General features: G+C 31.7%; 3 long non-coding RNA genes across 7 annotated transcripts; all 3 read left to right on the forward strand.

Moving 5' to 3' along the window:
* Nucleotides 1-42,289: 42,289 nt before the first annotated feature.
* Nucleotides 42,290-63,312, forward strand: LOC143053464 (uncharacterized). 4 transcript variants are annotated; one of them, XR_012971356.1, is made up of 4 exons: nucleotides 51,987-52,037; nucleotides 54,884-54,974; nucleotides 57,326-57,574; nucleotides 62,506-63,312. It is a non-coding gene; the product is annotated as an uncharacterized LOC143053464 (long non-coding RNA). The 4 variants fall into 4 exon arrangements; XR_012971358.1 differs by lacking the exons at nucleotides 51,987-52,037; nucleotides 54,884-54,974 and adding an exon at nucleotides 42,290-42,409; XR_012971355.1 differs by lacking the exon at nucleotides 54,884-54,974 and having other exon boundaries at nucleotides 51,984-52,037.
* A 29,646-nt stretch (nucleotides 63,313-92,958) lies between these two features.
* On the forward strand, nucleotides 92,959-99,352 carry LOC143053463 (uncharacterized). 2 transcript variants are annotated; one of them, XR_012971353.1, is made up of 4 exons: nucleotides 92,959-93,657; nucleotides 97,108-97,167; nucleotides 98,151-98,230; nucleotides 98,988-99,352. It is a non-coding gene; the product is annotated as an uncharacterized LOC143053463 (long non-coding RNA). The 2 variants fall into 2 exon arrangements; XR_012971354.1 differs by having other exon boundaries at nucleotides 98,154-98,230; nucleotides 98,988-99,153.
* An 8,687-nt stretch (nucleotides 99,353-108,039) lies between these two features.
* On the forward strand, nucleotides 108,040-120,044 carry LOC143053468 (uncharacterized). Its single transcript, XR_012971362.1, has 3 exons — nucleotides 108,040-108,100; nucleotides 110,237-110,470; nucleotides 119,968-120,044. It is a non-coding gene; the product is annotated as an uncharacterized LOC143053468 (long non-coding RNA).
* The last annotated feature ends 1,852 nt before the right edge of the window (nucleotides 120,045-121,896 follow it).

A 121,896-nucleotide genomic window follows, 5' to 3' on the forward strand; every position in this document is an offset into this window, starting at 1 on the left:
GATTAAAACAAAATAAAATCACTAGAGTTGTTAAACATCTTTAGAATGACTTATTTATGGCCGCATATACATGTTTACTCACAATCGGAGAGCTTATTTTCCAAATTTTCAAAGGTCGTGGTATTTCCTACATCTATAATGTACAAGCTCCTGATAAGATTAAGAGGCCTCACAAAAGAGTTGTTGAAAAGGGTGCCATGGATAATATTTTCCCCTTCGCCATTCATAAGGGATGGACTAGTTAGAAAAGGAACCAATACCAAGCTTGTTACTCATTCACATCCGCCATGGTATATTGCATGTTTTACTTGCTGAAAAAGACTCGACCGAGTCGTGGGAATAGCCTCAATAAGTATTTCCTCTTCCAAAAACACATTTTTTCTTGCTTCGTTAACCCCATCTGATAAGTTTGTTCGATCGTACAACAAAACCACGTATCGTTCTATCAATCATATTGTCAAATCCATATCTGGTGATGTTGGCTGATCAATCACAATTCTAAAAGATAGAGTCACATCTTTAAACACCATCAATGTCACCAACGCAGTTCCTTTTCCAGCAAACGTGTAATATCTCAATGCCTAGTGTATTTAAAAGGTCATGGATAGATATATATCTGAAGCTTTTCCCACTTCCAAATACAAGCCAAAGTTTGTCTGCCCATAGGTCACTGAAAAGCGAAACCGCAATGACAGCAACATCAGTATCGAATGTTCGAGTCATGACTCAGTTAAGTCTGTGTTTCACTGCATCAGACACATGCATCTTGATTCAAGTGTCAGCCTCTTTACATGAACATGATGCTAAGCTTGAAACATCACCATGTGATGGATAGCACAGAACATCCTGAGTAATTGTTGCTACAACTACCTTTCCCTCAAAATCTATTCAGCAAGATGTTGCGAATGAAAACTTAAAAGTTCTTTCCTATTGTCGTAATCTTGTTGTGACTGTTGATTCGTCAGTGTATTCCCTTTCCCCTAAATGTAGCTCTTGCTTCTTATAACAAATGCTCAGGATATTCTATCTTATCTACCTCGAGATGTATTTCAAGTTTATCACCATGTTCACATTAAGAGGCTGACAATATAATCATGGCGCATGTGTTTGATGCAATGAACCACGAACTTGCACAAGTCATGTTTCGAATAGTCGTTATTGTTGCAGTATTCCGTGACAGGGGTAGACGAACTATGGATTGTGTTTGGGAGGGCAAAAAGCTTTGGATAAATATATTTACAAATGCACATGGCAATGAGTGATTACACACACTTATTGTGCTCCATGTCTTTACCAGTTATGATATGGTTCTCTGATTGCTTGAAAAGGAAAATAAGACTGCGTGGGAGACATTGATGGCATTTAAAGATGTCAGAAAGAATGATGATTGATCAGCCTAAATCACCGAGGCGTAACTGTAAGATCACACAAACTTATCAGATGGGGTTAACATGGTTAACAAATCAAGAAAATAATTATTTGCGCAAAAGGGAAGACTAATTGAGGGTAAAACGTGCAATATACTAAGGCAGGTGTTTAGGGGGACGAGCTTGGAATTGACTCTAATGATACCCAGTTCACGCGCTTATGAATGGCGATGGGACAGAGAGGATAATTTTTCAATAACTCTTTCTAAGGCCTCATCATTTTGTCAGAAGCTTGTACATTGTGGATGTACTTGGGAATGCGGTTCAATGCCAAACATGCTACATCATAAGCATCAGAAACAAAAGCCATAAAATCTAGTTTAAATGGACACATACTACAACAAGTCAAGCATAACCCGTACCTATGCCTACAAATTTCGGAAGACCTCAAATGGACCACCCACATATTAAACGTGAAAAAGAAAGTAAATTCAACACTAGGCTTTCAAAGAAGAAACTGCCCATAAGATTGCAAAAAACAGCTTAATCTCGCTCGTTGATCAACAATGGAATCAGTAAATAAGCTAGAAAGGATACAACGTCAAGCGGCAAGATTTATCACCATAGGTTACAAGTCAAGAGAGGACGGATGTGTCTCCAATATGCTTGGCAAACTGGAACTACAAGACCTCCAGACAATTTCATGATGAACAAGCTAGAAGTTGATATTTATGTACAAAGTGGTTTAGGGGCTGATTCCCGCTATTGAACCAGACGAATTTTTTCAAAAAAAAAACACGTCCTAAGAGAAACATAACTGCAAAGAAGTTCAAAGAATACCACGCAACAAATATTGTGGAAAAGCAAGTAAAGAATCACTCTAAGTGTTTTGACATTCCACTAAGCAAAACACCACAATACTCAAACTCATTCTTTTTAAAGACAGTGATCGCGTTGAATCAGCAAGACGACACTGTAGTGCGCACATCAAGCGTATAGAGCGTCAAATCTGCTCTTACTCCTCGTGAATAAATCGGCGGTGCTCTCTCAAATCGTTACATTAAAGCCATAATTGGTATTGACAACGCACTCATACAGATACAGAGGATGTCGCGGTCATTGTTCATGTGGAAAATCAGGTCTCACATGCACCGTTTTGTTTACATGTGGTGGTGACTGTGAATAAACATGTATTTTCAGCCAAATAGAAATAATTTGAAAAAATGTTTTAGTACTTCAGTAATTTTATTTTGTTTTAACCAATCTATCTAAAACTCTAAATCAAAGATATGTATTGAGGACTCATTTTTGAAATTTCCACAACATTGGTTTTATTTTAATACCAGAAGTGTGATTTAAAAATTTGCATTTATTTTTTTTAGAAAAAAATTAGTGGTTTTGAGGATAACTAGAAGCCAATAGTTTAATGACAAGCAAAAAAAAAAAAAAAAAAAAAAAACCAACAAAAAACATTTTCTTTACATTTTGAAAAAAGTTGAATATTATAATAGAAAATTGATATTTCTATGTCCGCCATTCTAAATTTGACCGGAAGTAATTAGTTATCAAAGGTACCAGGATTATAATTTAGTACGTCAGACGCGCGTTTCGTCTTCATAAGACTCATCAGTGACGCTCATATCAAAATATTTATAAAGCCAAACTAGTACAAAGTTGAAGAGCATTAAGGTTTTTGAAGAGATATGTCTTATACATTGTATCCATGAGAGGCACAAAAGAAAGGTTCCTGCCCAGTGTAATGATAGTAGCAATACATTGAAACACATTTCAATTACCCTCCCTAAAAAAAAGCTTATTCTAGAACTATATCCGCCATGTTGGATTTTACCGGAAGTAGGGTTTTTGAAGACATCTTATCTATATCATATATCCAAAAGTAGTACAAAACAAAGGTTGATACCAAATATTATGTCAGTAGCATGATAATAACACCTTTTCACTTAATAGTATTCGATATAGGGCTGATTTAAGTATGATGTCCACCATTTTGGATTTTACCGGAAGTGAGACATTTTTTTCAAATGCCTCCCTATCTGAAATGAAAGAGTAATAGTTGAGGAAGATCTATGCTAAATTTCATGCTTGTAGCAGCATGTGCACAATTCGTCTGAAATATGCTTGTAGCCGCCGGACTTATAATGAAAACTACTGATATTTGTTTACGATTCAACATTTTAAATGAAAATAGGACTATTGGCACTCTTAATTAAGATGTTAGAGTCATTGTGTTCCCATATTGCTTTCATTTGTAATATACAGTTCATCCTGACATCAAACTGTAACTGATTTACAATGCAGCTATATATATTTCATTTCCATGACAAAGTGCAAATATGATCTCTTTTGGTTGATGCGGTAAAATATAATCAGTTTTGGTTGATGCAGTGAGATAAATTTGTTATAGGCGTCAGTCTAAGATATAAAAACACTGACATTTATTTATGATTCCATGTTTTGAATAAAAAAGGACAGGCTGGCACTCATATTATTGCGAACAGAATGTTGTAGTCATTGTGTTCCAAAGTTGACACCATTTGCATATTACAATACATCCGGCCATGAAAAAAATAATAACTGATTTGCTATGTTCATATACGATTTACATAACAAAGAGCACATATGGTCAGTTTAGTTGACGCGGTCAAATAATTTTATAATTCGAGTCATCCTACGGTATCATCAATGATGATTTTTTTAACGATTCAATATTTTTAATAAAAAGAGGACATGATGGCATTCTAAATTGATAGGGTCCAAATTTTGTGAAAACTGCTGGAGTTTGGTAATGATTTAATCATTTGATTAAAAGAAGGACATGCTTGAACTGTTTATTTGGGAAGAAAGGAAAATTTACGATGATTAATATTCAATTAATTAAAAAGGTGTTATAACATTATAAATTAACTGTTTTCGTTAATGTGTCAATCGAAAAAAAATAGTTGGTCATTTTATTTTGATGGATTTTATCATTGGAAATTTAAGGTCAGTCTATCCAGGATACGATGACAATCTGCGCTAACGCGCGTTTACTACAAACTGTTACTTTTTACGAAAAAAAATACAACGCGCTATTTTCCACCTTTACGCGGAAGTACACGTGAAAGTGAACGCCCGTTTACTCTTTACAAAATTAGAAGAAGTACCGTTTTCGCGTTATTAATGAGGTAAACGTGAAAGTAAACATCCGTTTATTTTTAATATCAAAAAGAATATGTGGTATGATTGTCAATTAGACAACTGTCCACAAGAGGCAAAAATGACTAAGACATTAACAACTATAGATCACCGTACGTCCTTTGACAATAGGCAAATGTCTACTGAAATTTCTGAGTTAACGCACAGATAACGCGACGATTATATTAAGTGCACGCGAGTAAAGACTTTTCCGCCTCTTTGTATGTAATGTTTGGTCTGCACACAACTAAATTCGAATTTGACATATTAAAATATGCAGAAAATTCAAATTCACCATATTTTTTAAAGAGTCGAAAAAAATAGTGCAATCTAAAAACAAAAGAACTTACACGACATGAGGCCATTAAGAAGCACGTAGCACTACGTAGATCGTATTTTATGTTTGATTATTTGATATCAAGCCGATATGATTTGACGACGTAAAAAAAGGCCAACATGGTTAAATATAACAAACAAATTCAAACGTATCATCGTCTGTACAAGTTAAAAGGCAATGATGCTATGTTTTATACAAGTTAGTAGCTTAGAACAATATACTATGTAAATGTACAACTGTACTTACATTATAGAATCGACAACAACTGGAGAAATCTGATCACACAACCTATCACTTGAAGGAATACTTCGTAAATAACACGTTGGTTAAGATACAAGATGAAACGCATGGATGGTCCAGGTATGTAACACATGTCTACTATTGTTTTAGGTCTTTCAGTCGAAACATATTTTTATCATTTTTATTGATTGCGTACATGTTAGTGCATTTGTTACACATATAAAGATACGTATGACTAAATAAAATATCTCTATGTAACATCTTGAAAATATTTGTCTAAGAAAGCACGTATTGACTTACACGTTGATATTAAAGAATTTGTAATTCAATTTAATAAATTGTCAATTTCATCAAATAAGACAAATTGTTTCAAACTTCATTGTTCACAGTTTTTCAAGTGAAGTGGTATGTCGAAAATGTTTTTACTATTAAGAATAACAACACAAAATTCGAACCAAACCATAAACATACAGAAAAGGAGGGTGGTGAGTAGGCCATCCAATCCTCAATCAAGAGGGTTGTAGGTTGGTCCTGTATTCCGAAGTCATCTATCTCGGAATCAAGGGGGATGGTAGCCTGGGTGGTATTTTTTCCGAAATCAAGGGGGTGGTAGGTTGGTCGTCTATTTCAAAATTGACGGGATGGTAATGGTCATATATTCCGAAATCGAAGGTGTGGTAATTTGGACATGTATCCCGAAATCAAGGGGGGTGTAAGGTTGGTCGTCTATCTCGAAATCGAGGAGATGGTAACTTGGTCTCTATCACGAAATAAAGGGTGATGTTATGTTAGTAGTCCATCCAGAAATCAAGGGGAATGATAATGGTAGGTTGGTGGTCTATTCCAATATCGACAGGTGGTAAATTGGGGATGTATCTCGAAATCAAGGAGGATGTTAGTTTGTTCGTCTATACTGAAATAAAGGGAGGTAGTAAGTTGGTCATCTATTCGAAATCAAGGGAGTGATAATTTTTTCATCGTATCTCGAGGGACGTATGGCTGGTCCTCTATCCCAATATCAAGATCGACGATAGGTTTGTCATCTATCCGAAATCAAGAAGTGGTAATTGTGCCACCTATCCCGGAATTAAGAGGGATTTTAGGTTGGTCCTTTATCCCGAAATCATTTGGGATAATAGGTTGTTCCTTTTTTTCCCAAAATCGAGGAGTTGGGAATTTGAACATGCATCCCGAAATCAAGGTTGGTGCAAGGTTGGAAGTCTTTCCCTAAATTAAGGGGTGGTAGGTTGGTCATCTTTTTCGAAATCAAGGGGATGGTAACTTGATCATCTATCCTGAAAAAGAAGGGTAATGTTATGATGGGCGTATATCCCGAAATTAAGGTAGGAGGTAAGTTGGTCACCTGTCCCGAAAAAGAGGGGATGACAATATTGTCATTTATCCCAAAATCATGAGCGATGTAAGGTTGGTCGTCAATCTAAAAAAAAGGAGGTGGTAAGTCAGTCATCCTTCCCGAAATGAAAAGGGATTTAGGTTGGTCGTTTATCCCGAAATCAGGTGAGATGATAGGTTGATCGTCTATCCCGAAATCGAGCGGTTGAGAATTTGGACATGTATACAGAAATCAAGGGGGATGCAAGGTTGGTCGCCTATTCATAAATCAAGGTGTGGTAATTTGGTTTTCTATTCCGAAATCAAGGGTGGTGTTAGGTTGCTCGTTTATCCCGAAATCAAAAGAGGTGGAAGTTATTTGAATAATAGCAATGTATAACTTTTATCCAACTATCAAAATTCTAAAATAAACAGTTAACTGGGCACGGAGATGAAAATACGAAGATTCGTTTTGTGTGTATTTAAGCCCAGAAGCCATCTAATTAATAATTGGTCTGACCTCTAAAGTCCCAGATTACCATCATGACCATATAAACGATGTTAACATAAATATAGATATAAATAGTTTATGCAAACTCGTGCTGTTGGAGTATTCTATGTCTAATTAAATTCATACTATAGATGAAAAGTAAATGTTTATCATCGTTTTTACCTGTATAAGAATGATTTTCTGTTTCACTTTCAATGTTGACATTCTTTTCCTTTAGATAACTTTACACATACAGTCCACGTGTTATCCATCTTAAGCTAAGGGGTTTAATTGAAGTTCACATGAATGCGCATATAATGAGGTCGAATTATTCACTTGCAAGAAAATAATTCATAAACTATGTTTTATTAGCTTATTTTGACAAAATTGAACCATACTGGCTGCTAAATGCGAACTATTATTTCACTATTTTCATTAAATTAATGATTGAGCAAACAAAATAATATATTAGATTTTTCATATATCTCGTAGCTAGTGCCCCTTTACACATAAATGAAGAAAAAAAAACCTACGAATTTACCAAAAGATTCATTTAATTAGATGCCATACCCTGATTGAAATACGTTCCTTGCATATTTTTTCTTGTATTTTATTTATTAATTTGCTGCATGATCAGTTTAGTTTATAATGGTAATTGATAGTTTTCCTGCTGTACACATACATTTACAGTGCAGTTACATTTGAAAGCGGTTCTTGTCCCTAAAGTCAACCATCTGGAAATACAGAGTTATCAAATATAACTCTGAATGACGAAATGAGGTATGCAAGCTATATTTAGACGTCAAAGTATTCAATATAATGACATGTTTACAAACATTTGGGAAGGACAGACGAAACACGATATTGCCATCAACAATGAAATTATTTACTTATTACAAGCTATTAAAATCCTCACTATGTCACACCATTTAAAGTATACTATTAGCCATTAAAACTTTTGTTCGACAATCCTTCACGTGACCGTAACTTGTTGATTAGTTACACTATTTTTTTCTTCCTGGTTACGGTATTTGAATTGAAAACATCCATTGTATTATCATGATAATTGGTAATTCAGGTAAACTCAATGTGAAAATTCATCTTAAGGATGTTTGCTCCTCCACTTTTTGACTTTTTGCCAGAATTTCAGAATCCTCTGGTTTTATCTATGTATTTTCATTAAAAAATTTGCCCACTAACCCCTACTTTTCTTTTTATAATTGTATTACATAAAGTTAAAAAAGCCATATTTCAAAATTTTACAAAATTCTTGTTATTTTTTCATAGTGTTTGAAACAAATAAGGTGCCAATGTTAGATATATGAAAAATCTAGAGAGAATAATTTCCCGCCAAATTTTCAATGGCTTATATCTCGAAAACGAGCACACGGACCCTCCATTTTTTTCTACTTTTTTAGTTTCTGTATTTATATACTATCAATTTATAATAGTCTTTTAAAAAGCTTGTTATTTTTTAACAGAGTAGCAAACATCCTTAATCCATCGTACATGTGATAATACACTTGACAAATGCACTAATCATATTGGGACCGTAATATACATGATATATACATGATGTATAGGAAATAAGGAATATCGTCCGAATGGAACTTGTCATCTTTGATGGAGACGTCTTGATTCATTTTCTAAATGTCACTATGTACAAAATAGCAAGTTTGTTTTAGTATTAATAGTAAACACAAATTAACCTAACTAAATTATACAAACCTGGATAACAGAAACACACCAATTCGCCTTTCAGAATGTAAAGGACTAGGGGTTAATATCATCATACGTACACCAACAGAAAAATAACGTTACGTCATTGCTCGAATATCCATTGTTTAGAACGTGTTTGGTCAATCACGCTTTAATTTCATCCATCGTGTTTATCGATTGTTTTCTCGTTTCTCGGAATTTTCCTTTTCAGACTATACGCGAAATTCCCCTTGAACTGGTAAAACTTTTGACAGAATAACAAATATCAGCTGATTGCATTTTATGGCTGTAGACAACAAAGGATTTATGAAGGTGCTGATTGTAATGTTTGACAAATGATATGGTTAGATGCTGTTTGTCACTTGTCTCATACATGATGTATTAACCACTTATCGACGCACATCTTTGAACCAGACATGTGACGTATGATCTAGTTCGTTTCTGGATGGTTTTGAAAGGAAAACTGTTGTCATGACGAAAAATGTTCAAAACCTAAAGTATTCTCCGACTTAAAACTATATCGTTTGATTTTGATATAGATAATTGATTTAGGAGGGTACTTATAAGATTTTATGCCGACGCATGTGTTTCAAGCATAGTGTTACGTCACAACTTTTTTCATATACGATGGTGAAGAAAAGAAAACTGTTGTTATAAAGATTTTTGAAGAAACTTTCTATCTGGTATTGTATGGTCAAAACATTTTAGAAAGAAGGAATTTTTTAAACGAAAAAATATATTTATGTTACGTGGCGAAAAACAAATAAATAAGCGGCGACACATTAATGTTTTGGCGAGAAAGAGTTGGCGAAAAAAAAATGAATGACCCAAAGGAAACCCTGCTATACCATTTACTTTTATATTTTTTTCAATATAAAATTGAGGAGATGGGGTATGATTGTCAATGTAAGCATTTAAAGGCTACACACGACGTTGAAAATAAGAAAATAAACATACCGTATACACGGTATAGCCGGCTAAAGTAGAAACAAGCATGACAAAAAGTGGAACAGTACAGTGAGGCCAATATGTAAAGTTTTTTGAAACCTATCATACTTGGTTCATTTGTATACGTACTCTAAATCTGTCAAATAACAGTTTTTACTATCTGCATTCGTCCAAAATTGGAGAATAAGATTAGGAATAATTCATTTCAATTTGTTCAAGATTGACATTGTCTTTTAAGTATGACAATGTTGTGGAATAAATAGAGTTGAAAAAACATGTTAAGCTTTTTTTCTGCTAAAAAAAGACAAACCAGGATATCACCCAAGAAACATATAACTTACCGTGACTCTTTGAATTTCGGTCAAGATTGACATTGTTTTTTTTAAAATGACAATGTTGTAGAATTAATACAGTTGGGAAACATGATTTTCACTGAAAAAAAAGACAAACCAGGGTATTTCTCAAGGAACATTTAACGTACGATGATACTTTGAATTTTGGTTAAAATTGACACTGTCCTTTTAAAACGATAACGTTGTGGAATAAATACAGTTGAATAACATGTTAAGCTTTTTCTCTGCTAAAAAAGACAAACCAGGATATCACTCAAGGAACATATAACTTACCGTGATACTTTGAAATTCGTCAAGATTGACATTGTCGTTTTAATATGACAATGTTGTTGGATAAATACAGTTTGAAAACATTTAAAACGTTTTCCGTTAAAATAGTAGAAACCAGGTATCACTGACGTAGTTTTTAATTAATGACCGATACATAAATATGTTTCGTAGTAATTAATTACAAGCAACAATTCATCAATGATACCACACTTATGATTGGGTATGCTAGACATGCTAGACGCCTGCTTTGTCTATTTACAATCCCAACAGGACGCTCAAATAGTACTTTGACTTATTTCAATAAGTTGTGTTTGTTTTGTCTTTACTATATCTTATGAAAATCCAATGTAGATACTCGCTCACGTTTCTGTTTAGTTTCCTCTTCTTTACCTTTGATGGTATAATACAGTAATGCATTTACTTTTCATTTTGAATATTCGTAAAATACCAAACCTTCAAATCGAAATGTCTTAAATTACAAGCTGACCGACTCATAAAAACAAATAATGTTCATTTATCTAGGGTTCATATCTCTTGTAAAACACAGAACCTGTGTTATAAGAATGTTATCTAGGGTTCATATCCTTTAAAAACATAGGACCTTGGTTCGAGGAATATTATCTAGGGTTCATTTCTCTTGTAAAACACATGACCTGTGTTATAGGAATGTTATCTAGTAATCATTTCTCTTGTAAAACATAGGACCTGGGTTTTATCAATGTTATCGATGGTTCATTTCTCTTGTAAAACACATAACCTGTGTTATAGACATGTTATCTAGAGTTTTATCCCTTGTAAAACACGAGACCTGTGTTATATTAATGTTATCTTGGGTTCATATCCCTTGTAAAACACAGGAACTGTGTTATAGGAATGTAATCTAGGGTTCATATCCCTTGTAAAACACAGAAACTGTGTTATAGGAATGTTATCTAGGGTTCATTTCCTTGAAAAACAAAGGACCTGTGTTATAGAAATGGTATCTATGGTTCATATCCCTTGTTAAGCACATTACCTGTGTTATAGGAATGGTATCTAGGGTTTATATCCCTTGTCAAACATAGGACATGTGTTATAGGAATGGAATTTAGGGTTCATATCCTTTGTAAAATACTGGACCTATGTTATAGGAATGTTATTTAGGGTTCATACCTCTTGTTAAACATATAACCTGTGTTGTAGGAATGTTATCTAGGGTTCATATCCCTTGTGAAACAAAGAACCTGTGTTATATGAATGTTTTCTAGTGTTCATATCCCTTATGAAACAAAGAACCTGTTGTACAGGAATATTGTCTAGGGTTCATATCCCTTGTAAAACACAGGACTTGTGTTATAGGAATGTTTTCTAGGGTTCATATCCCTTGTGAAACACAGGACTTGTGTTATAGGAACATTATCTAGGGTTCATATCGCTTGTGAAACACGGAACCTGTGTTATAGGAACGTTATCTAGGGTTCATATCGCTTGTGAAACACAGAACTTATGTTATAGGAATGTTATCTAAGGTTCATACCCCTTGTAAAACACAGGACATGCGTTATAAGAATGTTATCGAGGTTTCATATGGATTGTAAAACACAGGACCTGTGTTATAGGAATGTTATCTAGTGTTCGTTTCCCTTGTAAAACACAGGACCTGTGTTATAGGGATGTTATCTAGGGTTCATTTCCCTTGTAAAACATAGGACCTGGGTTTTAGGAATGTTATCTATGGTTCATTGCTCTTGTAAAACACAGAACCTGTGTTATAGGAATGTTATCTAGTGTGCATATCCCTTGTAAAACACAGGACCTGTGTTATAGGAATGTTATCTAGGATTCATTTCTCTGGTAAAACTCATAACCTGTGTTTTAGACATGTTATCTAGGATTTTATCCCTTATAAAACACAGGGACTGTTTTATATGAATGTTATCTAGGGTTCATGTCTCCTGTAAAACACAGGAACTGTGTTATAGGAATGTTATCTAGGGTTTATATCTCTTGAAAAACAAAGGACCTGTGTTATAGGAATTTTATCTAGGGTTCAAATCCCTTGTAAAACACTTTACCTGTGTTATAAGAATGTTATCTAGGGTTCATATCCCTTGTAAAACACAGGACTTGTGTATTAGGAACGTTATCTAGGGTTCATATCGCTTGCGAAACACAGAACCTATGTTATAGGAATGTTATCGAAGGTAAATGTACATATTCCTTGTAAAACACATGACCTGTGTTATAGGAACGTTATCTAGGGTTCATATCGCTTGTGAAACACAAGACCTGTGGTATAGGAACTTTATCTACATGTAGGGTTCATATCGCTTGTGAAACACAGAACTTATGATATAAGAATGTTATCTAAGGTTCATATCCCTTGTAAAACACATGACCTGTGTTATAGGAATGTTATCTAGGTTTCATATTTCTTGTGAAACACATGATATGTGTTATAGGATTATTATCTAGGGTTAATTTCGTTTGTAAAACACAGGACATGTGTTAAAGCAGTGTTATATTGGGTTCATATCGCTTGTAAATCAAGGAACCTGTGTTATAGGAATGTTATCTACGGTTCATATATCATGTAAAACAAAGAACCTGTGTCATAGGAATGTTATATAGGGTTCATATACCTTGTAAAACAAAGAACCTGTGTTATAGGAGTGTTATCTAGGGTTCATATCCCTTATGAAACAAAGAACCTGTGTTATAGGAATGTTATCTAGGGTTCATATCCCTTGTAAAACACAGGACTTGTGTTTAGGAACGTTATCTAGGCTTCATATCGCTTGTGAAACACAGGACCTGTATTGTAGAAACTTTATCTAGGGTACATATCCCTTGTGAAACACAGGACTTGTGTTATAGGAAAGTTATCTAAGATTCATTTTGCTTTTGAAACACAGAACCTATGTTATAGGAATGTTATCTAAGGTTCATATCCCTTGTAAAACACATGACCTGTGTTATAGGGATGATATATAGGGTTCATATCCCTTGCCAAACACAGGACATGCGTGATAACAATGTTATCGAGGGTTCATATCGCTTGTAAAACACAGGACCTGTGTTATAGGAATGTTATCTAGAGTTCACTTCCCTTGTAAAACATAGGACCTGGGTTTTAGGAATGTTATCTATGGTTCATTGCTCTTGTAAAACACAGGACCTGTGTTATAGGAATGTTATCTAGTGTGCATATCCCTTGTAAAACACAGGACCTGTATTATGGGAATATTATCTAGGATTCATTTCTCTTGTTAAACTCATTACCTGTGTTATACACATGTTATCTAGGGTTTTATCCCTTATAAAACACAGGAACTGTTTAATAGGAATGTTATCTAGGGTTCACGTCTCCTATAAAACACAGGAACTGTGTTATAGGAATGTTATCTAGGGTTCATATCTCTTGAAAAACAAAGGACCTGTGTTATAGGAGTTTTATCTAGGGTTCATATCCCTTGTAAAACACATTACCTGTGTTATAGGAATGATATTTAGGGTTCATATCCCTTGTAAAACACAGGACTTGTGTAATAGGAACGTTATCTAGGTTTCATATCGCTTGTGAAACACAGGAATTTTGTTATAGGAACGTTATCTAGAGTTCATATGACCTGTTTTATAGGAATGTTATCTAAAGTTCATATCCCTTGTCTAACACAGGACCTGTGTTATAGGAATGTTATCTACGGTTCATATCCCTTGTTAAACACAGAACTTGTGTTATAGGAACGTTATCTAGGGTTCATATCGCTTGTGAAACACAGAACCTACGTTATAGGAATGTTATCTAAGGTTCATACCCCTTGTAAAACACAGGGCATGTGTTATAGGAATGTTATCTAGGGTTCATATACCTTGTCATACACAGGAAATGTGTTATAGGAATGTTATCTAGGGTTCATATCTCTTGTAAAACACATGGCATGTTTTATAGGAATGTTATCTAGGGTTCATATCCCTTGTCAAGCACAGGATATGTGTTATAGGAATGTTATCTAGGGTTCATATCTCTTGAAAAACACAGGACATGTGTTATGGGAATGTTATCTAGGGTTCATATCCCTTGTCAAACACAGGACATGTGTTATAGGAATGTTATCTAGGGTTCATATCCCTTGTAAAACACAGGGCATGTGTTATAGGAATGTTATTTAGGGTTCATATCCCTTGTCTAACACAGGGCATGTGTTATAGGAATGTTATTTAGGGTTCATATCCCTTGTCTAACACAGGACCTGTGTAATAGGAATGTTATCTAGGGTTCATATCCCTTGTTAAACACAGGACTTGTGTTTTAGGAACGTTATCTAGGGTTCATATCGCTTGTGAAACACAGGATCTGTGGTATAGGAACTTTATCTACATGTAGGGTTCATATCGCTTGTGAAACACAGAACTTATGATATAAGAATGTTATCTCAGGTTCTTATCCCTTGTAAAACACATGACCTGTGCTATAGGAATGTTATCTAGGTTTCATATCTCTTGTGAAACACATATGTAATATAGGATTATTATCTAGGGTTCATTTCGCTTGTAAAACACAGGACCTGTGTTATAAGGATGTTATCTAGGGTTCATATCGCTTATAAAACACAGGACATGCGTTATAGCAGTGTTATAATGGGTTTATATCGCTTGTAAATCAAAGAACCTGTGTTATAGGAATGTTATCTACGGTTCATATATCTTTTCAAACTCAGGACCTGTGTTCTAGGAATGTTATATAGGGTTCATATCTCATGTAAAACACAGGACTTGTGTCATAGGAATGTTATCTAGGGTTTCTATCTCTTGTAAAACACAGGACTTGTGGTATATGAATGTTATCTGGGCTTCTTATTCTTATGAAACAAAGGACCTGTGTTATAGAAATATTATCTAGGCTTCATATCCCTTTTAAAATACAGGACCTGTGTTATAGGTATGTTATCTAGGGTTCAAATCCCTTGTGAAACACAGAACCTGTGTCATAGGAATGTTATCTAGGGTTCATATCTCTTGTCAAACACAGGACATGTGTTATAGGAATGTTATCTAGGGTTCATATCCCTTGTAAAACACAGGGCATGTGTTATCGGAATGTTATCTAAGGTTCATACCCCTTGTAAAACACAGGGCATGTGTTATAGGAATGTTATCTAGGGTTCATTGCTCTTGTAAAACACAGGACCTGTGTTATAGGAATGTTATCTAGTTTGCATATCCCTTGTAAAACACAGGACCTGTATTATGGGAATATTATCTAGGATTCATTTCTCTTGTTAAACTAATTACCTGTGTTATAGACATGTTATCTAGGGTTTTATCCCTTATAAAACACAGGAACTGTTTAATAGGAATGTTATCTAGGGTTCATGTCTCCTATAAAACACAGGAACTGTGTTATAGGAATGTTATCTAGGGTTCATATCTCTTGAAAAACAAAGGACCTGTGTTATATGAGTTTTATCTAGGGTTCATATCCCTTGTAAAACACATTACCTGTGTTATAGGAATGATATCTAGGGTTCATATCCCTTGTAAAACACAGGACTTGTGTAACAGGAACGTTATCTAGGGTTCATATCGCTTGTGAAACACAGGAATTTTGTTATAGGAACGTTATCTAGAGTTCATATGACCTGTGTTATAGGAATGTTATCTAAAGTTCATATCCCTTGTCTAACACAGGACCTGTGTTATAGGAATGTTATCTACGGTTCATATCCCTTGTTAAACACAGAACTTGTGTTATAGGAACGTTATCTAGGGTTCATATCGCTTGTGAAACACAGAACCTACGTTATAGGAATGTTATCTAAGGTTCATACCCCTTGTAAAACACAGGGCATGTGTTATAGGAATGTTATCTAGGGTTCATATACCTTGTCATACACAGGAAATGTGTTATAGGAATGTTATCTAGGGTTCATATCTCTTGAAAAACACATGGCATGTTTTATAGGAATGTTATCTAGGGTTCATATCCCTTGTCAAGCACAGGATATGTGTTATAGGAATGTTATCTAGGGTTCATATCTCTTGAAAAACACAGGACATGTGTTATGGGAATGTTATCTAGGGTTCATATCCCTTGTCAAACACAGGACATGTGTTATAGGAATGTTATCTAGGGTTCATATCCCTTGTAAAACACAGGGCATGTGTTATAGGAATGTTATTTAGGGTTCATATCCCTTGTCTAACACAGGGCATGTGTTATAGGAATGTTATTTAGGGTTCATATCCCTTGTTTAACACAGGACCTGTGTAATAGGAATGTTATCTAGGGTTCATATCCCTTGTTAAACACAGGACTTGTGTTTTAGGAACGTTATCTAGGGTTCATATCGCTTGTGAAACACAGGATCTGTGGTATAGGAACTTTATCTACATGTAGGGTTCATATCGCTTGTGAAACACAGAACTTATGATATAAGAATGTTATCTCAGGTTCTTATCCCTTGTAAAACACATGACCTGTGCTATAGGAATGTTATCTAGGTTTCATATCTCTTGTGAAACACATATGTAATATAGGATTATTATCTAGGGTTCATTTCGCTTGTAAAACACAGGACCTGTGTTATAAGGATGTTATCTAGGGTTCATATCGCTTGTAAAACACAGGACATGCGTTATAGCAGTGTTATAATGGGTTTATATCGCTTGTAAATCAAAGAACCTGTGTTATAGGAATGTTATCTACGGTTCATATATCTTGTAAAACTCAGGACCTGTGTTCTAGGAATGTTATATAGGGTTCATATCTCATGTAAAACACAGGACTTGTGGCATAGGAATGTTATCTAGGGTTTCTATCTCTTGTAAAACACAGGACTTGTGGTATATGAATGTTATCTGGGCTTCTTATTCTTATGAAACAAAGGACCTGTGTTATATGAATATTATCTAGGCTTCATATCCCTTTTAAAATACAGGACCTGTGTTATAGGTATGTTATCTAGGGTTCAAATCCCTTGTGAAACACAGAACCTGTGTTATAGGAATGTTATCTAGGGTTCATATCTCTTGTCAAACACAGGTCATGTGTTATAGGAATGTAATCTAGGGTTCATATCCCTTGTAAAACACAGGGCATGTGTTATCGGAATGTTATCTAAGGTTCATACCCCTTGTAAAACACAGGGCATGTGTTATAGGAATGTTATCTAGGGTTCATATACCTTGTCATACACAGGAAATGTGTTATAGGAATGTTATCTAGGGTTCATATCTCTTGTAAAACACATGGCAATTTTTATAGGAATTTTATCTAGGGTTCATATCCCTTGTCAAGCACAGGATATGTGTTATAGGAATGTTATCTAGGGTTCATATCTCTTGAAAAACACAGGACATGTGTTATGGGAATGTTATCTAGGGTTCATATCCCTTGTCATACACAGGACATGTGTTATAGGAATGTTATCTAGGGTTCATATCCCTTGTAAAACACAGGGCATGTGTTATAGGAATGTTATTTAGGGTTCATATCCCTTGTCTAACACAGGGCATGTGTTATAGGAATGTTATTTAGGGTTCATATCCCTTGTCTAACACAGGACCTGTGTAATAGGAATGTTATCTAGGGTTCATATCCCTTGTTTAACACAGGACTTGTGTTTTAGGAACGTTATCTAGGGTTCATATCGCTTGTGAAACACAGGATCTGTGGTATAGGAACTTTATCTACATGTAGGGTTCATATCGCTTGTGAAACACAGAACTTATGATATAAGAATGTTATCTCAGGTTCATATCCCTTGTAAAACACATGACCTGTGCTATAGGAATGTTATCTAGGTTTCATATCTCTTGTGAAACACATATGTAATATAGGATTATTATCTAGGGTTCATTTCGCTTGTAAAACACAGGACCTGTGTTATAAGGATGTTATCTAGGGTTCATATCGCTTGTAAAACACAGGACATGCGTTATAGCAGTGTTATAATGGGTTTATATCGCTTGTAAATCAAAGAACCTGTGTTATAGGAATGTTATCTACGGTTCATATATCTTGTAAAACTCCGGACCTGTGTTCTAGGAATGTTATATAGGGTTCATATCTCATGTAAAACACATGACTTGTGTCATAGGAATGTTATCTAGGGTTTCTATCTCTTGTAAAACACAGGACTTGTGGTATATGAATGTTATCTGGGCTTCTTATTCTTATGAAACAAAGGACCTGTGTTATAGGAATATTATCTAGGCTTCATATCCCTTTTAAAATACAGGACCTGTGTTATAGGTATGTTATCTAGGGTTCAAATCTCTTGTCAAACACAGGACATGTGTTATAGGAATGTTATCTAGGGTTCATATCTCTTGTCAAACACAGGACATGTGTTATAGGAATGTTATCTAGGGTTCATATCTCTTGTAAAACACAGGGCATGTGTTATCGGAATGTTATCTAGGGTTTCTATCCATTGTTAAACACAGGACCCGTGTAATAGGAATGTTATCTAGGGTTGGTATCCCTTGTTAAACACAGGACCCGTGTAATAGGAATGTTATCTAGGGTTGGTATCCCTTGTTAAACACAGGACCCGTGTAATAGGAATGTTATCTAGGGGTCATATCCCTTATAAAACACAGGGCATGTGTTATAGGAATATTATCTAGGGATCGTATCCCTTGTCAAACACATAACCTGTGTTATAGGAATGTTATATAGGGTTCATATCTCTTGTGAAACACATGCGATGTGTTATATGAATGTTATATAGGGTTCATATCCCTTGTAAAACATAGGACCTGGGTTTTAGGAATGTTATCTGTGGTTCATTTCTCTTGTAAAACACATAACCTGTGTTATCCACATGTTATCTAGGGTTTTATCCCTTGTCAAACACTGGACCTGTGTTATAGGAATGTTATCTAGGGTTCACATCTCTTGCCAAACACTGGACCTGTGTTTTAGGAATGTTATCTAGGGTTCATATTCCTTTTAAACACAGAACCTGTGTTATAGGAATGTTATCTAGGGTTCATATAGCTTGTGAAACACAGGACCTGTGTGATAAAAATGTTATGTAGGGTTCATATCGCTTGTAAAACACTGGACCTGTGTTATAGGAATGTTATCTAGGGTTCATGTTTCCCTTTCTCATGACAATTCGAAAAAGTGCCACATCCACTAAATGCATGGACGAAAGGAAGAGCAGCTATACAAGGACCAAACGCATTTGATATTTCACGTGCAGGAAGCCATCAAAAGCCGTTATGTCTTTCCTAACCTATCCACATTTGTTCTACCTAATTTTGCGATTGCTTCAATTGTTGATACTATTACATCTGTGTCAGTACTATCTAAAATTACATTTTACAACACTTTTCATTATCATGCCGAACATGGACAATCATTCGTGTATCTTCATCATGATTACAAGGGGATAGATAGGAAGTATCTTTATTAAAATTGCAAAAAATATTTTCACAATGAGTAACATCCACATTTTTATTAGTCTCTTAAGAAGCAATTTTGTCAGCAAGAAACTTGAAGAATTTCGTTTTGTTGTCATCTTCACAGAGAAAACTACTCCTTACCCTTGATGTTCTACCAGAACCAATACCTTTCCATCTGACACAAGAACCTTGCCTTTGCCTTGTCACAGCCTTTAAATTATTCATTTAGTAAACATCAAATACAATGTCTGCTTTTGAATACTTATCGATGCAAGATTTTATATAAGGCAGTATGACATCAATAGCATAATCATCAAATATTTTTGCCCAACTTTGTTTTAAGTAAACCCATTTGCAGCGATTAAATACCACTATTTCAAGTGACATCCTGAGATAAAGACGGTGGAGCAGTTTGATTTATATGGATAAAGAAATATTCCAAGTAAAACTGTCTACTGTGACAAGAAATTAAAAGTCTAGAAAAGAAATCGCAAAGACCTTTGAGGTTCTCTAGCTTTGTTTTTGATGAAGACGTTTCCAGTTTCATTTTGCGCCCAAAATAGGAAGTTGTTCTTTTTTATTTGGTTATAAAAAGCAGGTTCTCCTTCGTTTTGCATTTGCTTCAAAAGATCTTCGTATTGTTTGGACCAATATCTTGGAGTTTATTTACGAATCAACAATTTCCTACCTGGGGTATTTTTTTTACAAATCTGACGACTCTTCTAGAAATGAATTTCCAAACTCGTTCATCACTTTGCAAAGCCTTTAAAGCTGTTTACAGAAATCTTTTGGTGTTTTCGTAGAGTCTTTAGTATGTCGTTCGTCTGTTGTAGAATGACCCAAGCCACTAGATCTTTCAAATTAATCTGCTAGTATACTGAATCCTGGTCCAGTCGGTAATCCGTTGGTCTAAAAGGGATCTTCGCTTAATCCTATGGCACCAACATTGCCCTTCACAATTGCATCATTCTCTTTTTGTGCCTGATCGATTGTGTTACAAGAAAGAAATTTTCAAATTCCATTGCCACCTGTGGGTGATGTTCGGGAAGGGAAGTCATATCTCGGAGATGGGTCGGTAACGATCGAGCATACTTTACACGATCAAGACCTAAGACAATACGCTATCAGGCTTTCTTTGTTTTCGTACTGCATGTGTGAATACACAAGACCAATTTGTCATTTAATTTGTCATTATATAACTAACTACTGTGGATTCATTTTTATTCGTGGTATACCAATTTTCGTGGGTTTCGTGGGTCACAGCGAACCACGAATTTAAGAATTCAACGAATAATAATCCCGAGAAATGTGTATGGAGTCGGATGTTTATTTCCGGTTATGTTATGCAGTTCTAGTATAGTGTTGACTAGCGGTAAACATGGTAACATAACACGTGTTTTTTTATTGAAAGAAGATACAAGTATTTTGATTAAATCTATAATAAATATATCGAATATCAGTGATAATTTACTTTTTAAAATTGATTAAAACTGTTCATGGAAAATAACTGCAAGTTGTTAATTACCGTGTCATAGTTTGGTTTAGCAGTGATTAAAAATCAATAGGATCAAATACGGGGATATTGCCCGTAGGTAATATTGTTTATGACAGGAACATTTATTTTCACACCTTATACTTATATCACTGTTTATTATATCGTGATTAGTGAAATGAGCTTTCAATCATAAAGTTTTGAATGCCTTATAGAATTCAGACAAGAATTTATAAATTGTAAAACAAACAAATAATTAGTTGTCTCTGTCCATTATTGTAATCGAAGTTATCAATGAACACATTAACCTAGAATGACCAAGCGAGGATTTTGACAAAATTAAAAACTTTTTCAATGAATTCCTTCTTTTTTGTTTCGTTTTATTATTGATTAAACCAAGGAGGCTATATGATCTCCTAAATCAAAAAGAAATCCACGAATTACGTTTCTAATTTTTTGTTGTTGTAATCAGCGATCCACAAATTTACGTATACCACGAAACGTCTTTTTTCTCTATCCACGAAAATTGATACCCACGAAAATAAATGAATTCACAGTATGCGGTATTAGCTTTGCTATAACATTATAAAAAATGGATGGCAAATTCACAACATGAGTTCCAAGTATTGATGTTAAATTAACGGATATAACTTGGTATCCAGGTCATAGGAATTTGTATGACCACCGATGGAGTAAGCTTTATACAACTCAGTTACTGAACTTACTCTCGAAACTGTCTCATGATAACTGAAAGTCGTACTCGACTTCTCTAATTCAACCAGACATGTTGAAGACTAAAATGTCTTCTGATCTGTTGAACAATCTTTACGCTTATATCCAGGACCGTTCCACATAGATACATAACATTGATAATTAAATTACTGGAAATACGGTTATCGTTTCTCAAATAAAAGCTCAGATCTCATATTAAGTATCAGACTCACCAATCTGTAAAATGCAGAACTATCCTAGTAAGTCCCAAGACTAGTCAAATGCAGAACTGTCCACAAGTCTGGTCTGAAACAGTTTTGTTTATAGATCTGCAGCAAGCATAACAATCAAACTAGCAGGACTAGTCTACCGACGAATTTATCCAACTTGTCTGCTGTACATTTTGTTCGGTAATTCAGCAAGTCTGCTCCTAGTTACATAATCTACAGGTTGGGACTACACTTATCTGTTTATTTCTATATATATATCACATAATGATAAGTCCCGTCACCGTCACTGTAACATGGATGTATAGTCATCTTTTTGGAAATCTTGCAATATACATTATATGTTTTTTTTTAACAAATAAAAAGAAGAAACGAAATTTAAATAAAAAAGAGAGGGGAAAGATAACAAACGGTGTTGTAACTCATTAACTTATTACGAAAACATGTTACCCCTCTATTAAAATTACAATATAATATGTAACCTTCTTTGGTCGATCATGAATATTTCAATGAATCATGTACACTCAAATTAAAAAACGTAAACTTAAATACCGACTATCTCGAAACAATTTAGAAAAACTATGCTTAGTTTTTAATCGACTCATTTTTGAATATGTCACGGAAGTGTGGGATAATTGTGGAAAAGGCTACTCACATAAACTAGAAAATCTGAAATTAGAGGCCGCAAGAATAGTAACAGGTATACCAATATTTACAAAAACTGAAAATTTATATTCTGAGGTTGGCTGGGAATCTCTTTTTGAAGGAAGAAGGAGAAAAAAATTACAGATGTTTTATAACAGTAACCAAAAGCATGCACCATAGTACCTATGTAATCTTGTACCTCCTTGTGTATAAAGCACAACCAACTATCCGTTGCGAAATGATCATGATATAACTGTTCCATTTTGTAGACTTTCTCTTACTACTGAGTCGTTTGTTCCCTCTACAATACGTGAATGGAATCAACTTGATTTAAACATTCGCAGCGTCGACTCTATTTCTAAATTTAAGAAAGAATTACAAAACTATAGTCTATTATGTAAAATTGAAACGTTTTATTTGCACGGCCCAAGGAAATTAAATAATATCTAAACGCAATTGCTATGTTCCGCTTCATTCTTAAACGATGACCTATTTATAGCTAATATTATAAATGATCCTGCTTGCCATTGAAGGTCTGATATTGATGATGTCTACCATTACTTCTACGTTTGTCAAAATAAACACATTATGTAGAAAAACCTTATTCAATAATCTTAACTGGCTCTCCGAAAACTTTGTTTTAGATACAAAACTATTACTTTGCGGACACTTGGAACTTTCGAACGAGCAAAATATTCAATTTTCAAACATGTTCAAAATTTCATAAAAAAGCCAAACAGATCTCGTCTGCCTTATTATTACTTGCACGAAACGTCATCGTCGTCATCGATACACAAGTCATCGTCACAGAATTATACGACTTTTCAAGCTTTCTTTTTTCTCTTTTTACTTCCTCTCCTCTTTTTTTACTTATGAAAGCTAGTATTATATTCTATAAACTGTTTGCTTTATATGCATGTCAATTATATTATACAAGTATTGTAACTTTTTACCGTATTATGGAGAAGAATTCATAAGTATGATTTACTTGAGTATAATCCACTTTGCTTTAATTCAGCAAATAAAATATGTTTCAACTAAACTCAATTTAAATAGAAAAGCTTAAAAAAAAAAACAATTATCCCTATAATCCCTCTTACCTTTTTAATTTGTTATTCCTACCACACAAATTTTAAACGGTCATTAAATAAAAATAATTGACTGCCTTTCTAAATCTGACAAATAGATTTTGTTCTTGCGTATGCATATACACGTACAAATACCGTTTTGTTTGATTTTAATTCAAAGTAAATAAAATCAATTGTTAACCATAATACAATATTCAAAGCCTTATTATAGTATTGATTTGATACTATGTTTCGCATTAAGTTTAATCAAACAATACATTATTCTTATAAATATAATCAGTGAAAATTAAGATACTTATAACGTTCGAAGTTAACACATATGAATCATGATATCTTCGTATAATTAAAGGATTAAAAAAATAAGAGAATATAAAAAGTGCATGATCCGTGTCGATAGTTATTGTATGTATAGGTTAAACTTATTTTTAAATGCATTCATTCTATATTAAAAGAAAACAAAGGTATTCTTCTGTTCAAAAGGTAAGTTAGTTCAATATTTATCTATGGTAGATAATATAAAAGCAATATTTTTTCTATTTCGAGCAAATATAATATGTTTAATTTTACTGTTATTAAAACTAAAAACAGTAGGAGAATAATTTGAAACAAATTCAAAATGTCAAATATTTATATTCCACACTCATTTCCATTTATTTTCTTAACATGCATTCGAGATATCATTTTGTGTTTACTTCATTATTATTGTTTTTGTTGTTTTGTTTGTGTCATTTATGCGTATACATATATCTATATATTTTACTTGCATGTAAATTCACTGTTGGCAAGATTCTAACGATTATTCTTAATGTAGCATTTGAATATTTAACATTTAGTTGTAACAAAGCTGAGGTTCTGAATCCATCCGGTAGAAATGATCTCTGAAAAATAATCATAAACTTTATCGAACCTCCATTGAACTTGATAGAAACAGACTTATTTATACATGATATATCAGATATTTTTTTTTCTTCTTGGGAGCTCACTTAAATATAAGGTTCTTAGTTTATTCGAATAATTATAATAATATTATATAAGTATGCTCTGGCTGTTCCTGAATTTGCATCACTATAGAGTGTCGATCAGTTGTTTTAGAGTTAAACTCCAATATACAACAGGGACATCACAAATTATTTGATGATTTGTGTTTATCGCCAATTTTAGTACTATTTACTGTTTAGAGGAAGCCATATAAGAGACCCGTCTGTTGTATTTTGTTGAAAGCACATACAAAGCAAAATCAAATGTTAAGAGCGAAGCACAGTTTTCGTGACAGCATTTTTTAAAATTTTTATACTATTGTTTCAGAAAAAGGGAGAAGGTTTGGTACCATTAAAACGTTTAATCCCGCTGCAAATGTTTGCACCTGTCATAAGTCAGGAATCTGATGTACAGTAGTTGTCGTTTGTTAATGTAATTTATACTTGTTTCTCGTTTCTCGTTTTTTTTATATATATTGATTAGACTGTTGGTTTTCCCGTTTGAATGGTCTTACAAAAGTTATTTGCGGGTTCTTGATAGCTTGTTGTTCGGTGGGAGCAAATGCTCCGTGTTGAAGGCCGTACATTGACCTATAATGGTTTACTTTTATAAATTTATTTGTATGGAGAGTTTTCTTACTAGCACTCATACCTATTTTTATGACCACCGATGGAGTTAGCTTTAGACATTTCAGTTACTGAAGCTACTCTCGAAACTGTCTTGCGATAACTGAAAGTCGGACTCGACTTCTCTAATTCAACCAGACATGTTCAAGACTAAAATGTCTTCTGGCCTGCTGAACAATCCTTACACTTATACCAGGACCGTTCCACATAGATAGATAACATTGATAATTGAATTACTGGAAATACGGTTATCGTTTCTCAAATAAAAAAATCAGATCTCATAAAAGTTTCAGACTCACCAATCTGTAAAATGCAGAACTATCCTAGTAAGTCCCAAGACTAGTCAAATGCAGAACTGTCCACAAGTCTGGTCAGAAACAGTTTTGTTTATAGATCTGCAGCAGGCATAACAATCAGACTAGCAGGACTAGTCTACTGACGAAATTATCCAACGTGTCTGCTGTACAGTTTGTTCGGTAACTTGAAAGTCAGCAAGTCTGCTCCTAGTTACATAATATACAGGTTGGGACTCAACTTATCTGTTTATTTCTATATATATCACATAATGATAAGTCCCGTCACTATCACTGTAACTTGGATGTATAGTCATCTTTTTGGAAATCTTGCAATATACATTATATGTTTTTTTAACAAATAAAAACAAGAAACTTAATTTAAATAAAAAAGAGAGGCACAAGATAACAAACGGTGTTGTAACTCATTAACTTATTACGAAAACATGTTACCCCTCTATTAAAATTACAATATAATATGTAACCTACTTTGGTCGATCATGAATATTTCAATGAATCATGTACACTCAAATTAAAAAAACGTAAACTTAAATACCGATTATCTCGAAACAATTTAGAAAAACTATGCTTAGTTTTTAATCGACTCATGTTTGAATATGTCACGGAAGTGTGGGATAATTGTGGAAAAGGCTACTCACATAAACTAGAAAATCTGAAATTAGAGGCCGCAAGAATAGTAACAGGCATACCAATATTTACAAAAACTGAAAATTTATATTCTGAGGTTGGCTGGGAATCTCTTTTTGAAGGAAAAAGAAGGAGAAAACGATTACAGATGTTTTATAACAGTAACCAAAAGCATGCACTATAGTACCTATGTAATCTTGTACCTCCTTGTGTAAAAAGTACAACCAACTATCCGTTGCGAAATGATCATGATATAACTGTTCCATTTTGTAGACTTTCTCTTACTACTGAGTCGTTTGTTCCCTCTACAATACGTGAATGGAATAAACTTGATTTTAAAATTCGCAGCGTCGACTCTATTTCTAAATTTAAGAAAGAATTACAAAACTATAGTCTATTATGTAAAATTGAAACGTTTTATTTGCACGGCCCAAGGAAATTAAATAATGTCTTAACGCAATTGCTATGTTCCGCTTCATTCTTAAACGATGACCTATTTATAGCTAATATTATAAATGATCCTGCTTGCCATTGTGGGTCCGATATTGAGGATGTCTACCATTACTTCTACGTTTGTCAAAATAAACACATTATGTAGAAAAACCTTATTCAATAATCTTAACTGGCTCTCCGAAAACTTTGTTTTAGATACAAAACTATTAATGTGCGGACACTTGGAACTTTCGAACGAGCAAAATATTCAATTTTCAAACATGTTCAAAATTTCATAAAAAGACCAAACAGATTTCGTCTGCCTTATTATTACCGGCACGGAACGTCATCGTCGTCATCGATACACAAGTCATCGTCACAGAATTATACGACTTTTCAAACTTTCTTTTTTCTCTTTTCACTTCCTCTCCTCTTTTTTTTACCCATGAAAGCTAGTATTATATTCTATAAACTGTTTGCTTTATATGCATGTCAATTATATTATACTAGTATTGTAACTTTATACTGAATTATGGAGAAGAATTCATAAGTATGATTTACTTGAGTATAATCCACTTTGCTTTAATTCAGCAAATACAATTTGTTTCAACTAAACTCAATTTAAATAGAAAAGCTTTAAAAAAAAACAATTATCCCTATAATCCCTCTTACCTTTTTAATTTGTTATCCCTACCACACAAATTTTAAACGCTCATTAAATAAAAATCATTGACTGCCTTTCTAAATCTGACAAATAGATTTTGTTCTTGCGTATGCATATACACGTACAAATACCGTTTCGTTTGATTTTAATTCAAAGTAAATAAAATCAATTGTTAACCATAATACAATATTCAAAGCCTTATTATAGTATTGATTTGATACTATTTTGCGCATTAAGTTTAATCAAACAATACATTATTCTTATAAATATAATCAGTGAAAATTAAGATACTTATAACGTTCAAAGTTAACACATATGAATCATGATATCTTCGTATAATTGAAGGATTAAAAAAATAAGAGAATATAAAAAGTGCATGATCCGTGTCGATAGTTAGTGTATGTATAGGTTAAACTTAATTTCAAATGCATTCATTCTATATTAAAAGAAAACAAAGGTATTCTTCTGTTCAAAAGGTAAGTTAGTTTAATATTTATCTATGATAGATAATATAAAAGCAATATTTTTTCTATTTCGAGCAAATATGATATGTTTAATTTTACTGTTGTTAAAACTAAAAACAGTAGGAGAATATTTTTCAACAAATTCAAAATGTCAAATATTTATTTTCCACACTCATTTCCATTTATTTTCTTAATATGCATTCGAGATATCATTCTGTGTTTGCTTCATTATTATTGTTTTTGTTGTTTTGTTTGTGTCATTTATGCGTATACATATATCTATATATTTTACTTGCATGTAAATTCACTGTTGGCAAGATTCTAACGATTAGTCTTAATGTAGCATTTGAATATTTAACATATAGTTGTAACAAAGCTGAGGTTCTTAATCCATCCGGTAGACATGATCTCTGCAAAATAATCATAAACTTTATCGAACCTCCATTGCACTTGATAGAAACAGACTTATTTATTTTTTTCTTCTTGGGAGCTCACTTAAATGTAAGGTTCTTAGTTTATTCGAATAATTATAATAATAATATATAAGTATGCTCTGGCTGTTCCTGAATTTGCATCACTATAGAGTGTCGATCAGCTGTTTTAGAGTTAAACTCCAATATACAACAGGGACATCAAAAATTATTTGTTGATTTGTGTTTAGCGCCAATTTCAGTACTATTTATTGTTTAGAGGAAGCCATATAAGAGACCCGTCTGTTGTATTTTGTTGAAAGCACATACAAAGCAAAATCAAATGTTAAGAGCAAAGCACAGTTTTCGTGACAGCATTTTTTTAAATTGTTTTACTATTGTTTCAGAAAAAGGGAGAAGGTTTGGTACCATTAAAACGTTTAATCCCGCTGCAAATGTTTGCACCTGTCATAAGTCAGGAATCTGATGTACAGTAGTTGTCGTTTGTTTATGTAATTTATACTTGTTTCTCGTTTGTCGTTTTTTTATATATATTGATTAGACTGTTGGTTTTCCCGTTTGAATGGTTTTACACACGTTATTTGCGGGTTCTTGATAGCTTGTTGTTCGGTGGGAGCAAATGCTCCGTGTTGAAGGCCGTGAATTGACCTATAATGGTTTACTTTTATAAATTTATTTGTATGGAGAGTTTTCTTACTAGCACTCATACCTATTTCTATGACCACCGATGGAGTTAGCTTTAGACATTTCAGTTACTGAAGCTACTCTCGAAACTGTCTTGCGATAACTGAAAGTCGGACTCGACTTCTCTAATTCAACCAGACATGTTCAAGACTAAAATGTCTCCTGGCCTGCTGAACCATCCTTACACTTATACCCAGGACCGTTCCACATAGATAGATAACATTGATAATTGAATTACTGGAAATACGGTTATCTTTTCTCAATAAAAAAATCAGATCTCATATAAAGTATCAGACTCACCAATCTGTAAAATGCAGAACTATCCTAGTAAGTCCCAAGACTAGTCAAATGCAGAACTGTCCACAAGTCTGGTCAGAAACAGTTTTGTTTATAGATCTGCAGCAGGCATAACAATAAGACTAGCAGGACTAGTCTACTGACGAAATTATCCAACGTGTCTGCTGTACATTTTGTTCGGTAACTTGAAAGTCAGCAAGTCTGCTTTTAGTTACATAATCTACAGGTTGGGACTACACTTATCTGTTTATTTTTATATATATCACATAATGATAAGTCCCGTCACTGTCACTGTAACATGGATGTATAGTCATCTTTTTGGAAATCTTGCAATATACATTATATGTTTTTTTAACAAATAAAAACAAGAAACGAAATTTAAATAAAAAAGAGAGGGGAAAGATAACAAACGGTGTTGTAACTCATTAACTTATTACGAAAACATGTTACCCCTCTATTAAAATTACAATATAATATGTAACCTACTTTGGTCGATCATAAATATTTCAATGAATCATGTACACTCAAATTTAAAAACGTAAACTTAAATACCGATTATCTCGAAACAATTTAGAAAAACTATGCTTAGTTTTTAATCGACCCATTTTTGAATATGTCACAGAAGTGTGGGATCATTGTGAAAAAGGCTACTCACATAAATTAGAACATTTGAAATTAGAGGCCGCAAGAATAGTAACAGGCATACCAATATTTACAAAAACTGAAAATTTATATTCTGAGGTTGGCTGGGAATCTCTTTTTGAAGGAAAAAGGAGAAAAAAATTACAGATGTTTTATAACAGGAACCAAAAGCATGCACCATAGTACCTATGTAATCTTGTACCTCCTTGTGTATAAAGTACAACCAACTATCCGTTGCGAAATGATCATGATATAACTGTTCCATTTTGTAGACTTTCTCTTACTACTGAGTCGTTTGTTCCCTCTACAATACGTGAATGGAATAAACTTGATTTAGAAATTCGCAGCGTCGACTCTATTTCTAAATTTAAGAAAGAATTACAAAACTATAGTCTATTATTTAAAATTGAAACGTTTTATTTGCACGGCCCAAGGAAATTAAATAATATCTAAACGCAATTGCTATGTTCCGCTTCATTCTTAAACGATGACCTATTTATAGCTAATATTATAAATGATCCTGTTTGCCATTGTGGGTCCGATATTGATGATGTCTACCATTACTTCTACGTTTGTCAAAATAAACACATTATGTAGAAAAACCTTATTCAATAATCTTAACTGGCTCTCCGAAAACTTTGTTTTAGATACAAAACTATTAATTTGCGGACACTTGGAACTTTCGAACGAGCAAAATATTCAATTTTCAAACATGTTCAAAATTTCATAAAAAGGCCAAACATATCTCGTCTGCCTTATTATTACTTGCACGGAACGTCATCGTCGTCATCGATAGACAAGTCATCGTCACAGAATTATACGACTTTTCAAGCTTTCTTTTTTCTCTTTTTACTTCCTCTCCTCTTTTTTTACCCATGAAAGCTAGTATTATATTCTATAAACTGTTTGCTTTATATGCATGTCAATTATATTATACTAGTATTGTAACTTTATACCGTATTATGGAGAAGAATTCATAAGTATGATTTACTTGAGTATAATCCACTTTGCTTTAATTCAGCAAATAAAATATGTTTCAACGAAACTCAATTTAAATAGAAAAGCTTAAAAAAACAATTATCCCTATAATCCCTCTTACCTTTTTAATTTGTTATCCCTACCACACAAATTTTAAACGGTCATTAAATAAAAATAATTGACTGCCTTTCTAAATCTGACAAATAGATTTTGTTCTTGCGTATGCATATACACGTACAAATACCGTTTCGTTTGATTTTAATTCAAAGTAAATAAAATCAATTGTTAACCATAATACAATATTCAAAGCCTTATTATAGTATTGATTTGATACTATTTTGCGCATTAAGTTTAATCAAACAATACATTATTCTTATAAATATAATCAGTGAAAATTAAGATACTTATAACGTTCGAAGTTAACACATATGAATCATGATATCTTCGTATAATTGAAGGATTAAAAAAATAAGAGAATATAAAAAGTGCATGATCCGTGTCGATAGTTATTGTATGTATAGGTTAAACTTATTTTTAACTGCATTCATTCTATATTCAAAGAAAACACAGGAATTCTTCTGTTCAAAAGGTAAGTTAGTTCAATATTTATCTATGATAGATAATATAAAAGCAATATTTTTTCTATTTCGGCCAAATATGATATGTTTAATTTCACTGTTATTAAAACTAAAAACAGTAGGAGAGTATTTTTTAAACAAATTCAGAATGTCAAATATTTATATTCCACACTCATTTCCATTTATTTTCTTAACATGCATTCGAGATATCATTTTGTGTTTACCTCATTATTATTGTTTTTGTTGTTTTGTTTGTTTCATTTATACGTATACATATATCTATATATTTTACTTGCATGTAAATTCACTGTTGGCAAGATTTTAACGATTAGTCTTAATGTAGCATTTGAATATTAAACATTTAGTTGTAACAAAGCTGAGGTTCTTAATCCATCCGATAGACATGATCTCTGAAAAATAATCATAAACTTTATCGAACCTCCATTGAACTTGATAGAAACAGACTTATTTATACATGATATATCAGATATTTTTTTTACTTCTTGGGAGCTCACTTAAATGTAAGGTTCTTAGTTTATTCGAATAATTATAACAATATTATATAAGTATGATCTGGCTGTTCCTGAATTTTCATCACTAAAGAGTGTCGATCAGCTGCTTTAGAGTTAAACTCCAATATACAACAGGGACATTACAAATTATTTGTTGATTTGTGTTTAGCGCCAATTTCAGTACTATTTACTGTTGAGAGGAAGCCATATAAGAGACCCGTCTGTTGTATTTTGTTGAAAGCACATACAAAGCAAAATCAAATGTTAAGAGCGAAGCACAGTTTTCGTGACAGCATTTTTTAAAATTGTTATACTATTGTTTCAGAAAAAGGGAGAAGGTTTGGTACCATTAAAACGTTTAATCCCGCTGCAAATGTTTGCACCTGTCATAAGTCAGGAATCTGATGTACAGTAGTTGTCGTTTGTTTATGTAATTTATACTTGTTTCTCGTTTCTTGTTTTTTTATATATATTGATTAGACTGTTGGTTTTCCCGTTTGAATGGTTTTACACAAGTTATTTGCGGGTTCTTGATAGCTTGTTGTTCGGTGGGAGCAAATGCTCCGTGTTGAAGGCCGTAAATTGACCTATAATGGTTTACTTTTATAAATTTATTTGTATGGAGAGTTTTCTTACTAGCACTCATACCTATTTTTATGACCACCGATGGAGTTAGCTTTAGACATTTCAGTTACTGAAGCTACTCTCTAAACTGTCTTGCGATAACTGAAAGTCGGACTCGACTTCTCTAATTCAACTAGACATGTTCAAGACTAAAATGTCTTCTGGCCTGCTGAACAATCCTTACACTTATACCCAGGACCGTTCCACATAGATAGATAACATTGGTAATTGAATTACTGGAAATACGGTTATCGTTTCTCAAATAAAAAATCAGATTTCATATAAAGTATCAGACTCACCAATCTGTAAAATGCAGAACTATCCTAGTAAGTCCTAAGACTAGTCAGATGCAGAACTGTCCACAAGTCTGGTCAGAAATAGTTTTATTTATAGATCTGCAGCAGGCATAACAATCAAACTAGCAGGACTAGTCTACTGACGAAATTATCCAACGTGTCTGCTGTACATTTTGTTCGGTAACTTGAAAGTCAGCAAGTCTGCTCCTAGTTACATAATGTACAGGTTGGGACTCCACCTATCTGTTTATTTCTACATATATCACATAATGATAAGTCCCGTCACTGTCACTGTAACATGAATGTATAGTTATCTTTTTGGAAATCTTGCAATATACATTATATGTTTTTTTAACAAATAAAAACAAGAAACGAAATTTAAATAAAAAAGAGAGGCACAAGATAACAAACGGTGTTGTAACTCATTAACTTATTACGAAAACATGTTACAACTCTATTAAAATTACAATATAATATGTAACCTACTTTGGTCGATCATGAATATTTCAATGAATCATGTACACTCAAATTTAAAAAAGTAAACTTAAATACCGATTATCTCGAAACAATTTAGAAAAACTATGCTTAGTTTTTAATCGACTCATTTTTGAATATGTCACGGAAGTGTGGGATAATTGTGGAAAAGGCTACTCACATAAATTAGAAAATTTGAAATTAGAGGCCGCAAGAATAGTAACAGGTATACCAATATTTACAAAAACTGAAAATTTATATTCTGAGGTTGGCTGGGAATCTCTTTTTGAAGGAAGAAAAAGAAAAAAAATTACAGATGTTTTATAACAGGAACCAAAAGCATGCACCATAGTACCTATGTAATCTTGTTCCTCCTTGTGTATAAAGTACAACCAACTATCCGTTGCGAAATGATCATGATAAAACTGTTCCATTTTGTAGACTTTCTCTTACTACTGAGTCGTTTGTTCCCTCTACAATACGTGAATGGAATAAACTTGATTTAAAAATTCGTAGCGTCGACTCTATTTCTAAATTAAAGAAAGAATTACAAAACTATAATCTATTATGTAAAATTGAAACGTTTTATTTGCACGGCCCAAGGAAATAATATTTTAACGCAATTGCGATGATCCGCTTCATTCTTAAACGATGACCTATTTATAGCTAATATTATAAATGATCCTGCTTGCCATTGTGGGTCCGATATTGAGGATGTCTACCATTACTTCTACGTTTGTCAAAATAAACACATTATGTAGAAAAACCTTATTCAATAATCTTTACTGACTCTCCGAAAACTTTGTTTTAGATACAAAACTATTAATTTGCGGACACTTGGAACTTTCGAACGAGCAAAATATTCAATTTTCAAACATGTTCAAAATTTCAGAAAAAGGCCAAACAGATTTCGTCTGCCTTATTATTACTGGCACGGAACGTCATCGTCGTCATCGATACACAAGTCATCGTCACAGAATTATACGACTTTTCAAACTTTCTTTTTTCTCTTTTTACTTCCTCTCCTCTTTTTTTACCCATGAAAGCTAGTATTATATTCTATAAACTGTTTGCTTTATATGCATGTCAATTATATTATACTAGTATTGTAACTTTATACTGTATTATGGAGAAGAATTCATAAGTATGATTTACTTGAGTATAATCCACTTTGCTTTAATTCAGCAAAAAAATATGTTTCAACTAAACTCAATTTAAATAGAAAAGCTTTAAAAAAAAACAATTATCCCTATAATACCTCTTACCTTTTTAATTTGTTATCCCTACAACACAAATTTTAAACGGTCATTAAATAAAAATAATTGACTGCCTTTCTAAATCTGACAAATAGATTTTGTTCTTGCGTATGCATATACACGTACAAATACCGTTTCGTTTGATTTTAATTCAAAGTAAATAAAATCAATTGTTAACCATAATACAATATTCAAAGCCTTCTTATAGTATTGATTTGATACTATTTTGCGCATTAAGTTTAATCAAACAATACACTATTCTTATAAATATAATCAGTGAAAATTAAGATACTTATAACGTTCGAAATTAACACATATGAATCATGATATCTTCGTATAATTGAAGGATTAAAAAAATAAGAGAATATAAAAAGTGCATGATCCGTGTCGATAGTTATTGTATGTATAGGTTAAACTTAATTTTAAATGCATTCATTCTATATTAAAAGAAAACAAAGGTATTCTTCTGTTCAAAAGGTAAGTTAGTTCAATATTTATCTATGATAGATAATATAAAAGCAATATTTTTTCTATTTCGAGCAAATATGATATGTTTAATTTTACTGTTATTAAAACTAAAGACAGTAGGAGAATATTTTTAAACAAATTCAAAATGTCAAATATTTATTTCCATTTCCATTTATTTTCTTAACATGCATTCGAGATATCATTTTGTGTTTACTTCATTATTATTGTTTTTGTTGTTTTGTTTGTGTCATTTATGCGTATACATATATCTATATATTTTACTTGCATGTAAATTCACTTTTGGCAAGATTCTAACGATTAGTCTTAATGTAGCATTTGAATATTTAACATTTAGTTGTAACAAAGCTGAGGTTCTGAATCCATCCGGTAGACATGATCTCTGAAAAATAATCATAAACTTTATCGAACCTCCATTGAACTTGATAGAAACAAACTTATTTATACATGATATATCAGATATTTTTTTTTCTTCTTGGGAGCTCACTGAAATGTAAGGTTCTTAGTTTATTCGAATAATTATAATAATATTATATAAGTATGCTCTGTTCCTGAATTTGCATCACTATAGAGTGTCGATCAGCTGTTTTAGAGTTAAACTCCAATATACAACAGGGACATCACAAATTATTTGTTGATTTGTGTTTAGCGCCAATTCCAGTACTATTTACTGTTTAGAGGAAGCCATATAAGAGACCCGTCTGTTGTATTTTGTTGAAAGCACATACAAAGCAAAATCAAATGTTAAGAGCGAAGCACAGTTTTCGTGACAGCATTTTTTAAAATTGTTATACTATTGTTTCAGAAAAAGGGAGAAGGTTTGGTACCATTAAAACGTTTAATCCCGCTGCAAATGTTTGCACCTGTCATAAGTCAGGAATCTGATGTACAGTAGTTGTCGTTTGTTAATGTAACTTATACTTGTTTCTCGTTTCTCGTCTTTTTTATATATTGATTAGACTGTTGGTTTTCCCGTTTGAATGGTTTTACAAAAGTTATTTGCGGGTTCTTGATAGCTTGTTGTTCGGTGGGAGCAAATGCTCCGTGTTGAAGGCCGTACATTGACCTATAATGGTTTACTTTTATAAATTTATTTGTATGGAGAGTTTTCTTACTAGCACTCATACCTATTTCTACGACCACCGATGGAGTTAGCTTTAGACATTTCAGTTACTGAAGCTACTCTCGAAACTGTCTTGCGATAACTGAAAGTCGGACTCGACTTCTCTAATTCAACTAGACATGTTCAAGACTAAAATGTCTTCTGGCCTGCTGAACAATCCTTACACTTATACCAGGACCGTTCCACATAGATAGATAACATTGATAATTGAATTACTGGAAATACGGTTATCGTTTCTCAAATAAAAAAATCAGATCTCATAAAAGTATCAGACTCACCAATCTGTAAAATGCAGAACTATCCTAGTAAGTCCCAAGACTAGTCAAATGCAGAACTGTCCACAAGTCTGGTCAGAAACAGTTTTGTTTATAGATCTGCAGCAGGCATAACAATCAGACTAGCAGGACTAGTCTACTGACGAAATTATCCAACGTGTCTGCTGTACAGTTTGTTCGGTAACTTGAAAGTCAGCAAGTCTGCTCCTAGTTACATAATATACAGGTTGGGACTCAACTTATCTGTTTATTCCTATATATATATCAAATAATGATAAGTCCCGTCACTGTCACTGTAACATGAATGTATAGTTATCTTTTTGGAAATCTTGCAATATACCTTATAATTTGTTTTAACAAAAACAAACAAGAAACTTAATTTAAATAAAAAAGAGAGGGGAAAGATAACAAACGGTGTTGTAACTCATTAACTTATTACGAAAACATGTTACCCCTCTATTAAAATTACAATATAATATGTAACCTACTTTGGTCGATCATGAATATTTCAATGAATCATGTACACTCAAATTTAAAAACGTAAACTTAAATACCGATTATCTCGAAACAATTTAGAAAAACTATGCTTAGTTTTTAATCGACCCATTTTTGAATATGTCACGGAAGTGTGGGAAAATTGTGGAAAAGGCTACTCACATAAATTAGAAAATTTGAAATTAGAGGCCGCAAGAATAGTAACAGGTATACCAATATTTACAAAAACTGAAAATTTATATTCTGAGGTTGGCTGGGAATCTCTTTTTGAAGGAAGAAGGAGAACAAAAATACAGATGTTTTATAACAGGAACCAAAAGCATGCACCATAGTACTTATGTAATCTTGTACCTCCTTGTGTATAAAGTACAACCAACTATCCGTTGTGAAATGATCATGATAAAACTGTTCCATTTTGTAGACTTTCTCTTACTACTGAGTCGTTTGTTTCCTCTACAATACGTGAATGGAATAAACTTGATTTAAAAATTCGTAGCGTCGACTCTATTTGTAAATTTAAGAAAGAATTACAAAACTATAATCTATTATGTAAAATTGAAACGTTTTATTTGCACGGCCCAAGGAAATTAAATAATATTTTAACGCAATTGCGATGTTCCGCTTCATTCTTAAACGATGACCTATTTATAGCTAATATTATAAATGATCCTGCTTGCCATTGTGGGTCCGATATTGAGGATGTCTACCATTACTTCTACGTTTGTCAAAATAAACACATTATGTAGAAAAACCTTATTCAATGATCTTAACTGACTCTCCGAAAACTTTGTTTTAGATACAAAACTATTATTTGCGGACACTTGGAACTTTCGAACGAGCAAAATATTCAATTTTCAAACATGTTCAAAATTTCAGAAAAAGGCCAAACAGATTTCGTCTGCCTTATTATTACTGGCACGGACCGTCATCGTCGTCATCGATACACAAGTCATCGTCACAGAATTATACGACTTTTCAAACTTTCTTTTTTCTCTTTTTACATCCTCTCCTCTTTTTTTACCCATGACAGCTGGTATTATATTCTATAAACTGTTTGCTTTATATGCATTTCAATTATATTATACTAGTATTGTAACTTTATACTGTATTACGGAGAAGAATTCATAAGTATGATTTACTTGAGTATAATCCACTTTGCTTTAATTCAGCAAATAAAATATGTTTCAACTAAACTTAATTTAAATAGAAAAGCTTAAAAAAAACAATTATCCCTATAATACCTCTTACCTTTTTAATTTGTTATCCCTACAACACAAATTTTAAACGGTCATTAAATAAAAATAATTGACTGCCTTTCTAAATCTGACAAATAGATTTTGTTCTTGCGTATGCATATACACGTACAAATACCGTTTCGTTTGATTTTAATTCAAAGTAAATAAAATCAATTGTTAACCATAATACAATATTCATAGCCTTATTATAGTATTGATTTGATACTATTTTGCGCATTAAGTTTAATCAAACAATAAACTATTCTTATAAATATAATCAGTGAAAATTAAGATACTGATAACGTTCGAAATTAACACATATGAATCATGCTATCTTCGTATAATTGAAGGATTAAAAAAATAAGAGAATATAAAAAGTGCATGATCCGTGTCGATAGTTATTGTATTTATAGGTTAAACTTAATTTTAAATGCATTCATTCTATATTAAAAGAAAACAAAGGTATTCTTCTGTTCAAAAGGTAAGTTAGTTCAATATTTATCTATGATGGATAATATAAAAGCAATATTTTTTCTATTTCGAGCAAATATGATATGTTTAATTTTACTGTTATTAAAACTAAAAACAGTAGGAGAATATCTTAAAACAAATTCAAAATGTCAAATATTTATATTCCACACTCATTTCCATTTATTTTCTTAACATGCATTCGAGATATCATTTTGTGTTTACTTCATTTTTATTGTTTTTGTTGTTTTGTTTGTGTCATTTATACGTATACATATATCTATATATTTTATTTGCATGTAAATTCACTGTTGGCAAGATTCTAACGATTAGTCTTAATGTAGCATTTGAATATTTAACATTTAGTTGTAACAAAGCTGAGGTTCTTAATCCATCCAGTAGACATGATCTCTGAAAAATAATCATAAACTTTATCGAACCTCCATTGAACTTGATAGAAACAAACTTATTTATACATGATATATCAGATATTTTTTTTTCTTCTTGGGAGCTCATTTAAATGTAAGGTTCTTAGCTTATTCGAATAATTATAATAATATTATATAAGTATGCTCTGTTCCTGAATTTGCATCACTATAGAGTGTCGATCAGCTGTTTTAGAGTTAAACTCCAATATACAACAGGGACATCACAAATTATTTGTTGATTTGTGTTTAGCGCCAATTTCAGTACTATTTACTGTTGAGAGGAAGCCATATAAGAGACCCGTCTGTTGTATTTTGTTGAAAGCACATACAAAGCAAAATCAAATGTTAAGAGCGAAGCACAGTTTTCGTGACAGCATTTTTTAAAATTGTTATACTATTGTTTCAGAAAAAGGGAAAAGGTTTGGTGCCATTAAAACGTTTAATGCCGCTGCAAATGTTTGCACCTGTCATAAGTCAGGAATCTGATGTACAGTAGTTTTCGTTTGTTTATGTAATTTATACTTGTTTCTCGTTTCTCGTTTTTTTTTATATATATATTGATTAGACTGTTGGTTTTCCCGTTTGAATGGTTTTACACAAGTTATTTGCGGGTTCTTGATAGCTTGTTGTTTGGTTGGAGCAAATGCTACGTGTTGAAGGCCGTACATTGACCTATAATGGTTTACTTTTATAAATTTATTTGTATGGAGAGTTTTCTTACTAGCACTCATACCTATTTTGATGACCACCGATGGAGTTAGCTTTAGACATTTCAGTTACTGAAGCTACTCTCGAAACTGTCTTGCGATAACTGAAAGTCGGACTCGACTTCTCTAATTCAACCAGACATGTTCAAGACTAAAATGTCTTCTGGGCTGCTGAACAATCCTTACACTTATATCCAGGACCGTTCCACATAGATAGATAACATTGATAATTGAATTACTGGAAATACGGTTATCGTTTCTCAAATAAAAAATCAGATCTCATAAAAGTATCAGACTCACCAATCTGTAAAATACAGAACTATCCTAGTAAGTCCTAAGACTAGTCAAATGCAGAACTGTCCACAAGTCTGGTCAGAAACAGTTTTGTTTATAGATCTGCAGCAGGCATAACAATCAGACTAACAGGACTAGTCTACTGACGAAATTATCCAACGTGTCTGCTGTACATTTTGTTCGGTAACTTGAAAGTCAGCAAGTCTGCTTTTAGTTACATAATCTACAGGTTGGGACTACACCTATCTGTTTATTTCTATATATATCACATAATGATAAGTCCCGTCCCTGTCACTGTAACCTGAATGTATAGTCATCTTTTTGGAAATCTTGCAATATACCTTATAATTTTGTTTTTAACAAATAAAAACAAGAAACTTAATTTAAATAAAAAAAGAGAGGGGAAAGATAACAAACGGTGTTGTAACTCATTAACTTATTACGAAAACATGTTACCCCTCTATTAAAATTACAATATAATATGTAACCTACTTTGGTCGATCATGAATATTTCAATGAATCATGTACACTCAAATTTAAAAACGTAAACTTAAATACCGATTATCTCGAAACAATTTAGAAAAACTATGCTTAGTTTTTAATCGACTCATGTTTGAATATGTCACGGAAGTGTGGGATAATTGTGGAAAAGGCTACTCAAATAAACTAGAAAATCTGAAATTAGAGGCCGCAAGAATAGTAACAGGTATACCAATATTTACAACAACTGAAAATTTATATTCTGAGGTTGGCTGGGAATCTCTTTTTGAAGGAAGAAGGAGAAAACAATTACAGATGTTTTATAACAGGAACCAAAAGCATGCACCATAGTACCTATGTAATCTTGTACCTCCTTGTGTATAAAGTACAACCAACTATCCGTTGCGAAATGATCATGATATAACTGTTCCATTTTGTAGACTTTCTCTTACTACTGAGTCGTTTGTTCCCTCTACAATACGTGAATGGAATACACTTGATTTAAAAATTTGCAGCGTCGACTCTATTTCTAAATTTAAGAAAGAATTACAAAACTATAGTCTATTATGTAAAATCAAAACGTTTTATTTGCACGGCCCAAGGAAATTAAATAATATCTAAACGCAATTGCTATGTTCCGCTTCATTCTTAAACGATGACCTATTTATAGCTAATATTATAAATGATCCTGCTTGCCATTGTGGGTCCGATATTGAGGATGTCTACCATTACTTCTACGTTTGTCAAAATAAACACATTACGTAGAAAAACCTTATTCAATAATCTTAACTGGCTCTCCGAAAACTTTGTTTTAGATACAAAACTATTAATTTGCGGACACTTGGAACTTTCGAACGAGCAAAATATTCAATTTTCAAACATGTTCAAAATTTCATAAAAAGGCCAAACAGATTTCGTCTGCCTTATTATTACTGGCACGGAACGTCATCGTCGTCATCGATACACAAGTCATCGTCACAGAATTATACGACTTTTCAAACTTTCTTTTTTCTCTTTTTACTTCCTCTCCTCTTTTTTTACCCATGAAAGCTAGTATTATATTCTATAAACTGTTTGCTTTATATGCATATCAATTATATTATACTAGTATTGTAACTTTATACTGTATTATGGAGAAGAATTCATAAGTATGATTTACTTGAGTATAATCCACTTTGCTTTAATTCAGCAAATAAAATATGTTTCAACTAAACTAAATTTAAATAGAAAAGCTTTAAGAAAAACAATTATCCCTATAATCCCTCTTACCTTTTTAATTTGTTATCCCTACCACACAAATTTTAAACGGTCATTAAATACAAATAATTGACTGCCTTTCTAAATCTGGCAAATAGATTTTGTTCTTGCGTATGCATATACACGTACAAATACCGTTTCGTTTGATTTTAATTCAAAGTAAATAAAATCAATTGTTAACAATAATACAATATTCAAAGCCTTAATATAGTATTGATTTGATAATATTTTGCGCATTAAGTTTAATCAAACAATACATTATTCTTATAAATATAATCAGTGTAAATTAAGATACTTATAACGTTCGAAGTTAACACATATGATATCTTCGTATCATTGAAGGATTAAAAACAATAAGAGAATATAAAAAGTGCATGATTGGTGTCGATAGTTATTGTATGTATAGGTTAAACTTAATTTTAAATGCATTCATTCTATATTAAAAGAAAACAAAGGTATTCTTCTGTTCAAAAGGTAAGTTAGTTCAATATTTATTCATGATAAATAATATAAAAGCAATATTTTTTCTAGTTCGAGCAAATATGACATGTTTAATTTTACTGTTATTAAAACTAAAAACAGTAGGGGAATATTTTTAAACAAGTTCAAAATGTCAAATATTTATATACCACACTCATTTCCATTTATTTTCTTAACATGCATTCAACATATCATTTTGTGTTTACTTCATCATTATTGTTTTTGTTGTTTTGTTTGTGTCATTTATACGTATACATATATCTATATCTTTTACTTGCATGTAAATTCACTTTTGGCAAGATTCCAACGATTAGTCTTAATGTAACATTTAGTTGTAACAAAGCTGAGGTTCTTAATCCATCCGGTAGACATGATCTCAGAAAAATAATCATAAACTTTATCGAACCTCCATTGAACTTGATAGAAACAGACTTATTTATACATGATATATCAGATATTTTTTTTCTTCTTGGGAGCTCACTTAAATGTAAGGTTCTTAGTTTCTTCGAATACTTATAATAATATTATATAAGTATGCTCTGGTTGTTCCTGAATTTGCATTACTATAGAGTGTCGATCAGCTGTTTTAGAGTTAAATTCCAATATACAACAGGGACATTACAAATTATTTGTTGATTTGTGTTTAGCGCCTATCATTACCTTATAAGAGACCCGTCCGTTGTATTTGGTTGAAAGCACATACAAAGCAAAATCAACTGTTAAGAGCGAAGCAAAGTTTTCGTGACAGCATTTTTTTAAATTGTTATACTATTGTTTCAGAAAAAGGGAGAAGGTTTGGTACCATTAAAACGTTTAATCCCGCTGCAAATATGTGCACCTGTCATAAGTCAGGAATCTGATGTACAGTAGTTGTCGTTTGTTTATGTAATTTGTTATGATATTGTAATTATTATGTTTATTTATGTTGGCCTAATTTGTGTTGTATGGCCTGATAGTTGTTTACCAAATAATCTTATAATTGTGCAGTTTAGGAATCACTGGAACAATCACAGAATGATTGGAACTTTCTAGAATGATCCTTATAAAAGATGCGTAATTTAAACTTCTACGTTATTCCAGAAACTTCCGTTGTAACTTTCCAGGATTTTCCACAATGTTCCATTATAGAGTGTTCTAGAATTTTCCATTGACAACACTATATATACAGACACTAAAGTTAAACTCTCATAATTAAAACTTGGACATAGACATTGATAGACATTAGTATTCACAGCATTTGGATTGACACTTTTATTCTACAAACAACATCATACTGGATTGTGACATTAGTAGTGAACGTAATATTCAAATTGGATTCCGAAAGATTTCCGGATACAGATAAAGATAACTGATTGGACTCATATTTTGACAGTTAAGTTAACAGTAATATTTGTGTAATACCTTTTGTAAACTTTTGTATATTAAATATTGTTAAATTTTATTATTGATTTGTGTCTTTTGTTGGCTACAATTTAAAGGCGATTTCTGGCCGTAACAGAAATTGGGGGCTCGTCCGGGAGACTGAAACTATATTATTCAAAATTTTTTCAATATTTTTATTATAACTAGCCAACAAAATTCTACAAAATGGCATTTGATGCCGGTAAATTTTTGAAAACGCCAGACCTGGAGAGTTTTGATAATTTAAAGAAAGACGAATTAGTGTTGCTTGCTAAACATCTGCAGTTAAATTTTAAAGTATCTATGAGAAAACAAATTATAAAAAATTTGGTTATAGACAAATTAGTTGACGTGGAAATTTTAGGTGAAGAGGCTCTTGAACTTAAGGTCGAAAATGTAAATGCCTTTAAATTAAAACAGCTTGAATTAGAACATGAATTTAAATTAAAACAAGCAGAACTGGAAATGAAGGAAAGGTTGGAAATAGAGAGAAAAGAAAAAGAAGATGAATTTAAATTAAAAGAACTGGAAATGAAGGAGAGGGAGAAAATAAAAGAAGATGAATTAAAATTAAAAGAACTTGAAATGAGAGAAAGGCTAGAGATGGAAAAACTGAAAATTGAAATGGTCAAAGAAGAAAGCAACACTAAAGTCCAGTCGAAATCAGATTATTTTGATGCAGCAAAAAATATACGTTTGGTTCCAAAATTTTGTGAAAAAACAGTCGATAAATATTTTCCACAGTTTGAGAAAATTGCTAATAATTTGAAATGGCCAAAGCCATATTGGACTACAATGCTACAAAGTGTTTTTGAAGGAAAGGCCGCTGAAATATACTCCGCACTTCCATCAGAAAAAAGTTCCGATTATGACACGGTGAAACAGGAAGTTTTGAAAGCTTATGAGCTAGTACCAGAAGCGTATAGACAGAAATTTAGATCTTATAAAAAGTTTGATTCGCAAACCTATGTGGAATTTGCTCGGGAAAAAGAAGATCTATTTGATAAATGGCTTACGTCAAAGAAAACAGATAACAATTTTGATAACCTAAGACAATTGATGTTATTAGAAGAGTTCAAACAATGTGTTCATTTAGACTTAAAAGCACATTTAGACGACAAAACTGTTGGGACAATACATGATGCAGCTGTAATTTCAGATAATTATACTCTTTCACATAAAAGAAGTTTCAAGAGTCAAAATGTTAATACTTCCAGTGGGAATTGCAAAAATCAAAGCACTGAGCGTACTGATAGTAAGCCTGTTCCACAGAATAAGAGTCAGTCCAGTTTTAATATGTCTAGTCCAAAATTTGATACTTTTGAGAAGAAGTCACTGACTTGTGCTTATTGTAAGAAGATTGGTCACCTGATGGCTGATTGTTTTAGACTCCAGAAGAAGAATGAACGAAATAATAAGCCGAAGACCAGTGCTTGTACGACACCTTATATTACCAGTACATTGGAATGTCCTGCGAGTCAGGCTTTTAAGTCCAGTTTTTGTGATTACATGGAGGAATATAAACCCTTTATGTCTGATGGGTTTGTTTCTATTGTTGATGATACCACTCTTCAGCCTATTAAGATTTTACGGGACACTGGAGCTTCTCAGTCATTATTGTTAGAAGGTGTGTTGCCTTTGTCCGAGAAGACTTCTGTTGGTGCCTCCGTTTTGTTACAAGGTGTAGAGTTAGGTTGTATAGATGTTCCTCTCCATCGTATTTATCTGAAGTCAGATTTGATAACTGGACCAGTTGTTGTAGGTGTTCGTCCTAATCACCCTGTTGAGGGTGTTACCTTATTGCTAGGAAATGATCTAGCTAGGAACAAAGTGGTTGCTGAACCAATTGTTACCAGTGAACCGGTGGTGGATGTTAAATCACCTGAAGATGATGCTGAATTGTATCCAGCTTGTGTTGTTACTAGGGCGATGGCTAGAAAACAACAAAATGAGAATTTGCAAGAAGACAAGTTTGATTACATGGACCTTTCTGACACTTTTATAGCTGATATTGAAGATCCTGGTAACTCAGAAAAGGCTATTATAAAACCACCTAGTGTTAACAAAAATGTTATTATGCCATGGCCAGATGTAAACAGCCATTCATTAGACCGAAATAATTTACTCGAAGAACAACATAAAGACCCTGAGGTTCTTCAGCTCAGCCAGAGGGCTCAACCACAGGAGGAAGCAGACAAAGTGGCCGAATGCTTTTACCATCAGGACGGCATTTTAATGAGGAAGTGGAGGCCTCCTGATGCTACCCCAGAGGAGGAATGGAGAGTGGTGTACCAAGTGGTGGTGCCTAAAGTTTATAGGCAAGAAATTATTGGTCTTGCCCATGACACCCCCTTGGCTGGACACTTAGGTATAAGGAAGACTTGCCTAAAAATATTGCAACATTTCTACTGGCCCAGACTTAGAAACGATGTTGCAGAATACTGCAAATCATGCCATATATGCCAGGTTGTTGGTAAGCCTAACCAGAAAATACCACCAGCACCTCTTCTGCCTATTCCAGCCTTTGACGAACCTTTCAGCAGAGTTCTAATTGACTGCGTTGGACCTTTACCAAAGACCAAGACTGGAAATGCGTATTTATTGACGATCATGTGTACATCTACCCGCTTTCCTGAAGCTATTCCGCTCAGAAATATCAAGACACCTACTATCGTCAAAGCTTTGATCAAATTTTTCACATTAGTAGGACTTCCTTAGTCTATACAGTCCGACCAGGGATCAAATTTCATGTCGGGTTTATTTCAGCAAGTCGTATACCAGTTAGGGATTGCTCAGTACAGATCAAGTGCTTATCATCCAGAATCTCAAGGTGCCTTAGAACGTTTTCATCAAACATTGAAGAACATGATTAGAACTTTTTGTCTTCAATTTGACAGAGACTGGGATGATGGAGTTCACTTTCTACTTTTTGCGGTTCGAGAGGCTGTTCAAGAATCCCTTGGATTTAGTCCCTTTGAGTTGATATTTGGTCATACTGTAAGGGGACCATTAAAATTGATTAAGGAAAAGTGGCTTACTGAACATACTGACTTGAATCTTTTAGACTATGTATCTAGATTTAAAGAAAAATTGTTTACTGCTTGTCAAATTGCTCAGAAAAATTTAAAAAATGTACAGAACAAAATGAAAATATGGTATGATAAAGATGCCAGGGACAGAATTTTTGAGCCTGGTGATAAGGTACTTGTATTTCTGCCAGTCCCTGGACATCCTTTACAGGCTAAATATTGTGGTCCTTATACAATAGAGAGTAAAATTAATGATTTGAATTATATTGTAAAAACTCCAGGTCGGCGCAAACAAAATAGAGTGTGTCATATTAATATGTTAAAACCATATTTTGAGCGTACTAATGTACTATGTGATAGTAAACCAGTTGCCACTTTAGGCATGGTTAAATTTAAGAACAATCATGACAAACCAGATGTAATTGAACCAACTTTTAGTTGTAAAACTATGGAAGAGACAGTTAGATTGAAAAATTCAGAAATTTTGTCAAATTTAGATTCAAAACTTGCACATCTGTCTTTTGATCGTAGAGAAGAAATAAAAACTTTGGTATTTTCTTTTAAAAATCTTTTTCCAGATGTGCCAAACAAAACCACTGCTGTTTGTCATGATGTTGATGTAGGAGATGCTTCTCCAATTAAGCAACATCCTTATCGGCTCAATCCTCTCAAACTTGAAGTTATGAGAAAAGAAATTAAATATATGCTTGACAATGATATTATTGAGCCGAGTAACAGTGAATGGAGCTCTCCTTGTCTCCTTGTGCCAAAACCAGATAAAACTTTTCGTTTCGTGACTGATTTCAGAAAAGTAAATTCAGTCTCAAAATCTGATTCCTATCCGATTCCAAGGATAGACGATTGTATTGACAATATTGGTCAAGCAAAATTTGTGAGCAAATTTGATTTATTGAAAGGTTATTGGCAAGTTCCATTGACACAGAGAGCTCGTGAAATATCAGCTTTTGTTACACCAGATGGCTTATTTCAATATACTGTAATGCCATTTGGCATGAAAAGTGCACCAGCTACATTTCAAAGAATGATCAATAATGTTATAAAAGATTTAGACTGTTGTTATGCTTATATTGATGATCTTATTGTATGTAGTGATAGCTGGGAACAGCATTTAACACATTTGTATGATACTTTTGATAGATTGTCATATTCAAATTTGACTGTTAATCTTTGTAAAAGTGAATTTTGTCAGGCCACTGTTGATTATTTAGGGCATACAGTTGGCCAAGGTCAAGTAAAACCTATAATGGCTAAAGTGGAAGCTATTTCCAAATTTCCACCTCCTACAAATAGAAAACAACTTATGAGATATTTAGGCATGATAGGATTTTACAGGAAATTCTGTTCAAATTTTGCTACTGTTGTTCAACCATTGACTCATCTTTTACGAAAAGATTCTAAATTTATCTGGAGTGAAAATTGTCAAAAAGCTTTTGAAAATAGCAAATCACTTTTAATTAATAGTCCAGTTCTGATTACTCCAGACTTTGAGAAACAATTTAAACTTGCTGTTGATGCAAGCAATGTAGGAATAGGAGCTGTTTTATATCAAGAGACAGATGATAATGTTGAAAAACCTATATCATATTTTTCTAAGAAATTAGATAAACATCAGAAAAATTATTCAACTATTGAAAAAGAGTGTTTTGCAATGTTGTCAGCACTTCAACATTTTGATGTATATTTGAATCCCACTGTATATCCTATTCTTGTTTATACTGATCATAATCCTCTCACCTTCATGCATAAAATGAGAAACAAGAATCAGAGGTTGACTAGGTGGAGTTTATTGTTACAGGAATATGATGTAATTGTAAAACATATTAAGGGTAAAGATAATGTAATAGCTGATGCTTTATCTAGAGATTATTAAATCACTTTGTATATATTATGTATTTTTGTTCATATTATTCATGATAAGTTTTTGTTACACTAAAACTTCTTTTAAGGGGGGAGGTGTTATGATATTGTAATTATTATGTTTATTTATGTTGGCCTAATTTGTGTTGTATGGCCTGATAGTTGTTTACCAAATAATCTTATAATTGTGCAGTTTAGGAATCACTGGAACAATCACAGAATGATTGGAACTTTCTAGAATGATCCTTATAAAAGATGCGTAATTTAAACTTCTACGTTATTCCAGAAACTTCCGTTGTAACTTTCCAGGATTTTCCACAATGTTCCATTATAGAGTGTTCTAGAATTTTCCATTGACAACACTATATATACAGACACTAAAGTTAAACTCTCATAATTAAAACTTGGACATAGACATTGATAGACATTAGTATTCACAGCATTTGGATTGACACTTTTATTCTACAAACAACATCATACTGGATTGTGACATTAGTAGTGAACGTAATATTCAAATTGGATTCCGAAAGATTTCCGGATACAGATAAAGATAACTGATTGGACTCATATTTTGACAGTTAAGTTAACAGTAATATTTGTGTAATACCTTTTGTAAACTTTTGTATATTAAATATTGTTAAATTTTATTATTGATTTGTGTCTTTTGTTGGCTACAATTTAAAGGCGATTTCTGGCCGTAACAAATTAATACTTGTTTCTCGTTTCTCGTTTTTTTTATATATATTGATTAGACTGTTGGTTTTTCCGTTTGAATGGTTTTACACTAGTTATTTGCGGGTCCTTTATAGCTTGTTGTTCGGTGGGAGCCAATGCTCCGTGTTGAAGGCCGTACATTGACCTATAATGATTTACTTTTATAAATGTATTTGTATGGACAGTTGTCTTACTAGCACTCATACCACACATTCCTGTATCCATTTATTTTTCATCTCATATAGACACAACATTGGTATTTACTAGTAAATTTGAACATGGATAGTGGCAAAACTGGTTTTGAGAAGGACTGAATAAAAAGAGAGGAAGGAATATTAGACAAATATTTTGTAAGTGTAAATTCTAAGATGTTTTTTTGTAGTTCAAATGAACTTTTCATTTTAGGATATATGTTTTCTGAATCTTCATCATATTCATTATGCATAGTTTTATCCTTCAAAGATCTGCTATCCTGGGAAATTGCCGAGTCTATACATGTATCAAAATTGTAACTTCTGAAATACCTTGTAAGACAATGTACGAAGATAATTGGTTCTAATATGCATAACCAGAACTATTTGTGCTGAGAATGTTAACCCAACGGTTTTAAAACAAAACATGCTTTTTAAAATAGATATAGGAAGAGGTGGTATGAGTGCCAATGAGACAACTCTCCATCCATGTATAACAATTTATAAAAGTCAGCCATTATAGGTCAAAGTACGGCCTTCAACACATAGCATCGGCTCACAACGAGCAGCAAACTATAAAGGGCCCACCAATAACTAGTGTTAAACTATTCAAACGGGAAAACCAACGGTCTAATCTATATTAAAACCAGAAACGAAATGCACTTATGAACCAAATAAACAGTAGACAACCACTGAACATTTTAAAAGACTGATTGACATTGATAGTTAACTTTCGTTGTCTTGAACTCAAATACTCAGATACCAAAGGGACAGTCAAACTCATAAATAAAATAAAATGTCAACGCCATGGCCAAAGAAAAAGACAAACAAACAAATCACAGCACACAACATAGAAAACTAAAAACTAAGCAACACAAACCCAACCAAAAACCGGGGGTGATGTTGGATGCTCCGGATGGGTAGGCCCGTCGTGTCGCTCAAATCCGAGAAATTCGATAGGACAACGGTTAAGGTTTGTAGTCACTACATAAGGAACATATCCAATATCATCTGTGAAATGGTCATTCAATAACAGTCAACCAACTCGTGATGGCGTCCATAAAATGGATGATTTCAACAAAATTTTGGCTGAGTCGATATTTTCCCAAGGTCTCGAACTTTGTCCGATTTAAATGTATGTATAATAATAAGTTTGATGAATACAAAAATGTTTGACTCGAACCAAATTTACGATCCATAGACTAACAACAGCATTTTATGTGCATTTTTTCTCGAATTATAACACATATGTCAAAACAGGAACTCGTGGATTTAAACTGATTTAAAAGTTCATCTGACAATAGACAAGTAATAATTCTCCGGACAACTGCATTATTTTTTTTTGTGATTTTTTTTTTTCAATTTATGGTACAAAATGTAAATATAATCAACATATATTGTCATGAACTATTTTATAAATATCATATATCTTAATTTAAAACATGTATTACCGTGGGAATTAGCACATGAGATAACAAACAAATATGATTCATTCCCGCCCTGCATATCTATAACTTTTGGAATATTTTGTTTAACAAATAAATGCAAATTATACTTCATTGCTTTTTGGAAATTAGGTCAAACAAAAACTGTATATAATAATGCTATGATTTCCACCAGTGTTTACCTCCAATCATTACTGAAAATAATGAGTGATCCAAGTACATACAATATTTAATTTGTTTATGAAACAATAACTGCATTCATACATTAATTAGTTTGGTTACATAACAGAGCTAAGAAAGTAAAGACAGGTCCATGTTCTTGTCCTACATTATATAATCGATTAAAAGTATTGCAGACAATAATTTATTTACAATTTTCGCGTAATAAATTTAACAGTAAGGAAACAGAAAAAAAGTAAATGAATGTACTCAGACATTCTTTTAATTATATGTTATCAAGCACGTACTACACATTTTCAATGCATATTTTTGTATAACTTTTTAAAAATGTTTATTTGGGGTCACTGTAGGTGTGTAACAGTCATTGATATTTGTATCGCTGTCAACATTCATATATAGTGTAAACACATTTGAAAGCGCTTATAGCTACCAAACCCAATAATCTGCAACGATAGATTGATAAAGCATAACCATGACTGATAAAATGGTGTTTGTTAGCTATATATAGTCTTTAAAAAAATCAATATTGTGTGATGACGTTTTTACAAACATTTGGAATGGACAGACAAAACACGATCGCCATCAAGAATGAATAAAATTTACTTCTTACAAGCTGCTAAAATCCTTTGCATGTCGCAACATTTAAAATGTCATATTTTTCTTTTAAAACGTTTGTTCGACACTCATACAGGTAACCGTGACGTGTTTATTAGTTACGATGTTTTTTCTTCCTGGTTACAATATCTAAACAAATAACGGCCATTTTATTATTGTGATTATTCAGGTAAATATCAGGTAAATTTTCTTTTTTATCAATCTAACATGTATAAATGTTCTTTGACAATGCATTTACCATGTTGCGATGGTAATGTATACTTGATTTAAAGGACGAGCTTAACAATTATGGAATAGACGGTTACAAAACAAATCGACATGAAAAATGTGAAATAATTTAAACGAGGTATCTAATAATTTAGTTCATAACAAAGCAATTACAACAATAACTGCACCTTTATAAGAAAAACGTCTATAGTCACAATAAATTAACACTTATCGGTAAGCCAAAATGTAAAGATTAACTTCTATCTTCTTCACCTTTTTAAACATGTCGTTTATGGTTCATTAAATTAACACTATAAATCTGTCAAGTTGCGGTTTGAACTGTCTTTATGCATCTGTAATTGGAGGATAAGTATTACCACTTAAAAATCTAAAAAGAAATATAAATGGAGCAGAAATGTACATATACTATTACTACGATACTCTGATATTTTTTTTAAAATAAAAATAGTGTAAAATAAATTGAGGGGAAATCGTCCACAAAAAAAACCAACGTAGCAAATCAACAGTACATGTGTTTTGTCTTTTGTCTTTACTATTACAAACTTCAGAATTTAACTCTCCGATCAAGTTTCTGTTTCGTGTAACATGTGTAATATTCTTTTATCTTCGAGATTGACGTCGGGTTTTAACATAGCATATATAAAAGGAAACATTGAACATAACGCCAACATGTAGAAAAGGGTAATGTTATTTTAAATACGATAATTAGTAACTCATCAGGACGACAGAGTGTGATAAATCGAGGAAAACTTCCAATACCTTACTGTTTAAACTCTTGATGACTACCCGAATAACGAGCTAGTTCTAAATGATTTTCTATATCGCACTTACAAAAGAGGGACGAAAAATACCAGAGGGACAGTTAAACTCATAAATCGAAAATAATCTGACAACGTCATGGCTAAAAAAGAAAAGGACTACAAATTGCGCCTCAATGTAAATTATTTGCATATTCATAATATACCTAAGTATCCAATGAATAATGTGTCTTATCTATAACATTGCATTAATGCTAATAAAATGAAAGTTAAATCAAGTTTTGCTCAGTTAGAATCTCTAATCATAAACTGATTAACCAGTGCACTCATATACTAGACAACTTGAACATTTGTTAAAAAAATCAGAATATATTCATTAAATGCTATATTATGATGAATATAACAATCTTTTTTGTTATATGACATGTTCTACATATATCTATCCATACTTATAGAAATGAGTATATTTTTTTTTCAATTTAATTCAGAAATGTTCCAATTTTTATTTAAAATGTAATAGTTCTTTCTTTTTCGAATAATGTGTAAGAAACAGCTGCATTTGCTTCATGTAGTCTTGTATGATTTTAAATTTTTTGTTTCTTTTGTATATTTCGGATGTTATTAATCACTGAACTAGTAGACATTTTTGTTTAGGGTCCAGCTGAAGCACGCCTCCGGATACAGGCGTTTTTCGCTGTATTGAAGACCCATTAGTGGCCTTCGGTTGTGGTCTGCTCTTTGGTCGGGTTATTGTCTATTTGACACATTGACCCTTTTCCATTCTTAATTTCATTTACCCCCCCCCCCCCTAAGATAAGACAATTGTATATACGTGGGCTATTTTTTTATGAAAGAAAATAGGATCAACTCTTTCAATTTGTCTTTAAGTTTAGAACTGTAAATACTAAGGTGAAGTGTAGAAAAGCCAAATGTTTTAATACCTTTGCAAGATGAAAGAGTCCTACATTGTATTTACTGTAAAAGATATTTGGATTTCTTTATACCAACATGTTATACACACCTCCTCTTAAATAGACAGTTTCACACTAACTTTGAAGTCCAGCTTTGACTGCTGATACAATTGGTGTTATTAATTAAGAAATCATGTTTCGTTGAGTACTTGTAATGTAATTAAATTGAGAAAGGAAATAGGGAATGTGTCAAAGCGACAACAACCCGACCATAGAGCAGACAACAGCCGAAGACCACCAATGGGTCTTCAATGTAGCGAGAAACTCGGAGGCGGTCTTCAGCTGGCCCCTTAAAAATATGTATACTAGTACAGTGATAATGGACGTCATACTAAATTCCGAATTATACACAAGAAGCTAAAATTAAAAATCATACAAGACTAACAAAGGCCAGAGGCTCCTGACTTGGGACATGAGCAAAATTGTGGTGGGGCTAAACATGTTTATAAGATCTCAACCCTCCCCCTATACCTCTAGCCAATGTAGAAAAGTAAACGCATAACAATACGCACATTAATGTTCAGTTCAAGAGAAGTCAGAATACCTAGTAAAATACCGTTGATGTGTACGGACACTTATGTACTAGTAATTTAGGTATTCAATAAAGTAATGAAAGAGCCAGGTTTTTATCTTTGGTTGCAATTCAAAAGCACCATATAACAGATGTATGATTACCAAGTGTCGTTAGTACGTGTCGTGAGGGTTTATTTTGAGTTTCCAAGTGAATAAGCAATACTTAAGGAATTCATAAAACAGTTGTGTATTACAATTCACACACAAACACGATGTTGTTTGATTTTGTTTTTTTCTGCGGTGACAACAACTTATGTGTCATTGAGTATAAAATAGTCGCATTAAGCTGTTGAATTCGCAAAACTGAAGGGGAGAGCGGCTTCATTTCTTTATTTTGTATTGTAGTGGGCCACATTCATGACATTGTTTAAGTGTGCATTAATGTCAATATTTTTGCATGTATCAGTAGAGTACATTTTCTGTTGATCTTATTTTGCCAAGTGACACCAAACACAGAATTAATACTTAGTTTTTTTTTTTTATAGAACGCAAAGTCTCAAGATTATGGTGATTGGGAGGGGCGGGGCAGAAAGAGAAAAAGCAACTGGTCATTTTTAACATTCATTTTATTTCATGGTAATTAAATTCTTAATTGCAAAATAAGGTGGGTTATAATGTTTTCACAAACCTTCGTTTTATTTTATTGATTATGACTTAAATGATAGCATGCATATCTTTTTTTATTGATATAATTATATCTTCTAGATTGTAAATAAAAAAAAAGGTATTACGATTGCTAGTTCTCCAATGTAATTCATTAATAGACTCGTTTGCAAGGTGGTATATGTCCACAATGTTCTGTGACCCCATATCAGGAAGTAATTTGAGGCCACCTTCACCATGTTTACTTTAAGAATGAATGTAATTGTTTGTAAACTATTACACATGTATCTATTTAAATTGTTCGAACACAATTAACTAGTATACAGGTAACTGTGACTTGTCGACAAGTTTAACTATTTTTTTCTTCCTTGTTACAGTATATGAACTGAAAACATCGGTTTATTATCTTGGTTATTGACAATTCGATAAATACAATGTCGACATTTATCTTAAACCATCTTGTATGTGAACATTTGCTTTTCAAATTCATTAACCATGTTCTGAATATATATATGCGATATAAGATGATATCTTTCAAAATCAGTGTGTCTTTTTAATGGAAACCCCCTGATTTTGTTTTCTAAATGTCACAAAAATAGTGAACTCCGAAAAAAATTTAAAACAGTTTAATATTTACCCAAACATTTATTTAATTATAAGTAATTTAGGCCGATTTAAATATGTTCATTCCATTTGTTTTCTAGCTTTTTATAAAGTAATTTGTTGGTCAATTTAGTTTATAATAATGATTGATATTTGACCCGTTGTACACATACACCATGTACATATATAGTTTAATAACATTCGACAGTCTGTATCGTTCCTTAACCCAACCATCTGTAAAGACATACCTCTACCTGATGGAACATGGTATGTTAGCTACATTTAGTCAAATAATACAATGTTGTGTAAAAACATATTTCCGAATAAGTTGGATGGCAGATAAAACATAATTACGTCGTCAATAAGGAAACATGTTTACGTATTGTAGACTGTTAAAGTCCCTAGTATGCCGAAATAGTTTGAGTACACTATTATCTATTTTAAACGTTTGTTTGACTATCATACAGGTAACCGTGTCTTGCTCATTAGTTTCACTTTTTTTTTCTTTCTGATTAAAGTATTTGAAATGAAAACATCCTTTTTATAATCATGATAATTGGCAATCCAGGTAAATACACTGTCATCATTCATCTTAATACATCTTAAGGGTGAATATATGCTTTTCAAATACATGAACCATGTTGCGTCGGTAATATTTATGTGATATAAGATAATATCGTCCAAAATCAGTTTCTCACTTTCAAGGAAACGACCTGATTCATTTTCTGCATGTCATCATGTACAAAAGCTATCATGTTGAACATGCACACTTTCGTTTTAGTATTAACAGTAAACACATCTAAACCTATCTTAATTATACGAACCATGATAACAGATACACATGTTAAATACAAAAATTGATGTGACATCAATTACCAAAGTGTTGATAAGAATAACAAGAATATTCATCTTTACAGTCTATAACGAAACATAATATCAAAGGTTAAACTATAAAAGCGAGAAAATGTGGTATAATTGCCCATGCAAACAAGTATAGGCCACCACAGGTCATTAAATTACGAAAATAAACATACCGTATGACCGACCGAAGTAGAACCCGGCTTGAAAAAATATTCTTGTGTTTTGTATGTGTGTATGTATTGTGTGTGTGTGTATTGTATTTTGTCATTAAGTCGATTTGAAAAGATCACTAGAGCTTGTGTTTATATAGTTTATTAAATTAACTCTAAATAAACCAAAAACCTCCAAAGAATCACATGTTTTATTTAAAAAGTGTATGCCTGATAAAAGGAAATGTTAAATCAAGTTTAGCATGTTTAGCCTAATTTGAAATCTTGATTCACAAATTGACCAACCAGGCTGCAAAAAACAACTACGAATTAACAAAAAAAAACGTGTTCATTGAAGACACAATTCCGAGGTAACTTAATATCAATATTCCATTCTCTCTTACATGTTTTAATTATACAGTAAGTTATACATGTGTCGAGATATACACTAACATGTGTTTCCTTTGATTTGGAAATACAAATGATTACTTTTGATGATCTGAGCGTCACTGATGAGTCTTTTGTAGACAAATCGCGCGTCTGGCGTACTGAATTATAATCCTGGTACCTTTGATAACTATTGATGAACAAAATAATGAAACTAAATTATGAATATCGGTTATTCTCATCCGATGTTCCATATATATATGTACCGTACTAATATTATAGTATATTTATGTTTTTTTTTTGTTTTCTTTTTTTATCAAATAGCACATTGCATAACAGATGCTTGAAGTTAGCAAATTGAAAAAATAACTAAAGCAGAAATGTGGAAGTTTCATGGAGTCTGTGGTAAAAATGTTTCTCTGGAGAACGATTGTACCACTGCAAAGCGATTAAATCCCACCGACACAAGTGATCATGGTATTTGTTTTACCAACACACCATTAGTGAATGGAGAATTGTTTGAAATACAAGTAGAAGAACTTGTTACACGATGGGGTGGATCATTTAGCACTGGTAACTTATATTTTCTAATTTTACAAACTTATTATAATGTTCTTTTAATAACCTTAAACAAACGCACCTTATAAGATACAGATTGGTTGATACACAATTCCGATAAGTGAAACTGGTTGCAAGTCATAAATATGCCACTTTAGTATTATTTGTAAGAAAAGACTGTGACAATACTTAGTTTCAATATAATCATTAATTACGCCCCCTTTCATGTTAATCAAACAATACCTATTCCGTATTATTATCTGCATTGGTGTAGCCTATGTGACAATTTCGGTAACAATTATTTACTCGCATTGGAACACTGTATAACGATAGAGTCACATATATCATATTTGTACACTTGGATTTACACAAAAAAGTAGAATAAACTCATCATAAATACCCGGATTGAAATGCTGTTTTTGCGCAAAACGTACGTTTCATCTTAACACGACTTATTGTTCATTTCAGACTTACATTAAAAAGTTATTGGTTTAATCAATTGTTAACTCGTGAATTGTAAAAGGGGTCGAAAATTCAAAATGATCAGTGTCAATATCTTTAATTGTTCGCTTTATCCTTAAAAAGGGGAGTTTTTAACGCCCGAAAATCCCTTAAGATGTTAAATATATATTTCCAGAGGTTATTTTTTTTCTTGCTGCGTTGAAGACCCATTGGCGGCCTTCTGCTGTTATCTACTCGGGTCTATTTGACAATTCCTTATTTCTATTCTCAGTTTTATAAATATAATGTATAATGTTTACTGCATTGAAACTGAACGTTTTAAACCGATATATTATAAGAAATACATGGATTAGCTTTTTTTCAACATGTAAACACATATTTTGAATTTTAAAATATTTACGTCTCGGATTTCCCTGAAGATACACACTTGGTTAAGTGTGTAACTAGCACAGAAAACAAATGAAGTTTTAGGTAATAGAAAATGTCAAAATACAAGAGCATCGGTTATATGTATTGTATGACCGAGATTGTACTACATGAACTACGTTTTTACCCACACTTGATCAATGCAATTTCTGCATCATTACGGTGATTATAATCCGTTTGTGATCTCAGAATCGAAAGTTGAAAATTTTTTTTAAAGAAAAGTATGTGGTAGCATTTCTGCAATATGTTCTGTTCAATTGTCTTTGAAATAATGTGCCTTAAGGAATAAATCTTGTAGATTTGAATAATCAAAGTAATTTTTAAAATTGTAAAGGCCTTTTAGAAAATTTACTTTTTTGTTTAAATTATGTCATGTCATACAGTCAACAAGTTTGCACTTGTATTCAAATAGTTCTTAAGAAGAAGTCATGGTAGGCATTGAACAATTACCGAAATGGCTTCACAAAAAAAATGTTTGAAAAAAATATTATTGAACACTTAGCCTGAAATGGGCACTAGCTACGAGATAAAAAAAATGTAAAACATGATTTGTTTTGTTCAATCATTAACAAAAATAAAATAATGAAATTATATATCGCTTTTAACATCCAGTGTGGTTCAATGTTGTCAAAATGAGCTAAAAATCCTTGATGATGAATTATTCACTTGCAAGTGAACGATTCGACCTCATTGAATTTGTATTCCTGTGAACATCAATTGTACTCCTTAGCTAGAGATTGATACCACATGCATTGTTTGTGTTCAATTATTTAAAGTAAAAGAATGTCAACATTGAAAATGAAACAAAGGTAATTTATTTGTTTGACTGAATCGATCTATAAAATATCATTCTTATACAGGAAAAAAGGTGATCAAATTTCTAATCTATAAGTTGAATTTAAACAGACTTGTTTATGTCTTAATGTATGTTTTGATCGCTTACATGGAATTTGGAGGTCTTCGCAGGTAAACTCGTCAGTTAATCAGATTGTGTCTAGACTAAAAAACACAAGAAACGAAGTTATGTATAATCGAACCCATGGCCGGTATATTGTTAATTTCATACTTTTTACACTTTGATTGTTTTACAATGCTATAAATCAAATCAATCAATATAAATTTGACAGCTAGTGCTCCTTTAAAGAAAAAGAAATTAAAGTCAAATCCAAAATAAAAAAAAAATCTTACATATTTATATAGACCAAGAAACACAATACCCACTGAATAACACAGCTAGATCAATGTTTTGTGAAGGTGTGTAGTCTCTGCCAAAAAAGTAGCACTTGTACATATATGCTCATTTCAAGTACATACATATACTCATTGATTGAACTGTTTTGTCTTCACATAGAGTGTACATTTGTATAGGAAAGCAAGATATGACTATAGCTGTGAATAGGTCTTTAGTAAGATACATATATTACACAACAATCAATCACTTCTATCGAAGTTCATAAGATTACAGTTAATTAAACTGTTGTTCAATGTTTTCTCCACTTTCTATAATGAAATTAGTATTGGAAAAGCAAGTTGATGAAATTAACGTAAACTGTATATGCACGAAGTATTATGAATACCTGCCACTGCATTATTCATGATATAATGAAAACATCAAAAACGGTTGCAAGCGTGCGACGTTATCAACAACGTGAATATTGTTTCTAAATATATGGTATAAATTATGATACCAGAAAGCTACGATTGATTGCTTTCTAATTTTCTTCGTCCATTAATTATTCATATGACGATGTTCTTTTGCAGTTATGCTCACTTTTTATATGACGCTTTCTTTGGCTCAAAACAAAACAGACACAAAATGATGATTTTTTTAATCTTGAACGATGCTTGAGATCACAATGAACACTGATTTGCGAGTTACTCGTCGTTTGAGACATAAATGTACTCAAACTTGCATACATTTACTTTGAAGTTGTAAAACAAAAGGGATCTTGAATAAGTTTTTTTTTTCTAATTCAAATCAATATGGTCCTTTTCCATGTCTGAAAAAAAATATATTAGTCGGTATCTTAAACCAAAATTGTTCTGCCATTATATTTTATAATCAAAATACCGTGTAATTTTAGCATCGAGGCCCATTTGAACAGGGGCTTTAAATTGGAAAAAAAATGTTACACCCCGCATTCGTTTGGTTGAAATATTTAAACCGATTAGATTTTAACAGGTTTAGAGTTAGAACTGCTATCAATCGTGGCATGAGCTAATTGTTCTGAAATTTAAAAACATGATTTGTATTTATATAACCTGCACTGCACTTTCATATATTCGTTGTGGTACCTATTATAAATGAACAAATGATTGGATAATTGAAAGCGAAAGTCATAGTCAACTTTCTATAAATGGCTGTTCAGAAAGAAAATAAAAGAAGCTTTTACCATAAAAACCAGGCTGTTGCATATACATTTGTTGAAACTTCAACCTTCATGTAATGCAATGTTAGTCGCTCTCTTTAATAATCATTTTTGTTCTTTAACACAACCCCCCCCCCGCCCGGCCAAAAAAAAAAAAAAAATAAAAAAAAATGCGTGGGAAACAATGAAACCATTATTAGAAGACATAGTGAACAATATTACGCGTGTATTGATAAAGTATGATTTGAATTTAAGTTTCCATTCATGTTAAGGTCTTCACAAAAATAGGAAATTTCACAAGTTAGTTAAGACTTCAATCGTTTCTACTGTATCCTACAGTTACATCAATACTAGTTTATCTATAGTATTTTAGAATACTGAAACAAACCTCTGACATGTGAATGTTTTTATCCTACTGTATATACTGTATCCTCATTATAATTCGTTGGATACCTATTTTCGTGGATTTGGTGGGTACAGGTCAACCACGAAAGTAAATGATCAACGAATGACAAATTTCCCACATGCTTGTATGCAAAACTCGGCAAAACCTCGAAATTAAATATCATCGAATACCTAAATCCACAGTATTTGACATTAACAGTTTATACCTCATATTTGACGTAAGCGGTCATTTCAATAACGGAATATGACAGACCACATTTTTTTTTAATTTTGAAATTATTACTTCCCTCCATACATGTCCAAGACCAAACAAGATGTCGATATCGACGATATCGAAAATGTCGACACGATATCGAATCGATATCGACAAACGAATACACCGTGACAAAACACCATGTCGATGACGAATGAAGATAGCATGAAAATACCTACTGTCGATATCGTCGATATCGACAATAACAACACGATATAGAATCATTATCGAAAATTTCTGAATTAAAGATGTATGAACAAATTAGACGTCGATACCGTCGATATCGACAACAGCGATACAATATCGATTCGATATCGACATAGAAAATTTTAAACCTCTCCTCGATGATATCTGTTATATTGATATACATTAAAGGAGAAAAAAACATAATCTTAAAAGAAGTCTTGACAACCCAGGACTATCTAAGAAGAAGGTCAAACAGAGGACAAAAGACGAACCCGGTAATGAATAAGACATACAAGGACAAACAACAACATTTGACATTGAAACTGAAAACAAATGAAAATCGCAGACCCCGAAATACTTGGGCGACCATACCACAAATTCATATTGAGTTAACATCTATGTATGGATGAATGTCAAGTTAAGATATTTTACATGATCTCTTAAATGCATTGCCAACATAGGCAAAAATCGTATGAAGACTGGATTTAAAAGAAAATTTACGGATAAACTTCAACCGGAGGAAAATAATATAAACGCACATAGTCCCAATTTCGATTGATACAATCAATATTCAAATTAGCCTCATGCGGTGTCAAATGAAGGTCTTCATAGTGTTAAATATACATAAAAAAAATCATAGACAAAATGTAAATAGTGTCAAATTGTCATGTCCTTTTAAAATATTTCAAATTTACTTTACTCGTTTAGCGTTTTTCACCATTTTATCTTCATTGTATATATATCACATATTGTTAAATGAAAAAGATTTTAACTTCAATACTAGCATGTCATATGTTTTGTTGCATGCTTGAATTTGGAAATAAAACTAAATGTTTTTTTCGCAGGCTTCGGTATTCAAGGAATTGAAAGCGGCAACTTAGTGAGGATTCACATTTTGTTTGCACCATTTATCTACATGGTCTTAAAGTGCATTTTGTCGACCACCATAATCAAAGTTGCAAAGAACTTCCCGAAGATTGTGTTCTGTCTTCTGTTTACAAATCGTTTTAACTGACACGCATCATCGTATGCAAGAAGCATGGGGAACAGTACTATTGTTTGCCACAGTCATGTCAGAAAGACATACACCTGTGAGAGAGATTCACTTCCAAATAGTTCTGTTATTCCAACCACTATTCCACAATTATAAACCGTACATCAAATTCCAAATGATCTATGCTTGTTAGCTGCTTTTTTACACTTGTCAGTTTTACATTCCAGACTTTCTAGATCGTCTTTAGGGTCGGTTTTATTGCTTGAATCCTGAAACATAAAAGAATATTTTAACATCATTTTGAATTTTTGCAAAGTCAAGAGATACGTTTAATCACATCGACTCTTTGATGGTTATGTGCAGAATACATAGCAGTGGGTTTCTATACATATTTTTTAAGGGATTATAAATGAATTAAAATATTCTTCATTATGTATATATGTCATCCCAAGGTAACAGAAAAAAGGGGGATTACTCCATCCACTGGATTAAACTAAGAATACGCTTTTGTATTTAATTTTACATACTGTTTAATATACAATTATCTAACAATATATACCAATATTATACATCATTTCGCCAGTTGAACAGTAATATATATTTTAACATTAAGTCATTTTGTTTATTCTAAGAATAATAAAAAAAGTAATTAAGAACGTACCGTTGAAATCTTTACATGAGAAGCCTGGTATTTCAAATATCGGTTCTTCAAATACAATTTTAGTTGACCAACAAATTATCTTGAACCTGTTGATTGTTCAAATAAGTGACATGTTGCTCTCCAAGGTCTAGTTTCCATTCGATCAAATGTTTTTTAAACCATGCTTCTGACAAACGCCGTCGATCTAGAACTTGGCTATTGCGTTAGTCAATTAGGAGGACATTAAGGGGGAAATGACACACAGAAACAACATGGACCCCGAGAAATGGTATATATCCGGGTGTTCTAGAAGGTTGACCAGTTATGTTCAATGTCAGAGTCATTTTCATGTATGAATTGTTGGAATCAAACTGAGTAGATTGACAAAAAATATCGACAACCAAGACAGGAATCAGGCCGTTCTTCAAGTTACGGGATGTTTGTCGATATTGATTCGATATCGTCGATATCGACAACCAAGAAAGAGGTTTAAGGCCGTTGTTTAAGTTATGGAATTTATGTTGATATCGACAATAAAGACAGAGGTTTCAGGCTGTTGTTGAAGTTATCGGATATTTGTTGATATCGATGCGATATCGTCGATATCGTTGATATCGACAACAAATACATAGGTTTATGGATATGGAATGCTTGTCGATATCGATTCGATATCAACATTCAAGACAGAGGATTCAGTCCATGTGGACATGTCAACATGCATACAAAAAGTCGTATATCGATATCGAATCGATATCATCGATATCGACACAACATCATGTCTTGGACATACCTCATCACTTCAACTCCGCTAAGTAGCAGTATACACTATCTACTTGCATATGGGATATACATTTCGAAGCTCATTCCGTATTCACGAGCTTGCAGCTAATATTCATACCTTATACTTTATAAAGCATGACCGGTGTCTGAGCGTACCGAGTGTCTCCTTCTTTTCCAAAAAAAAAAACAATTACTGGAAGATACCAAGATCAATATTCACAACTAATACATTCCGGTTTCTAAGAATAGATTCTACGCAGTGATGTTAAGGTTGTTCGCCACATGAATAGATACAAAATTGCAGTGTTTTCAAATTCAGTGTCCGGTAAATAAATAGTTGTCTCCAATCATAGTATAGTCGGTGTGTATAAAGACAAATGATTTAGATTTTGAAAAAAACAATACAAATCTATTTTTAGTTCCAGGTAAAAGGTCACGTGACGACCCGAAATAGAAAGTAAAATACTGACAAATAAATCGTAGTAGTACAATGGCATGCGGATGTTTAAATTTATAGTTTAAGACACCTTTGGGTAGTATACGATCTAAAGTTTATTAAAACATCATGGCAAAGTGTTGTTTTTAAAGATAATGTTTTCAATGTCAAATCATTTCACATTTTGTGATTTTTCGGAGTTTCAGACACATTTTTGTCACTACTTATACATGTTATAATATCTGTATTCTTTGCCATATGTTAGCGAAGTGTAATTTTAAATTATCTTTCTTTGAAACCAAAAAATATCGACCTTAGTGGCAAAAATGCCCTTGTTCTACTCGTTTTTATAACCGACTCTTCAGAATTTCACTTAAATCGTCGATTTTAAAACGCTCAATTGACTTTCAATGTTCCAAACGAGTAACTCCCCTTTGTTGTTGTTGTTCTTCTTCCTTTATAGCACAGGCCTCCCAGGGGAGTATTATCGTACTGTTTTTATGTACATGTTCGATGTGAGAACAACAAATGTGCGGTAAGTGGAGATTATCTACAGTGAAAACGGTGATTCTTTAAAATAACGATAAGTTGGACCACTTGCACACCCCTTTTTGAATGATTCAAGGGTTGTGCAGCTTACTATGTGTTGTTAACAGAGAATGATGATTTCCCTTCTAATAATCAACATTAAGCTTCTGTGTTTCTGTCCGTATGATATGTTTTCATATTTTATAAACACTTTCACCTTAATTTGTATTTGTTTGTGTTTTCAGTACAATTGAATAAATAATGTTTGGAAAAAGGGGGAGGGGTCCGGAAAACAACATATGTCATCAGCGAATTCTTAAATCTTCGTTTTCATATCTTGCACTGTAATTATGGCACCGCATAATTTATGAAATGTATTGTATGCAGTTGCAGTCATTCTTTCATTGATATGCAAATATAAAAAGAAGAGGATGTGGTCAGATTTCCATTGGCATGGACCATGCATGTTGACAACTATCCAGATAAGATATTCAAATATTGTGGATATACATAAGCAATTATAATGATAGGTCATTGTACATTACTCATTAATGCAGTGCATTCTATAAAGATAAATTAGAGTCTAGGAATGCTTGAGGGGGCCCTCATTTCATACAAACTGTATTTTTTAATGTTTAGGTAACCTTTTCTCTATTACTGTTTTGCCTGATAATCACAGACAGACAAATAAAAGTGTACTATCTCTATTTTGTTCAAACTGCAAATTCTAGCTTTTTTGAGTTAGATTAATTTAATTCTCAAATTTGACAGCAATACAACAAAAAACAAAATGACCTGGGATTCAGTAAGCTTAATATATATCTAAGACAGCTGCATAGTTTGATGAAAATCCAAGTTGATTTGAAAAAGTTATTAAACAAATTAAAGTGGACTATCACTACTTTGTTCAAACTGCAAATTCTAGCTTTTTTGAGTGAGATGAATTTAATTCTCAAATTTGACAGCAATACAACAAAAAACAAAATGATCTGGCATTCAGTAACCTTAATATATATCTAAGATAGCTGCATAGTTTGATGAAAATCCAAGTTGGTTCGAAAAAATTATTAAAATAATTAAAGTGTACTATCTCTATTTTGTTCGAAATGCAAATTGTAGCTTTTTTGACTTAGATGAATTTAATTCTGAAATTTGACAGAAATACAACAAAAAAAAAACCAATAACCTGGGATTCAGTAAGCTTAATATATATCTAAGATAGCTGCATAGTTTGATGAAAATCCAAGTTGATTTGAAAAAGTTATTAAAACAATTAAAGTGTACTATCTTTATTTTGTTCAAACTGCAAATTCTAGCTTTTTTTTACCTAGATTAATTTAATTCTTAAATTTGACAGAAATACAACAAAAAACACAATTACCTAGAATTCAGTAAGCTTAATATATATCTGAGATAGCTGCATAGTTTGATGAAAATCCAAGTTGATTTGAAAAAGTTATAAAAAAAATTAAAGTGTACTATCTCTATTATTTTCGAACTGAAAATTGTAGCTTTTTTGACTTAGATTAATTTAATTCTTCAATTTGACAGAAATACAACAAAAAACACAATAACCTGGGATTCAGTCAGCTTAATATATATCTAAGATAGCTGCATAGTTTGATGAAAATCCAAGTTGATTTGAAAAAGTTATTAAAACAGTTAAAGTGTACTATCTCTATTTTGTTCAAACTGCAAATTCTAGCTTTTTTTTACCTAGATTAATTTAATTCTGAAATTTGACAGCAATACAACAAAAAACAAAATAACTTGGATTGAGGAAGTAAGCTTAATATATATCTAAGATAGCTGCATAGTTTGATGAAAATCCAAGTTGATTTGAAAAAGTTATTAAAATAATTAAAGTGTACTACTTTATTTTGGTCAAACTGCAAATTCTAGCTTTTTTTACTTAGATTAATTTAATTCTTAAATTTGACAGCAATACAACAAAAAACAAAATGACCTGGGAATCAGTAAGCATAATATATATCTAAGATAGCTGCATAGTTTGATGAAAATCCAAGTTGATTTGAAAAAATTATTAAAAGAATTAAAGTGTACTATCTCTATTTTGTTCAAACTGCATATTCTAGATTTTTTTTATCTAGATTAATTTAATTCTTAAATTTGACAACAATACAACAAAAACAAAATGACCTGGGATTCAGTAAGCTTGATATATATCTAAGACAGCTGCATATTTTGATGAAAATTCAAGTTGATTTGAAAAATTTATTAAACAAATTAAAGTCGACTATCTCTATTTTGTTCGAACTGCAAATTGTAGCTTTTTTGACCTAGATTAATTTAATTCTTGAATTTGACAGAAATATAACAAAAAACAGAATAACCTGGAATTCAGTAAGCTTAATATAAATGTAAGATAGCTGCATAGTTTGATGAAAATCCAAGTTGATTTGAAAAAGTTATGAAAAGAATTAAAGTGTACTATCTCTATTTTGTTCGAACTGCAAATAGTAGCTTTTTTTACTTAGATTAATTTAATTCTTAAATTTGACAGAAATACAACAAAAAACACAATTACCTGGGATTCAGTCAGCTTAATATATATCTGAGATTACTGCATAGTTTGATGAAAATCCAAGTTGATTTGAAAAAGTTATTATAAAAATTAAAGTGTACTATCTCTATTTTGTTTGAACTACAAATTCTAGCTTTTTTTACCTAGATTAATTTAATTCCTAAATTTGACAGCAATACAACAAAAAACAACATAACCTGGGATTCTGTAAGCTTAATATATATTTCAAGATAGCTGCATAGTTTGATGAAAATCCAAGTTGATTTGAAAAAAATATTAAAAATATTAAAGTGTACTATCTCTATTTTGTTCGAACTGTAAATTCTTGCTTTTTTGACCTAGTTAATTTAATTCTTGAATTTGACAGCAATACAACAAAAAACAAAATGATCTGGCATTCAGTAAGCTTAATATATATCTAAGATAGCTGCATAGTTTGATGAAAATCCAAGTTGATTTGAAAAAGTTATAAAAAAAATTAAAGTGTACTATCTCTATTTTGTTCGATCTTCAAATTGTAGCTTTTTGACTTAGATTAATTTAATTCTTCAATTTGACAGAAATACAACAAAAACACAATAACCTGGGATTCAGTCAGCTTAATATATATCTAAGATAGCTGCATCATTTGATGAAAATCCAAGTTGATTTGAAAAAGTTCTTAAAAAAATTAAAGTGTACTATCTCTATTTTGTTCAAACTGCAAATTCTACCTTTTTTTACCTAGATTAATTTAATTCTCAAATTTGACAGCAATACAACAAAAAACAAAATAACTTGGATTCAGGAAGTCAGCTTAATATATATCCAAGATCGCTGCATAGTTTGATGAAAATCGAAGTTGATTTGAAAAAGTTATTAAAATACTTAAAGTGTACGATCTCTATTTTGTTCAAATTGCAAATTCTAGCTCTTTTTACCTAGATTAATTTAATTCTTAAATTTGACAACAATACAACAAAAAACAAAATGACCTGGGATTCAGTAAGCTTAATATATATCTAAGATAGCTGCATAGTTTGATGAAAATGCAAGTTGATTTGAAAAAAATATTAAAAGAATTAAAGTGTACTATCTCTATTTTGTTCAAACTGCAAATTCTAGCTTTTTTATCTAGATTAATTTAATTCTTAAATTTGACAACAATACAACAAAAAACAAAATGACCTGGGATCCAGTAAGCTTTATATATATCTAAGATAGCTGCATAGTTTGATGAAAATCCAAGTTCATTTGAAAAAGTTATAAAAAATTAAAGTGTACTATCTCTATTTTGTTCGAACTGCATATTGTAGCTTTTTTGACTTAGATTAATTTAATTCTTAGATTTGACAGAAATACAACAAAAAACACAATAACCTGGGATTCAGTCAGCTTAATATATATGTAAGATAGCTGCATAGTTTGATGAAAATCCAAGTTGATTTGAAAAAGTTATTAAAACAATTAAAGTGTACTATCTCTATTTTGTTCAAACTGCAAATTCTACCTTTTTTTACCTAGATTAATTTAATTCTCAAATTTGACAGCAATACAACAAAAAACAAAATAACTTGGATTCAAGAAGTAAGCTTAATATATATCTAAGATAGCTGCATAGTTTGATGAAAATCCAAGTTGATTTGAAAAAGTTATTAAAACAATTAAAGTGTACTATCTCTATTTTGTTCAAACTGCAAATTCTAGCTTTTTTTTATTTAGATTAATTTAATTCTTAAATTTGACAACAATACAACAAAAAACAAAATGACCTGGGATTCAGTAAGCTTTATATATATCTAAGATAGCTGCATAAATTGATGAAAATCCAAGTTCATTTGAAAAAGTTATAAAAAATTAAAGTGTACTATCTCTATTTTGTTCGAACTGCATATTGTAGCTTTTTTGACTTAGATTAATTTAATTCTTAAATTTGAAAGAAATACAACAAAAAACACAATAACCTGGGATTCAGTCAGCTTAATAAATATGTAAGATAGCTGCATAGTTTGATGAAAATCCAAGTTGATTTGAAAAAGTTATTAAAACAATTAAAGTGTACTATCTCTATTTTGTTCAAACTGCAAATTCTACCTTTTTTTACCTAGATTAATTTAATTCTCAAATTTGACAGAAATACAACAAAAAACAACATAACCTGGGATTCAGTAAGCTTAATATATATGTAAGATAGCTGCATAGTTTGATGAAAATCCAAGTTGATTTGAAAAAGTTATTAAAACAATTAAAGTGTACTATCTCTATTTTGTTCAAACTGCAAATTCTAGCTTTTTTTTATTTAGATTAATTTAATTCTTAAATTTGACAACAATACAACAAAAAACAAAATGACCTGGGATTCAGTAGGCTTGATATATATCTAAGACAGCTGCATAGTTTGATGAAAATCCAAGTTGATTTAAAAAAGTTATTAAAACAAATTAAAGTGGACTATCTCTATTTTGTTCGAACTGCAAATTGTAGCTTTTTTGACCTAGATTAATTTAATTCTTGAATTTGACAGAAATACAACAAAAAACAAAATAACCTGGAATTCTCTAAGCTTATAATATATATAAGATAGCTGCATAGTTTGATGAAAATCCAAGTTGATTTGAAAAAGTTATGAAAAGAATTAAAGTGTACTATCTCTATTTTGTTCGAACTGTAAATAGCAGCTTTTTTGACATAGATTAATTTAATTCTTAAATTTGACAGAAATACAACAAAAAACACAATTACCTTGGATTCAGTAAGCTTAATGTTTATCTAAGATTACTGCATAGTTTGATGAAAATCCAAGTTGATTTGAAAAAGTTATTATAAAAATTAAAGTGTACTATCTCTATTTTGTTTGAACTTCAAAATCTAGCTTTTTTACCTCGATTAATTTAATTCTTAAATTTGACAGAAATACAACAAAAAACAACATAATCGGGGATTCAGTAAGCTTAATATATATCTAAGATAGCTGCATAGTTTGATTAAAATCCAAGTTGATTTGAAAAAGTTATTAAAAAAATTAAAGTGTACTATCTCTATTTTGTTCAAACTGCAAATATACCTTTTTTTACCTAGATTAATTTCATTCTTAAATTTGACAGCAATAAAAAACAAAATGACCTGCGATTCAGTAAGCCTAATAAATATCTAGAATAGCTGCATAGTTTGATGAAAATCCAAGTTGATTTGAAAAAGTTATTAAAAGAATTAAAGTGTACTATCTCTATTTTGTTCGAACTGCAAATTGTAGTTTTTTTGACTTAGATTAATTTAATTCTTAAATTTGACAGAAATACAACAAAAAACACAATGACCTGAGATTAAGTAAGCTTAATATATATCTGAGATAGATGCATAGTTTGAAGAAAATCCAAGTTGATTTGAAAAAGTTATTATAAAAATTAAAGTGTACTATCTCTATTTTGTTTGAACTGCAAATTCTAGCTTTTTTTACCTAGATTAATTTAATTCTTAAATTTGACAGAAATACAACAAAAAACAACATAACCTGGGATTCAGTAAGCTTAATATATATGTAAGATAGCTGCATAGTTTGATGAAAATCCAAGTTGATTTGAAAAAGTTATTAAAACAATTAAAGTGTACTATCTCTATTTTGTTCAAACTGCAAATTCTAGCTTTTTTTTATTTAGATTAATTTAATTCTTAAATTTGACAACAATACAACAAAAAACAAAATGACCTGGGATTCAGTAAGCTTTATATATATCTAAGATAGCTGCATAGTTTGATGAAAATCCAAGTTCATTTGAAAAAGTTATAAAAAATTAAAGTGTACTATCTCTATTTTGTTCGAACTGCATATTGTAGCTTTTTTGACTTAGATTAATTTAATTCTTAAATTTGAAAGAAATACAACAAAAAACACAATAACCTGGGATTCAGTCAGCTTAATAAATATGTAAGATAGCTGCATAGTTTGATGAAAATCCAAGTTGATTTGAAAAAGTTATTAAAACAATTAAAGTGTACTATCTCTATTTTGTTCAAACTGCAAATTCTACCTTTTTTTACCTAGATTAATTTAATTCTCAAATTTGACAGCAATACAACAAAAAACAAAATAACTTGGATTCAAGAAGTAAGCTTAATATATATCTAAGATAGCTGCATAGTTTGATGAAAATCCAAGTTGATTTGAAAAAGTTATTAAAACAATTAAAGTGTACTATCTCTATTTTGTTCAAACTGCAAATTCTAGCTTTTTTTTATTTAGATTAATTTAATTCTTAAATTTGACAACAATACAACAAAAAACAAAATGACCTGGGATTCAGTAGGCTTGATATATATCTAAGATAGCTGCATAGTTTGATGAAAATCCAAGTTGATTTAAAAAAGTTATTAAAACAAATTAAAGTGGACTATCTCTATTTTGTTCGAACTGCAAATTGTAGCTTTTTTGACCTAGATTAATTTAATTCTTGAATTTCAAAGAAATACAACAAAAAACAAAATAACCTGGAATTCTCTAAGCTTATAATATATATAAGATAGCTGCATAGTTTGATGAAAATCCAAGTTGATTTGAAAAAGTTATGAAAAGAATTAAAGTGTACTATCTCTATTTTGTTCGAACTGTAAATAGCAGCTTTTTTGACATAGATTAATTTAATTCTTAAATTTGACAGAAATACAACAAAAAACACAATTACCTTGGATTCAGTAAGCTTAATGTTTATCTAAGATTACTGCATAGTTTGATGAAAATCCAAGTTGATTTGAAAAAGTTATTATAAAAATTAAAGTGTACTATCTCTATTTTGTTTGAACTTCAAAATCTAGCTTTTTTACCTCGATTAATTTAATTCTTAAATTTGACAGAAATACAACAAAAAACAACATAATCGGGGATTCAGTAAGCTTAATATATATCTAAGATAGCTGCATAGTTTGATTAAAATCCAAGTTGATTTGAAAAAGTTATTAAAAAAATTAAAGTGTACTATCTCTATTTTGTTCAAACTGCAAATATACCTTTTTTTACCTAGATTAATTTCATTCTTAAATTTGACAGCAATAAAAAACAAAATGACCTGCGATTCAGTAAGCCTAATAAATATCTAGAATAGCTGCATAGTTTGATGAAAATCCAAGTTGATTTGAAAAAGTTATTAAAAGAATTAAAGTGTACTATCTCTATTTTGTTCGAACTGCAAATTGTAGCTTTTTTGACTTAGATTAATTTAATTCTTAAATTTGACAGAAATACAACAAAAAACACAATGACCTGAGATTAAGTAAGCTTAATATATATCTGAGATAGATGCATAGTTTGAAGAAAATCCAAGTTGATTTGAAAAAGTTATTATAAAAATTAAAGTGTACTATCTCTATTTTGTTTGAACTGCAAATTCTAGCTTTTTTTACCTAGATTAATTTAATTCTTAAATTTGACAGAAATACAACAAAAAACAACATAACCTGGGATTCAGTAAGCTTAATATATATGTAAGATAGCTGCATAGTTTGATGAAAATCCAAGTTGATTTGAAAAAGTTATTAAAACAATTAAAGTGTACTATCTCTATTTTGTTCAAACTGCAAATTCTAGCTTTTTTTTATTTAGATTAATTTAATTCTTAAATTTGACAACAATACAACAAAAAACAAAATGACCTGGGATTCAGTAAGCTTTATATATATCTAAGATAGCTGCATAGTTTGATGAAAATCCAAGTTCATTTGAAAAAGTTATAAAAAATTAAAGTGTACTATCTCTATTTTGTTCGAACTGCATATTGTAGCTTTTTTGACTTAGATTAATTTAATTCTTAAATTTGACAGAAATACAACAAAAAACACAATGACCTGAGATTAAGTAAGCTTAATATATATCTGAGATAGATGCATAGTTTGAAGAAAATCCAAGTTGATTTGAAAAAGTTATTATAAAAATTAAAGTGTACTATCTCTATTTTGTTTGAACTGCAAATTCTAGCTTTTTTTACCTAGATTAATTTAATTCTTAAATTTGACAGAAATACAACAAAAAACAACATAACCTGGGATTCAGTAAGCTTAATATATATGTAAGATAGCTGCATAGTTTGATGAAAATCCAAGTTGATTTGAAAAAGTTATTAAAACAATTAAAGTGTACTATCTCTATTTTGTTCAAACTGCAAATTCTAGCTTTTTTTTATTTAGATTAATTTAATTCTTAAATTTGACAACAATACAACAAAAAACAAAATGACCTGGGATTCAGTAAGCTTTATATATATCTAAGATAGCTGCATAGTTTGATGAAAATCCAAGTTCATTTGAAAAAGTTATAAAAAATTAAAGTGTACTATCTCTATTTTGTTCGAACTGCATATTGTAGCTTTTTTGACTTAGATTAATTTAATTCTTAAATTTGAAAGAAATACAACAAAAAACACAATAACCTGGGATTCAGTCAGCTTAATAAATATGTAAGATAGCTGCATAGTTTGATGAAAATCCAAGTTGATTTGAAAAAGTTATTAAAACAATTAAAGTGTACTATCTCTATTTTGTTCAAACTGCAAATTCTACCTTTTTTTTACCTAGATTAATTTAATTCTCAAATTTGACAGCAATACAACAAAAAACAAAATAACTTGGATTCAAGAAGTAAGCTTAATATATATCTAAGATAGCTGCATAGTTTGATGAAAATCCAAGTTGATTTGAAAAAGTTATTAAAACAATTAAAGTGTACTATCTCTATTTTGTTCAAACTGCAAATTCTAGCTTTTTTTTATTTAGATTAATTTAATTCTTAAATTTGACAACAATACAACAAAAAACAAAATGACCTGGGATTCAGTAGGCTTGATATATATCTAAGATAGCTGAATAGTTTGATGAAAATCCAAGTTGATTTAAAAAAGTTATTAAAACAAATTAAAGTGGACTATCTCTATTTTGTTCGAACTGCAAATTGTAGCTTTTTTGACCTAGATTAATTTAATTCTTGAATTTCAAAGAAATACAACAAAAAACAAAATATCCTGGAATTCTCTAAGCTTATAATATATGTAAGATAGCTGCATAGTTTGATGAAAATCCAAGTTGATTTGAAAAAGTTATGAAAAGAATTAAAGTGTACTATCTCTATTTTGTTCGAACTGTAAATAGCAGCTTTTTTGACATAGATTAATTTAATTCTTAAATTTGACAGAAATACAACAAAAAACACAATTACCTTGGATTCAGTAAGCTTAATGTTTATCTAAGGTTACTGCATAGTTTGATGAAAATCCAAGTTGATTTGAAAAAGTTATTATAAAAATTAAAGTGTACTATCTCTATTTTGTTTGAACTTCAAAATCTAGCTTTTTTACCTCGATTAATTTATTTCTTAAATTTGACAGAAATACAACAAAAAACAACATAATCGGGGATTCAGTAAGCTTAATATATATCTAAGATAGCTGCATAGTTTGATTAAAATCCAAGTTGATTTGAAAAAGTTATTAAAAAAATTAAAGTGTACTATCTCTATTTTGTTCAAACTGCAAATATAGCTTTTTTTACCTAGATTAATTTCATTCTTAAATTTGACAGCAATAAAAAACAAAATGACCTGGGATTCAGTAAGCCTAACAAATATCTAGAATAGCTGCATAGTTTGATGAAAATCCAAGTTGATTTGAAAAAGTTATTAAAAGAATTAAAGTGTACTATCTCTATTTTGTTCGAACTGCAAATTGTAGCTTTTTTGACTTAGATTAATTTAATTCTTAAATTTGACAGAAATACAACAAAAAACACAATGACCTGAGATTAAGTAAGCTTAATATATATCTAAGATAGATGCATAGTTTGAAGAAAATCCAAGTTGATTTGAAAAAGTTATTATAAAAATTAAAGTGTACTATCTCTATTTTGTTTGAACTGCAAATTCTAGCTTTTTTTACCTAGATTAATTTAATTCTTAAATTTGACAGAAATACAACAAAAAACAACATAACCTGGGATTCAGTAAGCTTAATATATATCTAAGATAGCTGCATAGTTTGATGAAAATCCAAGTTGATTTGAAAAAGTTATTAAAAGAATTAAAGTGTACTATCTCTATTTTGTTCGAATTGCAAATTGTAGCTTTTTTGACTTAGATTAATTTAATTCTTAAATTTGACAGAAATACAACAAAAAACACAATAACCTGGGATTCAGTAAGCTTAATATATATCTAAGATAGCTGCATAGTTTGATGAAAATCCAAGTTGATTTGAAAAAGATATTAAAAATATTAAAGTGTACTATCTCTATTTTGTTCGAACTGCAAATTCTTGCTTTTTTGACCTAGTTAATTTAATTCTTGAATTTGACAGCAATACAACAAAAAACAAAATGATCTGGCATTCAGTAAGCGTAATATGTATCTAAGATAACTGCATGGTTTGATGAAAATCCAAGTTGATTTGAAAAAAGTTATTAAAAAAATCAAAGTGTACTATCTCTATTTTGTCCGAATTGCAAATCCTAGCTTTGTTTTTTACCAAGAATACTTTAATTCTTAAATTTGACAGCAATACAACAAAAAACTGAATGACATGGGATTCAGTAAGCTTTATATATATCTAAGATAGCTGCATAATTTGATAAAATCCAAGTTGATTTGAAAAAGTTAAAAAAAAAATTAAAGATGCCTATCTGAATTTATATAATAATTTTTATTTTTACCTATTGTAAAATTAAATTCTTTCATTTCACAGCAATAAATCAAACTGCCTAATAAGCTTTAATTTTATAAGATCAATATTTAATTAAGTTAGATGGGCTGATTAACACCAGTCAAAACTAAATTTGAAGGTCAAGAATAGTCGAGACAGGTTGAGACTGGGTCGAGACTAGTCGAAACAGATCGAGACTAGTCAAGACAGGTCAAGACTGGTCGAGCCTTGGTCAAGACCATTTCAGACTACACAAAGATCATCACGTACTGAATCAGACTAATTAAGTAAAGTCGAGACCCAGTCGAGTACAGTTAAGTACAGTCGAGACAATTCGAGTAAAATGTGTGCTCGATTTTACTGGTCGATCACAAAAACTGGTCAATTCAGACTCTGAGCGGTTTGTAGTGTATACTACTTCAAAATTTAAAACAAAAAATGAATGGCAAAAGAAAATGTGTCAAAAAGACAACAACCCGACCAAAGAAATATACATATATATCTTCGATACTATAATTTCAGTAAATGAGTTTTTATTTCAAATGGAAAAAGTGCAAAATGAATTTAAGGGAATTTATCCCATACCTTTTCCACTAAACAAGAAAGCAAATCAATAATAAATACGCTTTGTTGTTATTATTACAAACGCCTATTAAATTCAGCTCTCCTCCCACTTTTCTGTTTCGTTTTATATTATGTTATCTTCGAGATTGATTACGGCTTTTAACATAGCATATATACAAGAAAAACATAGAACACGCGTCTTAAAAAGGAGGATATGCTTAACTTTTTAAATCAAAAATAAAAGAATGGCAATGGGGAATGTGTCGAAGAACCAACAAACCGATCAAGGAGCCGAATTATACACATATCTTACTCTAACTTAAATTAAAAAAGTGTGATATAAATTTAGGGGAATTTATCCCATACTTTTTCCACAAAAAAGGAAAAAAATCAATAAGATATATATGTGTTTTTCTTAACTATAAGAAACGTCTATTGAGGAAGCTCGCTTGTCTGTTTTTTTTTAATTTTGGTCAGCTTTTCAGAATCCTCTGGTTTTGTTCAGTTTAATGCCGTAACAAATTTTGCCAGGAGACCCCCAATTTTCTTTTGATAATTCTTTTACCATGTACACATGTGTAATGATAAATTTTAGTTATTTTTAATAATTTTTGAGAACTTAAACTTGTCAACGAGCACGGTTACCTATATATTTGTTTTGCTCTTTTGATTTCTTTATTGATCCCCTATCAGTAATGTTAGTTCTTTAAAAAAAACTAATTATTTTGAAACTGAGAAGCCACCCCCCTTAAATTCTACACTCTGCACACGTTTCTGTTTCGTTTAATATTCATTTATCTTTGATGTTTACGAAATATTTCTTTCATGCCATGCTCTATACTCATTTTAATATGGTTAGGCATTATATTTGTTAATATCTTAATTAAATTAGATGTTTACAAATATAATGCCTACCCATGTTTAAATGAGCGTAGAGCATGGCATGATAAAATTATTTCGATTCCAATAGGAATAATTCGAACTTTTGTACTTCAAAGCGGACCTATAGTAGACGCTCGAAATGTCGCCATTTTGATTTGATGAAATTGTGATAGAAAAATCAACAGTTTATCAATAAAAATAGAACAGAAACATTTAAACTTTCTTTTAGAATGTTTTATTTAATTTCCTAATGAGCAACACCAACAAAAATGTCCATTTTGATCTCTGGCGTTGTTCAAAATTCATCCGACGTTATAATTTCAATTGTGACGTCAATAACGTGAAGCCTATGTTCTATTCAAGTTCGAACATGGCTTTGTACCCAAAGCTAAAGAAGAATGTCATATTAGAATTGATGTTTTGCCATAGCATGTATACAAAGAAACATTAGACATTACTTTAACATGTAGAAAAGGGTAATGGTATTCTAAATACTATAATTAGTATCTCAAAATGACACAAGAGGGTGATCATTTTAGGAAAACATCCTATGCCCTACTGTTAAAACTCGTGATGACAACTGACAAACGAACTAGTACTTAATATTTTTCTATGTCGCACTTACATACTAGTTCTGTACTTCAATATAATTATTTGCATATTCATAATATACCCAAATCTCCAATGAATCATATTTCTTTTCTATAACATTGTATTAATGATAATAAAAAGTCAAAGTCAAATCAAGTTAAGCTCAGTTAGAATCTTCACAAAGCGATCAGCCACGAATACGAGACACCTCATGAAAATCAGAATATGTTCATGTTATGCTAAATTTTTAAGTAACTTCATACGAATATTACAATCTGTTTTAGTTATGATTTGTTTGATATGTATCTATCTATACTTATAGAAATGAATATTGGTTTTCCCCAATCAAATTCAAAAATACAATTATTTGTATTTTTTTTTTAAATTGTATTAGTTGCTTTCTTATTAGAATTACGTGTAAGAAACAGCTGAACTGTTCTCTTGATTCTACATCATCATTACAAATCACTTAGAAATTTTCCGTTTCACTTTGTCTTTTTGTTTTCGCTTTTTAATGCGAATTGCTACGTTTATTTTGACACTTCCAATATTTGAGCTTTCATTAGGAGGGATTAAGAAACTATTTACGAAACTTGTACACTTTGGAAGAATGTAGCGTAACACTGATGTGAGCACGAAATAGATTTGAGAAAAACGAGAAAAACTGTCACTGCTACAAATCAACATTAAATTTAGACAATGCAGACCTTTGATGAAGAGAGCAATGAAACTAAATGACGAATCTCGCGATCGGTAGTCCTGTCCCGTAGTTATATATGTTATATCTTTGTATCTTACGAATGCAAATGTATAATTACTGTCTTCCATTTTTTAACATGGACTACATTGTCTACTACAGATGGTTGAAGTAAGCAAATTGAACAAACAATTTAACAAGAAATGTGGAAGTTTCATCGTATCTGTGGTAAAAACATTTCCCTTGAAAACAATTGTACCAATGCAAAGCGAGTACATCCAACCAAAACAACTTGTGATGGTATTTGTTTTACCAACACACCATAAGTGAATGGCAAAGTTTATGAAATACAAGTAGACGAGCTAGTTACCGAATGGAGTTGTTCACTTATGGGAGGTACTTTTTGTTATCATACATTACAAACTAGTAATAATGTTATTGAAATGACCGAACCAAACTATCAGGTAAAAGGTAGGTAGAATCGCTATTAAAAAGATTATAGCTTTTGTCTCAGAAAACCATGTATCAGATTCAATAGAAAATAATTTTACCTTTTACATATGTTACAGCTTCTGATATTATGTGTTAGTGTAAGAAAATCAAAAATTTGTAAGTTAAGACTGTGGCAATGTTGAGTGGTAAATTTTTGGCACTTTCCACCTCTTTTTAATTTCATTACAATTCTGCATTTCTTCCCCCTTTCACAATGTTTTATATCAATTTAATATCATCAATTCCTTATTATTATCTCCATTTTTGTAGCTTTTGTGAGAATTTCAGTCTTTACTAAAAATGGAACACTGCAGAAATGTTTATATCAGACTAGCATTATAAAGTAATCTGATCAGTTAACAATGTGAAATGATGATTGTTTAACCTGAACATGCTAAATCAGTTGTTAACTTGTTAATTGCAAAATACGTCAAAAATTCATAATGGTCAGTGTCAATAACTTTTCTTGTTCATCTTATATTTAACAAGGTATATTTTTAAAACAGCAGAAAATTAATTAACATTTCTAGTAAAGTGTATGAGGTTTTACTGCATTGACAGTTAATACGGTGTCATAAACCGATATATTATAAAAAAATATCAGCTTTTTTCAACATGTAAACAAGGATTTTGAATTTTAAAATATTCACGTCTCGGGGATTCACTAAAAGTATAAACTTTTTAAAGCTTGTATTTAAGACAGAAAACACGAAAAAAAGTTTCAGAAAACGGAAAATGCTCAAATACAGTTATGTGTTTTGCATGCCAGAGATACTATATGGGCTACTTTTTTTAACCTTACTTTATCAATGCAACCCTCCCATCGTTACGATGATTATCACCCGATTATTAACTCAGAGTAGAAAGTTGAAAACATGGTTTTAAAGAAACCCATATGTGGTAGCATTTCTGTTATGTTTTCTATACAGTTGTCTTTAAAATCGTGTGCTAAAATGGATCAATTATGTACATTTGACTAATATTAGAGCTATTTTTAATAAATCAAAAAGACCGATTAAACACTTTAACATTTGTTCACATTATGACAAAACGCTTTAACAAATTTTGAATGTAATACAGTCGAAATGTTTTTTTTCTTTTACATAAGAAGAGATTCCGATAATAATATAAAAAAATGGTATAAGAAAATTGAATAAAATAAGAAAAAAAATATACAAAATTAAAAATCAATTGTTCAGAGAACAATTGAAAGTCTTTCCACATTAAAGAAATTTTGATAAGCAGATAGTTTGTTCATTGTAATGCAATAAATAATGGTTTAATTTTATTTTTGTGTGATGTAAGGGAGATAATATGCTACTTCCGGTGAAATGAATGTCACTTCAGGTCTCATATGATAGCTTCTTTCACACTGATTCCAAAAATATATAGTTTCTATATACTTTTGTATGTATAATGGGAGATAATTAGCCCCTTCCGGTTTGTTGGATGTCATTTTTAGTCTTCAGTTATCAGTTTATGTATCTATATGACAAAATATATGGATTCTGAGTACTTTTATATGAAAAAAAGTCGCAAAAATAGCTACTTCCGGTTTTCTCAAGGTCACTTCCGGTTGTCATTTTTAAGGTCATTTGTCACCTTAAGTTTTGTACAAAGGCCTTTATAATGAACTTAGTTGAAGTTATAATCAAATAACCTCATATCAAGACATTTCAGGGGCACCAACTCCTATAAGATGCCATTTAATTGTATCAGACATAACGTAGCATATCTTCATTACAATAAAGCAGACATTTTGTACTTCAAAGTGTCAGAGAAAATGCAAAAAACAAGCAAAAGTCACAATTGAGAACTTGACCTTGACCTTTGACCTTGACCTCATTTTCTAAGTTAGGACCCATGGGACTCAAATAAAAACATTCCAGGGTTATATGATTAACGGTTTCTGAGTTAAAAAAAAACATACCGATAAATTTATTCCATAAAGGTAGATAACTCCTATAAAATTTTATCGAATCGCTTTGATCCAAATTAGCCAAAAATTCCTGAGGATGTACATGATGTAACGAACAATTTGTAAAAGGAATTTTGTCGCTATCTTTTTTAGTTACGAAGGAGATGCACACAGACGATAAACAGTGAATAGTGAGATAACTCTTACAAAGAAAATGATTCGCCTTAGCAGGGTGAAATTTAAAAGCGCATAAATTATACGATATGAGAAATATCTAAGCGACATCTTGCGAAACAAACATTTATCGCAAGAACAAAGTTTGGCGGAAAAAAAACAATAATAATAATAATAATAATAATAATAATAATCAGAAGAAAAACAATAAGTCTTTCCACAGAAAAGTGGAAAGACTTAATTATAAAAATCGAAAAACACAAACTCCACCGAAAAACGAAGATAAACCAACATGCTGTAAGCATGGTAAGGGTATGCAGTTTCTAGGATACGTATCATTTGTCTGCATGCTAATGTCAAGTACAACACACATGTACATGTACACAACAGTTACACTATGTTACCGTCATCCGTGTGGTATATGGGACGCTTGCTAGGAATATAACTGTGAAAATGTGATCTGCTTTACGATACCTGTATTACATGATAATCAATCAATGGTGTTTACGTTCGTAAAACTACTGCAACATAACCGTTTCTAATGTTTGCTACAACTAATGTCATACAGTTAGTATTTTAAAAGCAAGTTATTGGTTTGATAAAACTGAAGTTCTGATATATTGTTTTATAATTGAAATAATGAACTATGTCATCAGCAAAGCCCATTTGAAGAGTAGCTTTAATTTCGATGCATCTCGCTAAAGTTCTGTATAAATATTGATCATTAAAACCATTACATTTTATCAAGGTTATAATTATATTTATTATACCTAACATATATAACAAACAATCATTTTTGGTAACACGCAATCACGTGACATGGAATAATTCGGTTAATTTTTTATTCAATTGCATGGAAGGAAGATTATCCCTTAAAATTAACACCAGCGGATAACGTTTTTAGTTTTTGATTTTTAAACAAATTCTTAAATGTTTTTTCTATAATTGATAATACCCTGCCACTGTTAGTTTGCTTTAATTAAACAATTGTGGTCCTATATAAGCGATGAATATCCAAAATTGTCAACCCTTGAAAGTTGCGTCCTTATTGAAATTATTTTGTCGTGTTGATAGTTTTGGATATTCACATTTTCCATGTTTTCTACGGGCCATAATTAAATAATATTATATTATCGTGACATAAGCTAATTGTTCTGAAATGTTTAATAATAAGTGTTTATATAATCTACACTACGCCATCATATCTTCGTTGTGGTAGCTATTATCATTGAACACAGAATAATTCATTTCAAATCGAACATTATGGTCAACTTTGTACTTATGACTGCTCAGAAAAATAAATCATTGCACTATTAAAAGAAGGTTATTGCAGAAACATTTATTGAAACACCAACCTCCATGTAATGTAGTCTCTCTGTTTAATTTTTTTTTAAACACACTCACATTTATTTTTCTTCACAAAACATGTTCTTTAATTTCGGAGGGGGTAACACTTTGACCTAAAAGGTGTCTCATTCACAGGAAATACCAACCATATCATTTGACAAATCAAGAGTTACTAGAAAACTTGAAAAGCTACATAGATGGGAACACGAAACAATTAACAGCAACCATCGTAACTATACTTAGCGTGTATTAATTACTTAAGATTTGAATTTGAGTTCTATTCACGCTCTCGAGAGAACACAATTCCAATAGAAGTATTTTGATAATTTGAAGGTATTCGAAATAGTAGGACATATCACATGTCATGCATGTGGTATAAGTTGGCTAATACTTCAAGCGTTTCTACTGTATCATACAGTTACACTAATATTCCTTTATCGATAGTATTTAACTTTAATCAAGCATTGTTGGACCTGGATTTAGAAGAATACTTAAAAAAAAACTCTGACATGTGAATATTTTTATCATACTGCACGTAGATTCGTTATAAATCGTAGGCTACCATTTTTCGTGGATTTCTTTGGTATAGGTCAACCACGAAATTAGATTCAACGAGTGACACATTTTCTACAAGCGTGTATGCAAACTTAGGCAAAACCACGAAATCCAATATTCACAAACATGTTAGTTTTCCTTAATCCAAGAAAACCAGCACACACAAAAATAACCGAATCCACATTAGTTGACATTAGCAGTCCATACCTGATATTTGACGTAAGCGTCTCAAGACATCTCAATACCGGAATATGACAACCAGAGACGATTTTACTTTCAAATTATTACTTCCCCACAACTTAGTGGCATTATACACGATTCACTTGCATATGGGATGTACATTTTAAAGCTAATTCGATATTCGAGCACTAACAGCTACTATTCATACTTTATAAAACATCACCGGTGTCTGAATAACGAATGTGGAACAGAGTTATGTCAAGGAACGTCTCCTCCTTAAAAAAAAAACAGTTATCGGAAGATACCACTATCTTGATGATAAATAGTCACACCTGATAAATGTTGGTTTTCAAGAATAGAGTCTGAGTACGGACTTTTCATCTCAAAAAGGTGTTACAGTGTTCCATTATGTGTCTTTGTAAATTATTAACCCTTACGTTTCAGACCAGTTATATCCAACTGGCATGGTTTGGTACTTATACTTTGTCGTTGCATTAGTGTGTTATTGTCATTTGTGTATTCCTATGTTATGGTCATTTGTGTATTATTGTGTTATGGTCATTTGTGTATTTTTGTCTTTCATTTTTCATATTTGTTTGTGTTATAGGGATTAGGAATAAAGCAAAGTGGTGACTGCTGTATCCGTTTTTTTTTTAAATTTTGTACCTATTATGTCTGTTTATATTGTTCACACATTATTGTCAATGCAATGGAAATATATAAACTCATCATAAATACCAGGACTAACATTTTACACTGACGCCAGACGCCCGTCTCGTCTACAATAGACTCATCAGTGACCCTCATATCAAACAATGTTTAAAAAGGGCAAATAAAAAACGAAGTTTAAGAGCATTGAAGAACATAATTCCTAAAAGTTTTGCCAAATATTGCTAAGATAATCTATTATTTGTTTTAGGTAGAAAAACCTTAGTACTTAAAAAATTCAAAGTTTTGTTAACAATTCATTTATTATTATGAACATATCAATGAAAACTCAAGTCAACACAGACGGGCTAACTACTTGGCTGTTAATACCCTCGGGAAAATAAATCTCCACCAGTAGTGACATCGACCCAGTGGTTGTAAATAAACTCATCATAGATACCAGGACTTGAATTTTTACACTTACGCAAGACGCGCGTTTCGTCTACAATAGAGTCATTAGTGACGCTCCAATCAAAAATTGTTTAAAAAGACCAAATAAAGTAAGATTCTAGTACATCTGTCATACAAGTGAGCCTGGTTTAGCTAGCTATCAAACCTGGTTTAATTCATATCATGAAATGCATCTATCAAAACAGGAATATAACAGTTGGTTCCCATTCGTCTGATGTGTTTGGTTTTTTTATTTTGCCAATTGATAAGGGACTGATTTTTCCTTTAAATTCAGTACTTTTGTATTTTACTTTTAAATATTGCATAAAGGCGACTGGTCTACACAAGATTTTACATTATCCAAGATAATAGGTGTACTCTTGTGTTATTTTGAATGATGAAGTGTTGCAACGGCTTTCATGCATAACCTGATACCTTATTCTATAATTAAATAGACAGAGTGACTCAATACTAAAATTTATGATAAAAGAGATGATTTTTCTTTTCCTATCGATTATTTAAGAAATAATGTATGGGGGCTAAAATATATCGTGATTTTACCAAGGGTTAGCCCTTAATGACAAATATTTTACCCTGAGCGATAGCGAGGGGTAAAATATCGGCATGATGGGACAACCCGTGGTAAAATCACGATATATTCAAGCCAACACGAATTATTTCGATTCAAATAGGACAAATACGGCATTTCTTTTGGGTCGAAGCGCTCTAGGTGGAGGACAATATTTGCCGTTCCCATAAATGAACGCACTATTAAATTGGGGTTAAAGAACGGAACTGGCCTTTGTTAGTCTTGTATGATTTTTTTATCTTAGTTTCTAGTATATATTTCGGAGTTGAGTATGACGCTTAGTTTGTTGCTTTATATGTGGTGTTTAACCTTGATCAACTGATTTTTAAAGTTCTTTCTTATGTTGTGCTGTTTAACCCCTGTTCCGGATACCGCTAAAATGTTTAACCCCGTCACATATTATATGTATATACCTGCCCAAAGTCAGGAGCCTGTACGTCAGTGGTGCTCGTGTGTGTATGTGTTACATATGTGTTTTTCGTTCATTTTTTTGTACATATATTAAGTCGTAAGTTTTCTCGTTTGAATCGAGGCCTCTTATAGCTGACTATGTGGTATAGGCCTTGCTTATTTTTGAATGCCTTACGTTGACCTATACTTGCTTATTTCTGTGTTTTTTTTTTGCTCTCTTGTGGAGAGTTATCTCAATGGCAATCAAACCAAATCTTCTTTTAATATTGTATATACTGCTGTTTTTTTAGTTAGTGTGTCTTCATTTTGCCATGATATAGTCAGTTGTAGACTTATAAGTACGGCAGCTTTGTAAAAAAATGTGCACATCCTGTTACAAGCATGACATTTGGTATAGACCTTTTCAACTATTACTCTTTTATTTCAGATAGGGAGGCATTTGAAAATATGTCTCACTTCCGGTAAAATCCAAAATGGCGGACATCATACTTAAATCAGCACAATATCAGAGGCTAGCGTATGAAAAGGTGTTTTCATCATGCTGCTATAATACTATTTGGTACAAACCTTTGTTATGTACTACTTTTGGATATATTATATAGATTACATGTCTTTCAAAACCCTACTTCTGGTAAAATCCAACATGCGGACATTATACTAAAACAAACTATTTTTTTAGGGAGGTTGATTTACATGTGTGTTAACGTACTGCTACTATCATTAAATTGTGAAGGAAACTTTCTTTGATGCTTCTAAGGGATACAATGTATACGACATATGTCTTAACAACACTTACTTCCGGTAATATTCAAAATGGTGTTGTTTCTTACATCAATAATGTACAAACTCCTGATAAGGTGACGAGGCCTCAAAAAGAGTTGTCCAAAAGAGTTTCAATGGATCATATTTTTCCCTTCGCCATTCATAAGGGTCTGGAGTAGTAATCATAGGAACCGATTCCAAGCTTGTTACTCATCCACACCCGCTATTGTATATTACACGTTTTACATGCTGAAAAAACTAGACCGAGTCGTTCAAAATGCTTCATAAGCGTCTGGGCTAGTTAGCATAGGAAATATATCCGAGCTTGTTACTCATCCACACCTGCCATGGTATATTGCACATTTTACATGCTGAAAAACACTAGACCAAGTCGTTCAAATAGTATCAATAAGTCTTTCCTTTTCCAAAAACATGTGTTCTTGCTTCGTAAACCCCATCTGATAAGTTTGTTCGATCTTAGTACAAAACCATGTATCGTTTTATAAATGACATTATCAAACCATATTTGGTGATGTTGGCTGATCAATCATCATTCTTAATCATAAAGTTACATCTTCAAACGCCATCCAGGTCAACAACAAAGTTCCCTTTGAAGAAAATATGTATTTGAAAGGTTATATGATTATATTTCGATAAAAAAAATATCTAAAGCTTTTCCTACTTCCAAATGCAAGCTGGGCGTCTGCCCTTATGTCACGGAGTAACGAGACAGCAATGACAGCAACATCAGTATCGACTGTTCGAATCATGACTCAGTTAAGTCTGTGTATCACTACTTCAGACACATGTAACTTTTTTTGTATTCTAATACATGTATAAGCCTTCATGCTAACATGGGGCTAAACTTGAAACACCATCATGTGGTGGATAACACAGAGAGCATCATTTGCATTTGTTGCTACAACTTCCTTTTCCTCAAAATCTATTGAGCACGCTCCTGTGAATGAAAACTAAGTAAGTCTTTTTTTGATTTCGTCATCTCTCAGAAAACTTGGCCAATTTTGAGAATTTTTTTTTTTTACCCTGGATTTGTCTATGTATTCCCTTTTCCCTAAATATAGCTCTTGTTACTTATAGCAGCCGTTAAACTACCAGTTTTGTCTATGTACGCATATGAGACTACATCGACTGTTGTTACAGTTTTAAGGTGTTTCATAACGAGTATGCTGATAGGGTATAATGTCCTACCTTAAAAAAACCGTGAAACTGATCTAAGAGTGGATGAAGGCTTGGATGCATATGGTAGTTGTAGCAACACATGTTCAGGATATTCTATCTTAACCACCACGTTATATATTTCAAGTTAAGCAACAAGTTCTTATTAAGAGGCAGACACTAGAATTATAGTGCATGTGTCTGATGCAGTGAAACACGAACGTTAACGAGTCATGATTCGAACAGTCATTACTGATGATGCTGTCATTACTGTTCCGCTATTCCGTGAGATAAGGGTAGACGAACTATAGATTGTGTTTAGGAGGGGGAAAAGCTTTGGATAAATACAGATCAATGACCTTTCAAATGCACTAGAGATGAGTGATCACACACACACATATTTTGATCCATGTATTTACCAATTGTGATACAGTTCTCTGTTTGGTTAAAAAAGAGGAAAACAAGACCTCGTGGGAGACATTGATGGCATTTGAAGATGTGACTTTAACATAAAGAATGACAATTGATCTGCCTAAATCACCACTGCTGACTGTAAATGATAATTTTTTTTTCAAATGTCTCATCATCTAAAATAAAAGACTAATAGTTGAGGAAGGTCTATGCCAAATTTCATGCTTGTAGCAGGATGTGCACAATGCGTTTGAAATAGATTTGTAGCCGCCAGACTGTATAAGCTTTATTATTCGGTTGGTTTTCATTTAAGTAGTCTACTTTAACTTTCTTAGTCACATTACAGCTCGTTTAGCAGTACCATGAAATACATTGATGATGAGTTTATAGATTCTTTACCATCATTTGAATGAACAGTTTTAGTTAAAATAACAAGTGAATTAAATAAACGAATATTACAAACAACTGACATTAAGTGATGTCAAGAACCGTTATCAGGCAAACTGAAAAAGTGTGTGCAATACAACGTCACAGATTCCTATCAATTGTTGAAACTAGCCATGTAGTTTCTGATTTTGAATTCATATAACGTTTTTAAAAATAATTCAATAAAACACATATTACACCAAAACAAACGCAATTTTAAAATAAGATAATTAAATTAATTTCCTAATGAATTTTCATGGGTACCAATAATTCAAAACAGATCAGTCCACATACCTTAGAACTATGTCAATCTTATAGTAATCTACAAATGCAAACTGCATTGAATATTACAAATGTTAGATCAGTTTTATGATCTATTGGCAGGTGTGACGACAACTATACCATCTGATCTAACGGACATTTACATGGGATTGAAGTCGAAAGAAAGCTGGATGTTATATTGTAAGTTCATGTTTTAAGGAAGGAATGAGTCTTTTCTACACGTTTCTCTGATTTCAAATTACTTTTACCAATATTGCCTTTGAATAGTCTATTGATACAAAACATGTAGATATGTTTCAATCACTTTTTGTTTCAAAAACTTACCGCTTGAAACAAAACCTGAAATATATAAAAGTCAAGGCAAAACACAAGCATACTTTTAAGTAAATATTCACCAGATTTCATAGACTTCAAGAAATGATACTCCATGTAATGACAGCGTTTCAATGTATATGTGGTGCATCAATACAAGGTAATATTTAGTGAAGCGAGGAAAAAAATCAAGTTTTCAAATTACCGTTATTGAGATCTATCAAATCAAACTAAATATGAAACACCTTTTATACAAATATTGGGTATCGCCAGTGCAAAACGTTGTTGATGAAGGTAAAGTTAAGTTGCTTTTAAATTTTCGTTATTTGGGTTTTCAAACAAGCTCAAATGCTCGCCAGCGTTTAAATATTATAAGAACATCGAATGTAGACATTTGAATATGAATAAAATAATTGGTGATTTTGAAATTTAAAGCAACTGATTGTCAGCCTTTTGTTGTTTTTTTTTTTGGACTAAAATGAAACAAATCAGGTTTTTAACCTGTTGCTCACATCTTATACGAAGTGGTGTTCTCTTTGACAAACATGTAGATACCAACTTGTCTCGTCATAGCTTCAATGTAAAAAGTAAATAAACCAACATAAAAAGCTTAAACGACAATTTAAAACTGAAAGTCCTTGAACAAAAGGCAAAATCAAAGTTCAAATATCAAATAAATGGAAAACACTTGTTATAAGCCTTACTTGGCACAGGCGTTTCTTTGTCTGTGTCAGTGTTGCAAATTTAGACTTACAGCTTGCTTTGTTCTCACTTGTATAACAGCCGCATAACATTCCATTATATTGACATCAATATAAAATCAAAACAAACAGAAATAATGGGTAAAAATGTCAAACTATTAGGGACTGGAGTCAACACTGTGTTAAGATTTTAAGTAAATATTCACCAGATTTCATGGACTTCATGAAATGATACTCGATGTGATGACAGCGTTTCAATGTGTATGTGGTGCATCAATATAAGGTAATATTAAGTGAAGCGAGGAAAACAAAAGTCAAGTAATCCAATTACCGTTATCTAGAAAATTGAGAAAGGAAATGGGGAATGTGTCAAAGCGACAACATCCCGACCATAGATATCTATCAAATCAAACTAAATATGAAACACCTTTTATACAAATATTGGTAATCGCCAGTGCAAAACGTTGTTGAAGGTAAAGTTATGTTGCTTTTAAATTTTCACAATTTGGGTTTTCAAACAAGTTCAAACGTTCGCTAGCGTTGAAATATTATAGAAACATCAAATGTAGACATTTGAATAGGAATAAATAATAGGTAAAAATGTCAAACTATTAGGGACTGGAGTCAACACTGTCCTAAAATCTTAAAATAAAAAATAACAAGCTATGTCAACAACAAAAACAAATCTCGGCTGTTGTCTGCTCTATGGTCGGGTTTTTGTCGTTTTGACACATTCCCCATTTCCTTGCTCCATTTTACTCTATATACAAATCACATAAGGTGTTGTTATACTAATCGAAGATTGCTTTATATGTCATTGATAGAGTTGTTATGTATTTAATTACAAGCTTTTTCATTTTAATATGACTAAAATAATTCTATATAACCCGTGAACAATCCTTTTCTTTTTGTATTTAAGAAACATTTAAAAAGAAACACATTCATATCATATATGCCACTGTATATTTTGTCAAGTGATGTCTCAGTTGGGGTCTCAGGATGAGAAACATGTTTTCCTCTTGTATTTTTTTTTGATAAAACTCTTAGCACTTGATCTCTTTTGCTAATCGTGTGACAATTAAACTCTGATAAATAGTTGTTTCATTAATAATATAACTGAAAATGGTCAAGTAAAGAAAGTAGTAAATTCCTACTAACCTGATACCAGTAACTGTTATAACTGTAATAAACGATAATAAGGGAAAACCAGGATACAAAACAATATAGCATTATACGTAAGATTAAATACTTCATGAATCACACTACAATATGTGTACTTTAAACACCTGGATAACATGAATAACACTGTAGTGTGTCGGCGAGTAATTTCGATAGGCCACATGATCGACGATGATATCTGTTGTTGGATGTATAAGGTTGCAAGATTGAAAGAAACTGATATTTGATTATATTCCTAGTTTTTGGTGGGAATCGCGTTGCTTATTCTTTAATTTTCTATGTTATGTAATGTGTTATATTGTTTGTCTGTTTGTCTTCTTTTATTTTTTAGCCAGGCGTTGTCAGTGTATTCTTGATTGATGAGTTTGACTGTCCCTATGTTGTTTTTCGTCCCTCTTTGATAATTAGTAATATATATTTAACTGTGTTGGGTATGACATCATATCTTTCTTTTTATCGAAACCGTATACTTCTAGTATTATAATGTTTGCCTAAGTAGAATAACTGCTGTATTATTCAGCACATATATGTTTTTTTTAAAAGCATAAACATGCCTAACATCTACTAACAAACAACCTTTATACTGTTATAGTTATTAAATGCTGAGTGAGGGTTTTGTTTTCTGTTTTACAAAAATGGCATTCACCATTATTGGATTTGACTATTCTAAATTTTTTTTACACCGAGAAGATAATTTTATAAGTTTCCAGCTAATTTGATTTGCTTTCTTAGAGGAAATTTATCTAAATGTCTCCATATCTTTTTTTCGAGGTAGTTCCGAATTATACTGAATATTCTATTTATTTGGACCTATATCTTGTTGTTACGAATATTGGATAATTGTCAAAGACAGGTAATATATGATCTACTTATTTATATTGTGCAGTAAATTTCTAAAGTACTTTTAATGTAATAACCATTTTTTGTCGTTCCGGATGCAGGTTGAGGTTTTTTATTTTAACTTTGAACGATTGTAGAATAAGTCATTTCAATCTTGTCAATTCTGAAATCCAGTTTGTTTTTATCTTCAATTATATTGTTTATAAAGTGGTTTATTTTCTTATGTCTTTGTTTTACATCCCTATAAATTTAATTGCATGCATTTTACTTTTCCGAAATTAGTGAAGAAAAAAAAATATTCTGTTGTATTGAATTTTATATTTTCGAATAATTGTTGGTTAAGGATATCGTTTCTATTTATTGGACTTAATTAAAAAGATGAAACGTGCGTCTGGCGAAATAAATGATAAGTTTGGTATCCTTTGTAATCATATTGCACGGTTAAATTGAATCAAGATACAATTTTTGGAAATTTTCTATTCGCCATCATCGGAAACCTATATCTTTTTCTATCAACATATCACATAATATTTGATATCAAGTGTATTTAACCACTATTCGGCTATTATGTTGCAGATATTGGTTGATGATCCTAAAAACTTTGTCTTACTTTTGATTGGTTTAGATTTAGAGTCGATGTTTATCAGACTCGACTCTTCCTTTACTGACCCGCATCAGTTGATCCTTTTAATTAAAATATGTTGTTCTCTCCCTACACATTTTTACATGATGTTGTTTATTTCTTTCTTATCTTTCAGGTATTCCTCGCATTTAGATTCCAATTCTTACCGTCGATACAACCAATGATTTTGATATTAAGACCCAGCCCTTGAATGTAATATCACGAGATTTCAAAACCTCACAACACGCATTAATGTTCCTTATTGTTCTTACTATAGAGCTTATATATTAACAATGTATCCATGCATGACTCCCAATGCTGTAATTGGGTTATTTGACTACATTTTGTTGTTAAATATTGGTGTTAGATTTCTTCAACAACCAAAAACATGTACACAAAGTTAAGACTTTTCACATTACCCAGACCAACTTATAGATACATTTCAATTTGTTATAACAGTATTCCTTGTCCTAATCGAAACAATATACGTGTGTATGGGTTGCTTTGATATTATTTTAGACTTTGCAAGTATTGTATTTCTAAGCTCCAGTAGCATATTTATATCATTTAAAAACTGAGAATGTCATACAATTGCAAGCTAGTGTTATTGAGTATTTAAGTAATAGAGTATTACATAACACCGTACTGACTATATGTGACATACTTGCAGCTTTCTATTAAGCAGTAAACAATGAAGAAAAATACAAAAACTTATAAGTTAGCAAAGTTTCTTAATGAGACAATATTTGCCTTTGAAATCGAAATACTATTTAAGGACCTTGCTTATATTAAGTAGCACATTACTTCATTAATCACAGATACATGTAAATGTCGTATAATAAAACAATGAAAACATTATTTGGAAAACGTCAAACAATTCCATTTGTGGAGATAGAGATTATTTTGTGTCACCCAATCTAAGCTACATTGATAATTCCAAAGATTACATGTCTGAAATCACTTTAAGTAAGGATTACCCTAAAGAAGTTACCGGGTAAGAAAATATAAATAAAAAGATACCTTCATTGTTTACACTTTATCTTTTAGTGGTAATTTTTTATACCAAAATGGAGAGTGTATTGGTTCATATTCCTTAAATACAAATGAAGTACAAGTCGATGATAAACTTGGTATAATGAAAGCGTCAGACAGTACCCTACACTTTTACTTGAATGGTATCGACCATGGTAAAGCTTTTTCTTATGTACCTGAAGGTAAGACAACTATATGGATATAATACAGTAGCATTAAAGAGTAACTGTTACTATACTTTATTTCAGTTACCGATTGTTATATGTTTTATTATATTATATGACGAAACCGCACAAGAAACCAAGTGTGATCATGTTTGTTATAACAGTGATAGAGCAGCGTTTAAATATTTCTGTGTTATTTGAGGACTTTTACTTAGCCATTATTTTATGTTATGTCCTTTTCTTAATAGTAATGAGCATAGAATAGTAACGAAACACGCTATATTTTCTGCTACTTTATGGATTTATTCAACAAAACAGTGTATCAGATGATTATGAATAGAACTTAATAGAAAAGCTTAAACACATATGTGTGTTTTACATATATGTATACATACACATTTTGTTAAAATGCATTATAGCAAACTCAAAATGTTTTGCTTTAGCTTGACTTGCCCAACAGACAAGTAAAATGATCGTATTAGTTCGTAAAGCATTGTCTTTCTGTTTTTCGTTGACAGTATATTTGGCCACTCTTGTCTGTCTTATCATGCACCTGGTTTATTACCAAAACAATCGAAAATTTAAAAAAGTACAGGTTATATGCAGGGACTGTCAAATATTTGTATGAGAACCATTAAGATCATAGATTTGTAATTGATTTGTTAGCTTATTATTAGCAGTAGAAGAGCGAGACGAAATATGGCAGAGGGATAGTCAAATTTGTAGATTGAAAAAAAAAAACTGACAACACCTTGGCTAAAAATAAAAAGATAAACAGAAAAATAATAGTACAGAAAACACAATATAGAAAACTAAAGACTAAGCAAAACGAACCCTACCAAAAAAATGGGGTTGATCTCAAGTGCTCTTGAAGGGTCAGCAGATTCTTCCCAAAATGTGGCACCCGTCGTGTTGCTTCAGATATTACAAATCCGGGAAATATTCTAATTCGGTAGGTCACATTCATGAAAATGGAAGTCGCGACATAAGGAAGATATCCGATGTCATCTGTAAAATAGCTATTTTATAACGGTCACCCAAATCGTAATGGCGTCCGTAACATTAACGAAGGGATGATTTCAACTTCACCATTTGAAACTCTTAGTTTAGTTGCTTCCTTGTGAGCAGCAATTTCTATCAAGGAAATCATTAAAGGAAAATATTAGCTTACTTTAGATAAGGGAAAACTTTGATAGATCAACATCATTAGCATTTCACAATCTTTATGCACATATAATGAAGTATAAACGAAAATAAATCAAGTTTTCATAGTTGTCAATATACTTATAAAAGGAATTGTCACTCATATTTGTGCTTTATGAAAAACATTAATTAAAAAACCGAAATTTGCACAACATAGAGCTACATTGTAAAAAACATCGACAAGACAAAATCTAGAAAGAAATCCAACTGGCCGAAATTGTACCTGTATTTACTACAAACGGTACTGCTCTTGGTGTTGACCATTTTAACGTGGTATGAAAAAAAAGTGAAATAAAAAAAAATACTGAACTCCGCGAAAAATTCAAAACGGATGGATAGCAAACTTGATAGTATCAACATGATCAATGTTAAGGAAGATTATAGCCATACATTGCAGTCCAGTCTATAACGATGAAGTCTATTTTTGGAGGTGACTTTGTTCACTGATAGAAACACAGGGTCATGATAACTCTTACTTCTTATTTGTTTGGTTTGATAAAACAATATATAAAGTATGGATTACATTATATATGATGGAATTCGTTAACGCGCTTTATAAAATAGAGCAGTGCTACATAAAATTACAGTGTAGTTTATCGAATTTGTGCAACTGTTGATATTCAATTTCATTGATATTTTTTATCATTACCTTGCCAATAGTATTACCAGCCGAGTAGCTTAGTGTACTCTTTTTGTGGTGCTACATTTTTTTGCCAGCATGGTTAACCACCCCATTCTCGATATGTGCCTTTTCAAAGTCAGCAGTCTGTATTTAAATATTTTTAATTGTTGGCTCTTGTAATATTGTGATTAATTAGTTTTTTAAATATTAATCATGTTGTTGAACATTAGTTGCTCTCGTTTTGCCATACTTCAACCTTGTTTATGCTCTTTTCTGGAAAGCATTATGCATGTTTTGTCTAGTTTTCAAACACGCCATTATTTTTATTTTATTTTATATTTTCTTGTTTATTGATGCAGTATTAATTATTCAAATCAGTGTTGATTTAAACATATTCCTTTTAAACGATTGAACGCTGTTCTGATTCGATATTTCTTTTAAAAATTGAAGGATATGTTACGATCGCCATTTGCCATACTGCCCACTGAAGTTCAAATTAACGGAATGTTCGCTACTATTGGCAACCTTACGACCCTCACCAATGAAAAACAGACTTATGATCGGCTGAAAAAAAAACCCAAAACATGAAATATGAAACCATTCAAATGCGAAAACCAACGTTCTAATATATATTCTTTTAACGAAAAACAAGAATGGCAGACATGAACAAACGACAACTACTGAACACAAAATTACTGACTAAGGACAACTACATACAAAATGTGGCAGAGTGAAACATGTTCGTTACCGCTAAACCCTCCCCTGATTAGGGATAGTAATGGATAAATGCTACGAAAGAACATACTGTAAAAAAATACTTTAAAAGGCTTAACCCATCAGATGGGTTCGAAAAGGTACATGTACATAATGAATTGGACAAAAACAAAGGGAGGGCATGAAGAGATGCTTAAACATCCAGACAAACAAAAATGGTCTTTAGATTGCAAACGGCTTCACTGTTTTACATGAACAATTGTCCCTTAGACGATACAATTACCTCGTAACATCTCACTAGTAGCACTAGTAGCACGATTTCAGTCTGAAATGGTCAAGTTGGTCTGATCATATCTTAATTCACTGGATTTACTGCTAGAGAAAATCGTAAGTCTTGACATTTTTTCTAGCGGTAAATCTAGTCGATTAATATATGATCAGACCACAATGACCGTGTCAGACTGAAATCATGCTACTAGTGTCTAGTAGACTATATGTTGTCGTGTTAGATTTAAAGTACTCCATAGACTGGTGAAATACTCCATGTTGTGCATTTGATATCACATATTTCGACAATTATCAGCGAGTTCAAAGAATTGCAATTTCAAAACCTTATACACCAGCTAATGAGCTGATATGAAAAGTTAACACAACATATATTGTGTAAGCTGTGGAATTGTCACAGAAATAGACATCGACCTGAACATGTAAAAGGATACATGTATATGTTCCTGTATGTCTTAAGTTTCCGATAGTATCATTAGCCAACAAACACATCAAGATATTTGATAACGACATGTTAAAACTTATATTTGTTAAGTTGTTTTTTTTGTTGTTTGCTCCAATTAAAATCAGGAATACAATTGATATAATAATATGTTCTCCTCCTGCATTAAAATGCCAATAAGTTTTATTACTTTACCTTTCAGTTGTTTATGGTGTCGTTGACGTTCATGCAAAGTGTTGTCAAGTTTCTATCGTTAACCAAGGTAAGCTATGCCTTAATTTCGTACAAATCTCTGTCAAAAATTAACCGACAGATATGTCTGTCGAACACTGGTTGACTTATATATGAAAACAAATATAGTGTAACAAAACCTAATTAGAGAAAATACTAGCAACTCAAATGATTCTTGCCAGTGATTTCTCTGACCTATCTCTGAAACACACTGCATTCAACATTTAGAGAATCGTGTGTTTTCTTTGCAGTTCACACACACCACTTGTATAAGATTGAGCAAGTTTTGGAAGCTAAAATATATGTCCTTAAAAACGTGTGCTACTAGTAATGGAAAATTATTTTATATTTGTTATAAACAAACTACCTTTCATGGATTTTATCATATTTAGGCGCTATATCAATGAAACAGTCCTTTATGCCAGTTAAAATTCTGAACATATTTTTTGACATTTATCCTTGTGTTTTTACTACAAAAAATACATATCCATGGCTTACTAAATACATGTAACTTGTTTATTATAATCAGTCAAAGTTGCAATTGGTGTGCTATGTATACACGAAATGGTAAAAAGCAATGCTATAGCAATAACTTAAAAGTTCATCTGTATGATCTAACTGTTACATGTCAGTTTAACTTCGTAATTCAAAGAAATGAAACACAGAACATAGAGGTACATGTCATATCTGATCTTGTATTTTGCAACATCTCGTGTTTACGGGACGTTGAGTGTTTCGATATGCAAAATAATTTACAGAAATCAACGTTTTATTGTATTGTCTAGACATAATTGTGTTCCAGTCCTAATGATTACATATGATGCCATATCAAACAATGTCTTTAACAAAAATCTGGTTGATCATTAGAAGTTTATTTTCATCATAGCAAGACATTTGAAAAAACAAAATAAAACAATAGTCGACATATAAATTAATGCCAATTCTAAAAGTCAATATATTAAATAACTGAAACAGGCAGCAATTAATATCATAATTAGGAATACTTTCTTTCAGCAGACACTACAACAGAAGCTGGAGCACCGGTGGCAATCAAAAAGACACAGAATTTTAGCCTACGACCAGCAGATTGGAATGTATGTATAAATATTACCATTTTTGTAAGATTTTTTCAAAACGTACAAATATAATTATATTGTATTCGGTAAATGTACAATAGTGCATTTTGTCCTTAAACAATCGGGACTTAAAAAAACAACTAGAATTGAAATTATATAGGACACTATTTTCTATCGTGGTGCATTAATCACGATTATAAACCTTTCTCATTAAATTTTAAAGGATGATTTTGTTGCAGCTTGCGATATAAAAAGAATACGATAAGCAATGCTGAATGCACAGGTATATTATAGCTGTGTGATCTCAGCCTTTCGTTAAATAAATAAGATTACCATTAAATATATTTCTTGGAATTACTCACAGTGTGTTGAGGTATATGTTTTTTTTAGGACGATCTTGCTGTGAGGACTTGCAATTTAAAGCTTTAAAATAATTGATATTTATATGGACAAGGATTTTATTGTGAAAAGAATTCAAACGTATTCACACTTGTACATTTGGGATTGGACAGTAAGAGATTCAGAAAATAAAGCAATGTGTAGACGCACAGTCATAGTTTTGCATGCCAAATATCTAAATAGTTGGGATATCCTATGTTGCTGTTACTTCGTATTTTAAAACGTATCAACTAGTATAAATTATATAGGGAGTGTGTACATGTACTTGACTTTTTTTTTTATCTTGACATGTATTGGATACATTTTGTGTATCACCACTAAACCATATTGTGAAGACAAAAACTATATGTGTTTACATTGGTTTTTTTCCCTTCAGGTGAAAACAGTTTGTGATTTTATAGATTCCATACCGGGGTGTGCGCCGTATGTTGAAAAATTCAGATCAGAGCGAATCAATGGGGCTGCTTTATTAGAATTGGACAAAAAGGACCTAAAAGATTTTTTTGAGATGCCTTTAGGATTAGCCGTCAACGTTTGTTCGCATTTAACATGTTTAAAGAAGTATGAAGAAAAAAATAAATGATAAACATGTACATGATGTAGGCAATCTATATGTTCTTAAATATCGTGGTTTGGGTTAAATTATGATTTGTTTTAAAGATAGAGTTACATACACATACAATCATACACAATTAATGTAAAACGTGTGTCGTCATGTTAAAATAAAATGTTAACACTTTACTTAATTTTTAGTATTTACTTAGTTCCGCATATAACATTATCTTATATACCTTTAAATGCACAAAACAATGTGATGTAAATTGATATGTTTTACTATATGCCTTTGTTAAACTTAGGTGATACCCGAATAAAATGATTTTTGCTATGGAAGAGTTAAGTACATATCCTGTAGTATGTCTTATCAAATATTTGTATTGTGTTGGGTACTTTTTGCAAACAAGTTATCCAGATTAAAATGGAAGAGAGCAAGCATCGAAACTATTATAATATAACAATGCCACATTCAAATGTACCTATCTCTGTTTCCAGTCAGTAACCTTAAATATAAATATAAATGGGTAAAAGATACTCATTACTTTTGAATAATAAGCAAAAAGTAAAATCACAAAAATACTGAATTTAGAGGAAAATCAATTCGGAAAGTCCAAAATCACATGGCAAAATCAAATAACAAAACACATCAAAAACGAATGGACAAGAACTGTCATATTCCTGACTTGGTACAGGCTTTACCAAATGTAGAAAATGGTGGATTAAACTTGGTTTTATAGCGCTACATTTTGTAACCCTCTCACTTTGATGACAGTCTCATCAAATTCCGTTATATTTACATTGATGCGTTAACTATACAGACACAATAAATAAAATAGACAAACGTTTATTTGGCAAGACATTTTCAATATTTACTGAGTGACACATTATAGTTAATACTAATTACAATTTTGTAGTTGACTTTATAATGATAAGCAACCTTTATCTGAATGTTCCACGTTTTCTGGTTATATGTACCTTAATGAATGACACGTTTACTGCCTTATATTTCCTTAAATAACTCATTGATATCAATATAATCGAATCCTTTGCGACAATCTGAGTTGTTTAAATAGCTAGGTGTTATACCGTCAAATCATTCCGTGGCACATCGGGTTGCATACGATGAAGGGTAAACAAAAAAGTCATTGCAATAAAATGTTTCTGGGTAAAACACATTGTTTGGGTGTTGCAATTTACAATTATTATTCTATTTTGGTGTTTCTTAGATACATCAACATTAGTTATTGTCATTTGGCATATTTTGTCTTTAGTACTGGACAGGATAAAACTCATGCTAAGTATTTTTCATTTTTTAAACAAAGATAACTTCTGCACATATTTTTGAAAATTACAATTCTTACAAAGACGAATAGAACAAAACCAATTGTGGCATTACACCTTATACGGGGAGTTGCACATGCTTTGCTACCTCAGGAATAGATTACCTTAGCTGTATTTGACAAAACTGTTAGACATTTTCGATCATCAATGCTCTTCAACTTTGTACTCTATTTGACCTTTTAAACATTTTTTGATTCCAGCTTCACTGATGAGTCTTTTGTTGACATAAACGCGCGTCTGGCGTTAATATATTGTTTTATCCTGGTATCTATGATGAGTTTATATACACCAGCCTTTGGTCTTGTTATGAATCTCGTTAGTTCAAATTGCATGCTATAAAGGGAAATTTTACTCAAAAATTTAAAACAAAATCACAAAAGATCAAGCAAAAGTTTAGTTAAAATCTTAATAACAATTCATAGATATACCAACCGCAGCTATTAATGATTGCATTTTCAAACATAGTCACGTCTCTCTTTTGTGAGTTTGCTATTGTCATTGAAATTTGATAAAGCAATTTTATCTAAGCTTTTTCGACTTTTTCTTTATTGAGTGTTTTAACATATGCATTAAATGGTAAAAATGTTTGTGAAATATTTTGAATTTCTCATGCTTAAATCCAAACATATTTCAACCTAAGGTGTTATGAATAATGTGACAGAAACCAGTACTGCTAACATTAGATGTTTTGAAGCTTCATGATAGAATCAAAAATAAATTAGAGTGAAAGCTGTATATAATTGAAAAAAAAACAAAACAATATCTGTTGCTTGTGAGTATGTATAATTGTATTAGATTTGTCAACAAGCCTGACTAAAAGCTGTTTGTGTTATTTGAAACAATCTTTTTTTTTTCTGATATCAGAATCGTTGTCTCGATTTTTTTCTTATTTTTTTTTCTTGTCGCATTTATATTTCTTCATATATTTTTTTCATATGTTTCACAATACCATGTATACAGAGCTGTAATGGCTACAAACATTTTACTTCTGGCACGTATATCTATACAAGGATTCCGTTATTCACGTTATTTGACTTATTTTGATGAATATATATGTTTGCATTTATTATATTGAAAATTGAACAAAACTAGCCATCATAAACTGTAAAAATATGAATCGCTAGACAAGACCAAGATACGATAATTGCTTAATACATGTACTAAATATACATATTTGCCAATATGGAACATAGTTTGATGAATTATGCATGTCTTTCCAATACATATTTTCATTTAATTGCGGTCTAATTTTGAATCAAATTTGATATTCACAGGCTGAGTTATGTTACAAAATTACTAACAATCGTTGGTATACCCAAAGTGTTTTTCTTGAAATGATTGGATGAAACTTGCGTATTGATTTGCATAATAACATACAATGTGTGAACTAATAAAGAAATAAAAAGAACATCTATAAGGCTGAAGTACCATTTGCAACCTATCCTAACGATCAAACAAGGGGGAAACAAATACAATTAAATTCCTGTATTATATGTATGAGTTATGCCTCATAAGAGTACACACAAATGTCAACCTGGACGTATGTACTATTTATGAATACATTCATCAAATTATATATTTTGAGTACGATGTTTCAATCCTTTCTAGTGATAAGGTTTACAATGTTCAGTATGTGTTTTCTTTGCAATTTGTGCTAGATACTACTAACCTTAATTGAATGACATTATCTATCAACTATTGAGACAAGTTTTCTTCGATGTTATACTATTTTTTTGGTTATAGCATTGGAAAAGTTAAAACAACATGTTACAAGTATGAAACTGGGTAAACATCGTCCTTCAGTAATACCTTTTTTTAGATAGAGAGTTATCTGAATATCATTATATATGTGTTTTATTACACTCAGATACATACCCATGATATTAACTTCAAGTCATGTCACGTGTTTTTGCCAGACACTGTTTTGTTGTAAAAACTGGGGATAGCAAATTTAAGTAACATTTAAACAAAGAGAATTGTTATCCTACCCCCCTCCCCCAAAAAAGTAAAAAAAAACCGACATTTTAAACTAAACTCATGACACTGCAATCTCTGGAAAAAGGAAGCATCCCCTTTAGTGCTCTAAAGCCTAGAAAAATTGTTACGATGGGCACACATTTAGAGGAGAAAAAAAGACAATACCATTGCATAAGGAAACACAATACAAATGTAAATGAAATGCTAAAGTCGTCATAATACGTAGGAGAAAAACCCTCTCCCTTTGAAATTAAAAAAAAAAAAGGTTTTTCATATCAATTTAAATTGTAATGTTACTGTAAATACCAAAGAGATAAGAACAAATCGGTGATCCATAATATCATTGTATAAATACCAACCATTACCATGATTACACGAAGCAGGTGCTAACACTAATTACCACGATTGCTGATTGAAAGGTTCACATATAGTTCATTTAGATAACAGTTATGAAGAATGATATGAGAGGAAGAGGGTCCATTAGGTTACACCATAACAAAAGTAAAAAGTAACATAATAAATCAAAATCAACTTTGTACAACTGGTTCTATTATTGCAAGTTTGCATTTTCTCATTTGACAATAACGATGTCATAATGTCTATTATAGAATGTATAAGGGGATTGCTCGAGATATGAAAACAAATCGATTAGCAAATGAAAACAAAATTATCTTCGACTTACCTTTTACTGTTATGCCGGTAATATAAACAAATATCATTATATATGTCATGAGGACTTGACCTATAAATGTTTCCTTTCCCACATAGCGACTTGGATGGAGAATTGTCACATTGGCACTCATACCAAATCATCTTAATATTATTGTTCATTGATATGATTATTTAGCCATCATACGTACTAATTATCAACGCCGGGGAAGCAGATGTAAAATGCAAAAGAATTGTATTGTTGTGTGTCGCCTATCTTAAATCGGGCAAACAGGAATTCGAAAAATAAAATCATTTTTTTTTTTGTGTATGGGCCATGTCATTGGAGTGTCGTCTGTATTCGACTTATGAGTTTGCATATTGATATCTTTCGCAACTCTTTTACTGATGATTTTTCAGTTGATACAGGGAAATTTGAAATACCGTGATCAACATTTCTCACGAAGCGAAATTTAAGCATTATCTTGTAATCCTGATAATATATCTGACTATATATACAACACATTTTATTTCGAATTTGTGATTTATTTCATGATGTAAATTGCATATTTAGGAATCTGGTCAATCAGAATTTTCACCAATGTGTTATTTGTTAAAGCTTTAAAAGTAGCATAATGATATCAGCAACCACTATATCCCAGATGGCTGAAAATGTAATGAAAGAGATTATTTTCAACCCTTAAAAAGCAGTATCAACCGAGATGTATATTAACAGCCGTTTAACTGACAAAACATAATGTTTCCCGTAAGAATACAATTGCCTTGCATGTGTATACGTTGGTATTGTAATGCAGTGTTAATCTGCATTAGTACTATCTTATACTATTGTATTGCTCAAGTACAGATAAGAGTTATAATGCCGACTTCTTTGTGAACGAAAAATGCATTGAACGCAGTTTTTTTTAAACTCTGTTATTCAGGAAAAGGTTTGGTTCATGCATACTGATGAATATAATTCATCATATAAATATATTGCATTTACATTATAAAATTAATTCAGGCAAATATTTATCAATACTCAGAATTAATGCTAGGTTGTTAAGCTATCCCGAAATCAAGGGCATGGCACGTTGGTCATCTATCCTGAAATCAAGTGGATGACAATTTGGTCTTCTATCCCGAAATCAAGGGGGATGGAAGGTTGTTCGTCTATCTGGAAATCATGAGGGTGGTAGGTTGGTCGCCTATCCCGAAATCAAGTCAGACGATAGGTTGGTCGTCTATCCCAAAAATCGAAGGGGTGGTAATTTGGACATGTATCCCGAAATCAAACGGGGTGTAAGGTTGGTCGCCTATCCCGAAATCAAGGGGATAGTTAACTTGTCATCTATCAAAATATGACGTATGTGCGTAATCAATTTATTCACTAATTGTGACACTTTTCTCCATTATTTCACGCTATATTTCCGATGCGTTGACATTCGATTGTATAACCGGAAGCGTATATGCGTAGCCTACTAATGCCAGTTTAGCTACTAGTCTCTGCATACAGGGTCGTGCAGACAATGTTTTCTTTGGATTTTTGGAAAAACTACGGATTTTCTTATCCTAGGAATAGATTACCTTAGCTGTATTTGGAACACCATTTTGGAATTTTAAGTCCTCAATTCTCTTCGACTTTGTTCTTGTTTGACCTTATAACTATTTTGATTTGAGCGTTACTGATGAGTCGTATAGAGACAAAACGCGCGTCTTGCGTATTAAATTATAATCCTGGTACCTTTGATAACTAGTAAGATATTTACACTTTAACCTTGCTATCTCGATATATCTTGATACTCGTAATCGTTTTCTCTAACATAAAAAGTAAAATTAATATCCTGCTGGTTCCTAAATATTCGATTTTTGGCATTCTTGCTAATGCAATCATAAAGCACAGGTGGATTTGAAAAAGATATAAAAATCTTGTTGACAAATCATATTGAAGTTTTTTTTATTGGTTGCAGCAGTTTTGGTTTTCTTTGTTATCATAGACATTATAAATGTTCAACACTGATACAATATTTTAATATATTCATTTTGATTTTTTGAACGTTTGAACAAAACAGTGCTCATAACGTGTCGGTATGGTTATATATTACTATAATCACGTTTACTATAATAAGTGTGTGCTGAAAAGTAATTAAAAAAAACGGTTCACGTTTCAATTCCCCCGCGACTCGAGCTGAATCTTGTAGAAAATTCGTTTTGAACTTGTCAACAAAGTCATTGACGAATAATGAAATCCTCCTATTACAATGTATTAGGAAAGGGAATGACATGTATCCCTAATCCAAAACTTAAAAATGTACGAAAACAAATATAAATGGATTTTAACGAGCTAACTATAAAAAATGAGATGTAAATTCATTACTTAGGAAAAAACAATAGCAAACATGTTCATCCATTATATATGCAATCGGGGCATATACCACCAAGGAGAAATGTTGCCCTTGAAAATTACTTAATTGACACAAAACTAGATATATCAAAACTAGAGGTTAAACAGTTTAGAGACAATTTGTCAAAATTAGAACGCAAAGCTCTAATTCGTTATTTCTAAAAATTTTGATTAATATAAAAAAACAAATCAAACACATTTGTTCCTTTCAAGGCAATTATAGTAGAAATAAAAATTTGCAGACTTGATTGAAATTTTATACTAATATGTTCTACTGTGTTACCATCCAAGATAGCGAAAGATTTGTTAAAGCATTTTGTCTAGGTTTGATTTAAAACTAAAGGTGTTAAAAAAGTATTTGTTTTACGGTCGTTAGTCATTCAATCAATCTAATACTGATCCGGCTGTTGTTCGACATTATAGTGTAAGGTATTGCAGGCATATATCATCTGGTAGTGCATGTAATACTATCAAACTCTTAAAATAACATTAATAAGAGAAGCGAATAACAATCGGCACTCAAGTGCATTAACGGCGTCCATTATTGTTCTTCCGTCTGTTAAATTAATATCCTGAACCTTAGTATGGATCTCTCACATTTTGGAAATTGCCTTTAAATGAGCATGATATGCAAACAATTTTCTGTTCTGGTTTGTCCTTATTGAGTTATATGAAATAAACAGGTAAACAATACTTTAACTTCAAACATAGTTTTCAATAGCAAGAAATCGGTGTGTTAGTTACTTTATTTTCATTAACACTTTGCGTAAATGGTATTATAGGTGTAGCGGATACACTATATCGTTCAATTTAGCAGTCAAAACAGACCTTATTGAAACTCAGATCGACTATCATGTAAAGGTTAGTCTAACAACTCAACGTTAAGTGAAATACCAAACGATAAAGATCGTACTAAAGTCTGAATTGGTAATCAATAGTTAATGATGACTGTCTTAGTTAGCTTTACATAACAGTAAATAAACTCATCATAGATACCAGGACTAAATTTAGTATATACGCCAGACGCGCGTTTCGTCTATAAAAGACTCATCAGTGACGGTCGAATCCAAAAAAGTTAAAAAGGCCAAATAAAGTACGAAGTTGAAGAGCATTGAGAACCAAAATTCCTAAAAGTTTTGCCAAATACTGCTAAGGTAATCTATGCCTGAGGTAGAAAAGCCTTATAAGTAAAGGAAACAGTAGAAAAAGCTGTTCAACAGTCATAAATAGATTGAGAGAAAACTGATCCAGGTTACGAATTAAAACCGAAAAAAACCACATCAACTATAAGAGGAAAACAACGAAACGACATATTACTGCTTATAAATCTGTATAGTATAGGTCAAACTGAGATCTGATATAACACTGCATTTATAGTATATCAAAATGATGAAATATTGGAAAACTTAGATAAATGTAAATTGACATGTAACAAAAAATACGTCATTGCCTAACGAATTGAGTCAAAGGTTTCGATATTTATAATCCGAGACGAGGTCAATGGAAATTCATGTTTAGAATATACAAATAATTATAATAAATACATTACTAGAAGCAGTACAATAGAATATTAAAGATATTGACAAGAATACTGGACATTAAAGATAAACTTTAAAGTGTTTGAAAGGTGTAAAAAAACCAGTATCACTGACTAAAAGATCCTGACGTTGCAAAATACAATATATTGAAAAATCATTTGGCAAACGCAACAGGAACTTCTTTTCAACAGAAACGAAGAAGATCCTTTAAGCTCCAGCAAGATAGACAATTACATCTGCATGCTACCAAGTGTAGTATAAAAGTTCAATAGAACAGAAATAAAATATATTCTGATAATACAATCGCTTAAACGGTAAACCATATTTAAAGAGTCCATACACATACATTATTGAAAGATTTCAACTTTACTGTTTTTGACTCCATGTTTAAATACCTTTTGATAATTGTATCAACCTTCCATCGATGAAAAGTTTGTTGATTATCGTGTCAGATCGGAATACATACTAGTACACTGTAGGCTGCAACAACGAAATTCTTTAAATTATATGTTATCTAGCACGTATTACACATGTCATATTTTTTCATAACTTTTTAAAATGTTTATTTGTGTTCAATATAGGTGTGTAACAGTCTCTGATATTTGTAACGCTGTCAACAATCATTTATAGTGTAAACACATTTGAAAGTGCTTATCACTCACAAACCAAAAAATCAGCAACAATCGATTTATAAAGCATAACTATGACTGATAGAATGGTGTGTGTTTGTTAGATATATATTGTCTTTAAAAACAATTCAATATTGTGTAATGAAACTTTTACAAACATTCGGTTTGGACAGACGAAACACAATATGACCACCAACAATGAACACAATTTACTTTTTACAAATTGTGAAAAACCGTTCATGTCGCAAAATTTAAAAGATCATATTATCCCTTTAAAACGTTTGTTCGACAATCATACAGGTAACCGTGACTTGTTTATTAGTTACGCAGTTTTTACTTCCTGGTCACAATATCTAAACTGAAAACGGCCATTTTATTATCATGAGTATTTGCAATTCAGGTAAATATCAGGTGAATTTTCATGTTTATCAATTTAACATGTATAAATGTGCGTTGACAATGCATTTACTATTTTGCGATGGTAATTTATACGTGATTTAAGAGACCAGCTTAACAATTATGGAATATGTCCGACATGAAAAATGTAAACAATGTGACATAATCTAAAACGAGATAACTAATAACTTAGTTCATAACAGAACAATGTACGTTCAAATGACAACAACTTAACGTTTTTAAGAAGAACGTCTATAGTCACAATGAAGTAACACGTATCGGTGTGTCAAAATGTAAAGATTATCTTCTATCTTCTTTGCTTGTTTAAACATATCGTTTATTGTTCATTTAATTAACACTATAAATCTGTCAAGTTGCGGTTTGAACTTTCTTCATGTATCTATCTGCAATTGGTAGACAAGCTTTACTACTTAAACAATCAAAACAGAATATGAATGGAACAGACATGTACATGTATCTCACTCTGATACTCTGATTTTTTTTAAATGCCAAGAGTGTAAAAAAAATTCAGGGGAAATCGTCCACAAAAAATTTGATTAACGAAAACAGTGCGTCGCACTTCACAATTGATTTTGCTTTTCGTGTGCTTTGAAACGAGTACAACGGACGGGTCTCTTATATGGCTTCCTCTACTAGAACAACAAATAGTACTGAAATTGGTGCTTAACACAAATCAATCAATAATTTGTAATGGCCCTGTTGTATATTGGAGTTTAACTCAAAAACAGATGTGTTATGTCTTTACTAGTACAAAGTTTATGTAATTCAGCTCTCTGCGCACGATTCTATTTCGTTTAATATTTTCATATCCTTGAGGTTGACATTGGTTTTAAACAAAGCATATATACAAGGAAACATTACACATAACGCCAATGTCTAGGAAAGCGTAATGATGTATTTAAATACGATAGTTGGTATCTCATAATGACGGCAGAGAGTGATAAATTCACGAAAACTTCCTGTACCCTACTGTTTAAGCTTATAATGACTACTCGATTGGTTGATTTGATTTCTGGTGTTTTATCGCCACCTTTAAGCACCGTTTTTAGGCTCATTCGTGGCGGTTAGTTTTTATTGTTGGAGGAAGCCGAAATGACGGGAAAGAGCCACGGATAGCTAATAATCCTAGTCAATTAAGATTGTTGTCGAGTGCACCCGCACGAGCCATGTTCGAACTCACAACCTCAGTGTGGACTAGCTAGTGACTACATTAATTACTATTTATACAACAACCAAGGCCCCGACTAACCGAGTAATGAGCTAGTTTTGCATTATTTTCTATGTCACACTTACATATTGCGCTTCAATGTATTTTTTTTTTTGGCATATTCATTATATACCAAAACATCCAATGAATCATAAGTTGTATCTATTCAATTTTATTAAAAAAGAAAGTCAAATCAAGTTCATCTCAGTTGAAATCTCAAATCACAAACTGATCAACCAGAGCACATGAATACGAGACAGCTGATAGAAATCAGTATATGTCCATGTTGTGCTAAATTTAGAAGTTACTTCATACGAATATTACAATTTTTTTAGTTATATAATATGTTTAATATCTATCTCTCTATACTTATAGACATTATTATATTTTTCCTCTATCAAAATAAAAAAAATGGAAATATTCGTATTTTATTTAAATTGTATTAATTTCTTTTTTATTAGAAACTTACGTGTACGAAACAGCTTAACTTTTCTCTTGATTCTACATCGTCAGTACAAATATAAATTATTAATTGTCCATTCCACTTTGTCTTGTTTGCTTGATTTGTGAATTGCTCGGTTGATTTTTCCACACTTCTAATATTCGAGCTTTCATTTGGAGGGATTACGAAACTATTTAAGAAACTTGTACACTTTGGAAGAATGTAGCGTAACACAGATGTGAGCATGACATAGATTTGAGAAAAACGAGAAAAAACAGTCACTGCTACCAAATCAACATCAAATTTGGACAATTGAACCTTTGATGAAGAGAACAATGAAACTAAATGACGAATCTCGCGATCGGACGTCCTGTTCCGTAGTTATATATGTTATATATTTGTATCTTACCAATGCAAAAGTATAATTACTTTCTTCCATATTTTAACATGGAACACATTGTTTATTACAGATGGTTGAAGTAAGCAAATCGAACAAACAACTTAACAAAAAATGTGGAAGTTTCATCGTATCTCTGGTAAACACATTTCCCTGGAAAACAATTGTACCACTGCAAAGCGATTAAATCCAACCAATACATATTGTAATGGTATTTGTTTTACCAACACACCATTAGTGAATGGCAAAGTGTATGAAATACAAGTAGACGAGCTAGTTACCAAGTGGGCTGGATCACTTGTCTCAGGTACTTTTTGTTATCATACTTTACAAACTAATAATAATGTTTATTTATTGAAATGATTGAACTAAACACTACTATCAAGTAAGAGGTTGATATAGAATCGCTATTCAAAAAAACCATGTATCAGATTCAATAGAAAATAGTTTTACCTTTTACAGTTTCTAGTATTATGTGTTAGTGTAAGAACATCAAAAACTGGCAGCTGTAATATTTGTAAGTTAAGACTGTGACAATGTTGAGTGGTAAATTTCTGGCACTTCCCATCTCTTTTTAATTTCATTATAATTCTGCATTTCTTCCCCCTTTCACAATGTTTTATATCAATTTAATATCATCAATTTCTTATTATTATCTGCATTTTGTAGACTTTGTGACAATTTCAGTATTCACTCAAAATGGAACACTACTGTAACAGAAATATGTATATCAGACTAGCATTTTAAAGTAATCAGTCCAGTTAACAATTTGAAATGATGATTGTTTAACCTAAACATGCTAAATCAGTTAACTTGTGAATTGTAAAATACGTCAAAAATTCATAATGGTCAGTGTCAATAGCTTTTGTTGTTTATCTTATCTTTAACAAGGTATATTTTCAAAACAGCAGAACATGAATTAGCATTTCTAATATAGTGTATGAGGTTTTACTACATTGCCAGTTAATATGTTGTCATAAACCGATATATTATAAAAAATATCAGCGTTTTTCAACATGTCAACACGTATTTTGAATTTACGTCTCGGGGATTCACTAAAAGTACAAACTTTTTAAAGCTTGTATTTTAGACATAAAACACGAAAAGAAGTTTCAGATAACAGAAAATGTTCAAATACAGTTATGTGTTTTGCATGACAGAGATACTACATGGGCTATTTTTTTAACCTTACTTTATCAAAGCAAACATCCCATCATTACGATGATTATCATCCGATTGTTAACTCAGAGTAGAAAGTTGAAAAACATGGTTTAAAAAAAAAACATAGGTGGTATCATTTCTGTTATGTTTTCTATACACTGTTGTCTTTAAAATAGTGTGCTAAAATGGATCAGTTATGTAGATTTGACTAATATTCGAGCTATTTTTATTAAATCAATAAGACCGATTAGAAACATTAACATTTGTTCACATTATGACAAAATCTTTATCAAATTTGATATGTTATACAGTCGATATGTTGTTATTTTACATAGTTGTAAAGAGAGATATACAAAAAAGTCATAAAAAAATGCATCTCGCTAAAGTTCGGTAGAAATATTGATTATCAAAACAAGTACATTTTATCAAGGTTATAATTATATTTATTATACCTAAGATTTATTACAAACTATCATTTTTGGTAGCACGCAATCACGTGACATGGAATAATTCGGTTAATTTTTATTCAATTGCATGGAAGGAAGATTAACACTTAAAATTAACACTAGCGGATAATCTTTTTAGTTTTGGATTATTTTTATTCGAATTCTGAAGTGTTTTTCAGTAAATAATAACACACTGCCACTGTTAGTTTTGTATAATAAAACAAATGTTTTGGATATTCACCTTTTCTACGGGCAATAATTGAATAATACAATAACTCGTGACATGCGCTAATTGTTTTGAAATGTTTAATAATAAGTGTTTATATAAACTACACTACGCGATCATGTCTTCATTGAACACAGTATAAGTAATTTTAAATCGAACGTCATGGTCAACTTTATACTTATGACTGCTCAGAAAAATGAATCCTTGCACTATTAAAAGAAGGTCGTTGCAGAAACGTTTATTGAAACGTCAACATCCATGTAATGTAGTCTCTCTGCCTGATAATCTTAATAAAAAAACCACACACACTCAGATTTATTTTTCTTTACAAAACATGTTCTTAAATTTCGGAGGGGTAACACTTTGACCTATAAGGTGTCTCATTCACAGGAAATACCAGCCATATCGTTTGACAAATCAAGAGTTGCTGTATGCAACAGGAAGAGCTACATAGATTGGGAAATGAAACAATTAACAGTAACAATAGTAAACAATATTTAGCGTGCATTAATAACTTAAGATTTGATTTTGAGTTTCCATTCACGCTCTCAAGGTAACACATTTCTAACAGAAGTATTATGATAATTTGAAGGTCATCACAATAATAGGACATTTCACATGTGGTATAAGTTGGTTAATACATAATGTATCATACAGTTACACCGATACTGTTTCATCTATAGTATTTAACTATAATCAAACATTGTTGGACCTGAATTTAGAAGAATACTTAAAAACTCTCTGACATGTGAATGTTTTTATCATACTGTACGAAGATGCGTTATAAATCGTTGGATACCATTTTTCGTGGATTTCTTTGGTACAGGCCAACCACGAAATTGAATGTTCAACAAGTGACACATTTTCTACAGGCTTGTATGCAAACTTAGGCAAAACCACGAACTCCAATAATCACAAACATGTTAGTTTTCCTTAATCCACGAAAACCAGCACACACACAAATAACCGAAACCACAGTAGTTCACATTAGCAGTCCATACCTCATATTTGAAGTTAGCGTTCACTTCAATACCGGAATATGACAAGCAAGATGATTTTAATTTTAAATGATTACTTGCCCTCGACTTAGTGGTATTATACACGATTCACTTGCATGTGGGATATACATTTTAAAGCTAATTCGATATTCGAGTGCTAACAGCTACTATTCATAGTTTATAAAACACCACCGGTGTCTTAGAATAACGAGTGTGAACCAGGGTTATGTCAAGGAACGTCTCCTCCTTTAAAAAAAACATTTATCGGAAGATACCACTATCTGACCATCTTGATGATAAATATTCACAACTTATACATGATGGTTTTCAAGAATAGAGTCTGGGTATGGCTTTTCATCTCAATAAAGTGTCATCGTGTTCTAGTATGTGTCTTTGAAAATTGTTAACCCTTTCGTTTTAGACCAGTTACATCCAACTGGCATGGTTCTGTACTTAATACTTTGTCGTTGTATTATTGTGTAATTGTTATTTGTGTATTCTTGTGTTATTGTCATTTGTGTATTTTTGTGTTATTGTCATTTGTGTATTCTTGTGTAATGGTCATTTGTGTGGTCGTGTCTTTCCTTTTTGTATATTTGTTTGTGTTAGGGGATTATGATAAAAACACGGTGGTGACTGCTATATCCGTTTTATAAATCTTGTACATATTATGTCTGTTTATACTGTTCACACTCTATTGTCAATGTAATGGAAATAAATAAACTCATCATAAATACCAGGACTAACATTTTACACAGACGCCAGACGCGCGTCTCGATTACAATAGACTCATCAGTGACCCTCGGTTCAAACAATGTTTAAAAAGGGCAAATAAAGAACGGAGTTTAAGAGCATTGAAGACAATAATTCCTAAAAGTTTTGCCAACCCGCTAAGATAATCTATTCCTGAGGTAGACAAACCTTTGTATTTAAAAAAAATCATAGTTTTGTTAACAGTTCATTTATTATTATGAACATATCAATGAAAACTCAAGTCAACATAGTAGAAGTGCTAACTACTTGGCTGGTAATACCCTCGGGAAAATACATCTCAATCAGTAGTGGCATCGACCCAGTGGTTGTAAATAAACTCATCATAGATACCAGGACTTGAATTTTACACTTAGGCAAGACGCGTTTCGTCTACAATAGAGTCATCAATGACGTTCAAATGAAAAATTGTTTAAAAAGGCCAAATAAAGTAAGAATCTAATACATCTGTCATACAAGTGAAAGTGGTCTAGCTAGTAATCAATCCTGGTTTCATTCACATGATGAAATGCATCTATTAAATCAGGAATATAACAGTTGGTTTCCATTCGTCTGATGTGTTTGATTTTTTTATTTTGCCAATTGATAAGGGACTGATTTTTCCTTTGAATTCCGTACTTTAGTATTTACTTTTAAACATTGCAAAGGGCGACTGGTCAACACAAGTTTTGACATTATTCAAGATAATAGGCATACTTTTGTGTTGTTTTGATTGATGAAGTGTTGCAAAGGCTTTTATGCCTAATCTAATACCTTATTCTATAATTAAATATACAAAGTGACTCAATACTAAAATTATGATTAAAGAGATGATTTTTCTTTTCCGATCGATTATTGAAGAAATAATTTATGGGGCTTGAATATATCGTTATTTTACCAAAGGTTAGCCCTTTATTACAAATATTTTACCCTGAGCGATATCAAGGGGTAAAATATCGGCATAAAGGAACTACCCGTGGTAAAATCACGATATATTCAAGCCTTCACGAATTATTTCGATTCAAATAGGACAAATACAGCATTTCGTTTGGGTCGAAGCGCTCTAGGTGGAGGACAATATTCCCTGTTCCCATAAATAAACGCACTATTGAATTAGCGTGAAAGAACGGAGCAAACTTAATTAGTGACGTGCTAAAACTATTTTCAAAAACGTATTTATAGTTTTGGATGAATTTAAATGATAATTTACTTAAATGTATTATATGTATAAAAATAATTGGTTTATACCAGATTTTATCATCGTTTGTTAACGTTTCTTTGTTGTGATGATTTTCGGTTTCACAAGCGTGTATTTTCCCGTAAAATGCTTATATTCTTACATGATCGTTCTATGACGTTTGATACCGCATTCATAAAAAAACCCACATGACATGGGAGTACAATTGGAACAGCCCTGGCAATATATTCATATTTTACCACGGGTGGGTACTCAAAGCGTTTGAAGGACGTCATGTTAGAATATACATTTTTAGATGGCGTTCCCTTGTGACCATCTTAGGGTGTTTATATATCTCAACTAGTAAACTTGTAAGATTGTCTCGTTTATGTAACAAAGTATCATATTTTAGCTAGAGATATTTGTGTATTACTGAAAAATTAGTACACTAGGTTTTTCGATATCACAAACTAGTCAACACATTTACCAAATGTCATTATCGGTTCAATGACATCTATCAGTAAGATAGTTGACATCGATGTTTTTTCGTGGTAATATTCTTTATAAAGCACAAGCAATGTCGGCATTCACCTCAAAGGCTAACAAAACCTCTAAACAGACTTATAAAGAAGGGATATAATTGCAATACCTTTATCAGTTCCTTTAGGATGGCATATTTTGGCTCTTATATTGATTAACTTATACTATATTTGCGCATCGAAAATAAACACATTTATTCTAAGACATATATTTTATAATAATAACGGAAGGGATTGTACTTGCTATTTATATGAGGAAGACATAATATTTCAATCAGTTTTATTCAGGTTAGGAGCTGGTCAGTAATTGCTAGTAGTCCATTGTTGATTAATGTATCATTGCCATTTTATTGAGTTTGTTTTGTTATCTATTCTGACATCAGACTCGAACTTCTATTTAACTGAATTTTACTGTTCGTATTATTGTGTGTTTGTTTTTCTACATTGGCTTAACGCATGGAAGGAGGGTTGCGATATCAAAAACATGTCTAACTCGCTGCATTTTCGAAGTCAAGAGCCTCTGGCCTTTGTTAGTCTCGTGTGATTTTTTTATCTTAGTTTATTGTGTATATTTCGGAGTTGAGTATGGCGCTTAGTTTGTTGCTTAATATGTTGTGTTTAACCTTGATCAACTGATGTTTATAGTTCTTACTTATGTTGTGCTATTTCACCCCTGTTCCGGATACCGCTAAAATGTTGAACCCCGTCACATATTGTATGTATGTGCCTGTCCCAAGTCAGAAGCCTGTACGTCAGTGGTTCTCGTGTGTTTATGGGTTATATATTTGTTCTTCGTTCATTTTTTGTACATATATTAAGTCGTTCGTTTTCTCGTTTGAATTGTGTTACAATATTGTAATTTCGAGGCCTCTTTTAGCTGACTATGTGGTATGGGCCTTGCTTATTTTTGAATGTCTTACGTTGACCTATAGTTGCTTATTCCTATGTTTTTTTTGTGGCAATCAAACAAAATCTTCTTTTGATATTGTATAATTTTATCCTGCTATTGTATATACTGCTGTTTTTTTTTTAGTTAGTGTGTCTTCATTTTGCCATGACATAGTCAGTTGTAGACTTGTTAGTAAGGCAGCATTGTAAACAATTGTGCGCATCCTGCTACAAGCATGATATTTGGCATAGACCTTCCTCAACTATTACTCTTTTATTTCAGATAGGGAGGCATTTGACAAATATGTCTCACTTCCACTAAATTCCAAAATGGGGGACATCATACTTAATTCAGCCCAATATCAGAGGCTAGTGTGTGAAGGGGTGTTTTCATCATGCTGCTATAATAATATTTGGTTCAAACCTTTGTTATATACTACATTTGGATATATTATAAAGATTAGAAGTCTTTCAAAACCCTACTTCTGGTAAAATCCAACATGGCGACAATAATACTAAAATCAGCTTATTTTTTAGGGAGGGTGAGTGAAATGTGTTTTTACGTATTGCTACTATCATTAAATTGTGCAGGAAACTTTCTTTGATGCTTCTAAGGGATACAATGTATACGACATATGTCTTAAAGACACTTACTTCCGGTAATATTCAAATTGGCGGACATAGATATATCATTGTTTTTATATTGATACTCAACTTCTTTTCAAAATTTGAAGAAAGGTTGCAGCTTGTTACTCATCCACACCTGCCATGGTATATTGCACGTTTTACATGCTGAAAAACACTAGACCAAGTCGTTCAAATAGCAGCAATAAGTCTTTCCTCTTCTCAAAACATGTTTTCTTGCTTCGTAAACCTCATTTGATAAGTTTATTCGATCTTACTACAAAACCATATATCGTTTTATCAATGACATTAACAAATCTATAGTTGGTGATGTTGGCTGATCAATCATCATTCTAAATTATAAAGTTACATCTCCAAACGTCATCTATGTCAACAACGAAGTTCCATTTCAAGAAAACACGTATTTGAAAGGTTATGGATAGATATATATCTAAAGCTTTTCCTACTTCCAAATGCAAGCCAAAGTTCGTCTGCTCCAATGTCACGGAGTAACGAGACAGCAATGAAAGCAACATCAATATCGACTGTTCGAGTCATGACTCAGTTAAGTCTGTGTATCACTGCATCAGACACATGTAACTGTTTTGTTATTCTAGTATAAGCCTCTTCATATTAACGTGTGCCCTTACCTTAAACAAAACCCGTGAAACTGCTCCAAGAGTGGATGAAGGCTTGGATGCATATGGTATTGTAGCAACACATGTTCAGGATATTCTATCTTAACCACCACGTGATATATTTTCTTATTATAGTTAAGCACCCAGTTCACATTAAGAGACAGACACTAGAATTAAAGTGCATGTGTCTAATGCAGTAAAACACGAACTTAAACGAGTCATGATTCGAACAGTCATGACTGATGATGCTGTCACTACTGTTCCGCTATTCCATGACATGGGGGTAGACGAACTATCAATTGTGTTTAGGAGGGGAAAAAAGCTTTGGATAAATATATATCAATGAACTGTCAAATACACTAGCGATGATTGCTTACACACACACATATTGTGATCCATGTATTTACCGATTGTGATACAGTTCTCTGTTTGGTTGAAAAGGAGGAAAAAAAGACTGCGTGGAAGACATTGATGGCATTTGAAGATGTGACTTAAACATATAGAATGATAATTGATCAGCCTAAATCACCACTGTTTACTGTAAGATCGCACAAACTTCTCAGATGGGGTTAGTATGGTTAACAAAGCCAGCAATAACTATTTACGCAAAAAGGAAGGCTAATTCAGGCTATTCCCTGAACTTAGCCTAGTCATTTCACGCATGCAAAACGTACAATATACAAAGACACGTGTTTAGGAGAGGTGCTTAAAATTGGGTCTTCTGCTACCCAGTCCAGGCGCTAATGGATGACGTAGGAACAAAGAGGATCACTTTTAAAAACTTTTTTTGAGTTCTCATCATTTTGTCAGAAGCTTGCACATTGTGGATGTAAGAATAATTTTGATTAGAGCGTCACTGCTGAGTCTTATGTAGACGAAACGCGCGTCTGGCGTACTAAATTATAATCCTAGTACCTTTGATAACTATTCGCAGTTGTTGTCAATGTGGAAAATTAAGTCTCCCGTGCACTGCGTCATGTGCATGTGGTGGTGACTCGGAATTAACATGTTTTGTTGGCTATATGGTGGTGATTTTTAAAATGTTTTAGTACTGTAGTGATTCAATTTTGTTTTAATCAATCTATCCAAAACTCTACATCGAAGATATGGATTGAGGACTCATCTTTGGTATTTACGCCATATTGTTTTTTTTACCGGAAGTGTTAACTATGTACTTAAAAATCAACTATAGAATATGATAAGTGGTTTCAGAGGATAACTTAAAGCCAAAAAATTTATGAAAACCACAAAAAAAAAATAAAAATTGTTCACATTTTGAAAAGAAGATGAATATCAAAATAATCAAAATATTTTATATCTATGTCCGCCAGTTTGAATATTACCAGAAGTAAGTGTTTTTCAGACATATGTCGTATACATTGTATCCCTTAGAAACACCAAAGAAAGGTTCCTGCATAATTTAATGATAGTAGCATTACGTTAAAACACTATTAAATCACCCTCTCTAGAAAATAAACTTATTTTAGTATAATGTCCACCATGTTGGATTTTTACCGGAAGTGGGGTTTTTAAAGACATCTAATCTATATAATATATCGAAAAGTAGTACATAGCAAGGGTTTGTACCAAATAATATTGTAGCAGCATGATACTTTTACCTTTTTACATACTAGCCTTCGATATTGGGCCGATGTAAGTATGATGTCCTTCATTTTGGATTTTACTGGAAGTGAGACATTTTTTTTTCAAATGCATCATTAACTAAAATACAAGTGTGATAGTTGAGGAAGGTCTACTCCGAATTTCATGATTGTAGCAGGATGAGCACAATTCGTCTAAAATATGCTTGTAGCCGCCGGACTGTATAAGCTTTATTATTCCGTTGGTTTACATTTAAGTAGTCTACTTTTACTTTCTTAATCACAGTACAGCTCGTTTAGAAATACCATGAAATACATTGATGATAAGTTTATAGATTCTTTACTATCATTTGATAGAACAATTTTATTTTAAATAACAAGTGAATTAAATAAACGATATTACAAACAACTGATAGCAAGTGATGTCAAGAACCTTTATCATCTAAACTGAAAAAAGTGTGTGCTATACAACGTCACCGATTTGTATCAATTGTTGAAACTAACCGTGTTATTTCTGATTTTGAAACCATATAACTTTTTTAAAAATAATTCAATAAAACACATATACACACCAAAAACAAACGCAATTTTAAAATAAGATAATTAAATAATTTTCTAATTAATTTTTATGGGTATCATTAATTCAAAACCTATTAGTCCATATACCTTAGAAATCTGTCAATCTTATAGTTATCTACAAATGCAAACTGTATTGAATTTTACAAATCTCAGATCAGTTTTATTATCTATTTGCAGGTGTGACGACAAATATACCATCTGACATAACGGAAATATACAAGGGATTGGAGTTGAAAGAAAGCTGGATATTAAAGTAAGTTCATGTTTAGAGGAAGGAATGAAACTTTTCTACACGTTTCTCTGATTTCAAATTACTGTTACCACTCTTGCCTTTGAATAGTTTATTGATACAAAACATGTAGATATGTTTCAATCACCTTTTTTTTCAAAAACATACCGCTTGGAACAACACCTGAAATATATAAAAGTCAAGGCAAAACACAAGCATACTTTTAAGTAAATATTCACCAGATTTCATAGACTTCATGAAATGATACTCGATGTGATGACAGCGTTTAAATGTGTATGTGGTGCATCAATACAAGGTAATATTAAGTGAAGCGAGGAAAACAGAAATCAATTGATCAAATTACCGTTATCTAGATCTATCAAATCAAACTAAATATGAAACACCTTTTATACAAATATTAGAAATCGCCAGACTGCAACACGTTGTTGATAAAGGTAAAGTTAAGTTGCTTTTAAATTTTCATAATTTGGGTTTTCAAACAAGTTCAAACGTTCGCTAGCGTTGAAATATTATAGTAACATCGAATGTAGACATTTGAATATGAATGGAATAATTGATGATTTTGAAATTTAAAGCAACTGATTATTAGCCTTTTGTTTGTATTTGACAAAGTTGAAACAAATCAGGTTTTTTTGTCAGTGTCAGTGTGGCACAGTTTAGACTTACAGCTTGCTTTTTTTCTCACTTGTATAACAGCCGAATAACATTCCATTATATTGACATCAATATAAAATCGAAACAAACAGAAATAATGGGTAAACATGTCAAACTATTAGGGACTGGAGTCAACACTGTGTTAAAATCTTAGTCACTACAGAAATAAAAAAAAACCAGCTATGTCAACAACAAAAATAAATCTCGGCTGTTGTCTGCAGTATGGTCGAATTGTTGTCCTTTTGGCACATTCCCAATTTCCTCTCTCAATTTTACTCTATATACAAATCACACAAGGTGTTGTTATACTAATAATATGTCATTTGTATAGTTGTTACAAGCTTTTTTTCATTTTCACAAAATAATTCTATATAACCCGTGAACAATTGTTTTCTTTTTGTATTTAACATGTTTAAGAAATATTTGAAAACTTTAATTTATTTCATAACCTGTTGCGTTGTTGAAGAACACTTCATATCATACATGCCACTGTATATTTTGTCAAGTGATGTCTCAATTGGGGTCTCAGGATGAGAAACATGTTTTTTCTCGTGTATTATTTTTTTTTATAAAAATCTTAGCACTGGATTTTTTTTCTAATCGTATGACAATTAAACTCTGATGAATAGTTGCTTCATTAATAATATAGCTGAAAAGGATCAAGTATAGAAAGTAGGAAATTCCTACTAACCTGATACCAGTTATAACAGTAATAAACGATAATAAGGGAAAACCAGCATACAAAACAATATAGCATTGTACGTAAGATGAACTACTTCATGAATCACACTACAAAATGTGTACTTTAAACACTTGGATAACATGAATAACACTGTAGTGTGTCGGCGAGTAATTTTGATGGGCCACATGATCGCCGATGGTCATTAATGTATACTTCATATCTGTTTTTGGATGTATAAGGTTGTAAGATTGAAAGAAACTGATATTTGATTATATTCCTAGTTGCTTATCCTTTAGTTTTCTTTGTTCTGTAATGTGCTCTATTGTTTGTCTGTTTGTCTTCTTTTATTTTTAGCCAGACGTTGTCAGTTTATTTTTTATTGATGAGTTTGACTGTCCCTCTGTTATATTTCGTCCCTCTTTGATAATCAATAATATATATTTGACCGTGTTGGGTATGACATCATATCTTTCTTTTTATTGAAACCGTATATTTCTAGTATTATATTTTTTGCCTCATT

The sequence above is a fragment of the Mytilus galloprovincialis genome, chromosome 12 (assembly GCF_965363235.1).
Source record: "Mytilus galloprovincialis chromosome 12, xbMytGall1.hap1.1, whole genome shotgun sequence".
Taxonomy (NCBI): Eukaryota; Metazoa; Mollusca; class Bivalvia; order Mytilida; family Mytilidae; genus Mytilus; species Mytilus galloprovincialis.